The 130,952-nt window shown below is 41.0% G+C and overlaps 1 protein-coding gene and 1 long non-coding RNA gene across 3 annotated transcripts; one reads left to right on the top strand and one right to left on the bottom strand.

Annotated features, from left to right (window-relative positions):
• Positions 1-38,155: 38,155 nt before the first annotated feature.
• mgat3b (beta-1,4-mannosyl-glycoprotein 4-beta-N-acetylglucosaminyltransferase b) lies at positions 38,156-110,617 on the bottom strand. Its single transcript, XM_039813962.1, has 7 exons — positions 109,755-110,617; positions 52,496-52,656; positions 44,731-44,955; positions 44,469-44,637; positions 41,619-42,262; positions 39,644-39,926; positions 38,156-38,986 (listed from the first exon to the last, which is right to left on the bottom strand). Exons 2-7 carry the CDS (start codon positions 52,570-52,572, stop codon positions 38,495-38,497), a joined length of 1,890 nt encoding a protein of 629 aa, XP_039669896.1. The 5' UTR covers positions 52,573-52,656; positions 109,755-110,617; the 3' UTR covers positions 38,156-38,494.
• Positions 110,618-126,171: 15,554 nt separating this feature from the next.
• LOC120558164 lies at positions 126,172-127,871 on the top strand. 2 transcript variants are annotated; one of them, XR_005639064.1, is made up of 2 exons: positions 126,172-126,304; positions 126,655-127,871. It is a non-coding gene; the product is annotated as an uncharacterized LOC120558164 (long non-coding RNA). The 2 variants fall into 2 exon arrangements; XR_005639063.1 differs by having other exon boundaries at positions 126,173-126,304; positions 127,054-127,871.
• The last annotated feature ends 3,081 nt before the right edge of the window (positions 127,872-130,952 follow it).

Genomic DNA, 130,952 nt, shown 5'->3' with positions numbered 1-130,952 from the left:
GCTTTAAAGGGTTAGTTCACCCAAATTGCAAAAAAAAAAAAAAACATTGGTCTACTCACCCCTTATGGTGTCTCACACACTTACTGTAGGTACTGCAAGACATTTGTCCACCTAATGTGCCCTATCTTTAGAGTATTTCACAGGTCCACTCGATTCTAAGAAACTGAGACTCAACCCCGGTCCATGTGGAGAAAATAATTTCAGTCAGACAGTGTCCTATGTATATAACATATGCTACAAAAATTACAATTGTTCTTTTGGATTTGATTCACAATTTTTTAAATTGATTAGATTAGAGTTAAAATAAGATTTTCAATGATTTCTATAGATTATTCTTTGGAACTCTGGACTTAGTTTCTCTGATTTCACATTTGTTCCGAGGACATACATTGATAGCGCATCATGCTGCTGCTGATGTAGGCCGTTCAGGTTTTATTTTAGGGTTAAAAAAAAAAATAGATACATTAAATTTTAAAACAATAGAACAAAGAATTTATCCTGACTATATCATTTAAAATGTTGTTCTCATGGTGCATCACAGGTGTGTAATGTCTTGGCTGATGACAAGTCAGATACTGCCCCCCATGTGCAAACAAATCTGAGCCCCGAATCTCTTCCTACATACCTGAACTACCAAAATTAAAGACTTCCCTATAAAGATGAACATTATATTGGTTGTGGTGCTCAAAGCAATGCATCATTCCAGAAACAGTGATGTGTTTACGGTCCAAATTTTCCATCGGGACTGCTTTCTTCTGAATAAATAGTACCAATGAAAACAGTCAAACCTCTAAAAAAAAAACGTAATTAAAAGGATCTGCCTTGCTAGGGTTAGGAGGGGGAAATAATTTTTCTTGTAATTTAGGTGAACTCACCCTGAAAATATCCCAACATATTAGAATTAAAAATAAAGGTGCTTTATATCCAAATGCAGGAATGCATTGAGGGTTTTAATGACCAAATATGATGATGTATTCCTACAGAGACTTCAAACTGCAGAGCAGTTTGAACTATGTAAATAGCTGTATAATATCTGTCTTTATAGCCTGCTAAATCTGTGCTACCACTCGTGCTGTTAAGGCTGAACTGTGTATGTGTGTTTGTATTTGTAAACAGTATTTCACTTATTCATTAACCAAGTATCTCTTTGTTCTGTGTCACAAAAAGACACTTGATTATGAAAAATTAAACCTTTTCAGAATGAAAAAGCGTAATCAGAAGCCTGTATATTCAAATGTCAAAATGTCTTCTTTCTTTTTTTTTACCACAAAAAGCACATGCACATTATTGTCTCGTTTCTGCAGGGTAATGTTCCTTTTTTTTTTACAAATAATACCATCCAGTGACTTGGCTCATAATTAAACTACACATGAGGGAAATGTTATTTGACATGTAACCCCCAAAATGGTCCGACTCTCTTAAAATAAACATCAAACTAGCAGGCAAAACTCCATCTCTAAGTCCCAGAGACAGTGGATCAAGGGTGTTTGCAGCATGCCAGCTCCATCTGTTTGGCCATATCTCTCCCATTAGCTGTAATGCGTGCTCAGGGAGGCTTTGCTAGAAGAAAAGCAGACTGCAGCGTTGTAAATACTTTAAGCTTTGAGTGGAGATCTGAAAAGCTCTATTGGGAAACAGGACATCTGAACAGCTTCCTGGATCATCAGCCCAAACTAGCAGAGGCTGTTCCAACATGCACAGTAGACAAGCTGTTAGTTAAACGAGGACTGGTTGATTTAGGTGTGTAATTTAGCCTAGTTCAGGTTTGTCTAACTTAGTTTTGGTATTTAAGATGTAGAATATTTCAACAAATCATTCTTCAGAGAAAGTCCCGCACACTGACCATTATACAAGCAATCATTTATTTAGAAAAATACAAAGTTTCGGTCTTAGACCTTCATCAGGTAAATATAAAACAAAAAAAGCTAAGACCGAAACGTTGTATTTTTCTAAATAAATTATTGTTGCGTAATGGTCAGTGTGCGGGACTTTCTCTAAGCTTCTGATCTGCTACTTTTAATCATATCCTACGCACCTGCCCGACAAAAGAGGTGTGCAAAAAAGCTTTCCTACGTAATAAGTAATTCTTTAACACGGCCACATACGTTGTTTGTTCCTACCCTGTAATACGACACTTAGGAGCGTTTCATAAATTAGCGCCCCTAGCGGTGGCAGGCCCTTATTTCTAAATGTAAATGGTCACAGTTTTAAACACATTAACGCTTGGTTAGGTTTATGCACAAAAGCTGCTTGGTTAGGTTTAAGCAACAAAAGCTACTTGGTTAGGTTTAGGCAACAAAACTGCCAAGGTAAGTTTGGAAAAAGATTGCAGTTCGGGTTAAAATTAGTTTGCATTTGCTACATTAGATTAGATTAGATTAGATTAGATTCAACTTTATTGTCATTGTGCAGAGTACAAGTACAAAGACAACGAAATGCAGTTTGCCTCCAACCAGAAGTGCAAAAAGAGCTGAAAAGTGTAATGTGATATTCAAGTATAGACAGGACAAGAAATATAGTGCAGTGTAGACAGTAGTGTACAGTTAGTTAAGAGAAGGTGATTTAGAGTAATATAAATTAAATATAAATGTGTGCAGTGTGTTATGCAGTTGCCTTATAAGAACAGAATAAATATGGCTATGTAATATGAACAATGTATGAACAACATGTACAGATATGTGCAATGCAGAGGCAGTAACATTAGAATAGTAGTAACAATAATATAGATATATGCAGTGTATTGTTATAAGAAAAACAAAATAAATATGGATATTTAGTATGAACCATATAGACAGATATATACAGTGTGTACAGCTATGTGCAGTGTGGTAACAGTACCACTGTAGTGCAGAAACAGTAACATTATAAGAGTAGTGAGAATAAGTGTATGGGCAGGATGAATAGTATGAAGAGCAGTAGAATATGGCTATGTATAAGTGTAGTTACAGTATGTACATTTGTAAATAAATAGAACACTATGGGTGGGATAGGGGGGTTGGGGGCTTAGTTGGTTGGTTGTCACCGGGATGCAGAGCTAGAGTTCACTAGGGTGACAGCCGCAGAAAGACAGGTGGACCTTCTTGATTCTCCTCAGAAAGAAGAGACGCTGGTGAGCCTTCTTGATCAGGGTAGAGGTGTTGAGGGTCCAAGAGAGGTCTTCACAGATGTGGACACCCAGAAACTTGAAGCTAGGGACACGCTACACCTCAGTCCAGTTGATGGGAATGGGGGATGTGTGTGCTAGCTTTAGACTTTCTGTAGTCCACAATGAGCTCTTTGGTCTTCTTAGTGACTTGACTTCCATGCGAGCGTACATGATATAATAACTCATTTGACATAGAGGGCGACGTAGTTCCTTTTGCCACGTAAAGTTAAAATGACTTGCCTTTTACCTTTATTTTCAAATGGGACACCAACACCGCTGTCCTGGGTGAAAGTCCTGTGTTTGTTTGACCCCTCCACCTCCCCCTCACACCCACCCTTAACCATCTTTCTGGATGTTAATACCACGTTACATGACTTCCTGCTTGGCTCCCGACATAATTACTACGGCCAATAGAGGTCTAACAATAAATGTAAATATAGGTCGTAATTCCTTCTTACTTATGGGGTCATTTTTTGGGGGGGGGAGTACAGTCTCGAATATTTACAAAAATATGAAATAAGTGTGAGGAAATGAATATGTGTGAGGAAGCATGAATTGACTAAATGTGAGAAAAAACACTTGACATCCAAAGCAATGAAATGCAACAGTGGAGTCCAAAATGATGGGAAACAACAGCAACAAAAATGCATTAAGGACACATGAACAAAATAAATTTAAACTGAACAAATGACAAAAAACAAAGTGTGTGCCCAAACCCTTTAAAATATTCATGCTCACTCTGTTTTTGCCATTAAAAATTAAGATGCTGCACTTGAATTAAACACACTGCCAGTCAGTTGCAGCAATGAGCCCAATTAGTTTAACTTTTACAAGACTGTTGAAAACAACAAGCCAGTTGAGGCTGTTTCACTTAACCCTGTTAAACAATAAACAATCAAGTGGCGTAAAATCTCCCTCAATTATCTCTGCTGAGTATAAAACACTTGCTAACAAAAGTGGATGGAAGGATATGAGCACAGGCATGGTTTTACACATGCATTTCAGAATCAGAAACTGGTTTATTGCCAGGTATTTGCCCATACTAGGAATTTGTCTTGGTGATTTGGTACATAACAATAAAAACAGTGCAAAGTCAGGAGACATAATATGAAATAAAATAAAGACAATAGAAATACAAAAAAAAATTTAAGAAACACACAAAAATATATCTGTTTCAATGCTCAGCCTGTGCATTGGGCTCATTGGGGATGCACAGATGTATACAGTATGTACTATTTACTACTTACTAATAAAGTGGCCACTGAGTGTAAGTGGCCTCTCATTCCCACAATCATCTGTGAGCAATTCTGACAATAGATCCCTGTGTTTTGACAGGTTGTAAGCAACAATGGAGGCCTCAGCTGCACATGTGCGGTGGTGACGATTTAAAGCTATAGTGCGTAGTTTCTGTCTCCCCCATGAGGAATTCTAAGCAATGACCACAAAACTGTCGGCACGTCCACATGATACAAGCCTTATGTGATCGCACGCGCCCCCACCCCTCCCCCACGCAGTTGCTAGTAGCTAAGGAGGACACGGAGGATTAAAAAAACATGATGGACTCTTTAGCAACTCATTAGGCAAGGGCTTGAATGTAACGGACGTTTGTTAATATCTAAAAGTTACGCACTAAAGCTTTAAGCAATTCATATGTTTTGAATGCTCTTTTAATATAATATAATATTGCTCTGGTCTCAAAACATCTCTCCAAAGGACTACATTTGAAAATTAGAAATATTGATTAAATAAATAGATGAAAATAATGAGCTCTCACTTTAGCTTGCAATTAGTAAATGAGTAATGTTACCTGAAATAACCATTGTTCCCACAAGACAGCATGCAAAAATTTAGCATGTCATACCCCCCCTCTCTCTCTCTCTCTCTCTCTCTCTCTCTCTCTCCCTCTCTCTCTCTGTCTCTCTCACTGTTGTTTCCAGTCTGCCTCTTCACTGTCAACTATCCAATAAAGGTGAATAAAAAAAAAAGATGAAGGCAGCATAGAAATCATCCGAAATCAGCCAAAAAACATTAAAACATGACTCACTCCTCTACTGTGTGCCGATAACCTTGTACCAACTGTTTCTTCTTCCTCCATTCCATATAGTAAATCAACTTCTGCTGACTTCTTTAAAGTGGTTCTTACAATGTCAACACAGGACTAAAGTGCCACACTCTTTATTCTTGATACTGACAGACCACCTGGAAAAAAAGGTTGAGAGGCTAAAAGCTGAAGAATAGGTCTGGATAACAACAGCCACCTGTGAAGCAAAGTAAAGACACTTTTGGATGTAGTAAAACTAAAAAGGGAGCATAACCTATGATCTTTTCTAATAATATTCCTCTGTAAAAAAAAAGTTAACAGATGTGTCACAAGATTTATAGCTCAGTAGATACTGTCGGCATCGGCAGTCAAAGTATGGATACTATGTAAGCACTGTGAGGCCTTTTGCATTCCAGCGTCTCTGTAGTTCTGCAGTTATGTAAATGATCAAGCAAGAAGGGAAATTGGAGGGTGGAGTTAGCAGGGCGGAGGGAAAGGTTGTGATCAATGTTATGAGACTATGAAGACAGGTTCAAGACTTTTATTTAGGTTGGGGAGTTTGAAGGCTGAGCCCCGAGGCTAACAGCTGTTTTCAGGGCTGACTGGAGTGAAGCCTGTTTTCAAGGAGATTAGAAACAGGAATCAGGGTAGAGTGCCGAGCTGCAGTGCTCTCCTAATTACAACCACATGACCTCTGACCACACTCATCTGTCAGAGGGGGACAGGACTGAGGGGTAGACGGAGGGAGAAAAGAGCACGGGGGATAAGAAAGAGTAAAACAGGTATAGGAGCAAATGAGCTGCTGGGATTTATGTAAAGAGAAAATAATGAAACTGGAAGTTGAATGAAAATATGTAGGGCAGATCAAAAGGTGCAAATCAGTTCCCGACAGTTCCTTAAAATCACAAAATTACAACTCTTTAAAACAGAAAACCCAAAGATATAAATCTAAAAAAATCAACAGTTTCTTGATCTACAATCCCCTACTGCTGCATAAATAGAGCACGCAGGAAGGCATGCTGGGAGAGAGCCAACTAAGCTTTCATATACCCTCCAAAGTAAGCAACATAATTTCTGAGGGTTGGAGAGTTATACCCCTTTTTGATGGTGTGTATATATGAACATAACAGTGTGTGTGCGTGTGTGTGCGTGTGTGTGCGTGCGTGTGCGTGCGTGTGCATGTGTGTGTGTGTGTGTGTGTGTGTGTGTGTTACCTAATAGAGACACATTGAGGTCATTCAGAGTTTTATGTTGGCACCATTCTGCAGCTGTTTTTTTTCTTCTCTTTCTTGGCTTCACAATTGACAGTAAGCAGTGTTTTTTTGGGCCTGTTAGATAGAAGTAAAGGATTTACCCAAATGTATATATACAACGGGCCAAGACAATTGTAAATAGCAAGAAACACAGTCAAGATGCATGACATTAAAAAATGACATGGGACAACAATACAAAAGAAGTTACAGCTGACAACAGTTTGTTACTACTTACGTTAAAGTTCTTTATTTAAAGTGATGGTTCGGAGTAATTTCACCCTAGGGTCCTTTGCACCATGACCTCGAGCCAAACAACCCCCCAGAAGCTTTTTTCACCTGGATCGAACATTGGGAGAGTTAGCGTTATCAGCTGAATAGCTTAGTGCAGGCGCTAATGGATCCAACTGTGTATTTCCTAAGTTACCCCACTAACAATGCCCAAAATTATACCAAACTTCTACAGTAGTACAAATAGGTCATGTACTCAGAAAACGATGGATTGGAAAGTTTATAAGTACACCAGGAGTTTATTTAAATAACACTTGCCTGCTGGCTTCTGCTCTCTGCTGCTACCGGCAGTAAGACGAGTGCTTAGGGACCTCTACAAATTACAACACCGAAAAGAGATACAACAAACATATTTATTAGTTTAATGATTAAATAAGGTAATGTCTCCAAGCTTACCTCAATTATAACTTGTCTCCTGCTAGTTGTACTACAGCACTTACTTTTAAGAAATAAGTTAAATTAATAAATATGTTTGTTGTATCGCTATCCCGTCGGCTCCTTCCATCCGGTCTTCAGGCTCCTTCACCACCACCAGTGTCTAGACTCCATCGAGGGATATGCCTACTCATGGCTTCTCTACCCCTTATCAATTATTTAAATAACGATGGAGTCTAATCTCCAAAGACTCTGTACATTTCATATTGTGCATATGTACAAATAAACCTTTGCATATTTGCAACAAAGTCTCTCCTGATTGAAATGCGTCACGTTTCACGTCAGTGTTTGAGTCAGTGTTTACTCATGGGATATCAAAATTAGCCTGTCCTGGAATCTTGTGTCATCGACATTAATTTAAAAAAGAGATGTGATGTATTGAGGCAGCTTTAGTAAGAGATATTTATAAACACAATTCTAGTGTGCAGATCTCTTGTTGTTGTTAGCAGACAGTGTTGAATACGATATTTATCTTGTGCAACACAAGGCACAACGATAAACTGCATCACGCTGTTTCAAAGGGTGCATACATACGTGCAGTAACACATTATGCGTGATGCATTATGAGAGTTGCTTCAAACTTTCCATAATGTATTATTATGTCTTACAACACAAACCTTGCGTTGAAGGACAACACATTAGGTCAAATTTTATTCTTTTCAAAAGTTTTTTTATATCAGAAATATGGGTTTCTTTCAACCAAATTGTACAAAAATAACATGGATGCATGGATGTACGTTGTATGGAAGCCATACAACATTCTCCGCAGCTAAAATTAATTACTTATTACTTTCATTAAAATTTGGGTGGTTTATTCAATTTTATAGCATTTGAAAATGTTTAAATGGTTTCAAAACAGTATGCTAACTACACTTCAATGTACCAGTCTGTGATCCACGTAACATCCTCTGATCTTAAGTATTAATCACAATAATACATACTTTCTGCTTTTTTAAACTAAAAAATGAAGTATAATGTCAAATAAATGAGGTTAATTTACCATGAATATAAAAAGCGTTGAAATAAGTGACAAACTGTTTTAAAAAAAAGTGTCAAAGGCATCGAGAAAAAAATAAATAAAACGTCAGAAAAAGTGCCACATATTCAAATTTGACCCGGAAGGACAACAAGTTCATGGCCGACGGGAAGACAACACAAGGGATAATCATAACACTTTACAAGAACATGCATCATCAATGCGCATATACACTTTAGCATTTAACAATTTAACAATGATAGCTAGAGAGTATTGTTGTGGTCATAACACCTTCACAGTAAGAGTGTATTGATATCATAGCACAGAGGAAGGATACAGCAGTCATAGTGTAGTCATAGTAACACCACATTCAGAGCCTTAAAAGATCATAGCATTCAAAGTGGAAGCTTGGCAGCTCATGCGTCACAATTTTGAAAACGACTCATAACCTTGTATGTAAGAACAATAGAGCCAGTTTTTTAAGATAGTGATATTTGAGCTTAGAGTTTATGTTATGTTTATAATCATGGTTGATCATACTTCAGTTATTATACATTACAATGCTTTATAAGGGCTTACAGAAACTCTCACGCATTACTTTGCTTGCATCAAGATATCTATGATACATTATAAATAAGACCAAATATCTAAATATCTGTGTTTCTGAGTATCAAAAGCGTTCATTTACATTTCAATTTTTGTTCCAGGTTAACAATGAGTTTTTATCAAACCAATGTAATTAAAGTGTCATAATGCTTTTAAAAGATACGCTGTGTGAGGATCCAACTGCTGTCTGACTGTGTCCTTTTCACATTTTCCATTGCAGTGTATCTCTGTCTATCCCCCAACACTGATTCTTCTCTGTTTCCCTCACTACCTAATCATTGGGTAATGGCTCTTAGGAGAGCACTGCCAGAGTGCTGCTGGGTGAGTGAGGGAGGGGAGGAGGTGCATGCCTACTGCCAGACACTGCTCAACGCTCCCTAGGCTTTATTTTATCTCGCGGGGAAGGTCATGAGTTGAGAAAAGACGAGCAGATTCAGGTCTGTGCAAATGAGGTAAAATCTCGTCTTGAGCCTGGAGGACAAGCAGAGACTTTTTTTTAGAACACGATTTAAAACTAAATCTAGAGTCTACTCACGTTCACTTAAACTGCTGGACAGTTAAAGCTGTTTGAACCATCGTTTTTTTCAGTTGAGTTTATTTCGATCACATAGATACACATCACATACATAACATAAATGGTTAAGTGTGTCACAAAAGTGTCACCTTAATTCATACAGTGTCATCTCGTTTATAATCAATACTGACCGAAAACGTGTAGGTCAAAGCATTTGCTTATTAACTATAATTTACAGCTGAATACAAAAAAGACTGAAACTTTGATCATTGCTCCAGACCAAAAACTACCCCAAATTAAACAACACCTCTGTTCCTTGGAGTTGAGCCTAAGAAACCTTGGTGTTTTGTTTGACCAATCGATGTCTCTGGATGGTCATTCTAGACAGTTGGTCAGAAACTGTTTTTATCATTTGAGAAATATCTCTAAATTGAGAACGATACCGCCCAAAGTTACCATGGAGATGATCATTCATGCTTTTATTTCTTCACGGTTAGATTATTGTAATTCCCTTTTTACTTGCTTTAACAAATTTTCTCTGAGCCGTCTCCAATTGGTGCAAAATGCAGCAGCCAGGCTTTTAACAGGAACAAACAGAAGGGCACACATTACTCCTATTTTATTTACTCTCCACTGGCTTCCAGTAAAATACAGAATTGATTATAAAATTTTAGTTTTAACTTTTAGAGCACTACGTGGACAGACGCATTAATATATCGCAGACATGTTGACCCCTTACTCTTCATTCCGCACTCTTCGTTCCTCAGGTCAAAATCTCCTGATGGTCCCTAAAACCCGCCTTAAAACTCGGGGAGACCGCTCCTTTCAGGCAGTTGCTCCCAAATTGTGGAATGCCCTGCCCCTGTCGCTGCGTGTGGCCAATTCGATTGTTTCTTTTAAAAAACAGCTGAAGACACTACTATTCTTGCTGCATGTAAAGCACTTTGTGATTCTATCTGTGATAGGTGCTATATAAATAAAGTTTACTTACTTACTTACTTACCTACCCTTTTTACATTCTATTTTATTTATATTTTGTAGTGCTGTCAAAAGATTTAAATATTTTATCGGGATTAATCACATTAATGTCATAGTTAACTCGCAATTAATCGCATATTTTTATCTATTCTAAATGTCCCTTGATTTCTTTTTGTCCCATTATTTTTGTCTCATTTTAATGCTCTTATCAACATGGAAAAGTGGATCTTTTTTCTTGCTTTGTGCAAATGTTTTTTCATTGATAACAACATTGGCATATACTGTAGAGTTCAATTTCACACTAACATTCTTTCGTTAACAGGCCTACATGCATTAGCCGCTCATTAGCTATAAGTTTGTTCGTAGTTGTGGTATCCATGTGCTTCTGTCTGAAGTCATCCTTTGTCGCCTGGCTCTGAAGAGGGGGTGGAGAATTGGCATCAGCTGTGTGCTCGGCCATCAAGTGGTATTTCAGACTGGACGTGCTGCGATGATAGCTCAGTTCACAACGACAAAACACACAGATCACTTTGGTCTTGTCAATGGAACCATTTGGCAACTTTTTAAAATTAAACTTTCCATTCAGAATCTTATTGGCATCCATTTTGGCGCGTCGCGCTCGCCATCCACTCAAAACGTAACGTTAGCCTACTACTTTTTGGCCGGCTCTCAAGCCCAAACAAGTGTGTGCGGTATGCCTGTTGTTTTGGTTCCAGTCTAGTCTAAGGTTACCAGTTGTTGCAACAGCATGTGAAAAAAACTACAAAGTCTGCTAGACCAAAAATAACGTTAATCTCACAATAAAAAAATGTACGCCATTAAAATGGGTTTGCGTTAACACCGTTAATAACGCGTTTAACTGACAGCACTAATATTCAGTTCTTATAGGTCCCCTCAGAATCTTATCAATCTTATTAAATGTATTGTTATAACTTTCTGTATGGTATATACATACTGTATTACCTGTTAACACACATTATGTGCAGAAGATATGAAACAAAAAAATAAACAAAATACATTCCCATTCATATAATAATAATGAGTCTTATTGCTCTCTTTTGTAATATAAAAAAAGGGTTAGTAGTTGTTTTGTACGTGTCCCCATATTTCCCCACAATATGTAATGAATGGCAATTTTAAGGAACTGTACAATATCAGTAAAGAATTTGAATTGAGCCAATCTTTTGTTTTATGTAACATTGCAGTGGACATGGATACTCTTGTTTTCATTTGTTTTATATGTTTTATATGTTTCGAGCATAATTTGTGGTCTATAATCTCTCCTTAGTATTTGCTTTCATAGACTCTTTCTATTTCCACATTTTCTATCATATTTACTTCATAATTGATTTTTTTTATTTCCAAATATCATGAACATAGTTTTATTTAAATTTAAAGACAACTTATCAAACCATCGTTTTAAGATGTTCAGCTCTTGCTCCACTGTATCCGAATGCCGCTTCAGATCATCACCAGAACAAAATAAATTTGTATCATCAACACATATTTCAACAATTTTGTCTTTTTTGTGTGTTGCATGCCAGGCTGTGCATTAGTACCTTTGCTGCCTATAACTTACAGCAGAGCAGCCATCAGGTGATTGCCGGTATCGTTGTTTCTCTGTGGAATCGTTATCTTGTCAACGATTGATGACACAATAAACCCTGATCGTTTTGATGGATCCTAGTCTATATCGACGACGTTTCATTTCCCGGGATTGTTCATGTGGCGTCCCTCAGTAGGGCTGGATGTCTGTTACCTTCCACTTTCTTTGTGCTGGAAATTTATTAAACCCCAGTCTGTTGCTCCGTCCGGCGCTATCTGGAAAGACATACACAAAAATGTATGTTGTGTAGTCTGTAGTCCCAGCATTGTTGCTTCTGTTGATGAATAGCTGCACAACACTGCGATGCACTACAGTATTTCTGTAAAATCACGTGTTAAACTGCAGCGAAAACAAGGCCAAGGTTTTCTGAGGGTTTGACTTTCTCCCCCGGCAGATGCACAGCTAGGGGGAAAAAAAAGCCTCTTCGCTCTGACTTATCTCTCTATCAGAGGCTAATTTAGTCGTTTTTCTGAGCCAGAGAAGGCAGCTGATAGGGCAATCCTCGAGGAGACGGATAATGTTTCTCTTCTGATCCAGGCCCAGATCTGTCGTGATGCTCCTAAACACAAGCCTCAGGTCAGAGCTCTTATCTGCTCCGTGCACACCACACCCATGTGTGGTGTCGAGCTGGGAAAGAGTAAACTGATTCTCTGGCCGATACTTGAAGACTTCTTCTGCGTTAGGGGGATTTATGTGCGTGTTGCCAAAGTGCTACAGTACATGTGTTTCATATGAGGATACTCATGCTTGAGCAAATCAAGAGTCTAATTTGTCAAACACTAAAAGACTATTTGCACTGGATGGTCTTACTTGGTTTTACCTTACCTGTGCTCGTGTCATTTGCATTAATTTCAAAAGCCATGTGTGTGTTCTTTATCCTGTGTGAACCTGCCATGTCTGTAATCCATAAAGTGAAAGACCCACTGGAAATTACCTACCTGAGGTCATTGTTATGATAGTCCTGTGTGAATCTGCAGCTCAGTTATTGAGGGATGGTTTTTTTTGTGTGATTTATTTTCTTCTTAATCTTTTGAATAGAAGATAAGTTGCAGTGAATATACGCAATTCTCATCCTGGTTCTCGGCATGGTAAAGCATTGAGAGAAGTAACTTCAAATCAGTCCGTCCATTTTCTGTCTCTTAGGGGTGGAGTGGGTGAGGGTGGCTTCTGGGGCTTAAAGTTTTCTCAAAAGCCCCGAATTATTTAGGTTTTTAAAATACTTTTAACTTTGTGTCATTTCTTCTGAATCTCTCTGATTGGACCGGCAAAGGAATAGAGCAGAAGTTCTACTACTGAAGAAATATCGCCATTCATTCTGTGAACTCTGATAAAAATAGGTTTTAAGATTAGTAATGCCGTTTATGCCAAAATTATACCCTACCTGTGTTATGTAGCCTAAGTCAAAAAAATAGTAATATCTGACAATTTGTTCTCCTTTTTTAGGTGGCAGGAGTAAAAATGAGTCATCCTCAACATTTGTTGTGTTCTGGTTACAGAATGATGAAGAAAGTTGGAGAACAATTAGATACAAAACAGGATGAAGGCTCTACAGGATGATTTTTTTCTTTGGCAACTATTATTTAGTTTATCCCCCAAAAATATACAGATTTTTAGTCATTCTATTAACACATGGCTCCGCCCCTGCTGTCACCTATCAAGCTCTGGGTCACAGCGGCAACAGGAAGAGCTAGGTAGCCCAGAGGTCTTCTACCTGGGGCACCTTTTCTCCTTCAGGCAAAATAATGAGCTTCAGCTGATGAAATGCCATTAATGTCTAGAGGTGACGAAGCTTGCAATGGCAGACATCTAGCACACTGTCACCCTCTGCTGTTGCTTTAGGGTTGAAAGGTGGTGAAGAATATGAGGACACACAGCTAAAAAGGAATACTTAGTCCCGTTCTTTTTCAATCCCACCCTTTTCGCTCATCTGGATCCACTGTCTCTTGGGAATTGGCATCGCCTGTAGGTAACTGGTATCTGAAAAGCAACAGGCCCTGGAGAAGCAGGAGGGAGAATCTGATGTAAAAATAAAGCAACACTGACGTCAGTTTTGTGCTCAAACCCATACTAATGAATAAATTGGGTGCTCTACTACTAGTCCTGGGCATGTCATCATTGCTGTTCAAACCACTGGCTCTTCCTGCATTAGTGGTTAAACTTAAGTGAATTCAGCAATGTTTGTCCATTTAATATGGGTTCAATTTGTTGAGTATCCCAGGCTATGCCAAGAGGTTAATCAGAGACATTTAATTGTGTAAATGCTGATTCAGCAGCATTCACAGTATTGTTATCCGATTCTTCCGTACAATTTTCGGTCGCCTACTACTTCTGCATACTTTCAGCTACAAAAAACATTCAAATATCAAAATGTTCAAACATTTGTGCTTGTATTCAACTTTTCTCCACCTTTTATACTTTTTAAAATATTAAGCTTTTTTTCTTTTTACATTGTAAGACAATAGAGCAATCTTTAAATCCTCTTCAGGCTTCTTCCACTTCTAAATGCTACTCCTCCCACATACTTTGTCCTACAGACGTCATTCAAACTTTCAACTATTCACAAAACCTTCAGCTATTAGAAGATAATTCAGCTTTTTGATATCTTTTACATCTTTTGTGTTATCACTGTTTAAGTTTAGTGCTTCTTTCAGGCTTTTTCTGCGTTTTTAATGTGTGTATTGTGTGACTATGACTGTTTTCAACAAAATGTATTCGGTGAACAGTTGCTCAGTGGTTAACACTGTTCCAAACAGCACGAGCAAGTAGGCACTGCAGACTTTCACCCTTGGTTCGATTCCTAGTATGGGCTGGGCCTTTTTTTGTGGAGTTTGCATGTTTTTCCAGACTTTCTTTGACATACTAACCTATGACTCTTTATGACTTTTTTCAACATACTATACTATGACTATTTTTGACATACTATAGGCCTACTATGACTTTTTATCACTTTTTTGACATACTATACTATGATTTTTTTCAATATACTATACTCTGACTTTTTTATGACTTATTTTGATATACTATACAATTACTTTTTTCGGTATAATATACGATGATTTTTTTAACATTCTATACCGTCACTTTTTTCAACATACTATACTTTTACTTTTTATTACTTTTTGTCGACTTACTATACTATGACTTTTTATCATTTCTTTTAACTTACTGTACTATGACGTTTTAATGCATCTTTTTGACTCACTATACTATACTATATGATACTATTTATTTGGTGGCACAGTGCCTCAGTGGTTTGCACTGCTCCATCTAGCACCAGCAAATAGGCACTGCAGACACTGACCCAGGTTTTCTCTGGCATACTATTTTACCTTTTTATTACTTTTTTCGAAATACTTTACCATGGCTTTTTCATAACGTTTTCGAACATACTATACTATGACTTTTCTCTATATTTTTTTTTACACACTTTAGTTTGACTTTTTATCACTTCTTTCGACAAACTATGCTATGACCGTGAGTTATTTGGTGGGATGTTGGCTCAGTGGTTAGCACTGCTGCAACTAGCACCAGAAAGTAGGCACTGCAGACTGTTTTCAACATACTTTCTTTGATGGTCGCTCACTGGCAAGCAAGTAGCAATTAGGCACTGCAGACTTCGACCCAGGTTTGATTCCTAGTCCGGGCTGGCCCTTTTTTTTCTCTGGCATACTATTTTACTTTTTTTTACCCCTTTTTTGACATGCTATACCGTGACTTTTTTTGACATACTATACTATGAATTTCTTTTATCACTTCTTTTAACATACTTTACTATGACTTTTAATGCCTTTTTTCAACATACTATATTATAACTGTTTTCAACATACTTTATTTGGTGGCACAGTGGCTCAGTGGTTTACACTGCTCCAATTTCTTTAAACCAATCACAATCATCTTGGGCGATGCTATGCGCCGGACAGAGCAAATGTGCCTCTGCAAAATAGCTTCTCAAAGGAACTTGTTTTGGTGGAACGTGTACATACGTGTACGTTCCAAAGTTGTTTTAGTCGTGCAAGAGAAAACTCAGATTTGACAGATAGCCTATCTAGCTGTCTCAATTTACCCTGCAGAGATCTGAGGAGCAGTTTCCTCATAACTTGACCGGAGATTGGAATGCCAACACAAAGAAAGCAGAAGGTGAGGGACATCCGGGCGAAAATGAAGGACATCCAGGCGGCACCAGAAAAATCCTGGAAATGAAACGTTGTTCATATAGACTAACCTCATGGTGGTGCTAAAGTAAAAGTCAGTAGGATTCATTCTCTGGGGACCATGAATGTCAACATTTCATCCATTTAATAGCTTTAAAATATTTTAGTCTGGAACAGAGTGGCGGACCGACTAACCAACAGGCTGCCAATGGACCTTTTTCACAGCAGACATGTTGACTTGTCATAGTAGGAAAAGCACAGTTGAAGCTGATAACCTTAACGATGGCTCAATTCCATCAAGTGTCCCAGTAAGCTATTTCAGTGAGTTAGCATGCACAATACCAGGACCTCTCCTAAGTGGAATGCAGCCATCATTAATGGTTTTGAATACACCTGTGCTTTTCCTACTATGACATGTCAACATGTCTGCCGTGAAAAAGGTCTATGCCATCCCTATAGATCCAGACCGCTACCTTGGGAAAAAACTGCAGGCTACCAAAAAGATGACGTTGAACAAAATTTCAACTGTATAACATTTCACATTTTCTACTCAGTGTGGATGTTATAAGCATCCAGTAATGAGGACTGGCAGAGTTGAGGTTAGTCAGCATGCTCCATCTCCTGAGTTGGAGCAGCTCAGTCTGCTCTGTCTGTGGTGCAGGACAACATGCAGACAGCTAACTACAGTACAGCCACTACACTGGCCAAATGTCCTGCTGATGCTGCTGCAAAGCTGAACCACCCACAACAATAGCTGCATCTGCAATATACAGGGACACACACACATGCACGCATGCGCACACACACACACACACACACACACACACACACACACACACACACACACACACACACATGCTAAATGATAAGTTGTCTGGCTCCATTTTTATGGTTGTAAATTACAGAGTGGTTCGTCCTAGTTAGCCTGACCCCACCCCAGTGCTTTTTTGGCAGTTGACTCAAACACACACACACACACACACACACACACACACACACACACACACACACACACACACACACGCACCATGCAATACAGGAGCAATATTCATCCATTCAGCCTGAGGCCTTCTGTACTGTAACAGCTCAGAGTTTTGCATCTGCAGAGGTTTCTATGAGTTATTATCATTGATGCTGACACACAGGGCCTCGGGCTATCACCAGCCTGATTATGCTTTCATTTTTGTTGCATTTCTGCTCAATTTGATAGTAAACCATGCAGAGTACAGGACTGCAGAGAGGGGATCGCCAACTAAATCCTTTTTTTTTATTTAGCGTACTATGCAGTTAGTGTAATGGCGAAGATCCACTGAATGCTGTGTGGCATATGCAGTATGAGAAGATTAAACTATTCATTTTCTAAGGGATGAGAGTGATCCCATTCCCGTGGCATTGTGGGATTTGAATGGAGTTGAAAGTTGAAAAGATGTAACTTTAAAAAATTAAAATCCATAAATAAGATGCAATGGTGAACCAGGACATTTTCTCTTTTCCATCTGTGAATACATGTCGAGAAGATCATTAGTATTGCGTATGAACCTTGCCTCCGAGATTACAAATGCAAACAAATATTTAGTGCTGCCTAGCACAAAGTCGCATAAATTACTAGGGAAGAGTGGGTAGGATGATTTGAAACAATGCTTGCTAACAAGCAATCTACATTGCTGCTGTATGGTTTTGAGTGTTGATATTTTCACAGCAAAAAATTAGAAGTGGCGTAGATGGTGATTTGTTAATTTCTAGTGTGTTTTCAGTTAGATTAGTTGATTTTATAGCATGATTAAAATCCTGACTGTTTTGTACAGAAGCTGCTGCACCCAGTGTTTTCATTAGGCCGACACAGCAACAAGAATATACCGCAAACCTGAAGGCAAATGAAAATTGAGCGGAAGTACATAGGAGAGCAGAGCCAGGCTAGCCCAGACTGGTCTGTCCACAGAACACAGAGGCAAAACCGATCACTTATTAGATCAAATGCCTGTGAAGACAGCAAGCAGTCCGACCCCCCAAAACATCGAGGTACCGGAGTGTTACTGGGATCTATTTATAGAAATTCATATTGTAATCCCTTACATTACTCAAACGTAATGACATACATAACCGACCAACACTGTTCATGAAGCATTCAAATTACATACTGTATGTTAGGTATGTTTTAACCTTAAAGCTACAGTGTGCGACTATTTCATATTAATGAACACCTGTTACATTCAAGCCATTGCCAAATGAGTTGATACAAAGCAAATTAAGCCTATCAGCTCCACAAAAGTCTCTCAGTATTTCTCAGTATGCCTATGTTTACAAAATGGTCTAGTCCGGCTACATTCACGCACAGCGGGTCGAGGACAACAGCAGCATTCCGTTTTGAAGACAAAGAGGACATACAAATTACAAGATAATTACCTCTTCTGAAGAGTCCATCATGTTTTCCTAATCACCTGTGTCCTCCTTGATTTGACGGGTTAAACGCTTCTAGCAACTGTGTGGAGGAGGGGCGGGGGTGGTGCGCGATCACCCAAGGCCTGCGTCGTGTGGATGCACTGACAGTGTTGTTGTCATTACTTAGAATTCTGCTGCTTTAAATGACAACAAATGTAAAGATGTCCATGTTCTTTTCTAGAAGGACCTCCTGACTAAACAGAAGCCTTAAAAACAGCTTTATCCTGGTGTTGCCTGCTATTTCATCCCCTCACTGTGACGCATCTCACTCTGGCTCATGTTTGCATCACATTAAGAACCTCAGGTGACACACTCTGCAACACAGAGTCAGTCAGATTTTTCATAAAGAGCGTAGTGTTTCACTTTGCACGCTCATGCTGCATGTATCTTTTTCCGTATTTACAACAGATGTAAAACGCATTCTTCACTCAACAACGGTGCCTTTGGGTCACCCTCCTAATTAATTTAGACTAAGTAGTATTACATGTAAATGCACAACACGTGAGCAGTCTGCAACCATTTTTGCCAAGCATCTTCGTAACATTGCAATGTCAATAATTTCCATAAAACCTTTTCTAATACATACGCTATGAATGACTTCAGGCAAACGTTTTTAGTCGTGAATTGTTCATTCTTAATTTAAAGACATTTCTATGATTATGGAGTATTTGGTTTAGTGTTACCCACGGCATCACTGCAAATTACCATGATAACAGATTAACAATGTACAATGTAACAAGAATGTTACAAGCTTTTCCTCTCTGATCTAGCAGACAGCCCATCATCTTTCCTGCTGGTTTTTTTTGCCACCTTGTAGTCATTTCCTCCTTTATTATTCAATTTTGCACAACAGTACATTTCATTTTCTATCTCTGTTCCCCTTACATCTCTTGGTTACTGTAATTCCGGAGAAAAGCTTTTTAATTGAATGGTCATTATCTGCCGAGATGGCACTGTGAGTTATCAGCAATTAGGAAGAACACAAAGAGGATATTACAAGGTGATGAGATTAACTTAATTGATTGCTGCTGACTGGAAACTGATGTAACAGGCACAAACTGGTGAATAAAGGCAAAGCAGAGAATAAAAGAGAATGAGAATGTGTTAATTGTATGTTTTACTGTTTTTAATTTCCTATTGTTATTATTTATTTGTTGTATTTTTTTGTAGTTGTTTGTTGTTTTTTGTTCATTTCACTTATTGGGTCTTATTTTTTAACATATTTTCTTTTGCGAAGCACTTTGTGATTTGGTGTGTAAAATGTGCTATATATAAATGAACTTATTATTTTAACTTATGTTGCTGTACAAAATCCTTTGTTTTCTCTCTGACTCACACATTTAGATTTTTTTATCTTACAGATTTACAATTTCATAATTTTTGACTTGACTGTTTGTTGACACATTCTGTCTACTGTAACAATCTCTGTAAATTATGACTCACATATCAATTTTAAGAATGCACCTCTGTTGCTTTCTGCTATTATTCAAGTGCTACCTGCGAAGGAACCTTCCTGTCAGCTATCAAAGTTATTCCCTGAAAGGAGCTCTACGTCTCAGCACACAAAGCAACCCTGCTGAACACGTCATGAGGAATAACAGCTTTGGACTGATGAGGATGTCCGTAAGCGCTGTGTTTGATGGAGCTTTCTGATGGAGCTTTTCAAACTACACAGGCTACTACAATTGAAAGAACGTAATACATGTTGAATTATACCGACACATTGTACAAACAAGGACCTGTTAGTTATGAAATGTGTAAGTACAGAGAGTAGTTAACCATGGTGCTGCTGTTTTCCTTCAAAACACACTGGAAACTTGTCGCAATAGAAGGTAAAAAGCATACAGTTTGTCTATTTGCAATTTTGCACTCAACCCATTCAGCCTTTGTATGTATATATTTTTTTCTGTTTTTATTGTTTATTTTATATTTATGTAGCCTATAATGTTTGTTTGTTTGTTTGTTTATGTATGCACCTTTCACCAAGGCAAATTCCACATAAGTGTACTTATTGTGGCAATAAAACATTTTCTGATTCAGATTCTGCTGATTTTAATGGCCAACTACAGACCTCTAATCATACACCTTCAGAACTTCAGAACTAATCTGTTATGTTCTGTATAGTACAGCACTGCATCAAAAAGGCATGTTTAATCACCAAGTTGTAGATTTAGTAATCCAGTCTCCATTATTTAAGCTGGATGTAATTAAGATGAAGACAAAATAAACAGGCTACATAATTACAGTAAACAAACACATGGAAAATTAAGAAAGAAATGTATGCAGTTCCAGTTTCTGTGTTAGAATCAAGCATTCTGCTGGGGGAACACAGGGAAACTGTCACAATGTCTGCCTCAGTTGTGTTATTCTTGCCCCTCCTTTCAGCCACAGTTCCACTTCCCCTTATCAGCCTTGCAGTAAATAACCGGCCTCTTTTCATTCCCAGCCTGACTGTCAGTGTTGCTTGGTGCACTGCTTTCCAGCCATCTGAACTTGAACCTGAACCCTGATCCCTGATACCTGGAACCTGTACTGCAAGTAGCTTCATTTTATCAACACATCCCTAAACTGTTCGTGTTTGCTCGATTGTAACAACTTGGGCAAAGCAGGCAGCTGCCTTAGATCCTTGTTAAAACAGTTGATATTATATTTACACAATTCATGTCCTTAAACAAATTTGGGTTTAATCAAATTATCACAAATTCACTGTCATACAGCAACCATGGGACATGGTAGCATTCTGCCATAGAAAAACTGGTTGGTTTCTGTGACTCTGGGGAAAATGGGTTGGGTAAATGTGTATGTGTGAAGTAGGGTGAGGGGGGGGCACTGGGTTAATTCTTCCATGGTCATAGGGTCATACAATTGAACTTGTCCATTCATTTTATTTCATATTTAGTGTGCAAATGTAATGTTTTGGCCTTAGGGTGGTACAAAGGAAAATCTCTTTGTTTCACAGTGTTTGATTTCAATTACTGGGCAATAGGTGTCACTGTCCACTTACTTTATTACATTATGACATACATACATGTTACATTTTCATTTTCACATGTGAGTTTGTCCACATGACCTTATTGGTCATCGTGGAGTCTAAGTCCAAAAGGATAAGGGTTCATCCCTTAAACTGCTTGAATGAACTGTAAATGTCATGGCAAAATAAACGTTAAAAAGTTTTACATTTTGGCCTGACGGTGGCATTAAAGTGAAGGTTGGGGTAAAGTGACCAAAAACATACGGATTCAGCCTCGGGGAACCCTAAATATCCACAGCAACATTTATGGAAATCTGCCCATTAGGGTTTAAGTTGTAATCATGAACCAAAGGAGGAATCTTGATCTCAAGGTAGTCTACGGGGGAATCTCTGGAAACGGACGATCTTGCTAGTAGTTACTGAAATACTTCTGAATACTGACATCACCATCCTAAGTCCTTGCCTTTTTAAAGGGGTGATAGAATGATTATATAGGGTATTTCACACTGTTCCTTATGGTCTCCTAATGGGGTATGTAACATTGGTTGGGCTGAAAATGGCCTGGTTGATATTTTATTGGCCCTTATGCATCCCTGTGTTTTGGCCCTATTTGTAACAAGAGCTTTTCTTCCAAATATGGTATGGTCATGAATATTTAGATGAGCTGCGCGCTGATTGGTTGAACGACTTGCCATACGCACACATTAGAGACGTGCGCTGATTGGTTGAGCGAATCCACAATACACATACATTAGAGAAGCGACAGAATCTCATATTCCAGACACTGCAATGTTTCATTACCAAATTCACTTCTGAGACTTTTTTAAGCGAGAAATCAACTATATAAAGCTGAAATATGGGCCGTTTTACAAAAATTTATGGCTAATTGCAAATTTGGTAAGACGTGTCGGACTTTAGGAGCTCCACACAATCTGGGCGAAAGCGGCAGCCTGCTGGGCTCCATACCCAGGGCAAAGTCACCCTTTGTGGATACTGCACTCACGGGCTCGCGGCCAGCTGCCGGCATAACTAAATTATATTTACAGTTTGAATTTACATCCGCCACTTATATAACATCATTCCCCAATGTCTTATAAAGCTAACCGTTGTGTCCGATTTGATTTTAAGGCATTTTTTATGAACGCTGTAGTCTTTGTAGGACGAGCAGCTGCTTGCTATATGTCCCATTCATTACAATGGGGAAATATTGCAGCTTGCTCACTTCGCATAACTAAAGTATATTTACAGTTTGAATTTCCGTCACGGCATGAATATTACAGGTTCCTCAAGGTCTTACAAAGCTTAGCTAACACTTGTCCGATTTCGATTTCAATTGAATGTATTTTTGTGAATGTCAGAGTTAGGAGGAGGCTAGCTAGCTCTCATTGATGGACTCCATCTCACCGCGGCTCTATCAATGAGACTTCGCGGACAAGAGGCGTTTATTTCCCGATTGTTTGTTTAAATAACTCAACACACATACCCATTATAAGATTAACTGGAACCTGCGGGCTGCGGTAAAAGATTGCGGGCGTAACAAGCTTCGCTGACACTGCGCGGTCAGGGCGGCGATGTAGCAACCCAGGCAGCACCAACACCGGCACTAAACTCCGACACACAGTCGGAGAAAATTTGCAATTAGCCATCCATTTTCGTAAAGCGGCCCATATTTGAGCTTTATATGGTTAATTTCTCGCATAAAAAAGTTTCAGAAGTGAATTTTGTAATGGAATAGCAGAGATCTGCGTGACCTAGCTAGATTCAGAAAACTACCTGATCTCAGGTCAGTTGTGTAGCCTATGTAAATGTTCTCTTAATACACCCATGGCTGTGACAAAGGTTCCGGTTTTTGGGAGGTTGATGTCAACTTCCAGCTTTGTTGAGATTCGCCCGTTTTCAGCGGCAGTTTCAAAATATGAGATTTTCATAGTAAAGGGGTGTCAATGGGATTTTGAGCTTCTATGTATGTCCTATTTACCCACCGAACTGTCGTTATTCAACTATGACAGGGTAAAATCGGTTTTGCATTCTATCACCCCTTTAATGTGGCAAAGACACAACCAGTTTGCATTGGTTATGGTTTTTCATGATTACTATGTAGCACTAAAATGACCTGTCCGTCAGTGTGCATACCACTGCCTGCTAGCACCTTTGTATACCTAACGGTGCATGCTGCTGTTTGCATTTGTGTCATCAGATATGTAAAGGCGTTTTGTTCATGCCTCGTCGCCTCCACTTAAGATGCAGAAAAACAACAGCAGTGCATTCCTTGGTCTGTGTAGCTGGGCTGGGAGCTGTTACACCCTGGTCCACTGTGGCTGATCTGGCACTTAACACTGGACATTAACTAGATGTTCAGCCATAAAGTCGCTCCTTCCTCCCCCCTGAGTCAAAGTCGTAGTGGTACCATGGCCTCAAATGACACTTTTTGTTTCCCAAAATATGGAAAGATGGACTGTTGTAGTTAGATTTGCAGACATTTCGGGGGTAGTTTGTGTGTTTTTATTTTTTACTTTTACTAGGCTATATTTTGGTCAATGGTCATATCTGCAGAAACTGGTATGTCCTGTTTTTAGTGCATTTTAGTACATTTTCAACATATGCTTTGAGGAAAGTTAGTCTTGGTGCAGATGTGTCCCTGACCCTGGAGGCCATTACAGTTTGACAGTCAATTTCTACAACTTGCAGTAGTCAAGGCTGGATTACCAACAAGGCAAGGTGGCAACTGCCCCTAGGACCCCACACCCGCACGGGGGCTACAAAAAGCCCAGGTTTACTGCATGTCAGTTGGTTTTGGTAATTTGCCTGATTGCAAATTTGTAAGGGAATTTTCACCACTTCAAGGAATAGTTCTGACATTTTGGCCAATACGTTTTTTTAATTCCAAACCACTCATATCTGTACTTTAAATTGGATTGCCAACAGCGATTAGCTTAGCTTAGCAAGACTGGAAGCAGTGGAAAACAGCTGCAGTATGGCTCTGTCCAAAGTTAAAATCGATATGCCAATGAGCACCTAAATCTCACAAATGAACATCTATCACATTTGTTTAATTCATGCACAAACAGAAATGTAAAAAGTGTAATCATTTTTTGCTCATATGGTGCATATTCCTAAATAAAGTTGTTTATTTCAAACTAGCTGACAAACTCTGGGGCCCACTAGTTCATTACAGCACAGGAGCACTAGTTGGTTTGATGGTAACTTGGTGGTGACACACATGAAACACCAAAGGTGAGAGGGGGGTTCAAGAGGGGCCGGAAATCTAATTTAGGCTGTAAGCCACTAAACAGTTTAACCCTGCCATGATTGGAAATTGTGCTCCAGTGCTACTAATCTGTGCAAGGCTTCCTGATTCTGCAATCAGCATTCGCTGTAATAACCGCATACATGTTTATTTTGAATTTGTAATTTGGATTTGTGTTGTGTTTGTAATAAAATACCTCCTGTTGCATTAGGAGTTTACATTAAAAAAAGTCATCTGTTTAAAAAGAATCCAAAGCAATAAGAAGTTGTTCAAAGTGATGCATCCTGATGAGCAGTAATGATGTGTACTGCGGTGCTGCCCTCTAGTGAGATAAGGGATGGATGATGCAAATTACCGTAATCTAGTAACACTGCAGGACATCTGCACACACAGCACACACACACACACACACACACTTCAGAACCACCACCTCAACACATGTCTAGAAGTCAGACCCAAACAGATGGTGCAGTTAAAATTTTAAAATTAATTTATTATACGTCTTTGTCATAGAACTCATTACTTTTTGTTCATGGTTAACATACAGCCATTCATATAGAGAACAAATGAGTATTTTTTATTCGTCGTTTTCAATTAACTTAGAAATGTACACTCTTCTTTGAGACCCCGCAGAGGACAAAAATATCCTTTTTTCAAAAGTGTCTTTTCTCATTTATGTTTTTTTTTTTCCCCCTGTGGGAACAGGCCCTCTGCCTCCTCCTCTTCTGTTCTCTCTCTCTCTCTCAATTTGGATGAACGGATGTGGAGGCAAGGGAACACCTGAACACACTGGCACAATGATGAACACAGGCAAAGGGCTGATGTGCACTAACAACACAGCCAATCTTTTTTTCTCTTCTGCCTCTCTCACTCACACACACATTCAGTAAGCTACAGTGCATACGCACTCTCCCACACAATTACAGAGACCCATCAAACCATTTAAACATAATAGCACAAAAAAAAAATGAAGCTCTAACAATGATATAAAAAATAAACTATGCAACCATATACAATCCTTATCAGTGCATGGGGACAGAGGGAGGCAGGGGGTACAGGTTGTGTTATTGTACAATGTCACAATATGTAATAAGGTACGCTCATGTGTAGCCGTTGTGTCAAAAATAAAAAGGTATAAAAATCATTTCCTTGCTTTGTCCTCTTCTGACAGCTTTTGCAAACATGTTTGAAATGCTTGGAAAGGAGCGACTGGTTTGTGGTTTTGCAGGCTACATAAGAACATGGCTGTCAGCTAAGGTAGGGATGTTATTGTATGTTACAGTAGGTCATTTCCATTGGTAGACAATGAAGGACCATAATAGCAGGCATAAGCAGTCTACTTATCCCTCCAATTTCATTAAGGTGAACTAAAAAAACACAGACATAGCGTTGCAACCCGCTCGCTTACACTTTGTTTGATTTTATCTAACAAGAACACACCATTTAACCTACTTTTATTATCTCTCTCACATTGTAAACTGTATTTTTTTTACCACAACAGAGTCTGTGGAAAGAGTGGACGGTTAAATCTGGCAACGTGGCGGGAGGGTGGAGAGGATTAGACGGATATGGAACTGGCGGCCGGCCCTCTTGGTTAATTGGCTGCAGAGAGCACTCTGCCCCGGGGACATGAAACCGGGTGGCAGCAGCATGCCTTGTGCCAATCATCTGCCAAGGCCGTAATGCAGTATGTGTGTGTGTGTGTGTGTGTGTGTGTGTGTGTGTGTGTGTGTGAAAATATATGTATATAAGCAACATGGTGTCTTTTGTTAGTTAGTCTTTTGTCCTTTTTCAAGGACAAGATGGACGGAAGGCTGAAGAAGGGCTTGTTTATGTGTGATATGTGAGAGGACAAGCAGGATGCCTCCTAGTGGTCACTGTGTGAGGACCGGCCAGTGGTGTGTGTGTGTGTGTGTGTGTGTGTGTGTGCAAAGAAGGCTCCACTAAGCAGTAGCAATTAGCCAGGCATGTCACACTCATTACAGAATGATTTTATCTGGATCAACAAGGGAAACATGTTTCTGCTCAGTTTTAGTTGTCAATACTTTTTTTTTTTTTTTCAATCAAACTTTCTGGAATTACACTGTGTTGGGTTTTCAGGGGGAAAGATATCTCAACTTTGGATAAAATTTGCATTTTGAACCTTAATTTGGAGGTCTGTGCTCACAGAAGACCACATTTTAAATAGGAAAAAAAAATATATATATATATATATATATATATCTTTTTTTTTACCAGTGTCACAATCCATTTTGCATGTTCACCAGTCTCTGGCTTATTTTCTGATGCTTAATGAAGCCATCCCACAACAAACACCAGCGACTGAATCAATTATGATGACACATGATATTAATAAGCATAACAAATCATAACCCTGTTTAAGATACATCTTTTATCAAAATTAAAAATAAACAAATAAACAGATACATCTATATATTTATGTACGCATAAAAAACAAAACCACATCCCTCCATTAAGGTGCAATTCATAGTTTTACAGGCAAAAGTAATATCTGCATTTCAGCATGCAACTCGAATAAAAAGCAATTTTTTCCCATCATTTTCATCTTTTTTTTTTTTTTTTACATCTTTGTCTATTTGGAGGAAGTAAAAACAGTATATCAGTGATAAAAGAAAAAAAAAGAAACAACACAGAAAAGCATCAAACCAGCACCGTTTTGCTGTCAGACAGACACAGAACATTAAATATAAGATGAGCGCAAAAATGACCATAGATTCTCTGCATCCTGGGTTCCTCTCAGACCGGGGCTCTGGCCCAAACCGGTTCTGCGTGGCTGAGCGACGACAAAAATGTTTTTTGGACACACAATGGCGAGCCTTCATAGCGATCACATAACATTGAGGGCACAAACAGAGCAGCTACAGTAGTCTGACTGTTTTACCAGCAGAGGACACAGCCACAATCAGACGAGAGTAGAAAACAGAGGCTGTACTGTGTGTGTATGTGTGTGAGTGTGTGTGTGTGTGTGTGTGTGTGTGTGTGTGTGTGTGTGTGTGTGTGTGTGGATGTAGGTAGGTAGGCCTATGTGTAACTGTGTGCTGTAGTTATCTGTGTAAAGCCCTTTGTGAAGGATATGGAAATGAGTTATGATAAAACCCTCAAAAAAAGAACAACATAAAACATATTCAAAACAAAAAAAGCAACTCATCAGTGGTTATGTGATGCTGTTAAGGACACAAGAAAAAGATGATGTCATCAACACAACATAGCAGTTACAGAAAGCAAACAAGATGGCTGCCACAGTGTTAACTCCCCTTTACGGCATCGAAGGAGGTAAAAGATCCGTCAGGTGGAGTGGAAGTCTATTCTAGTAGTAGGCTGAGACAGTGCTTATGAGCTTACACACACACACACACACACACACACACACACACACACACACACACACACACACACATTTATTCACATACACACACGCCTTAAAAAGACATTAAATATCAAGCTGCCAAGTGGATGAAGTTACAAAAAAAGTACAAAAACAAAGTTAAATAGAAAAACAGAGGGCCAAAAAATAAAAGATCACCCCTCCTCTGTTTCTCAGACTTCCACCAAATAACAACATTGAAACAGAAGGAATGACGCATTGATTGAACTCACACAAAAGCAAAAGTGCAAAACAAAACCAAACAAAAAAAGGGTAGAGACCATATACGTGGGAAGTCTGTGATTGTAAGGATCAGTCACTCCCTCTTTCCATCTCTGTCTCCCTCTTCTGATTGCGGGGAATTCAAACCCCTCTGGAGGCTCGCTCTCGCACCCTTTCTCCCTCCCCTTCATTTGACTTTTTTTCCAACCCCGTCACACTCTCTTTTCTCTGCCTCTGTCTCAGTTCAGCTCGGGCTGCTAAGGGACGGCGAGTTTCTGAGAATTGCAGGTAGGCTCGAGTTACAAAGTAGACCACACACATGCACACAGACAGCAATAAAACGCACATTACATGGACAAGAGTATGTGGACACCTGGAAATTAAACCCATCTGTGATTGTTAAACATATCATTCCAAAACCATGGGCATTAATCTGCTGCCATAACAGCCTCCACTATTCTGGGAAGGCTTTCAACAAGATCGTGGCAGCGACTTTCAGCGATTTAGGTGTTAGATAGAGTTGAGGTCAGTGCTCTGTGCAGGCTAGTCAACTTCTTTTACGCCAAACTGAGAAAACCATTTCTTTATGGACCTTACTGTGGCCACGGGGGCATTGTCGTGTTCAAACAGGAAAAGACCTATCCCAAACCGCTGCCACAAAGAGTCTAAAATATCACTGTATGCTCTAGAAATTGAAGGCCCTGAAAACATATGCTTGCAATCAACTTCTTATGAGTGATGAGATCTTACATGAACACACTATTTTCTGCCAAAGTTTCCAATTATCTTTTTCTTTTCTTTAATCTGTGCTCCTCCACTGGTTTAAAGTGGGCGGGACTCAATTACGGTAGAAAAAGAAAAAAAGCACCAATTAGGATTTAGCAACATCTGATTCAGAATCGGATAAAACCACATCCATACCCATAAAAAATTGTTGAGCAAGAGAAGTTTGACGGGTCAAAATGTAAAAGTTTCGGTCGTCTTTTTCTACACTTTTGTCTTTCGTGACTTTTCCCGATGTTTTTGTCAGTTTTTTCCCGACGTTTTTGAAGCTTTTCACAACGTTTCTGATGATTTTTTTCCTGCGATTTCTTTCGACGTTTGTCGTTTTTTTCGCACGTTGTTGAAGCTTTTCGTCACTTTTTTCAACATTATTTTTTTTCTCCAAATGCTATAAAATTGAATAAAACACCCAAATTCAATGAAAGTTATTTCACGTTATTTTTGGTTTGGACAATTTGGTTGAAAGAAACCCAAATTTATGAAAGGAAACTTTTAGAAAATGGTGTCAAATTTGACCCAAGGACAACAGAAGGGTTTCCTGGCCGGTACCAGTAACCTTCGAAATGTAAGTACCCGTACATGTTTTTTTAAAAACTCTGATTGTTGCTTATTTAGTCATATATATATATATATATATACGTAAATGTAAAGATTTGAAGTTTTCAGGGGCTTCAATATTTCTCACAGTTGGAACGAATGGGCCTAACCTTAAATAACTGCACCAACACTACACAAAATTATTGTCGTTGTTGTCCACATACCTTTGGCCATATAGTGAAGTCTCACACACACAAGGAGAGAAACACATTCAACACTCATCCCTTCTCTTCAGTGTCTAAAGGCATTTGATCTGCAGCCAGGTGTCGGCCTGTCTGCATGCCCAATGTTTCGCGCACATATGTGTCCATTTCGTCCATTTGTCTCTGCAGCGCCACACTGACTTTTATCTTTTTCATCTGCGGTGTCACAACATATGGAGTCCTGGACCAAACTCATCCAGCACCCACCCTGAAGCCAACAATCTGTCCTAGAACACACTCAGGCACATTATGAGTCCTGACTGACAAACACATAATCACACCTCTCCTATTTTGCTGTTATAAATACCAGACGCATTCATTAGACAAAACGTGACATGTTTACAGGAGTTTCCACCCCCCCATAATGACAAATGATTCCATTATTTCATATGCAACACTGCTTATCAACTGCTGCTGCTTAATGGGATGTGTTTTCTTTCTGAATTGGAGCCCACGTCAAATGTGCGATAGGGCAAATTATTTTCCATACAACTTTTACGTGAGTTGGCTGCTTTACTGAACACAACTGGACCACACCCAATTGATTTAAAAGACCCATATACAAAAGCAAGGTTTTAGTTCACAGTGGAAGGATTTAACATTGTGAGGCTTTCTGTTTTTCTCAAACATTTTTTATGCTGTAAATTGTTAGTTCCCCCAAATGTCCTTACTTCCATCTAGACATGGAGATAGCTTTTGGTTTGATTTGGCCAGATTTGGAGATATTGGGCTTCACTAACGGTACAATGGAAGTATATGTTGTGATTTTCACAACTTTGAAACCAATACAAATTCAACAGCAACATCTCTCTCTAGGAACAGTGTCTCTGTTACTCTGGATAACCCACAGAATATGCGGGCAACAGTTTCAACAGGGACTATACTTTGGTAGAAAGTTCCATGAAAAACTGGAAAGACACTAAATGTAAGTTTTTAATGCTGTTAGCACCATATATCACCTCCATTGTATAAGAGTGGCAACAGAAATCCCCAAAAGTCTGGGCAGCTGAAACCAAACCTGGATACTGTTGCACTAGAGGGATATGTTTTGTGATTTAATTTGAACTGGCCCCTATAATACCATATGTAGGTTTGAGTTCAATACTAACAAATCCAGCCCTGAAGTCTAAGCACAGTAAAGACTTGCACTTGTTTTGTGCAATACTTGTGGTTACTAACACCAAGTACTTTCCAATCAGTGGTGACACATCTGTCGGAGTTAATGGGATCGCTCAGCTTGTGGAATGCGAATGCTTTCCGTCGCTTACATGAAGAGAAGTACAACATGTTTACAGCCAAGACAACAGCGGCAGCAGCTTACTGTTGCTGTAGTATGACGGGATGCGTGTGCTGGTTCCTATTTTGAAAAACCCAATCTTAAAGAACTTCACTTCTTGATTTGATTTGAAGCTTTGACGTGTTCAGCGTAATTCAGCTGCAATGTTCCATCGATGATTGGTGTACATGAGATGAGGAGTCAGAACTTAGGAAAAAGTAGTCCTTGGTGTACCAAGACAGTGCACATGGCACTCTTTTGGAATTTTTTTTTATAAAGGTACACATTCCAGACCCATTTAGGAGCAATCAGAAAGAGAGAAAAAGCAATAAATGACTTCAACAACAAAGTCAAAAAATGACCCTCTTTTCTCCGCACCCCCACACCGTCCTCCTTGATTTCCAGCCTGCCTGCCGCTAATGTTTCTTGGAAAAGATCAATCGGTTGAAAGCCACAGGGCTGGCGGGGGGCCAGAACCGTGAAGGCATTTAAGCCTCGTAGACAGGCAGCCACTCTGCAAGCAAAACAACAGATGGGGGGGGGGTGATTGTAGTGGTGGGGTGACACAGCCCCGGAGACACACATCTGTGCAGGATACACACATGTGCCGAATGCTACAAACATGTGTTGAAGGTTAGTGTGTTCTGAAAAGAGGGTTGGAGTAATAATGGGGGTTTGAAGGCTGATCAAGTGATTGTTCCAGACTGAGCTTTCTGATTGGTGTGACGATATATCTTTAAGGTTGGCACCGACTTTACACTACTGATCGGTTTACTAGTCGTTGTTATTCCTGCTCAACCTGTGCAAACTGTGGTATAACTTAAAGGAGCTGTGTCGAGTTTGAGAAAACAACCCCTAATCAGGGTTATCTCCGCTTGGGCTTGGAGACGACAAGTTTATAGGAAAAAAAAAACCTATGTTATAAACTGGTAGAATGAAGTTTGAAAGGCCTGAACATTTAGGCTACCAGGCAGGGAAGGTGTAGCAAAAAGATGCTATTGAGTTGCATTATGGGAAATGTAGGATCAAGTCTTTTCGGAGGAAAGTGCAATAATAAATCACTGGAGCGTCCCTTTAGGCCTTAAGGTACACAAATGTGCAAAAATAAAATAAAGATAAATACTTTGATATTTTTTGCAAAGGGAATATGTTGCTGGAAGAACTTCCTGACATCCAGTAGTTATATTCTGTAGGTAATGGCAGTGACCCAATATACTGAAGTATACTGTAGCAGACAACCTGCACACAGAACAATGTAAATATTTCTTTGGTAAACACTCTGTGGCAGCACTGACATCCTGAGTGTAGCCCACTCCAGCGTCACACATCGACGTTCCAATGGGTCCAAGTGTGTTTCCTGTTGCTATTATCAATAACTGAAAAGAAATAACTACGGCGCAGAGCTGTTTCCTAGCAACGCAACTCCTCGTTTACAGTTTTGCATTTTACACTTAATTTATTCCCTCTGTTCCAATCACCTGAAGCAAGCAGCCGTGTTTATTGGAGATTATGGGTTGGCAGAGAGACCAATAAAACCTGAATGTAATTAAAAGTCAAAGCTGATATCTTAGGACGATGTTTGACACTCCTGTAGGAATGTTGAAAACGCTGTAAATAAGCTATGGAAATCCTCAAGGTGTGTTGTGGTTAAAAGGCTGCAGCAATTTCCTTCCCCGTGTGTTATTGCGTCGTTGATTTCATGACCAATCGTGGCAGAAATGACAGCAGGAAGCAGGCCAGCGCTGCCATTACTCACACTGTCCAGTAACGTAAATGTCACAGGTTTGTTTAAGTGCTATAACATCTGCTGATCGGCCACAATCTGCCCAAGTGTCCCTGAGCAAGACGCAGACCCTCCTCAATCACTCTGAATCCATTACGAGCCCAGTGAGGCGGCGCAAACACGGCTCCACATCACAACCTCATTTCCACTTTAACTGTCACCGGATTATAGATCTCCTTTTACAGGGATGACGAGCTGCTCCCTCCGTTTGGACAGTTTTCATTTCATCGTCGTGATGACGTTCCCTCATCAAAGTGAAAAATCAAAGCTGTTTGGCCTAGCTTATTACCTCACTCCACTCATCATGTCTAAACCACGCTTTATCCAATAAGACAGTCACATGGAACAGCGGTGGAAGGATTATTTCCGAAATGTCTCTTTTTGGATTTGAGTCTCTATTCATCAAGCCTACAGTACAGGCCAAAAGTTTGGACACACCTTCTCATTCAATAGGTTTCTATTTTTTTATTTTCATGACTATTTACATTGTAGATTCTCACTGAAGGCATCAAAACTATGAATGAACACATATGGAATTATGTACTTAACAAAAAAGTGTGAAATAACTGAAAACATGTCTTATATTTTAGATTCTTCAAAGTAGCCACCCTTTGCTTTTTTTATTAATAAGGGAAAAACTTCCACTATTAAACCCTGACAAGGCACACCTGTGAAGTGAAAACCATTTCAGGTGACTACCTCCATGAAGCTCATTGAGAGAACACCAAGGGTTTGCAGAGTTATCAAAAAAGCAAAGGGTGGCTACTTTGAGGAATCTAAAATATAAGACATGTTTTCAGTTATTTCACACTTTTTGTTAAGTACATAATTCCATATGTGTTCATTCATAGTTTTGATGCCTTCAGTGAGAATCTACAATGTAAATAGTCATGAAAATAAAGAAACACATTGAATGAGAAGGTGTGTCCAAACTTTGGCCTGTAATTGTATATATATATATATATATATATATATATATATATATATATATATATATATATATATATTAAACAGGACTCTTTTTTTTTTTTCTTGTCTTTGCTCAATCCAAAAAAAGAAAATTCCCCATTCATGTTTTATTCCTGGCTCAAGATGTTTTCTTTTTTTTAAGTGTTTTTCTGTCTACTTTTTCTGCTCCACATGCAAATTGTCTGCTCGCTGTGATGAGTCAAATCAATGAAAAGCACTTACAAAAAAAAAAGGCGATGTGTTGGTTAATGGTTTTCGCCGCGTGCGTGTGTCATTATTCTCATGTCTGCAATGAGAGGCTTCACGTTTTGCAATTATCTCCCGTCATCCTCCCTCTGCTCTCCCTCACCTCTTATCCTGTTGGTTTGCTATCTTGGTTGATGACTTCAGGCTGTTAGGGATCTCAGAAATTCATCAACAGCATCGTTGCCATGACGGGTAACGGGGCAACAGGCTGAGTGAAGTAACCCTGGCTTGCCTTACAGAAGGCCAGACACCCTTATCTGGCATGAGTCACTCTGTCTCACACACACACACACACACCATAAAAAAAGTGCATAGCACGCATAGAGATATGCAAACACAAACTACACTCCCACATGACATGCACACTGTTCACCAGATGTGCAGCCCGATTGCAGCAGGCTGCGAGTTGGGAGTTAACTCTGGTTAAATGCCTCTTGGCAGAGCTTAAACACAAACACACTCCCCAGCCCCTGATGGGATTGAACACACACCCCCGTGGTCCCATTTCTGAGATGACGTTTAGCTATAGTTTTTTTTTTTTTTTTTTTTGCACCTGGCAGCATGTAATTCAAAATATGATTAAACTAATTTTTTTCTATAAACAGACATGTTGGTGGAGGTTTGAGGATTTGAAGTTGGAGGACGTTTAGGCATGTTTTGTTTGGTTGTACGTCAAATTAGACACAGTGGTCAGTTTCATGCCAACTGCTGACACCAGCATTCATTTATCATATGAATGCTTATACGAATGGTTATATTTCTGCTAGAAAAGCTCATGAAGTACATTTTAAAACATTAATTCAGGAGTGGATGTATTTAAAAAAAAAATTTAAATAAAAACTACTTCACAAACTGAATTATTTTAAAATGGTCTGAATTGATAATTTAACGTGGCTAAAATACACAACAGCTACTCTGTTCAGTCCAGAACTCAAAGTTACACACCTCCCTTTAAAATGCGTCATCCGTATTCATTTTGTTCCATCGATCACTGTCCAGCATTACCTTTTCAAAAGGCCAAAAAAAGCTTCACATCCAGCATTTGTTGTCGTCTCCTATGTCGTATCATGTGAAATCCTATTTAAAGCTCGTTTCCCTGCTGCCCCTGTGGGGTTGGATGTGAGTTTGGCTCTCGACACCAACACCAAACCCCTAACAGCTGCCGCCGCAGACCACGCCGCCATCGAGGGAGCAGCGCAGACCCAACGCAACTGTCAGCGGCCCGTTGGCTAATCTGCCTTTCCCCCCTATGACCTCACAGACGGGAAGAGCCAGCATGGTGACCGGGTGATAGACGGATATTCTCACACTAGTTGTGCAAAAGCTCAGCGTTGTTACTTATTCTGTCATTGCAGCTTTTTGTCACACATTTTGGGGTTTTAGCTGATGACGCTGTGCAAAATGGACTCAACAATAAGTGAGGAGGTTGTGGTTTAGCGTCTCACGCAGGACACTTTAAGCGAGGTGAAAAAAAGCGCATTCTGCATTCAGATGGTATGTGTCAAATTCTTGTCTGCAGGTGAAATTAAAGCTATGATATCAAACTTTTTCCTTCAGGGTTTTATTTTTTTTTTTTCTATATTCACCTCCTCAGCAACTTTAAGTCAAGTTTCCTTCTGAAAACTTTTTACTGTATTTCTCTTGAGGCATTGCTCACTTTAGAACAGCGTCTTGCCTGAAGCTGAGGTAAACAATAACTGGAAAGCCCAGAAAGGCGTTGAAGAAGCAGATGGTGGATGCAATTAAAAGAAAAGTCTATGCATTTTTTTTATTAATACTAGTCTGTCTGCAACACGCTGAGCTTCCTTCTTATCTGTTCCCTAGCATTGTTAATTGTTGTGCTAGGATTACCGTGTAACCCAGGCCCCCGCTGGCCTCAACCAACACACAACACCCACAGACAAAAGTATGCTCGCCAAATTGTCCACAACATCTCCAACTAGCCACACTGACAGCAGTCTATGGCAAGGAGAAGGCAAGAGGCACAGCATCACCATAGTAACGGCTGCCCTGTCCTGTCCTGTCCTGTAGAGACAGGGGCAGATAAATGAGATAAATATATCCCTATCATTAAAAAGAGACATTCTTGTTAGGATTAAGAAGGAAATAGATACACACCCGAAATGGAGTGAGAGAGCCAGTGTGTGTGTGTGTGTGTGTGTGTGTGTGTGTGTGTGTGTGTATTTGTGTTCGTGTGTATGTATGTGTGTGTATCTGTGTGTGCGTATGTGTGTATATTGTATGTGTGTGTGTGTTTGTGTGTGTGTATTTGTGTGTGTATGTATTTGTGTGTGTATATGTGTGTGTGTGTATTTATGTGTATATTGTATGTATGTGTGTGTGTATATTGTATGTATGTGTGTGTGTATGTATATGTTTGTGTATGTATGTGTGTGTGTATATGTGTGTGTGTATTTGTGTGTATATTGTATGTATGTGTTTGTGTGTGTATGTGTGTGTATGTGTGTGTGTGTGTGTGTGTGTGTGTGTGTGTGTGTGTGTGTGTGTGTGTGTGTGTGTGTGTGTTTGTTCCATTGGTGAGGGAAAGTTAGAGGGAGAGCTGAAGATTTCAATGTTTTGACAGAGAGGGGTATGTGTAGAGAAAAAGAAGAATAACTGAATTGAGGAGAGAAAAACATATTCCTGTGTTTGTGTGTGTATGTATATGTATGTGTGTGTATGTATTTGTGTGTGTATGTGTATGTGTGTGTGTGTATTTGTGTGTGTATATGTGTGTATGTGTGTGTGTGTGTATTTGTGTGTATATTGTATGTATGTGTGTATGTGTGTATATGTGTGTGTGTGTGTGTGTGTGTGTGTGTGTGTGTGTGTTTGTTCCGTTGGTGAGGGAAAGTTAGAGGGAGAGCTGAAGATTTCAACGTTTTGACAGAGAGGGGTATGTGTAGAGAAAAAGAAGAATAACTGAATTGAGGAGAGAAAAACATATTCCTTGTAAATGAGGACTAAGAGAAAACCAACACCAAAGAAGGAACAGAGAAAAGCTCGGAAGAGTCAATTTCAGAGAGTGGGCTGAGGAATATTTAACTGAGGAGCCCCACAGTCGGCGCTGACCTCGTTTGAACGCCGGATGTTAACCCACCCACTCATCTTAACAACAGCCATCCCTTCTCCTTTTTTTTTCACGTACTTTAGTTTCCAAGGAAACAAAGTCATCTCAGCTGCTAGATAGACAAAAAGACGAAAGTGAAGGGTGATCTTTCCCCATCTGGTCTCGATTGTTCTCATCGGACTAACAACAACGGCGAGTTGCATCTGTCTCGGTCGCCATCGACGGGGCATGATTTATTCAGAGCTGTCTGCAAGCTCTGAGGGAGACACACATTCTGCACACTCGCAACCTGCAACACTTGTGCGACACTGTGGGAAAGGGTGAACGTCGAGAGAGCCTCCTTTTCTATCCTTTTCATCACCGCTTTCTTCCTCCCTCATTACTCTCCTTTCTTTCCTGCCTTCTGTCTCGCTTGTGCTGTTTTCCCATCTTGCTGTCTTTCTTCCCCGTGCCCCCCCTGATGATTATTTCTCTCTTTCTGTTTCCTCTGGCTGATCTTGTATCCCCTTCAAAAGCCCAAACCTTGTAATATAATACAAAGACAGACCACACACACACACACAAACAAACACACAGACCGGTCTAAGGTGCATGTGGATGAGTGCGAGCACATGAACGAGCTGAGGCATCTCCATCGAGTCATAACTTTTGATTTGGCAGTGGGTACTCCAGCGGGGGTTTGATGGGATTCAATACTTTTCTACTGAGACCCAAGAATAACGTATCTGTTTCTGGAAGGAGGTCACCAAATATGACAGGAAGACATCCGAAGCGGGAGAGTGAAGTGGGAACATCAGCCGGTCCGTAAACACGGACCGAAAAAGCGAAACAATTCTTCACTTTCGAGTTTCTTGTCTCCACGGGTTCCACGCGCCTGCAAAACATCCCTCGCTTTACTTTGAGGTGGACCCTTTCTTTCAGACGGCAGCCGCGCTGAATCGTCTCGGGTGAAGAAAGAGAAGACAGGGCGGGGGGAAAAAGAGATAGCTTCGCTCCTCCCCCAAAAAGGGAGGAATGAGAAAATGCATGATTTTGTTTATCCAGTGTTTGTAACCTCTCAATGATATCTGGCCGTAAATCCGTGGTGGATGCGATTCAGTGTTCCCTTTTTTGACCCCCCAAAATAATGACTTTAAGAGATTTTGAGTCCCTGCAACATCAGTGCTGCCTGGTGGAGATACATGTCACATCGCTCCAATGAGAAATGTTGTTCATCAACACCATTCTGCCCCCAAAAAACTCAATGCTGAGGCCATATTTGGGTCCTATTAGTTATTTCGCGGATCTTTTCCTCGCTGAACTTCTAGCCCTCACTCAGTCTGGTATTTTTTATTGTAAGGGTTCTCCAGTAGGTAGTGGTACCTTTTATAGTGCTCCAGCATGTACTTGGGGGCGTACATGTGCTCTTTGGGGTCCACAGGGGGGTATTCCTGCACGGAGCCATCAAACCAGCCCCCCGTCCGGATCAGATCGCGGATGTAGTTGAGGTCACGCTTGTCCTCATAGTCACCCCACCGCGGGAAGTCTCCGTTCTGAGCTGACACCAGCTTGAAGTAGATCCCCTCGGGCGTGAAGCACCAGGAGCAGTGCCACCCGGCGAAGTGGAAGGGGCTGCCCACCGACCACTGTACCAGGATGTGGCCCGTGTCGTTCTCGTACTTTCGGAAACCCGGCATGGTGTAGTATTCGCGTCGGCGGAGCTTGATGCCGTCGCCATCATAGACGTCGCGGAGCATCCCCAATGTGCAGCCTGATACTACCTCTAGAGAGCCAAACTGCTTCCAGAAAAAACCATACAGGGACTGGATGTGGGAAGAGAAGAAAACAGAAATATGGTTAATTTGTTCTTTTTAAAAAACCTTTTTAAAGAACAGAGCAGCGAACTGCGATTAAAAGCATGTGTGTTTCAGTTTGTGGGGCGACCTTATGGAATGGACTGAACAATGACATCAAACAGAGCCACAATATCATTCAGTTCAAAAATAGATTAAAGAAATCAATACTTGACCAATACAGAAAGGAATAGACCGAAACATAGGAATGGAACTGTAATGTAAAGGTATTGTTGTATATTGTTGTATTGTTGTTAAGTTATTGGAAGATCTGAAAGATGGTATGCTGTATTTGCACATCTATTTCTTTTGTAATAATATGATATTGTGAAGTAGGGGCAGGAAGAAATAAGCTGTATGCTTCTGCCTGCTCCTCCACTTATCCTTTTTATTATTATTTTTTGGTCTTTGGTAAATTCTGATTGTGTTTTAATTTGGTGGTTTTTAATTCTTTTGTTTCTATTTTCTTTTGCAACATTGTTGATTGTTCGAGATAAATAATAAAAGAAAGAAAGCTGCATTAATAACACATAAAGACCAGTTTCCTGCATGACACACCCATCCTACAGTCTCCATGGTGAAAAACTGTTGATGGTCCACACACAAAAGCTGAATTCTCGCTGCTACCTTGCGCATGTGGATGGCGAAAGGCTCCGTCCAGCCATCAAACAGCTTGAGGAAAAGGAGGCCCTCATGTGCTGGGATTTCATCCGCGTCGTTGATGACGAAGACGTCGTCCGATCTTATGCCCACCACCCTGGACAAGCCATTCCGTGTCAGGTAGGTACGCAAGTAGTCATCGGCGATCCAGCCGTCCTGCCGACCGCCCTCTGGGAAGTGGTCGAGGAACACGTACAGGATCTTGTGACGTATGTAGTCGTACGTACCATTGAGAAGGAGCCGCAGAAAACTGGGGAACATTACAAATGCCATTTAGTTGATTATTTTATTAAAAGAACCTTACAGTGCCATGGATTTGTGTGTTGTTATATAGGAATATATAACATCACAGCTGAATATTTTCCAATGCTGTGTTTAGATCGGACCTTTTTTATTTCATTTCAGGTAGCCATTGGTTTCCATTCTTTTCCATGTGGTATACAAATTTGTTATTATACTCTCAAAACTTGCTGGAGTTCAATCCTTACTTAAATGTAATCCATCACAGTTGGCATTAAGACAAATTATTTCCTGTCAAGGTCACATTACATTTCATTTAGCTGACGCTTTTATCCAAAACAAATTCAAATAAGTGCATTCAACCATGAAGTTGCAAACTCCAAACAGCCAAATCACAGAGAGCCACATGAAAGAGCCACATGTAGGATGGATTGCCATTCCTTAGCAATACAATGCAGTACAAAATGTTAAAATCAGACAGCCTTTAAAGTGCAGTTTTCAACCAGTAGTGATGCCATGAAATAATAACTTGATTTGTTTTTGATTTGTTGCAAAAATTCATTACATGCATGCATGCATGCAAATATATATACATGTATCAAAACATTAAAAAAGATCTGCTTTAAAGTTACAGTTTGAGGAAAAACATGTGTTGGCCTGTAAATCTACCTGTTTTTCTTTACAAAAGAACTACACAGGGTACCTTTGAACTGCATTACCATATAATGTGACTTTGACAAAAATGTACCAAGACTTGATGTTCACTGTAATGAATTAAATAACTCAAGCAAGTTTCAAAAGCTTTCTTATTGGTTTTCATAGTGTACGGAACAGAATTGAAACCAGTGCTGCCTGAACAGTAAGAAAAATGCATCCAAATTGTGTAGAATGCATTATAATTGACAGAGCTGAAGCACAGATAGAGAACAGCAGGTAACAAAGGGTCTAGTTTTACAAATGATGCCATTCAGTACAGAAAACCCACTGTCCATACACCAAGACTGACTGGAAGAGCAACTCAATTAACCTGTTGATACGCATTGCGAAAGAGATTGTTCACTGAATGTAGCCACTTTCATGCAGTGTCACATCCTATGATTGAACACACCAATCTCTCCCTCCACGGCTACACGCAGAGTCAATCATGTCGCTCTTGTCATAATCTGCTGTAAAATTACTCCCGAGGCATTTCATGTTGTTGCCAAAGGAACGTCACTGTAATTGTTATACAGCTCACTGATATTCAAAAAGCGTGAAGGTTGGCTGTTAACAAAAACTGTAAGCTGTTAACAGATTCTACTCAATGCACCCGCAGTGTCACAACTTGGCGAAAACTTCCAAATTTGTGCAACTTTTATAATTTGGAACTGATGAATATGACAATAGAGCATAAAAGGAGCTTCTCCGGTGACCTCAAATAAAGTAATGTATCTATATTAAGACTTCATGATGACTTGACCAGGGTTATATTACATATGTAAGGCTAGTACTCTCTTTACTGCGCTGCTTTACAATTCCCATCATTGTGTCATACTCTTTTATCTCTTTAATCTATCTTAAAGCTTGCTGAGCATGCATGCCATTTTACGATGTTACACTGTCAGGCACAAGAGTCATCCTCTTATGGCCATGGAGCAGCTCAGTTGAGGAATTCATATCTTGCTTAAATATACCACAACCAGTCCAAAAAACGGTGTCTTACCTCAGAGGCCGTCTCTCTCCATAGGCAGTAAAGTTGGATTCACAGACGAGGAAAAGATCAACTGCTTGGGCAAGCTCATGAAAGCGTACATGCAGCAGGTCAAACTCGTGGTTAACGTTGATGGCGTTGATCACCCTCCGCGGGGTGTCCCTGGGCGTCAGCCGCTCCTTGGTGGGCAAATTGGAGTGATACACCATGGTGGGTACCCCACAGTAAGGTCCATGCCATCCCTGCCGACATACACACTTTACCAGCCGCTTCCCGTTGCCCCTGACCTTGGTCTTGGCTTTTGGAGCTATGGAGGGCTGCTGCTGGACCTCCAGAGGTTTCCTTTGCCCAGCTGCTCGAGCACCGTCCCCTACTCCATTTGCCACAGACCCCCCCGATTTCCCAGAGTACTCCTTTTGGGTAGCCACCTCAGTCCCCTGCCTAAAACAACGGGCTCCAACTTTGGTTTGGATAAAGTAAGGTGTTTTGTCATCTTGAAGCTTGTGAGTGACAGTGTGGAGGTCACCCATTATTTCTAAGGGATCAGGCAATACAATCTTGTGCCGGTGCTCTTTTCCCACTAACGGGACCTCTGGGAGGTTGGGTCCGGCTAGGTGGTTGGGATTTTGCTGCTTCAATTGGTCTTCAGCTCTCCCCTGAAAAGAAAGACAAAGGATAGGGAGGTAGATTAAGGGAAATTCCATTTAAAATAAATTCCTGCAACCCATACATCTCATTGTCATTGATTAACTGAATTGTACACCAAGGAATAGCTTCAAATTCAGGGCTATGATCTGCACACACGTGAGCCATATTGACGATGGTGGTAAGATTACATTGGAATTCCTAGTTATACAGTGCTTTGTAGTATTGTCTACTATTTCAAAAAACACCTATATATTAGTCGCCTGTAATAACTTCCAGTGGTCCATAAACAAGTTCTCATCCAACAAAAGTTTATGTGAGGCTGTTTTGTTTTGTTCAAGTTGCCATGGAACTGTGGGATGTGCTCTTAGCACCTTGCGCAATTTGAAAGATAAAGAAAGAAAAACACCAGTTCAGTGTCTTTGTGGATCTACAGATTACGGCTAGGGGCCCTACACACTTATGTTTCATGTCTGTTTTATATCAAATTTGCCCATTTTGATAAATGAAGGAGATCCAGGTTGGTGACTTGTCAGGAGTGATGGTCAGTGCCTATGACATTCCTTCGCAAACATCCCACTAAACACACAGACTGATCTGAGCCAACATGTCCCAAACATGTTTAATGTGTTCAGTGAAACATGTGATCACAAGTCTTTAAATGTGTAAAGAACACAACTTTATACAAATACCAATAACCAACCAAAGGGAACAGAATTTAAAGGGAGGTGAAGTGAAAGAGAAAAGAAACAATATACTCAGGATAATAATGCATACTTGTACTTATGGGCCTTGGAATTCAATACTTTGGAACCCCATGTCCTGCACATTTTCAAATTACACTTAATAAGTTGTAGCTCCTTCTTACAAGAATTTAGCCTGTTTTTTTTTATTATACCGTATAGTATAGTATGTCATCATGATTGGCTTTTTATACTTCCTACAGTTTTAAAAGGGTATAATGTTGTACAGTGGACCTCAACGTTGGACTTTTGAGAAACCTTCGGTAAGATTGTTAGTTATACCTGCCTCATTGTGAAGTGTATACAGGTAACCACGTGAGTAACATCAACGAGAACAAAATGAGATAATGAGATAACGAATAAAGGCAATAGTCTGCAGTTAATGTTTGAAAACACATCCATAAAAGTGCAGCTGCTGCAATCACAGCTGAACAATGACACCTTATCATTTCGTCAATATGAAAGCAATTACTTCTTGAGAAAGCGAGTTTTACTGTTGACTGGAGATAGGCATCCCCATATGACTTCTGACGAGTGATTACAGAGAGGTTTTCTTTATCCCAAAGGCTCCATGAACGTGGGAACTTTCTGACTGTTGGAGATTACTTGCAAAGTGATGAAAACAACAGGGTGCAGCGTGATAAAAAAAAGGATGATATGAAATGTGATCAACAACGTGTGCCGTAATATTACAGTGGAATTACCTTAAGAGGAAAAGATCTTGCCTCAAAGCAAACACTGTTTATTACTCTGCATTTCTTGTTACAATATCTCCTGTCATTCTAAAATACGTACTTGTGAAACTATATCTTTGTTGTTTTTACCCACTTTGTTTCATCAGGACTAATTTGAAGTTGCTGGGGAAACAAAATCCAAAATGAAATGAAACGTATTCATAAAGTGACATATTTCTGAAGGATTATTGTCTTCCTGCAGGTGGCAGATGACTAACAGTAAGAGAACTGGACTGAGTGACTGGAGATTGTCTGTAAATCCTGGACAAAATATTGTCTGTTCTGTATGTGGATATTATTACAAACACACTCAATGTGAGCACAATGAAATACCTAAAAAAACAACAATGTGTGACAAAAGAAAACAGAACTGCATGTTTTCCGTGAGGATTTATCTAACTTAGTCTTTGAATGGTGTTCTTCATTTTTCATATTATATGCACTGTGCCGGTGCACAAATAACAGAAGACACTGTATAATGGAAAGGAGATGAACAACTTGTACGATTATTACAGAACCTAAAAAGTAGTAGACGTGTTAATAAAAAACAAATTCCACACTGCAAAAGCACTGACCTTCAGAGAGAGCTTCTAAGAAAGCTTGTTTGCAGAGTTAGATCACATTATCAAAATATTAAAGCCTAGTTTTTAGAATTATTATCATGGAAATTGACACCGAGCTAAATTTGTTTCACATCTCTCAGTTTTTTTATAATAATGTTAGAGTACAGTTTTACTCACCTCATTCAGAGTGTCTCCCCTCTTGTGCTCCACCATGTTCTCCCAAGGGTGAGGGGGCGCCGGTTCCCCCCTTATCTTCATCTCCAGGCCTGCGCCGCCAACGATCCCAGCACCTCCAACCAAGACTCCCCCAATCCCCAGGCCCATCCCTCCACCTCCTCCTCCTCCTCCTCCTCCTTCCTCCTCCTCCCTCCTCCTCCTCCTCCTCCTCCCCTCCCCACGCGCCCCCGCCCCTAGCTTTGGGGTCTGGACGGAAGCGGACAGGGGAGGGCTCTTCGGGGAGGCGGGGCTTAGCGGGGTGGTGGCCGCGCCTTTCTCCCTCCAGAAGAAGCCAGTGACCATGATGAAGGACTTGATGTTGGGGTACGGGGCGGAGAGCTCGCGCAGCAGGGAGACGTAGTGGAGGGCCTTGTAGTAGTGGAGGAAGGAGATGACGCACAGGCCCACTGTGCAGAACAAGAACACCCTGTGCCGCCGCATTTTCATCCTGGACAGAGATAAGGGGGAATGAATGAAAAAAACATGAGTCCGACTAACAACATCAGAAAGCAATTTCCGTTTAGGAATAATCTCTTTATTCCCATCTGCAATATCTTCCACTGTGGGTGAACCGCAATTAACTTAAAAGTAATGGGTTGTTAAAAATAAAGTCCATAAAAGTCTGGGTTGTTAACAAGGACAACAAATAAATTAAAAAATCAACACCACCTGGCTTTGGTAAGAGCAATAGTCCAAATAACAGGAGGAAAGTGCAGGCCGGCCTTCTACCCATCAACCGAGCACGAGGGCGACAATGCTCAGCGTTTTTCCACTCAATCTTGTTTTCACCTCTAATTAAAAGAAAGTGTGGCTGAAGAGGCATAAACATGCTTGCTAATTAAAAAGGAAGAAAAAAAAAATCAACAACTATGAGGTTCTAATTGATTTCTAGTCGCAAAGGACATTGGGAATATAGGCTCTTTGTTCTTTGTAAATGGATAACGGAGTCAGCTCGAGTTGATTATGGATGAGTCCGCGTGCGTCTGCATTTTCAGACGTTTCAGACAGTAAAAGACGTTCATAATATTTTGTGTATCCTGAAAGGTGTCGCTTCGTAGTGACAAACCAACAGAGATTAATTATAGGACCGAATTAAAGCGAATTTTAGCGTCTTTCATCGCATTGTTTAGGTTTTTACAGCTTACAACTTCACGGCAAAATGTTAGCGGCTAATTGGTGAGGACAGTGGATCATTTGGGAGCTAAAGAGAGACATTTTCCATCAGTAGTTGGTTGAAACCAAAATATTGGACATCACCACGTGGATAGAAACATGACTCAAACTTATTGCTAATTTTGCCCTGTATCTGCTGGATGTGTAAAGAGGCAACTTTGCTAATCCATGCACACCAAGTCAACGCAAAAGGGTTATAATATTTCAATGATGTATTAAAATTGGTTGGACTGTCCCCCAATGGCCAATCCCTTAATTCAGGTTTGAAGCTGAAGTTTATTCAATTGAAAACGCTGAAAAAAGTGCTAATACAAGCATTATTGGCCACAGTGAGAATCAAAGGCCTGTTCTGCCCAGTGAGCTGTATGTATTTCTGCTGATGACCGAGTTGATTGAATTATTTGATTTATTTTCCGTTCTGTAGCTTTTTATTAAAGACGATACAAAACAGAGGAAAAGAGTGAAGCATACATGGAAAAGAGTGAACTGAAATAAGAGAAAAATCAACATTGTCATTGCATCATTCTTCATACTGGCTTTTGGCTTGTCACAGAGGACTTGTGGAAATGTGCATCAGATCACTCATAAAATATCCTATAATCTTTTAGAACGATGATTATAATGTTCAAAAATACAAGGTGACACAGACCAATTACACATAATCCTAATCTAGTCCTGTTTCTACCATCTGCCTAAACCATTTCATCTACTTTTTTTCTCTCTGTCACAATGAAAAAATGGATTTAAATAGAGCAATAAAGTGGACTCAAAGCATCTGAACGTGAGCGTCTGTTTTGGCTTTGAGTGGGATTTTTCTTTTTTAGCCCCGCTCAGGCACTACGGTCAAAGAACGGGTAATCTCAATGCTTGCGCAGAAAGATTTAGTCTTCCACTTTAATCCATCTTCAAAATAATTTTGGACATCTGGACACATTAAGCATACAATATGCAGGGGAGAAGAAAGAAGAAAAAAAAACACTGAGGTAGGGGGGAGAAAAAGGAGACAACTGTGCCAGTGACCTCCCAGCAATCATGAGTCTGAAGTAGCTTGTTCAGCACAGACTTCCAGAGGGTCTCCACTACAGGATATGAAAGGAAAGGCAGAGAGGGGAGAGGACAGTGAAGAAGGGCAGGGGAGGAGTGAGGTATGGTTGAAGATGGGGGAGGACACAGCGGAGGGAGGAGAGGGACGAATGAGGCATGAGTGGGAGCCCAGAGGAGCGAATGTGAGGCAGGGAAGAGAGAGTTCTCTTTGAGGATGAAACATTTGACATTCATGTGCTGCATTACCAGAACATTGTGAGACTAAAGCATTACAGTATCTCAAAAAGGTGTTAACATCTCAACACGAGCACATAAAGAGTGTAATCACGCCAGTCTGCACATGGATCTTAAGCCGTGTCTAAGTCCTAGGTCTACAACCTGAAAATGAATTATCAGAGGCGGGACAAAGCCATTGCTTTGCAAGTCCTGAGTCAGGTCAGGTCAGGTAAGCCCCAAGTCAAGACTCAAGTCGTTATTCTTTAACATGTTCAAAATAAACTACACTGAACATTAAAAATCAAAAAAAAATAAAATCCTAAATTTGGCGTTAAAAACAAGTCATCATTTGTCTCTCTGCTGATCTGCACAGCCAATCACAGCTTTCCCTCCTTTTGCGCAGCCTCATTGGCTGCTGTCAGATTGGTCCAAAGTGTATTACATTAACTCTATATTTCACATCAAAGGATTGGGAAGCTCATGTTAAAAACTATCACTAAAACAAATTTCACGACAACCACGGACATAATCTTTATCCTTATCTTTAATTATTGGTTATCGGGGCCACCTGTGTTAGCTCACACAGAGTGTGCGCCCGCACGTGGGCTGAGTCCTCGGCAGTGGCCGCGGGTCTAAATCCGACCCACAACCATTTGCTGCATGTCGCACACACACACACACACACACACTCTCTGTCCCATTTCCTGTCCTCAAGCTGTCAGGTCAATTTAAGGCCGTAAAAGTCCCAAAATTACTATGTTTAATAAGCAATCCTAGATTAGATGCTGATGCTCTTTTCAGGTCATGTGGTGGGATTAAGATCTGTCCCACGCTCTTCGTGTCTTCAGTAAACAAGGCCTATGACTGCAGCTCTGGCAGTGTTATTCTCCTCACTGAGATGCTATGCTGCCTTTTTTCAAAATCTAAATGAAGCATACATAATACCTTGGTTGATATGAGCACAATCATACATGGAAGAGAAGCGAGAGAGGGGGGTATAAGAGAGAAGAGGCGATGGGATGGGAGCAGAAGGGGGTTAAGAAGTAGAAGTGAGAGGAAAAGAGGAGATGATGTGGAAGCCGGTGGTGTTTGGTGTATTACTGAAGCACTGCGCCACCTCATCTCCCACTGCCACATCCTCTCTGCAACTCTTTCAATTCCACACTATTATCTGTCATCTTCAATTCCCTTTCACTTTCACTCCCTCCTTCACGCCGCTCTTGCCTGTCTCCGACACAGCTCGCCATAAAAGACAAAGAGGAGGAAGTGAGGGGTGAATAAGAGACTCGTCTCTCTTTCTCCCACAATACACAGAGAAAGTGAAAGCAACGGTGACAGAGATGGAAACAAAAGGGTTTGTTTTTTTGTTCTTCTTCACCAAAAATCTTTTAATACATTTCACTCATGCATGTCCAGAGATGCTGAATGTCATATGTGGGGATGACATGATGAAGAGTCACAAGTTAGTGCACATAAATAGCCTTCTTTTTTTTTCTTTTTTTTTTTACAGATGCTGCGAAAAAAGAAAATGGCATGACGACCCAATCTTTTAACAATCCTGTGGATTTCTTTAAGACGCGAATATTTAGGACAGTAGATTCTCAAACTACCAGAGGGCAAAAAAGAAATCCGTGGAATTTAAGTGGAATCGCCTGTTTCATGTGGGAATGATAAACAGCGTTTCTATGCCAGCAAGGCTATTTTTTTTCAGATTGCAAAACCAAACGTTCATGTACATTTAGCAGCTGTTTGAGGGGTAAGAAAATAGATTATTTTACCACGATACGGTTTTGAATTTGGTGCTTTGGCTCTGCTCATGTGCTGTGTTGTAATAAAGCAAGCTCAGGAAGCTTGACACAGACAGCCGCTGAGACAATCAACATGAGGGAATGAGCACACAGAAAGACATCTAAAGATAATTTTTTTTGGCATTTTAGGCCTTTATTTGTATAGGACAGCTTAGACTTGAAAAGGGAGAGAGAGGGGGAACAACATGCAGTAAAGGGCCGCAGAGCGGAGTCTAACCTGCAGCAGCTGCATCGAGGAGTAAACCTCTGCATATGGGTGTCTGCTCTACCAGTTGAGCTAACCAGGCACCTGCCACAGAAAGAAATCTCCCCAAAAGCACCCATAAATGCTAATTCTGAACGTGGGCGCTAGTGTTATGTAGAAGCAGGTAGTGCAAGAGAATTGAGAAGCAGTGTGAGAGTTGGAGTATACCTAGTCTCGCATTGCCAGAAAAAAGTGCTCTGGTTTATTGGCATTTCTTTTAACCAATCACAATCGTCTTGGGCGGCACTAAGCACCGGATGCCTCTGCAAAATAGCCTCGGGAAGGAGCTTGTTTTGGTGGAACATGTGTATGTTCAAAAGTTGTTTTAGTCGTGCAACAGGAAACTCAGATGTGACAGATAGTCTAGCTAGCTGTCTGGATTTACCCTGCAGAGATCTGAGGAGCAGTTAACCACAGTCCTCAGAAATCCACCGGAGTTTAGAATTACAACACAAAGAAAGCGGAAGGTTACGGACATCCGGCCGAAATGAGGAACATCTGGCAGAATTTCTGGCAGCACCAGAGCAATCCCGGAAAGGAAACTTCGTCGATATAGACTAGAGTATACCAAACAAACCTGAACTGGTTCAACGAGACAGGTTGTGAAAATATATGATGGGAATATATATGGTACATGTGACTGTAAAACAACTTTTGAACCCGCCTGAACTACTGTGATATTAAAGGGCAAATCCAGCAAAATGAACCTAGGGCTTAATAACACACGTGTACCGAGTCGACCGTTCTCTGGGATATGTTTTCATGCTAATCGAATGTGACCAGTTTTAACGCAAACTGGGAAAACAGTCACGACCAGTCGAAGGACAAACGCCGTGCAACCAGTAACATAGCTCAAGCACGGCGTTCGTCGTTCGGCTGGTCGTGACTGTTTTCCCAAGATGGCGCCTGCCTGTATACGTGAACGGTACTGTCTTTATAACCTATTTTTTTATAAACTGTCCGTACACTTACGAAGTTCTCAATGCTTCGGTTTACATGTAGGGACCCTCATTATGTAAGCGAAGTGTGGTGCTATTTTGAGGCTTGTTAGTGATATAGAAATAGCAGTTTTTTTTTTTTACTTTACTCTCTGCCCCGAAGGCTAGCGTTATAAGCTAATTAGCGGTTTGCGCTAAAACTGATCACATTCAATTAGCATGAAAACAAATCCCAGTGAACGGTCGACTCGGTACACATGTGTTATTAACCCCTAGGTTCATTTTGCGCCGGATTTGTCCTTTAAGTGCGTCAAGCAGAGAAAGTATATACACTACTTAAGGAATCAGAAAGGTAGAATGTCAAACTGGGAAATAATTGGATCAATAGTTTAAAGGAGTTAAGTGGTTAAAACTTTAAGACATTTCAGAAATGTTGGCGACAGGTACTGTATGTGTAGGCAACTTGAATTCGGAACACATCTGGAACATTCAGTTGCTGTGTTTTCTTACTATTTCTAAGAACCAGGGGTCTCATTTATAAATGTGGCGTACGCACAAAACGGGGCTGAAAATGTGCGTACGCCACTTCCCACGCAAAGGTTGTGATTTATAAAACTTCCTCCACGCAAACTCTGACCCATGCGTACGCACATTTTGGAGACAAAATAGGAATTGGCGACGCAGATGGTGAGGTGGTGAACTGAAGTCAGACTGCAGAGAGTACATGGAAATAAGATTACTCGTAATATTTTCTAGTATTGATGCCTCACGCACATTTCTTCACTCCATATCATTCACATTACCATGAAGATGAAATCCAGCAGTGTTATTTGCGCTTGTACTGAGTGATACTTGTTCCATAAACACCTTCAACTCAAATCTTAAACAAAAATTTGTTCTTAATATTTAATCGACGCTGTCTCACCGTCACATTGTCCCCTACGGAGCGCAGGAGGAGGGGATGGCCCGACTGCATGGAATACAGGCTAGCATCAAATACCCTACCATTAGATAACGGCAGAACACAGTGTAAATAACTAAATATCTGTATTTAAAACTGTGCATATATCATCAAATGTCACAGTCTGAAAATACAGCCATTAAGCTCTCGCGCAATCGTTACACTTAATGTCCTCGTTATCAGTCCGAACTTTAATACTGTTTGTGACAAAACCTGCATGAAGAAAAGTGTGTTTGCCTATTAGACTTTATTTCGTCTTCAAATTGTATCTCGGGGTGAGGGATACCACTAGTTGATGCTGTGTTGGCAAGGTGTTAACAATCACAAATTGTTGTAAACATACAAATGCTGTGGTGAAGCTGTGCGTAATGCTGCATGATGGCACTGCTGGCCCTGCAGGAGGACTACGCCAATGGAAGAATCAGGGGAAAAAGAGACTTCAGGGACCATGATGATGACTGGCTAATATGCTGATTTAGATTCCCTAAAGCTGCGCTCTTGGATCTATGTACTGAATTGGTTCCAGTAGAGAGGGCAACGCGCCGGAACTGTGCCATCCTGGTCCAAATACAGGTCCTCGCCACTCTGGGGGCTAGCGGCTGTTTCCAGAGGGAAATGTCAGACAGCTAAGTGTTTTTTTAAAATAAATATTATATATAATCTTCAACTTTATCATTAAGGCTTGTTTGGATATAATATATAGTTCTGTTAAATCTTATTATATACGTCTGGTATATGGAAGCTGTCCCCGAGTGCCGTAATGCCTGTCGTTTTGGACGTATTATTAATACAGTTAGTTATAGATCAGGATTCCATACACTCTGCAAGAACAATCCGAAATTATAATTCAATTTCCAGCAATTCCTGAACGTCTGAGAACTTTTTTGCCTTATCTCCGCCAGTCATCATGATTCGGTTTAACAACTGCCAGTGTCATTTGTATACTGATCAGCATTCATGAGGTGCTTTGCATTGACTATTTATGGTTAAAAATGGGCGTGTACAGGGCGGGATAAGAGGCTGATCCACGTACGCACGCTTGTAGGTAATCTCTGATTTATAAAGGGAACATTGCTTACAGGTGTGCGTACACACTGTTTTATAAATCTGACTTTTTTTTGTCGTACGCCATTTTGGGCTTTTGGGCGTACGTACACTTATAGTAAGGATCCTACGCACAGTTTTATAAATGAGACCCCTGGTACTTTTAAGGAAGGAGAATAACGAAAAAATATCTAAGTCACAAAGTAACAAACCACTAACTACCCTTTAACATGCATAAAAGGTTAGACCTTTTGCAGAACATTTTTATTCATTACTGAAATGTTTTATATATAAAAAAGACAGTACAGAAAAATACTTTGCACATCTACAACGTGAGACACTTGCGTCGGAGGAGCACAAGCAGGGCAAATTTATTTGCCCTGCAGATGGTCTAGTACCGAAACGTTGCCTACTATTAAACTTAATATGACAGTGTACAGGAGTTTCTTTGCAAATATACATAAAAGAGAAATCACAGAAAGGGAAAACATTACCACAACATTTTGCCCATCACCAATCCACACACCCCGTCACCAATCCATATACATATAAAAACTTACAAACAGAGTAACCGCAGGCATCGTGTGGGTGCTTGCTGTGGATTCAGGGAGGCCCAGGTACCTCTAAGCCAAGACATGATTGTAGAAATTATTCCAATGTGCTCATGTCACCAGTCGTTGCCAGTCTATTGTCGCAACCTTCCTCTCCCCTGCGAGGCTGCCTGTCAGATAATGCACAGGGTGGAGTTTTAAAGTCAAATATTCTTTGTTTGTTAAAAAATATAAATGTGGTAAAACCAGTTATGCGTGAGAACCCTGGAAAATATGTTAAGCACCAAAGGTATCGTATAGGTAACGTGACATTTACATTCATTACAAATACCTTTTTGTATTTCCTTCTAAATCATACATATAGAATAAGTTGAGCTGCACATTTGCAATGCTTTTTCTTGTGTACATGTACATTACATTTTAGCTGTATGCCACATTACCAGCTGTGAAGAGATATTCCTGTGTCACACTTTGCCTTAAAACTGTGGTTGTTGGAGAGAGGAACTTGGAACTTCGCATTATGCTTTTTTTTTGTTATTAAGGATTACTGCAATGAATTGTGCATTATAATTAAGTGTGTTCTAAATAATTCTATTATTGTTTTGTATTTTTTGTGTATTTGTATAGAACTCTGTAACTGTGGTTTTGGTCCTACTCTCAGTACAGGTCCTACTCTCAGTATCGCACTTAGAGGAAAGCTGAACTGCTATGACACAAAGGCACAAAAATGCCATCAGGAAACACACATATGCACTAAAGCCGTGACATCTCTCTCTTTTCTATCTTCATTTTAATCTAAATTCCTTTCTGCTGTAAAAAGCACTTTGGGACAAACCGTTCTGATAAAAATCTGGCCAACCAATGGCCAGGGAAACACCCAGCACCATTGTCTACTGGCATGTGTTCAGGTCTGGAATGCACTGAATTGAGGGAAGAGGAAATGTTCAGAAAGTACTTTTTTGTGTGTTTTATTTCAGGCCAGCTTGAGTTCCTGTGTTTATACAACTGAAAGCTTTAATTTGAAGACAGTCTGATATCGGAGGCAGAGAGCAAAGCGATAGTTGCTCTCCCCTACAACACTTTTAGTTATCGTATCAGCATGGTCTTACTTGTAGATTTCAAACCCCTCCTCTTCCTCTACACAAAACTCCCTCCCCCCCTCTTTCTTTCTTTCTCCACCCCTGACTCTGTCTCTGTGGGACATTTTGGGACAGCACATGCACCCCTGGAGAGTTTAGAAAATGCCCAGAACGCTGGTTGGCGAACGTAGCCCAAACATTTGGTTTGGCGAAACGGAGGCCAATCAGAGTGGTAAACAACCACAAGAGAGAATAATACTTGCAGGGAGGAGTTATCCCAGTTAACTGCTCCTAATTTCATCAGTCTGACCGTGTGTGTGTGTGTGTGTGTGTGTGTGTGCGTGTGCACTGCCACCGCTATTGAACCAATTTCACATTGAACTGAACCTGAGGCTGGCAGACACATGGGGTTCTGTCTTTTGTCATGGCCACAGACAACATAGTGCATTTAACTTTTAGATTTAAAAAAAGGGATAAAAATATGATTAATAACAAATACCAAAAGTGTAGTGCAAAACACTCATACAGTACTTTACTTTCTTTTTACTTGCTTAGTACCTATCTAACACATAATTAGCATCTAATTTACATCTCCTACCCATCTCATCCCTGTCTGAAACTGAGTGCATGTTTTGAGCTGTCAATAGCAAATAAGGACATCATTTACTATAAATGACCCTGATCAGCCTCCTCATGCAACAGGAAACTTTTGGGGGTATAACATCTGGGTAAAAATAATTTAAGAAAACATTATATCTTTAGTCAAAAACACTCCTTTTCTCAGAAGCCTCTGTATCATTACATTTTATTTAAAAAAAAACAACAGTTTGTCTCATTTCAAAGTTACAAAACCATAGCCACATGAAATAAAGATTAAGTACATTCAATGCCAAGTTTCCGTACTATATAGTTTTCAATATATAAAGATGTAACTTGATTTAACTGAGCACAGCCAGTCACCACTGAAACCAGCTAGTTAAACAGACTTATAACTCTGTGCTGTGCTGTGTTTGGTAGAAGAATGAGGGTCAGGAGGCCTGTGTCTATTTCCGTGCTGCCATCTATTGTCTGAGCAGGAAGAATCATACAGTTGGCCCAGACTCAGCACACTATTGAAAAACAGGTTATTTGCACTAGGGCTGCAGAGTTAATCGCAATTTTTTCGAAATCGCAATATGGACTAGTGCAATATCCAAATCGCAGGGGGGCTCAATATTTCTTAAAGGCAAAATATGTGTCAAACCATTCTGAATGAAGTATTGTGGTGCTGCAGAGACGTCCCGGCCTACAAATCCTATCCTACAGACTACAGAAAACATCTTTGTTTGGTACAGATCCTCGTAAAAATCACACTATAATCATTTTAATTTTTTTAAGATTTAATATTAGTCAATGAAAATGAGAATAATGATACAAACATCATTCCCTTCAATATCATGAATCATATCGCAATCGCAATATCAGTCAAAATAATCACAATTAGATATTTTCCTCATATTGTGCAGCCCTAATTAGCACACCAGCTAGCTATATATTCCAATTATATGACCAGTTTAGCATTATAAAGTGCATTTTATTAATTTGTAAAGCTTTGGAGTACAACACGTTCATACTGAGGGCATGTTGATATGTATTTGCTACGTTTGTGCAGAGTTGCACAACTTACCTCAGGGATTTCTCTCATGCACTCGCACATTTGGCAACCAGCGGCATTCACCTATTAAGAGAGGTGCACCCAAGGGCCACGAAATATACTTTGCTGGATATACACGTATGGGCGATGGAATGACACACACTATCCAGACCCTGCTACACAAACAGAACTGTGTCAGTACACAAACAGGACTGGGATTCAATATTCAGCCCTGGACCCGACTACAGCAAAAGTGTACAATTCCACAATGTTTGCACACACAGAGGGAGACACACTTCAACACACACAATCTCACACTTGGTGGTTTGTGGCTTTAATATTTCTTGCCACGTCAGCCAAACTATTTCATAGGTGGAATGATAAATGATACACTCCCTCTCCAAAGTGCTTAAAGGCCTTTGTTTTATTAGAACTGTAGGCCGAAAAGCTGTGCTCAGTGTGTGTTCGTGAGTGTGACGATGCTCCATGAGAAGCTAAATCCCCTTTTCTTCTCTGTCAGCACTCACAAACCCTTTCCACATGGGAAAGGGTTTGATATCGTCTCATGTGAACTACAAAGTGTCCTGGGCTTACTCAGCACCGCCCCCACAGCCTCTGACCAGTCTGTTGACCTCACCTAACAAGCACCCATGGGGGGGGATATCGAAACAAAACAAAGCACACTGGGTGCAGCAGTTAGCGAGACCAACTTCCAACCACGGAATCACAAGTATGGCACAATCAAAGTTTCAACAAGACACAAGACAACAGCCACACACTCCTACACTGTGTCCTTACTCTTCCACAGTTTTACTTTACTTTGCCACTTTTTTTTTACAGGGGACAGAGCATGCCATGAACATGGGGGCACGCAAAATAAAAATCCATCATCGTAATGGGTTTTACTGTCAAAAAAGTCAATAGAAGAGTGTCGGAAGTAACTGGGAGCATGAGGGATGATGCATGGGTTGACATGGGCACAAAAGGGGCATATACATTCACATCCAGGGCCCGTTATCTCATATCCCTTTACATGCTCAGGGTTCAGAAACAGAAAAGCAGGCTCTGTAATCGTAAACCCACAGTATACAAGGTGTCGGGTTGAGGCAGATGAGGCCGCAATTTAACCCACTTTAATGTCCATCTCCTCCGCCTGATCTCAGAAAAAAAATACAGATAAATGTTGTAAAAAAAATGGACAATTTTGTTGCCAAGCAGATATCGCACAGATGAATAAAGTGGTGGCTATTGTGGAAGCACCTCAGCACGTGTTCATTCTATGTAGGTATTGCAACCAGACCACGACTACGAGCTGAAAAGTCGCATTTCCATCAAATGGAGTCGATAAGTAAATTTGACAGAAAATGAATCAATGGCAATTTTTTGAAGTAAAGTCTTCTCTCCTTTTTTCTTTTGCCCAACGATGCCAAAAATAATGTGCCTACCACAGCTTTGAAATGAATATCTTTAGGTCAGTCAAAATAATACATGTATGACGTGTCATTATTTCTGATTTCTTTTATGACAAAATGATTAATAAGTTAACTAAAGAAAAGGTGGACTAATCCATAATCCACGTGACCATCAGCTGCAGCCACAACTATTTCATTTAACACGGGCTAAAAGCAAAAAAGGTCACATTAATAGACTTTGATTTCTTGAATTTGAAAAGTGCAACTCCTCATTTGATAAACAAGCACTGCCATTAAGTCGAAACTGAATTTGAGAAAACCCTTATTTTTTTGTATTTTTTTTTTACTTCCTACCAACATGGATGACTTTCAGAAAGAAAATCATCAGCCATAAAGTTTTGTTGGGCGGATCCTTCCATTTAGAGTATAAAAGTAAATTTCTCACCATCCAGCGCTGACTGCAGTTTCCCCTCTTGTTCCTGCTATTAATGCCTGCTGAACTACAGTAACTTTCTTCTATGTAGTTCCTCGATTCGCAAACAAGCATGTTTCAGTGGAAAGAGTGTGAGAAGATGATACTTCACCCAAGCAGTCACTAGCACCTTACCACTAACTTACTTACATTGTCCCCTTTTTTCTCCAACAAATGCGGCAAGTGCGTGCCTATACACACTTTGATGTAACCGTAGAGTGACACACAAAGCATGACTGGAAATTCCCCAAGTTTCACTAATAACTTGGCAATCAAGCAAAAACAAACTAGCTTTTTGCTGCTGTTCATCTTGTGGTATTATTTTAATCCTATCACCAGTGGCTTTTTATCTTTTTGCCCCTTGAGGAAGTGGGACTGTAAAAAAAAGACAGATGCTAATCAAACTGCTAGTGTTGAAAGCTACAGGTAATTTCAACATTGGTGACTTCACAAACAGTTATGTTTTCAGGAATTCACTTTTTGGAAGCCGCGACATGGGCTCCCATGGATTTGTTTAGCGCAGGATAAGGTATCCAAACAGGGCTGCCCATTCATGCCAATGAAAGCTGTTTACCATACTGTAAGCTGATTAAGTTTGTTTGGCTTCTATGTCCATAATGCATGTTCATTAGAGTTTTTCTTCCTAGATCTGACTGCCATGCGTGTTGTCTTGTACTGTATTGGTTCAAGTCTTTTTTCCTCTCTTTTTTTTTTTCAACTGCAGCACCAGAGACCAGCTTTTCCTCTCTTGTCCCGCTCTAACTGCAGAATATCAGAGTAGCCTTTATTCTTCTCTTGTCTCTTTTGCAGCAGAATCAGGGAATCCAGCTCTTCTTCTCTGGGCTTACGGGTCACTCATTTGGTGAGTCAGATGTCAGGAGAAAGACAGTGTGCTAAGTGGGTTTCAATAATGCAGCTATGGTGAGGTCCCAAAAAGTGTGTGTGTGTGCTTCTGTGAGTGTGAAACTGTGTGTATTGTTAAAGTGATGGTTCGGAGTAATTTCACCCTAGGGTCCTTTGCACCATGACCTCGAGCCAAACACCCCCCCAGAAGCTTTTTTCACCTGGGTCGAACATTGGGAGAGTTAGCTAGAGTAGCGTTATCAGCTGAATAGCTTAGCGCAGGGGCTAATGGATCCGAAGTGTCTCTTAACATTACCCCACTAATAATGCCCGAAATGATACCAAACGTCTACAGTAGTACAAATAGGTTATGCTCTCATAAAACGATGGATTGTAAAGTTTGTAAGTACACCAGAAGGTTATGTAAATAACACTTGCCTGCTGGCTTCTGCTCTCTGCTGTTGTTGTTGCTGCTGTAAGACGAGTGCTTAGGGACGTCTACAAATTACAACACCGAAAAGAGATGCAACAAAAATATTTATTAATTTAACTTATTTTTTTAAGTAAGTGCTGTAGAATAACTAGCAGGAGACAAGTTATAATTGAGGTAAGTTTGGAGACATTACCTTATTTAATCATTAAATTAATAAATATTTTTATTAATTTATTTTTTTTATTTTTAATAAATATCTTTTCGGTGTAGTAATTTGTAGACGGCCCTAAGCACTCTTACTGCCCGGTAGTAACAACAGCAGCAGCAGCAGAGCGCAGCAGCCAGCAGGCAAGTGTTATTTACATACACTTCTGGTGTACTTACAAACTTTACAATCCATCGTTTTATGAGTGCATAACCTATTTGTACTATTGTAGACGTTTGGTATAATTTTGGGCGTCATTTGTGGGGTAATGTTAAGAGACACTTCGGATCCGTTAGCCCCTGCGCTAAGCTATTCAGCGGCTAACGCTACTCTACGCTAACTCTCCCAATGTTAGACCCAGGTGAAAAAAGCTTCTGGGGGAGTGTTTGGCTCGAGGTCATGGTGCAAAGGACCCTAGGGTGAATTACTCCGAACCATCACTTTAAGATAAAGCCAGGGTTTAGGTGTACATAGTCTCGCTTTGCCAGACCCTCCTCCAAAGCGCGCTGGTGGAGGGTCTGGCTACTCCACATTCGGGGATGGGAGGAAAACGTGCTCTGGTTTATTGGCATTTCTTTAAACCAATCACAATCGTCTTGGGCGGTGCCAAGCACCTGAGAAAAGCCGCGGCGCCGCTGCAAAATTTTAAAGTTTAAAATGCCAACGCAAAGGAAGCCCAAGGCAACGGATATCCGGCCTAAAGGATTGAAATCCGGCGGATTGGAGGGCTGGAGCTGCAGTGTGAATGTGTGCTGCCTCTGAGAGACTTGGTGCGTGTGCGGAATATTGTTTAGGTGTAGTATGTGTGATTTTGTGTGCGTGAGAGAGCATGGATTGAGGTGGGCAGATGGGAAAAGCCAGCGGAGTGCCTCCATTCCTCCTAGCTCATCTATAATTCAGCTCTGTAGCGCCCGTGAGGTCTTTCTCTGCCCCCACCCCAACCACCACCCCACCCCACCCGTTCGCTCTCTGCTCTCAAGGTAGAGACAAGTGTTCCATGGTACATTACACTGCCTCTCCCCATCTATCCATTCCCATCTACCGCTACCTCTCCAGAGGCCGAGCAGCTGTGAGCAGCAGCTCAGCATATTTCACTGAATGAAGACGTTCTGAACATAAAGAATGTGTTCACAAGGGTGACAACAGGACTGAGGCCAGCTTTACAACCAGGTTCAAAATGGATATATTCTCCATTGTACATTACAACTTACAAGATTCATCATTATCAAGCTTATCTGCTTTTCATTTGTTTTTATCTTCATTTCTTTTAAGATCATGTCTGTCCTTTATTTGTTTCAAGCCTCTTACAGTGTGTTGCATTTCTGATTTTAAATATTTAATGTGTTATATAAAGCACTTGTGTATTTATTATATTTATTATATAATTATATATATTATATAATTAAGTAAGTAACTTGCCGTGCCACGATGACTAAGCTTCGATTCTTGCCCATCATCTTTTCGTCCATCTATCCGTCAATCTGTCACAAGAACCACTGAATGGATTTTTACTGAAAGCGAACAATGCACATCACCACTTTCCTCTGGCATCTTTTGAAAATGGCAATACGTGGTCGACTGGGTGTGCAATAATTACAGGCCCATTTCCTTGCCGAGAGTGGACTGTAATTGTTGCCTATTTGATTGCTCATTGTTCATTTGGATCCAAGTTAGTTCATTCTCCGCAACATCCACTCTTCCTGGAGTCCATATTAAAAGAAATATGCACAGTAAAAACAACAAATGTGTTAAGAGGTACTCAAGAGATTTACTTTTGCAATTCCATAAAATTGGTGGACTCATACCATAAAACAGGTTAAAAAAAAACACTGCTCAGGCTGAGATATTCAAGCTTTTAGTTCCTAGCATGGGTCAATCTCCCAAAACCTGTGAATCCCGTAAAGCAACTCCATAGCATCTTACTCTTGCGGCCTTGCTCTTGCTTGGATTTGTAAAGCTCTTTGCCCCTCGTTTATAACTAGGCTTTTAATCAAAAAGTCAACCTGAGATACCTGAGTAAAGCAACGCATTGTCATGAACGGGTCCGTATGATATCATAAGAAAATGTATGCACACCAAAACGTATGATATCCTACGAAATTAGAAGACCACCAGCTGGTCACGTGACGCCGGCTGGCTACGAGCTCCATGGTGGCGAGCGGCAGTTTTTAGTTGTTTAAGCCACTACAGAGCTTCGCGACGCGGGCTACGGACTTCCGTCACAGCTCAGTCGTAGATGTGTTTAGCCGAAAATGGGTGACTTTGAGCCGGGTACAGAGCCAAATGAGCCGCTCATTTCGCCGGAGATTACTGTAAAATTTTGTCCACAAAATATGAGCATTTTGCCGCGACGAAAGTTAAGATTAGGCATCAAAACGACTAGATAAGATTAGGAAAAAGATCGTGGTTTGGATTAAAACACTCCCAAGGAACACGCAAAAGCTAACTCCGATCCCTGACTTGAAAGTCCTGTGTTTTAACGCCTACCCATCCTCCCCAGACCACATCCGTACGCGGCCAGCCGCGTTCTTATACATCGGCCGTCAATGTGGTGCGTACAGCAACAACAACAAAAAGGCGGAATGCTTACGAATTACCGCGCTTAACCTTTCGTTGCTTTTTGAACGAACGGTTCATGAGAACACGCTGAGTAAAGTCATTCAAGGTAATTTTCTCAGACCTGACTTCCATAGCTACCTAAGACATTACACAAGTGATTCAGGTTGACTAGTAGCCATGAATAGTTAACAGACTTTGACATGTAAAAAAAAAAGGTGGACTGGCCCTTTAACAGCAATAAACTCCCATAAAGAAATATTGCGACCACACCAAACACAATATAATCCCAACATATTCTTATCATTACTAGTAAATATGTGAATACTAGCAGCAGCACTAGTGGTAGAAGAATGACTATAATATTAGGAACTGAAGAACACATAGTATTTCTGCAGTAGTAGTAATGTTCTGTGTTTTGGTTTTATGGAGTTGTAGCCTATATTTTTTGTTTGTATCAGTCATTGTACCTCTGAGACAATACAGCCTCGCTCAGCTGGACTCTCTCCTTTCCTCTATCAAGGCTTATTCAGCCGTTCTTTCTTCACTTCCTTCCTTCCTTTCATTGCAACGTTCTCTTTTTTTTTCGACACCCGCAGTATACAGACGCCGTGAAGAGAACCTAATCGTGCCTCAGCTGAACTGTACCATTTCCTCTGTTATTCGTTTTTCCATTGCTCCATCTCGGCAGTGCCTCATTCTAGAAAAGGTGGCTTTTACCATCATGGCACACTGTCCTCCTCTTTCTCCTCCACAGTCACTTTACTTCAATTTAAATGTCATGTCATGTTCCTGTAGACTACTATGGTTTCACTTGTGTTGACTGAACGTTCATGTGTTCAAAAAGCTCTCAGGTTATTGCTATGGTTTATTATTAAGCCTGTTATATATTCTTTTTTAGCAGCAGTAATAACTTCAGGCAATTCTGTTGTCTGGGTGATGTTACTGGTTTCAGCGTGTGGATCCATCTGTTCAGTGCAGGATTCGGTGCATTGATTACGTTTATAAAACAATCTTAACTAAAGGTCCACTTAGGCCCCGTCCACACGTACCAAAACGATCTTTTTTTTACCCGTCTTCCCTGGATTCGTTTCAAGAATAGTTGCGTCCAAACGAATCCACTTGTAAATGACTCAATACGCTACTTCATATGCCAGGCCTATAGGCGGCGCTGTTTCTGATAACATGACTAGCTAGATTATAATTTCTCTTAATACATCCGTGGACTATAATAACTTTCACCACTGCTCATTTTATAAAGGCCGCCGCAAGAAAATGTGTCTTAGTTTACGTTGTATAATGTGCTGTTGGGTTGCTTTTTATTTTGCATGATTGCAGCACGCTAGCAGCGAGCTAACGTTAGCGCGCTAACAGTCAAACAAACATCAATGATCCATGAATGATGTCTTTTTAATAATCTATACGTTTCTCTTGCAGTAGCCTTTCTACAATAAGCCTTGGTAAAAGTTACTATAATCCGTTCAACGAGTTGATAAGCAGACAGATTAGCTAGCTAGTTGATAAGTTATCTACTGCCACTTTATAAACAGATAGCCATAGCAGCTAACGTTAACGTTACTTCGCTGCTGGAGCAGTCAGCTACTTTAGCGATGTTTAACGTTGGCTACATAACGTTAGCAATATAACTTGTGTAGAATCCAGAGGGAAGGGTCAGGGAGGGGTGTGGCGATGACATCATCGATACGGATCCGTATTTACCATCCATACGAAGCCAAACGAGAGCCGTTTTCGGATTTTTTCACCCTGAGACCTGGTTTCAAAAAAGTGCGTTTTCAGGCAGTGAGTTTGCAGGATTCGTCTGGACGGTCGGCCCAAACGATGCAAAACATGTGCGTTTGCACAAAAAAACGTTTCCGTGTGGACGGTCCCTTAGTTACTCAAGCTCAACTTTTTGAGTCAACATAGGTGAGAAGTTCCATGACAAATGAAGCAAACTCAATCCGCTGATGAAGCTACATTTACATTGCTACATTTTGGTTTAAAAACGAATGTCTTTTGCTACGTTTACACCTCGCATTCACACTGCTCTGGCGTTTCAGAGCCCCTAAACCGGAGGAATTTGAAAACACTTCTGACCCCGTTTTGCTTTGGAATCTCCGGGGTTGTGTTGAAGTCTCAACGGCCGCAAACGGAGACCTTTGGCAACTCCTGATTGGGTCATGACGTCTCGTTCGCTGAGACTAAGCTACTAGCGTTACCATGGCAACTACCAGCAACGGGCGGAGTATACATGCTGCCTCCTGTTTACCACGGCTCGCGCATGCCCAGTATAAGAGAATGCTGATGAGATTTGCGGTTTGGGCGTGTTAGATTAAACAGAGATTAGTTATTCTACTGGAGCTAAAAACGCGTGTTTGCACCGTGATTGCTTTTGGCTCAAAACTCCGCTTAAAAACCAAAACGTAGCAATGTAAATATAGCCGAAGACTGTCATATGGTTGAAAGCAGGAAAACAAGCGAATAAGTGGGGTTGATATCATTTAGTCAACTGTTAAACCCTGTTTTAGGACTTTCATTTCTGGGCTAGATCTCATTCTAGCAGGGCTGTACAGCCACAAAATAAATACATCTCAATATCTTAAAAATCTTGCATCTTGTAGCTATTTTATTTCATTTACATAACTATGTGATCGTCTGTTGGCCTCAGTGGTTTGTTGACAAGTAGAGAATTGTGTGCAGTTGTAATTCCTATGGTAGTCCATCATAAAAAAAACTGTAAATCCTTCCTGCTACTTCAAATGCCTTATCTGTAATATTTGACTAGTTACATTTGTAACTGAAGGGGTTTTATAGATTAAAAAAGCACAAATATATCAGCCTGTTTAAGTTATTTTGTACATACCCAACATAGATTAAAAAAAAACAAAAAAAAAAAAACCATAAAATAACAAAAAAACAAAAACCCACCCACCAAAAAAAACCCTTCCCTCCCGAAAAAAAAACCCAAAAAAATAAAAAAAACTAAAAAAAAAACAACCAAACCCCTGTGAGATGCGGTTGAGAGGTGGGCCTTGTGTTTAGATTATTTTGTCAAACTACTAATTCAAAGGTCAACAATAAAGTTTCGTGCTCAAAGGTTTCAAAAACAGGAAGGCTTAAAATAGTCAATCTAAAAATGAATCTTGTCAAGAGAGAGACCTGTCAGTCTTGTCATGAAATGAAAATCTGGCTCAATTCCTTTGTTAAGAATTTTAAATGAAGACAACATATCCCATAACTACAGCCGTGTCAGCTAACGATACGTGTTTTATAGGCCATTTCTCAGTCCGAGTGCTGCCAGAATGTATCTACACACAATGATATTCTCACACATTGAGTACTGTTTTACAAATTGGTCACTAACTAACATGACAACGCTTAAGCCTATTGAAGTACACTTCAAGAGAGCCATTCAAATCTTGGATTAAAAAAACGTTATCATTTTATCACTGTAACATACTGGAAAAACACAAACTATTGAGTTTTAAAATTGTAAGTATGCCTGTTATGTATATAAGGCTATACATCATTGTGCCCCTCCCCTCCCCCACTGAATGACTTCTTTCAAAGAATTGAGAGTGGGGGTAGTACAAGGGCCTCCACCAAAGGGGACTGTGTAATACCTTTTAGGCGCACCACATTTGGACAAACTGTTTTGTCAGTAAAGGGAAATATATATTGGAATAGCCTGCCCCCCACAATAAGGGACCGTGCCGCATACGAACATTTTAAAACTCATTTAAAAATCTGGCTTTTAGAAAACCGAAGCTGCACTCACTTTTAACTGCCTCACACATTTCACTATGTGTGACGATCACATGTTCTGCTGTATTTTGTCTTGCCTCTCAATCTATGAGGGTGTTGCATGCTTGTTACTGTTTTTTATGTTTTTCTTTTTATGTATCTGCCTAGAGACAATAGATGAAAATTAGCTATGGTGCTAACTCTAGCATATTTATATTGTGTACTTGTACTGATGTCCATTTATATGCACTGTCCCTATGTAAATAAACAATTAAATAAAAAAATGAAAAAATTATATAAGACATGTTACGTATCTTATGAAGCTGGCCGTGATTGAAAAGCCAACTATTGAAATGGAATTTTTCAGGGATAAAAAGCGTCAGCGTCTGAGCCTCACTAAAAAATCTAAGTATAGTAGTAATGAAATTCCTACATATATATTCCTATATATCACAATCATCACCATCCTCAGCTTCCTCCCGACTCTGATCTGGTTTCCGTTTCCTCCCTTTTCATCTCCAGAATATTCTCTGTCCTGTAAAGCTAATACCACACCCTGCAGCCCACTGATCTCGGTTCAGCCGCCACAGTCTCCAGTCTTGTTGACTGAACACCAAATTAAAAAGGTAAGCCAATTATACATCTGTGGCCTATGGGAAAACTTCCCTCCACTACAAAGGCTTTCAATTCCATCTCTCCAAATTCCTACAATCCCCTGCAATGTCGTACATCACTGTGCAGCTCCGCTAATGAACACAGCTCTCTTAAAAAGCAATCTTCACTGCAGTGATTCACTCCTTTAGTTATTTGCAGCATCCATTTTTTTTTTGTTGCCACGCCCACTCACTTCTACTCTATCAGAAGCTACAAGGCTAACTGATACATCGGTCTGCTGTTAGCTCGTTACCGCTCTCTATTGTGATTGTATGGCTGACTCACGCCAGCGTTTGCATAACACAAGTGGTAATGACAGGGCTCTGCAGATCATCTTGACAGTAAACAAAGACGCTCTCCTTGTTGCGACGCTTTCCCCAGGTGTGTCATTATTTTCAAGACGGGATGAAAACACCAATTCTGTCTGTTTTTTTTCCACTTCTCTCACACCTTCCTGTCCTCCTTTTCTTCCTCTCGGGTGCCTGCGGAACTGAGAATTGTTTGCTGCAAGGACTACCGCTTCTGTTTGTGCCTGAAGTATTGAAGTCATTAGTTTTGCTTGTGTGTGTGTGTGTGTGTGTGTGTGTGTGTGTGTGTGTGTGTGTGTGTGTGTGTGTGTGTGTGTGTGACTACAGGGGAGTTAGTGGGGTGACAGTGGTCTCTCCAGTGGATCTGTGTGGGTATGAGCACTACCTACTGAACATAGAGGCTTCACTGCGTCTATCTGTGTGGGAGAAAATGAAATGGCAGCAGACCCAAGTGGGTTTAATGTTGATTCTCTGTGTGTTTGTTTGTTACCCCATGGGAACACACACCACAGTGCAAACCAGCCTTTGTAGGGAGCGCACCTGCTTGCACCAGCCGCATCCTTTCATCTGTTTTACGCTGCCTCCCCTTTAATCCGCTGCATCCTCTTAAATTGAAAGCAGTCTGCGTTACATTTCACAAAATCAACCAGCCGGCTAACGATCTGGTCAATCGGCAGGGTCAAAACACCAGTCCATTCCACGCGGTTGACGCTCCAATCAAAATAGCGCACTTATAAATTGAGCCCAAGCACACAACATACGTACAGGCAGGCCTGGGATTAGCTAAATAAGGTCAACACCCAAAAAAACACAAGGCTGAAGGATTCGCTGACACACTCCTATTGTCTGTGAGGCTACCATTGTTATTAAGGAAACAGGAAGATGGAAGCCATTAGAAAAGTTCAATTTTGGCTCTAGTTAAGCATTATGGTCTTTGCATTAGTCCACGGTCCAGGCGGTTATTGCTGAATGCACAGAATAAGGCCTGATGGACCCAGAGAATGGCGCCTTTGTGTCCAGTATTGTTGCTGTGCGATGCATAACAGGGAACTCAATGCTGAGAAGTGGCTCCGTTGGTTTAAAGCAACCCACAGCGAGGAAATCTACAACCATACATTCAATTCTTGCGGCGGCTGCTCCATTTAACTCTCCCGTCTGTCATGCGACAAGGCAAATAGGCATTTTGATGCCGGTAATGTGTTGAGCAACAGCTGCAGATCCTCAGTTCCGCACCGACGAACAGGAGGGGGGGGGAACAGGAGGGGGACAGGAGTCAGACGTTACACCTGAACGCAGCTCGATCGGCCTCTGCAACTGATTTTAATTACAGGTCGTTTGGAGGCACTCAAGGAGAGAGCGTGATCAGAGGCAGAGAGGAGAGCGAAGAGACAGTGATTAGACATGTAGAGGGCGAGAATCGAAAAAAGAAACAGCTAGAGGGAGAAAAGGGGCGAAAGGGCAGTCTTAAAGGGGAAGCACGAGTGTGAGAAAAGAAGAGGAAGGTTAGTGCGCGTGGTGGTGCAGCAGGAGGACGTGTGGCTGTATAGATGAGAGTTAGATCAGGAAGGAGGGAGGGAGAGAAAGAAATAGAAATAGAAATAGGGAGAGAGATGTGGGGGAGGGACGCAGTGGAAGCGCTGAAAAAAGAAAGAGCCAGAAGCTGTGTGTGCGTGATCAAGCCTGTAGACGAGAGTGGAGGAGAGCTGGGTGGGAGAGGGTGTTCAACAGCAAGTTCAACAGAGACAGATGAAACATTGGGTTGGTTTACAGGCACACAAACAACTACACTGCTGTGGATTCACAGATTGAGGAAAATAGTTTGATTAAGGAAACAACAGGATATGCCGGAACCTGATGTTCCCAATAACAAAGCCTGACTGATGCTGGATTTGTGAGGCTGATAGCAATATGGATATTTTGGAATAGGGAATGGCCATATGGCCAAAGTCCTCCATCCCGATATAAATCATTTCCAGGGCCAGACAGAATCAAAATTTTCTGCAGATTTTCTGCAGATTTTCAATTTAAAAAAAAAAACTCAGAATGTTAACACATCTCCACCATAGGCAGAAAAACAGTCCGCTAAATTCCGCAGATTTTCATTCTGGATCACCGCTTAAAACTGTAGAAAGAATCCGCAGATTCTGTCTGGGTCTGCTTATGACATACAGTACAGGCCAAAAGTTTGGACACACCTTCTCATTCAATGCGTTTCCTTTTTATTTTCATGACTATTTACATTGTAGATTCTCACTGAAGGCATCAAAACTATGAATGAACAGATATGGAATGATGTACTTAACAAAAAAGTGTGAAATAACTGAAAACATGTCTTATATTTTAGATTCTTCAAAGTAGCCACCCTTTGCTTTTTTATTAATAAGGGAAAGAATTCCACTAATTAACCCTGACAAAGCACACCTGTGAAGTGAAAACCATTTCAGGTGACTACCTCATGAAGCTCATTGAGAGAACACCAAGGGTTTGCAGAGTTATCAAAAAAAGCAAAGGGTGGCTACTTTGAGGAATCTAAAATATAAGACATGTTTTCAGTTATTTTACACTTTTTTGTTAAGTACATAATTCCGTATGTGTTCATTCATAGTTTTGATAGTTTTTTGTGAGAATTTACAATGTAAATAGTCATGAAAATAAAGAAAATGCATTGAATGAGAAGGTGTGTCACAACTTTTGGCCTGTACTGTATTTCCATCACACTTAGCGCAGATCCAATTCCATTTTCAAACTCCTTTCCTTCGGAACACTGCATGCTAACAGCTAACGGAGCAAATAACCGAGAAGACTTCCATTCAATTAGCCTGCAAGCTAACGCTGGTTCAGTAATTTCATATCTCAATAACCATATATATCACGAAATAGCCTGTTTTAGGGTATTGTCACGAACGCAGCCTTTTTGAAGGCTCATTCATTTGAATGAGTGTTACAGATGGCCGGGTCTAAGTAGCAGATACACACTGAAGCATATTTAACAGTTTCAGCTCTACAATAGAGGAAGTGTGTGAAAGTGCAGCAGGGTGTGTGAGCCGAGGGAAACTGAGGAGTTTTCTGAGAGAAGTGAAAGTCAGCAGTAAGAGATGCAAGGCTGTCATTACACCTTTTTTCGATTGCTAAACGACAGTGCATGGGCACAACTGGAGTCACATGTGCAAAACTCTAACTCCAGTCTGCACAGCAGCAGTTCATGTGGACCAAACTCTAGTTCGTTTTTCATTGCTTGAACACAGCTTTCAAAACTCTGCACACTTATCTCATGACTTTAACCACAACGTGCACAACGCTGTAGATTTCCAGCACTTTGTTCAAATGCTAACACACTGCTGTCAAAACTGTTAACCACACACTCAAAACAGAATAGCTTTCAGTCTGGTGCCTATCAAACACTGCTGAATGCAATTTTAGCTAAACGCCTAAGCAGGTGTCTTGTTTTAGACTAGTTAGTGAACAAATATGGTATTTATATAGAGAAAGCTCAGAAAGACTTTTTTTGTATACAAACACCAAATAAGAATGAAACAATTCTACACTGTACCGTTTTAGAGAAACAGGTAAAAGAGCAGAGATACCAACATGTCCAGGTAAGATGTCTGAGGTTACATACACAGCTATAAAAAAAATTTGAAAAACACTTTTACTTTACTTTGCTATAGCAAAACTGTGTTCTTACTGTTTTTCAGAAAGTAATGGAGGTGAAAGTAATGGAAACACAACATTCATTTGTATTTAGAGATGATGCAGATATCCAATGTGATGAAGAAAACTCACCACATGATGCTGAAGAGAGGCAGGATTAGTCACACTATTCTTTGGTACTGTTATGCACCTTTAGTTTTTTCCAGTAATTCCATAAATTACCAGAGATAAAAAATACTACAGTTTTTTTTTATTGCTAAACGACAGTGGGCACAACTGGAGTCACATGTGCAAAACTCTAACTACAGTCTGCACAGCAGCAGTTCACGTGGACCAAACCCTAGTTCGTTTTTCATTGCTTGAACACAGTTTTCAAAACTCTACACACTTATCCCATGACTTTAACCACAACGTGCACAACGCTGTAGATTTCCAGCACTTTGTTCAAATGCTAACACACTGCTGTCAAAACTGTTAATCACACATTCAAAACAGAATAGCTTTCAGTCTGGTGCCTATCAAACACTGCTGATTGCAATTTTAGCTGAAAGCCTAAGCAGGTGTCTTGTTTTAGACTAGTTAGTGAACATATATGGTATTTATACAGAGAAAGCTCAGAAAGTCTTTTTTGTAATACAAACACCAAATAAGAATGAAACAATTATACACTGTACCGTTTGAGAGAAACAGGTAAAAGAGCAAAGATACAAATATGTCCAGGTAAGATGTCTGAGGTTATATACACAGCTATAAAAAAAAGTGAAAAACACTTTATCTTTACAATAGTAAAACTGCGTTCTTACTGTTTTTCAGAAAGTAATGGAGGTGAAAGCAATAGAAACACCACACTCATTTGTATTTAGAGATGATGCAGACATCCAATGTGATGAAGAAAACTCACCACATGATGCTGAAGAGAGGCAGGATTAGTCACACTATTCTTTGGTACTGTTATGTACCTTTAGTTTTTTTTCCCCAGTAATTCCATAAATTACTAGAGACAAAATACTTTATTGAAGCAAACTGCTGATTTTCATTCCTTCTTGTTTACCTTACGTAAAAACTATTGAGTAATGTGAAATCACTGAAATTGTTCAAACTGTAAAGATGAGATAGTTTGTAATTTGTGTATTGGTGTTTGATGCTAGTTTTTTACCCTCAGTGTGTTCTGAGAGACAGTGTGTGTTATCTCAGGGAGGCCTGTGCATAGTGTTTGGCTGCACTGAGCCTGTTTTGAGACGTGTGTGAAGAGTTGTGTTGCTTAGAATGAGTTTTGCAGGAGATGTGAACTGTTTAGTTCAGGTGACTGTTGGTGGTGCAGACTGTATTTTGAGTTTTGCACATGTGGCTTCAGCTGTGCCCACTGTCGTTTAGCAATCGAAAAAAACTGGAATGTGTCGCTTGACTTGGCTGGCAGGTGTCTGTGTGTTTGTTTAGATGCAAATGTGGACATACTGCATGTACATGAACTATTAGCGCGATCCCTCCCTCCCAGTCTATCACAACCTAGAATAACTGCAACAGAGGGAAAAAGCTTAAGATTTTAGGTCAGCAACAATGCAGGCGACCATGGAGGTTCAAAGGTGAAAGCTGCAGCCTGCAGCGCTTGGACAAAAGATATTGATTTGTACCAATAATGATAGAGAAGCTGTAAGTAAAGACATAAAACTCGGCAAGAGACAGACACAAGACAAGTCAGGAAACCGGAGCAAAGGAAAATGATGACAACATGCGCTATTAGTTAGTTAGTCAAGTCTGAAATTTAAGTATAAAGATACTGAACCTGCAGTTCATAGTTGGACAGACAATGAAGAAATGTCCTCTGCACTGCGCGCTCGAAGACGTCTGATAAACACTCACCGATGCAGAGTGATAAAACCACTGGAGCAAATTAAAGGCTGGAGGTCTGAACTTGTTTAAGGATTTGGGTTTTTTAATGGGAGCATTATGTTGACATACAGGAACCCAGTCCTGAAACAGCCTTACATTGCTCGATTGTGAAACCTGCATGGCAATAGTCAGAGATATAAGACATAAGATTTCTTGACTAACCAAAACGGATCGATCAGTGTTTAACAGATGGAAACAGTTAAAAAGAAATATTTGGCTTTCCGAAAGCAGATGAAGGAAAAAAAGAAGAAAAAGGGTTTTGTCTCTATGCTGTATCGGCATTCATTTACTGCTGCCACAGAGGTTAAACTCTGGAAACGATGAGTTTGCAGTGTCGAGAAACAGTCCTGTTAATTGTCTCTGTCCCACACCTGCTCATTTGTCTTAGCTGTTTGAAGTTTGGAAATTAAGAAGTTTGTCCTTTTAGCCACATTACTTTCCAACTTATTTACCCTGAGGCTCTGACAGGCACCTGTACTTTAACCAGTCATTTCTTTGAAAGCTTTTGAGTCCCTGTATGCAGCTTTGAAAACTCACATAAAAGTAATTACTAAACCATTTTCATCAAACTCATCCTGGATCTGGTTAATTCTACTGCTAACTTATAACACGAATAACAAACCCTTCTGTAAGTAATTTTGGGGTACAATTTGGTTTTGAAGAATTCTACAAGCAGCAATACCAAAGGCCAAGCCATCGGCCCAACGGGCACTGTACTAGTAATCTTAATAACATTTCCTTTAAAGGAGTAGGCCACCGTTTGTTGAAATAGGGTTATTCACTGTCCTATCCTCTATATTTATAGAGGTGGGCAAACGCATTTTTGTCTCAGTGCATGCATTGTCTTAGTCCGGCTAGCTTAGCTTAGCGTAGTCAATGGAATCCTTTGTTGCCGGTGGCGTATTCCTTTAAGACTGCCATTGTAATTGAGATTTATGAACTTTAAAGTTAAGTCCAATTTTCTTGTGGTTGTTCACATTAAGTTGACTTCCGTATGAGATATAAGTTACTTTAAACTAAATATACAAGGGATAAAATTCAGCTGTTAGCATGCATTCATACCGTACAGGCTGCAATGGGCCAGCTGACTCCCGTTCTGTTTGTTGACTCATACCACAACCACGTACCTCAACTCGCACAACCCTGAAAAGCACATTCAGACCTGCATTTCTGACACAGCTCACACATAGAAGCACACACCCTCACAAAAAAAATCCTGTTTCCTGCACTTCGTGTTGCCCAGGGCTCTTTTCGTGTCTGAGCGCCAGTTTTCAAGCAGTGCGACAGATTGATCAGCAGTGGCTGTTGCACGTGTGACAGCGACGGTGTCCGATCGAGTTTGGCAGATTTCTGCGGCCACGGGGTTGTCCAGACGTGTTACGAGTCCGATGCCAACTGCAATCACAAGGCCTGTCTCTGCAATCCACGGCTCACTTATCTGTTACAGGCACAGTTCAGGAGGCGCCGTGCACGCTGGGAATTCAGAGTTGCTGGCTCTGACTGTGTATTCGTGAAGTAGAAAGTGTATGTCTGTCTAAAAAAGTCATCAGGCCCTTTATGCTGCTCGAGTAAATACTCTCTTAAAAGAAAATAAGGCTCTCTGTGTGTGTTGCCTTCATTACCATAACACTGCACGTCTGCACACCACACCCTCTCTAACTATCAGACTTGACATTTAGGAAGTTAATTTTAGCAGCACGGAAAAAACAAAAAAACCAAGGAAGCAAATCAAATGGAAAGCTCCGCAAATAAGGTTACGCGGCCCCAAGAATAAAAATGCCAAGAAATATAACTTCTTAAAGTCAAGATTAACTCTTTTCCATGATCCATGACTTCCCTGTGGCTCAAAATCCTCCTTTAATCTCTCTGTAACCAGTCTGAGAATAAGAAAAGGAAGTGTCATTTTAAAGACATCTGCTTGAGGACTAGCTGTGTTTCTTCCAACAGTAACGTGACACACCATGAGGCATCTGCTCTTCATTTTGGAGAATCAATAGTGGATCTAAAAGAGATTTGGCAGGTTTCTAGATAGAAACTGACCACAGACCTATTTTGAGTCAAATACACTTCCTGAATGCTTTGAATCCGGCTCTGCTCTGTCCAGACGTGAATTACAGGATGCAAAGACACGGAGGTGGGGAAAATGCTAATAATGTAAACCCCAAAAATAATGTAAACCAAGACCAGTGGTGGAATGTTACTGTTAAGTACTGTACTTAAGTACAAAATGTAGGTACTTGTACTTTACTTGAGTCTTTTTCTTTAAATGCCACTTTCTACTTCTACTCCGCTATACATTTCAAAGAGAAATATTGTACTTTTTACTTCTCGACATTAATCTGACAGCATTAGTTAGTAGTTACTGTACAAATAAGATTGCACACAAAACACATGTAGTTTATAAACTACCATGTTTTATTATACATTAAACTACCCAACAACATAACGGCCTACAGCTGAAATGATTAGACGATTAAACACTTAGTTGATTGACAGAAATGAAGCATAGCGTAAATTCTGGCAGGTCAAGGAGTCAGGCACGGCTATTATAGCTCACGGTTCCTAAGCCATGGCTCAGCTGATTCCCTCTTTTGATTGGTTTTCCAAATAGCGCGCTCTATTTAAGCTGCTTTTCCCAGCCTACCTTGCTGCGCTTGCAACCCTCCACCCCAGCTCCTCCTTTTACATTCATGTTGTCTGACTTAATGAATGTCGGGTCTCTGTCATTGATGCTGCTCTGTTCTGTACCCTATGGGGATCCTGCACTGCTGCTCTCAACGCTTAAGGCTTTCCATGTATATAGAGCCCGACCGATATATCGGCAGGCCGATATTATCGGCCGATATTAGGCATTTTCCAAACTATCGGTATCGGCATTTATAATGGCCGATAAAAAAATAAATAATAATAAAATATTCATTCATCAGAATCATTTATAATAACAAATGATTCTGATAATTGAATATAAAAAAATTAAAACGGACGAAACACCCTTCAACCATGTTATGAGTGTTGGCGTTGCATAGTTTGTCCACCAGAGGACGCTCTACAACATCCCTGTTGGCAACACTCTTTGATTTTTTTGTTATTTTCTTTTTGTTCAAAGGACTTTAAGTTTCATATCTTAAGTTACGCATTTGTGTATTTGTTTTTAAATATATATCGGCCGATATATCGGAATATCGGATTTTTAAATCATCATATATTTGTATGGGTATCAGCCTTAAAAATCCTTTTTCGGTCGGGCTCTACATGTATACACATGGAAGGGCATGGAGGTGTGCTCTCCCTCGTACGTGGAAGTGCGGGGGAGGCCCCAGAACAGAGCCATACCGCCAAATACACACTGCAGATGAATGAATCTATTTTGACAAAGTGGTCCTGACTGAACTGTTTTAATTGTTTCCAGTTTCTAAAATGTGAGGCTTTTTCTGCATTTAGTACTTTTACTTTTAATACTTTAAGTACATTTTCCTGATGACACCTACATACTTTTACTTCAGTAACATTTTCAATGCAGGAATTTTACTTGTAACAGAGTATTTTTACAGTGTGGTATTAGTACTTTTACTTGAGTAAAAGATCTGAATACTTCTTCCACCGCTATATTTGACAACGCTCTAGTCAGATACTAACAGCTGTTTTGTGAACTCGTCCCACACACACAAAAACAGAAGTGGGGAAGAGTTTGTGAAACCGAGGCAAAGATCTTGCAACTCGGTTTCACAGCGCTGGGGCAATTCAAGTGCCACTTATGATGACGCCTCCAATCTGCTTCCTGCAGCGTTGCCATAGAAGCCTCACCAGCCAGTGACGTACATCATCACATTTCTATTCTATTAGCAGATTTGGGTTTCACAGCTTGCGCTTGATTTCACCTGGTAGAGAACAGGCCGTCCCCAGTGTAGCGCTGTGCAGGTCTTACTGACCTGGGTTCAGTATTTGACAGTTACTGCAGGATGGGACTATATTATGGATGAAGAGCTAGTTAATTGCGAAACTGTGCTGGAAAAAAAGAACTAATGCTTCTGTGCTTGACCTCAGCGCTGTTATATAATAACCCAAAATGCTGCATAGAGAGGGTGTGTGACAGGGGGAAGCAGATAGTTACTGTAACTGAACAGTAACATGCAAAATCTCAGACTAAATTATCAGCCGAGTATACTGTCTATCAATGCATTAAATGGGTTGTTTTTTTCTTTAAGCAAAAAGTGCAATCTGTGCAATGTTTTGGCAACACTGCTACTGTTACTGAAAAAAAGCAGAAAATGTGGAAAGACAATAAAATACAAACAATATATTTTTTGCACATTCTGCACTCAATCCATTCAGCCTCCTTTTTTTTACGTGAAACAGCTATTTTGTATATTTGTTTCTGTATTTATTGCTTATTTCATATTAATGTTTAATATGTTTGTTTATGTATGCACCAACCACCAAGGCAAATTCCTTGTGAGTGTAACTTAGTTTGGCAATAAATCTGATTCTGAAATAAAAATGTAAAACACAGCGTATACTGCAGGCTGAGTACTACACATCTCCAGACCAGAGGAACTCTATTATTCTCTTGGCCGACAGAGAGGTCACGGTGCACGGCTGCAGTCGGTCGCGCCGGCACCAGTCACAGTCAGAATCAGAGCTCCTTCAATCTGAGATAGCGTCATTACAGCAATAAGACCGCTGAAGGAGAGTGGAAGAGACACACTGACTGATACACTTTTTAAGGTTTCCAGCTGCCAGCTCGCAGACTGCAGTCTGGAAAATGCTTCAATTAAGAGTGACAGGGAGACTTCCTCTGGTACTGACCCTCTGCCATTTCTCATGTCACAGGGCTGGTTCTCTCCCGCTGTTAGTGGTGTCTAAATACTGTAGTTTCGGTGGGATTTGGACATGTTTTGAGACATCTGTCTCTGAGATGTCTGCTGCCACATGGAAATTTGAAAAATGACATTTAAAGCTGCATTAATTGTTTGGGTTTTTTTTGCCAGAAAATATGTTGTGTTTCGTCGTGCTTCTCAGCACTTTTCTGGCCAACTGCTGAATGTAAGTCCAATTTTCATCCGTCTTTTAGCTCTGTTATGGCTTCTACTAACTCTTAAGGGAAATATCTGCCTTTTTAGCTGCTAAATGTTCTACTATGTTCACCAGCTAATTGCTAACTTTGTCTGGCTGCCGTTCGTTTTGAGGCAGGTAGTGTACAGCGGGTTTATCACAGCTTTCGCTGCTGGAAACAAGGTTGATGAGAGCAGTGAGAGTGAACCAAAACAGTAAAGTTGCCGGGCATAAAACCCAAACAACGACCTGAAAGATGCAAACATTCTCCTTAGAGCTTAGGGGAACTGCAGATTTGGGTTATAATTGTGTTTGTTAGTCACTACAAGTGATCCCTTTTCCCATTACACAAAGTCTTTCAATCCATTGTTAATTTTAAAATATTCATTGGTGCAGCTTTAAAAAAAACGTAACCGTTTACAGCCTGTGTTGGTATTATGTGAGCACCACAAATGTTGTATTTTTTAGTAGATCTTTCCATGTTCGTTGTATTTCAATGGCAGACATCTCAGAAAAATATCTCAAAACCTTTGCAAATAAAACCAAAAATGATTGTATAGCTAGATACCACAAGAGCTAGGGAGAGAATATGCGTATTGTTGTATGGGTGAACAGCCTTATTATTAGGGGTGGTCACAATACGATATTATTAAGATTTTAAACATATTGCAATATTCTGCGATATATTGCAATTTATTACCTTTTTTCCAACATCAAATTTTTCCCAATTTCAAATGATGTCCCTAAAAGGAAACTTTTTTCAACATCTATATTATCTTAAAAGATACATTTCTCTGTTTGTGCATCTCACTTCAATTTTTTGCTGCAAAATGGGATTGTCAAGCAGACAAACTGACCAACACATATTTAATAATAGATTGATACTTGGCTTCTGTGTATGTATACAGTATTGCCACGGAAAATATCGCAATATGCTGTATCAATTTTTCCCCCCACTCCTACTTGTTACAGTCAAATAATGAACAGTATAAATGTTTTAGTCATTCATGTGTGTGGATGATTTGTCAGTAGCTGCTCAAGCACAACCACAAACATTCTTTCTATCAGTGCAGTAGGCCTACATTCAGCTCATGCTTCCCTGCCAGTGTTGTCCAGAGTGACTGTTTGGCAGCCCAGCTAACCGGCTAGCATCTCAAGTGCCCTTATCTCTGCCGACCCTTCTTCCCTTTCGTTAGCACAAGCCTCACCTGCACTTGGAGGCGCTAAATGGAAAGGTCAGGAATGCGGAGGAAAAAGAAAACGGGGAGAACAAAAGGGAAAGGAAAATGTCAGGCACCCCTGAGCGACTTGTCAGCAGGGCTTATGTTCGAGAGAGGAGGTGGCGTGCTAGCATGTCCCATCCCTCTGAGAGCTTTGGAAATAACCCTGGGCTGTTTGCTGCGCTCCCTCTCCTGCTAGCGCTCATGCTAATCTTCACACAGACACGCACACACAGATGCACACATACAAATAACACCTATTGACACCATTTTCAATCATTCCCTAGCTAACACATCATTGAGATTCCTTCCCTCTCCTACAGCCTTTTTTCCTCTCTGTGTCCATCTTCCTCTCTGCTCCGGCCTTGTAAAAACAGAGAAAGTTTGCTGACATTTTAAAGCTCCCAACTGCTTCAAGGCTTCAGATTGCACTCAACACCGATTTATTCTGCATAGCCAAATGCTCAGAGCTCGTATCGAAGCATTAACACATGATGCATCATTCATTATTTTAATGACAAATCACCAGAGGCGACAACACAAGATGAAACTTCAAATGGCTTCAGGCAATACAAATCACAATGGGTAAACATTTTAGCTAAGGTATGATTACCACTGGAGCACATTGTTTGTATTAACACAGTGACAGAGAACAATGAGCACATGAGGGGAAGAAAATTAGATTTGTAGAGTTCAGTATAGAACTAGACACCATGCAACAGATCGCTACAGAGTCATAAATCAGTCCGTGAAGAGATTCATTTGTTACATTTCCACTTTTACTCTAATTTTACAAGATTTCACAAGACCTCTAACTGAAGTACCTGCAATTACAAAAGAAACAACACAGACTTGTCGTCAATGGCAGGCTAACTCTGGTCAAGTCACGATGTGAAAGTATAAAAGCAGCAGTGTTGTGCATCAACTGCTGAGAACCAACCATGTGTACACAACCAGCTACGAAGCCTCTGGGCACGTGCTGTTCGCGGAGTTTACACAGGGTATACAAGTTCTTCTAAATCATCCCCGACTTACTGCAGTATTTTGGTGTATGGAGGACTTACAAGCAGGGTGCGGTTTGTGAAAAAAGCATGCACAACAAAATAAAACATGTAAGAATTACATCCCCCTTCCATTACCGTGAATATAGTGCCAGGCATGCCAAACACTAAAATATGCACTTCAATATTCAGTGGAAAACACAGCACTTTCAAGCCGGAGAGCAGAGTTCACTTTGCGACAAAACCAAAATACCTTCACCCAGAAAAAGGCTTGTTCGTTCCTCGGGAATGTCTTAATCCAAACCACAATCTTTTTCCTAAACTTAACTAGTCGTTTTGGTGCCTAAACCTAAATGTCATCGCCACGTGACGCTCACTTTTTCTGGCTAAACTCCACCACAGTGGCCCCCTGAAAGGACCGTCATCCGCCGGTGCCTGTACCCGGCTCACCAGGAGACCGGGGTTCGCGTCCCGTGTTTGGCGATTTTAGGCCGTTTATTAGCGTGTTTATGTGGCGCGTTTTAGCGACTTTGTAGTGTTTTTTTGTTAAGCCTTTCCCAATGTTTCTTCCCTAAACCTTACCGTTTATTAGTGTGTTTTTGTGATTTTCTTGTGTTATTAAAGCCTTTCCCTGCATTCTTTCTCTAAACCCAACCATATCTATGTTTTTGTGTGCGATGCTGTTCTCGCGATAACACACAACGTGGTAACGCGAGCTGCGTGCATTTAAACGCACCGGTCCCCATGACTTCAATTGGAGCGCTCCGCGTATGTAATGCACGTAGAATTTCACTTTCTCGTACACATTGCACGGTAGAAACCCGTGTTATTTGTACGCTTTTGAGTGAGATCGGGTTGGGCTCACAGTCACCTATTGGCGGCTGAACTACTTCCGCTGGTAGTCGGCGTCCCGGAGCTCTGATTTTATCGTTCTATGGCACTATGTGTTCACGTTACAGCACTTAACTTAGTTTAAAATACTTCTATTTTAGGTATATAATGGTCTATTGGTGAAGAAGCATTGATCACTTTGAGGGGGGATACATTTTGTAAAAATAATTCAGCAGAGACAGGGATATGTAGACCAGTAAGGGGGAAATCCCACACATCCACCTAGGAAAATCACACCCTGCTTACAAGTCACACATTGGCTGGGAAAGTAAAGTCTCAGTCTAACTTCACATTTTCATCAAACCAAACTAAGTTGTGTTCTGCATTCTACCTTCCTCATAGGAGGTATAGGTGGCAACCCGGAGCACAGGCCGAGACGGTCACGGAGCTCGCCGAAGCGTGCGCTGTTTCTTCTGTGCTTTGGTTGACTGGAGGCAAATGGAACATTTAAAAAAAATTTAAATGTAAATAATCTTCATTTTCAGCGCATTTTTCTGCTTATATGGAGCGAGTGGAGGAGCAGAGTGCGGTGTGTGTGTGTGTGTGTGTGTGTGTGTGTGTGTGTGTGTGTGGGATCATCTAAACAAACTGCTGTGGTTTCATCCAAAAATGCTGCATCTTTAGATGAAACCACAAACACTTAACCCTTCTGTTGTCTTTGACCCGTTTTCAAAGTTTCTTTTTCGGAAATATGTTCTGCCATTGAAAATAATAAAATGGTTTCAAAACAGTTTCCTGACTAAACATTGACATATACCAGTCTGTGATAATCCATCAACATATATTCATCTGATCTTCACTATAGTGAAAATAATTCCTAATTTCTGCCTATTTTACTCCAAAATAAGGTATAATTTAATGTACAGTAAATGTGCTTTATTGGCCATAAATAAAAATAAATAATAATAAGTGTAAAACTATTGGTAATAAGTTGGAATGAAGTTGGCTAGAAGGTGCACAGTAGTATTGGGTGATACTCTATGCTTTATAAAAAGGCAAAAAACAGACAGGGAGTTAATTTTGTTGGAGGAGAACAAGTGCATGGTCGACAGGAAGACAACCCAAGGGTTAATCTCCTCTGTTTTTCCCATGCTGCACCACATAAAGTAGTTGAAGCAACATACCACATTAATCTCCTCTCAGGATAATATGAATTTTAGTACTCAGAAAAGACAAATTCATATATTGGATCTTGTTTGCGATTCACCTGTAACACTGAATTTCATTTAATGAGTCTCAGGTTGTTTGTTTTTTTCACAGTCGCATCATACAGCAGGTAAATTCACTGATGCGTACAATATCAGCGGCATGACCTGAAACCCTATCCTCTTCACTTGCTGTATAACCACTCTAGTGTATCAGTAAGCATAGGCAAATGTTCAGATGTGCTCCAACTGTCACAGTGAAAGCAAATGTGCAGTATCTTCACCTGCACCTGCACTAGACTTGTCATGTGCCACGTGTAAAAGAAACACCAACGGCAAATGCTGCTAATAAAGCTCGAGTACCACAGCACACATCTATCCAACCATGGGGGGGGGGTGCCATGAAAATATAGCGCACCCAAATATTCCTCAAAATGCAAAGGGAGAGGGCAAGTGTTTCAAATTAGAGCTTTGGTCAGCAGTGACTGAACTGCATGTTAATCATCTCCACGTAAAAGAAGAAAAAAGGTAGAACACAGTCACTTTGATGGCCTACTGTTAGGCTGCATCTATTATTAGGATTATATTAATCGTGCCTTAATCGACACTGTATATATTTTTTTAATACAGGGCTCTTATTACGCAAGTTAATTATACAATTCAACTTTATAACTCTGTGAACTTCAGGTTGTCACAGAGCAGTCAAGCCACACAGGCCACTACAAGTTTGCAAAAATAAATAATGATCTGCCCCTAATGAATACCTGCCACCTTTTTGTTGAGGTAAATGAAGGCCTCGGCTGATACATGCAGGCAGTCACACCCAGCAGTCACACTCAGACAAATAAGAGATTTTTTTTTTTTTCCCTCTCCACAAAATCGAAAAAATTTGCAAATGAGCACCTGTCTCATAAAGCTGCTCCGGCTTTCTCTGGAGGGAGATGTGAGTGGAAGACGAGGTGACTGGCAGCTTATTAAACCCTGTTAATGATGCGAGCGGTGGGCGAGTGCGACACTCAGCCAGCACCTTACCCCTGCTATTAGACGTCACAGGATGACAGAAAGGTGCACGCACAAACACAAACAGGCGAATACACAAGGACTAGTCTCGCATTGCCAGACATTCCTTCACAGCGCTTGCGGAGGAGGGTCTGGCTCGAGATGGGAGAAAAACGTGCCCTGGTCATGGGCCACGCTAAGCGCCGCACGGTGCCTCTGCTAAATAGCCTCGGGAAAGAACTTGTTTTGGTGGAACACGTGTACGTTGTTTTAGTCGTGCAACAGAAAACTCAGATTGGACAGATAGTCTAGCTAGCTGTCTCGTTTTACCCTGCAGAGATCTGAGCAGCAGTTAACCATAGTCCTCATCAGTCGAATGGAGCGCAGTGTTTCCTCTATGTTGATTTGACCGTGGTGGCCCCCCCATGGCAACATTTCTGCCCCCCAAGGTATCAGAAATAGGGTTGCATTGTTAGAGTGCATGTCGGAGAACGTTTGTATTTTAGGTGCATTATTTACATGCTGAAGTAGTTGCACTGCATTAAGATATAATGTAATTAATAGTGGGTTTATTGTTATTTGCTACAGAATGCTTAGCCTAAATGTCAAGATCAAAGTTGGCCTATATAGTCACTCAAAAAATACAGTTCAATCACAACTGAAAATATGCCTCACTGTGTGTGTGAATAGAGGTGAATAAATATATTTGATTGTGTTGCAGCAAAGTGTCAGTTCTGTTTCATGGGGTGTTTCGGACCCCATGTCCAGGACATACGGCGGAATTTCCGGCGGCAACGGAGCAATCCCGGAATTGGAAGGTTGTGGATCTAGACTACACAAAGACAAACACGGTACAAAAATGTACCCAAACACAGCCAGGCTATGGCTTTTTGAGACTAATAGAAAACTCCCATGTGCCCATGCGTTCCGGCACGCACATACAACACTGCATACATTCCCATAAAGCAACGGGGTCTAATTGAGTTCCTGGCAATTCAGCAACATCTGTCCGCTCCTCCTCATCTTGACTCTTCAGCATTCAATCAGCCACGCATACACGCTAACACATGCACGCCACAATTACAGAGGGCCTATTAGTGATGTTAAGCCTTTCCTTCTTGCGATGGCAGGATGAAAAAGCAGGCAAATGGCTGCTGTAGATCTGCATGTGTTGGCCTCCCTCTGAGTCCTGTTTAGCATATGGGTGTGCAGCTGGGACGTGACCCTAAGACAATCTGTGTCTTTAATGAACTGAGAGTTCTGCAAAACTGCTTTCATATTGTATAATTCATTGTAGCAGGGAAATGCAAACCTGTCATTTCCTCTGCTGTAGATCCGGTTCAGAGGGTCAACCTGCCATTTAAAAGCCAGTGACCCTGAAACAATGACATTAGTTTGGGTCATGATGTTCTAAACGCTGCTTTGAAGGCTGTTCCATTCTGAAAAGAAAATATATCTAGGGGTACTTTTAACATTTTGCCATTAAAAACCGTAAACATAAAGATAGAAGAAAGAAAACATAAGCCATTTGGAACTTCATTCTACTAAGATAATTTTTCCTCCCAGTGCAGACATTTAAAAATCATATTACATAGTCTTAGTCGATGCCGAGGGTAGATTGTCTCTGCACCAACGCACATTTCTCTTGAAAGGCAATTCTGATTAAATCTTAAAAAACAATGTTTTAGGTCAGTGTGTACTCCAGGATTGGAGTTTTTCATTTTACAGAAAATATTAAAAAAAAACACCTGCTTCTGACTGCAGAAGTATTCATCAACATTTTAATATTAAGATCCATTTCTCCCTTTTTTTTTCTATTGCCATCTCCAGCCCACATGCTTCAAAATGGCTTTCGATTCCCCGAAGGTTGTCTCATGAAGAGAGAGAGAGACGATAAATCAGAATCTTGAAAGGCGGCGAAATGAAAGGAAATACATAAATATAAGACATACAATTAATTCTCGTTTTTTTTTTTTCAGACCGGCTTTCAGCTCACTGATCTAAACTTCTGACAAAGGGCCACAAAGGGCTGTGAGCCGCAGCGACTCTGCTCACTGACACCAAACTTGCTGCGACTTGTGTCGCCACTAAAATTATCCCACAGCCCTCCACTCCACTGCTCATTCAATTTCCTGCTCCTTGCATTGCTTACATTTGACATTTTTTTGGCATCTCGAGGTGAATAAGCTTCATTTCCTGGATCACCTCTGTTTCAATCAACCAACTGTAACCAAATAAAATAAAAATAAAAAGAGCAGGAGGAAAAGCTTCTGCTCCCCAGCAACAGAAACGAAAAACAAAATTCCTCTGACTTTAAAAGGATCACGGTCAGAAAAAAAAGTGAGATGTTAAGACAGAGGAAGAGGAAGAGGGTGGATTTCTTTAACGAGAGTAATTAGAGCGAGCAGAGGAGGACAATGTAGGAGACAGGATGTGTTTCAGCGGGGTGACGGGAAGAGTTTTCTGTATATGTTGTTGTTGCAGTTGTTGTTGTGAAAGTACCTATTATATTTTTGATTTGCAGTAAATCAATTTAAGGACAAAGAAAGACTTGAACGGAGACAAATTCCTGGATTAAGCTGACAATGGTGAAGCAGTCCCTGTGGTTAAACTGTGGCACAATTTGAACACAAACGCGGCTGTCTGCTGAAATAGATAAATTGGATCGTTTAGAGGCACAAACGGCCCCTCTATTTTCTGACAAAATGCGGCATTATGTCCCTGAAAACAGCGAGGGGTACAGAGCAGTCGGGGGGCTTTCTCTAACTTCATGTCTCGTCAATGAGTCTTTAAGAGCAGATTATGGCCGTTAAAATGTGCACACAAATCACTGTGAACACACTGACACACACACTTCCCGCTTCACACCAAGCCTTGTTTTTCAAAAATAAATGGTAAGAGAAAGTACTGTTGAACGGAGAATAAAGAGCAGTTTTCCAACACTATTCATACATTCTCTGCGTTTCGACAAACAGCTCAGCACAACTGTTCATTTCGAGCCAAAATAAAATCACCAAAAGCTACCAAAAACCGCCGCAAACGAGTGTCTCCACATCGTTTTACCAAACAACAGCGAAAGTCTGGCCGCAGGGTGGTACCAGGGAAAAGGAGAATGACCAAAATGAACGGGATTCATCTTGTGTATAGAGTGGGAATGTATTCTGTATATTTAAAGACAATCTGTCAATTACATCCGAGACATCTAGTGTACCGGTAGATATTTTGATTTGGACCGTGCCACTGGTATGACAGTATGTATCCTTTGAGGACCAGAAATATAATCAGCTAATTACTGTACATTTGTTCAATTAAAAAGACTTCAGTTCACACCACACAATAAATCACCGCTATGATTCATTTATAAAAGCTCTGCGTTCATATGAAAAGAACAACCCAATTTTATAATAATAGCACTTTCTTTCAACGGCCTTCCATCACAATCCAACGCAAAAACGCTGTGATGGCAGACTGGCAGTAATGGCAGGAGACCTGCAGAGAGGCAGCAGTCAGTCAGTCTGAGAGGAGGGAGAGGAGACAAAAATAGGTAGAGAGGCAGGGGGTGAGATGGAATGAGAAAATAATAGTGTGTGGTGTGTGTGTGTGTGTGTGTGTGTGTGTGTGTGTGTGTGTGTGTGTGTGTGTGTGTGTGTGTGTGCATGCGTGTGTGTGTGTGGGTGGGTGAAAAATAGTTTTAGACTCTTGTCCCCAAAGGAAAGTGAGGCACCCAACAGTGACTTTTATCAGTTTGCGTATTAGTATTATTCAGTGTAGCTGAAAAAGTGACATTTAAATAATTTGTCACCAATGTAAAGGCTATAATTCTTTATGAAAAAAAGTGGTTTGAAACTAAATTCACATGGGATTTTTATAATGTGGACTCACCCGGTAATATATGGTAACAGTCCCACTGAAGCAGCTCGGTGTCTACCAGCTGATGATTGCGGTCCTGGGAAGCTTTCATGTGTAAAACTTCATAAAAATTCAAACACTAACACAGATTGTTGCATGATAGCTGCCCCAAAATGAGAGGGAGGCATTTAAAGTTGAAGGAGCTCCTCTGTGATATCCTTTGAGGGCGACATCTGCAACTGCTACGGGCTTGTTGCTGTGGTGTTTTGAAATACAATTCCAAGGTAAATCGCCTGTCAAACATATTTTGCAGGCAGTATACTGGGAAACATGTTTCCGTATTGGTCTAAAAAAAGGCAAAGAACCACGACCAAGGTTGAACCTCTTTAGTCATAAAATCCACAATTGAGAGTTGTAAAACAGATTTTAATATGAAACTAACACAAAAGGCTTGATTAGTCACCGCCTCTCAGTAGAAGACTTCACACCAGTGTCTGTAGCCTGACTGCCGATTTAAATTTGGGCAAACGAGAGCTATGGGTTTTCCTTGCAGCTCCATTTTAAACGTTACAGCCCAGGAAGACAGAATAATCTTGCTTAGCATTTTAAAGTTACCTGTTGCCGTTAACAATACATGCTCAGCCTGCCCTAAGTAACATTTAGGTGTAGGTTACTAAACAAGGATTTGAGAAAATTTTATTGTAGGAAAGGTGGTGCAGGACCATGACAAGAAAAAGAAAGAGTTGCAAGAAAACAGGAAGTGAGCCCTAGATTAAGGAGAAAATTGCAACACACTTTATCTCAGATCTCTTTTTAGATTCAGAAACATTTGTATGTGTTGTGCCTTTAACACTACACTAACTAGGCGTTTCCCACGTGAACTGTGTGCACAATGATTACAGTATGCGTGTGATGTATTTGTGTTGATACTGCCAGCATAAACACTTCTACCTGTCTGCAGGCTTTATGTCCTGCTGGCTGATTTATATTCGTGTTTTGTGTATTGCTGTGTGTGTCGCTTATCCACTGATTGTACTGTACAGTATTAAAGAGGAACAAAAGCAAAGAGGGAGCTTGTGTTTTTGTGTGACACAGATATAGAAGTGGCAGAGCATATGTGTGTGTGAGAGTAAACGGATCTAACAGCATGTGTGTACACAAGGCACAACCAAGAGAGTGCATATGCGTGTGCATGTGCGTGCGCGTGTGTGTGTGAGTGTTTGTGTGCCCTCAGTGTGATATTTATCACATCTCAACTTCCTCTTTTGCCATCAGTGCAGCTTTGAAACACGATGCACGTCTCTGCTGCTCACAATCATCAAATGAGAGCTGTGAGTTTGCACTTTTTAAGTCTTAGAACTAAGACGAGCTCTGGTCCGCTGAACCAAACTGAGCTTTGTGTTAACAACATGGCTGTAACTGTACAAGCTGTAACAAGGTCAGTAAGTAATCTAAAGAAAAGGCACTATGCTGTATTGATCAAAGTGAACTACAAACCTGTGTGTACGCAAAGGAACATTATGGCGGGGGGTTCAAACATTTGTTATCACCGAGGGCCAGATGTGCTAACGCTTTTGCGCCCACTTCAGGCGTATTTGTTTCGCAACAACAGACTGCCTGTCACAGGGACTGAAAATGGCAAATTGCGCTTTTCCGTGTCATGCATATGCATTCATGGGAGGGTCAAGGGGAAAGTGGGAGTTTCCCATAAAGAGATGGGAGGGGAAGCGTAAAGTGCGCCTAATTATGTACAAAAAACGCCCGTGAAAGCGCGCCTCTATTTCGCGGTGAAAATTCACCGCCTCTTAAAAGCAGGTGTAAACCAGCCGCAAGCGGGTTTCCTCGCATATGAAATGGCAGCAGTAATCACAGCAAGACGAAGACATAGGCCAAGGAGACGAGATGAAAATATTTTTGCAACAAGGATCACACTTTTTCAGTTGAGTGAACACGAAATCATTAAGCGTTACAGATTAAGCAGCCATGCAATATTACAGTTACTGGAAGAAATCAAAGATGACATAGAATCTCCGACTCAGCGTTCACATCCCATTCCAGCAGCTGTTAAACTCCTCGCTACATTACTAATATTGGCATCTGGATCATTTCAAACAGTCATAGCATCAGCAGTGGGAATATCGCAGTCTGCACTCAGCCATATCATAGGACCGGTCCTTAACGCTTTGCTACAGCGCACTAGTCAATACATACATTCCCCCAACACTGATGCCGAAATAACACGCATCAAGCTGTTACCTCATAAACAAGCAGATCACCTTTGTTACTGCTAAATCTTTGTTTTCGCTGTTTCGACTGACTTGGTGGCTGATCCATGATAGAAAGGAGGCCCATTTGGTATGGTTTGGTAAATACGACGTAAGCTGATGTATCACAGCGTGTGCTTTCTGCGGGTTGGCCAATGGCGCTGATAACGCTACTTTCGCAAATGTACGTACATCAAGCCCTGAGTGATCTTCAAGCTGTGCAGATTAACGCTCCTGTGGCTTTCATTCTGACTTTGCTCCTATCAAGAGCCCCTTTCACACATGCACTGCAAATCTGAAATGATCTAGACATTACCGGTTATGTGAGAATGCAAAGGTCTGAGTCACCTCGACTGGTGACAGACTTTACCCTGCCAGCTCCCTAGTACAGTCAGTGTAAATGTCCCATCTGTGTACAGAGCACTTCCTTAGAAAATTCACAGTGAGCATGTTGTTGACATTTCTATCATGCGGCTTCCAAAAGGGAAAGAAACATCCGAGGGTGAAGAAGAAGGGTGATTTACACAAATCCGCGTCATGTCCTGCCTTCCGTACGTTCTACCCAGGTGCCATCCTTCGCCTAAACCAAACGAAATATTTCTAGTAAGTGACAAACGCGTCTGACACGGACTGCCATGTGTGTGAAAAGGAACTTTGCAGGTTGGTTTCACTTTTATGCCCTTAGAAGTTGCCGCTTGCTACATAAAAAGCATCTGGGACTGCAGATTAATCACCCTGCAAACACAGCGCTGATAAAACCAGCAGACGCTAAACACTGATAACTACAAGTTGTGAGGCCACTAACAGGCTGTATAATAATAACCAAATCAAGAACTCCCATGCTTTATATGCAGACAGGGTTGTAAAATATTTTTTTTAAACTGATATTGAAATTTCTATAACAAATCACTGATTAACAAGACTAAGGCTGGTCTACAGCTAAGCAGACGTCTCTGTGAGGCTATACTTAGACAAAGGGAAGCTTTAAGCTTAACGCCAATGATAGTGCTAACATGGGGATGATGTTAAGAAGGTACAAGTTACCATGTTCGCCATCTTAGCTTAGTGTTTTAGCATGTTAAGGTTTGCCAAACACTAAATACAAATTAAAGACTTAGGGCCCTGTTTTAACGAGTCAAGCGCACGGCGTGAAGCGCATGGCGCAGGTGCGTTTAGGGCGTGTCCAAATCCACTTTTGCTAGTTTAACGGCAGAAAAAAGGGTCTGTGCGCCGGGCGCATGGTTCAAAACTTAGTGTACTTAGTGTCTTAATTAATCATAGGTGTGTTTTGGGAGTAACATGCGATAAACCAATCAGAGTGTCATCTCCCATTCCCTTTAAAAGCCAGGCGCGTTTGGACCTTGGCGCCTTGCTATTATGATGGCGGAGTTGATGAGCAGGAAGGAGAGATTTTCAGGAGAAGAAACTGATCTGCTCGTGATCATATCATATCATAATACTATTTCACATTGTAATATTTTTCTTTTTAATCTTCTGCATGTTTGTGTGCTGCTGTGCATCCCTGTGTGTGTAACAAGCATAGTGTGCACGCTGTGCACGATGCCAAGGCTCTTTTTACTAATTTGCTTTTAAAATAACAATGAAATGCTGCGCTATTGACTTTAGACCAGGTTTTTGTTGGTCAACGGCACGATCACTTCCCGCTGCCTCAAGATAGCAATACGCCAAGAATGCATCTGAACACACCTCCCTGTAAGACTGGCACCCATGGGCGCACAGATGGGCGCAGGTGCATTTGCTATTTAAACCACATGGGCGCTGGACAGGAAACTGACAACTGCATCGGTCTTAGACTAGCAAAGACACTTGCGTTGGGCTTTGCGCTGCGCCGGGTGCAAGATAATTGTGTTAAGTCAGAGAAGCTGATAGAAATTGTATTAGTGTTTCTAGTATTTAGTCATAGACCAATGGTATTGACATTTAGACATGATGATTGCGCAAGATTAAAAGTCAGGAAATCAACAAGGTGAATACAAAGAATCCAGAGGAGAGTATTTGTCCCAAATTTCATGTCAATTCATCCAAAAGTTGTCAAGATATTTCACCCAAGACATAAAAATGTCAACTCATTCTCTGGGAATCATCAATGCGAGTAAGACACGTCATGGCCATCAATCCAATAGTTCTTAAACATTTGTAGTCTGGAACAAAGTGGTGGACCGACCAACCTGCTGACCAACATTGCTAAGATGGCTAATGAAAATAACAGGATAGAAATTTCTCATTATTTCTTAACAATCACTTCGAAACTCCCTCCACATTCTTAAAAATAGAAAACTTGCACGCCAACACGTGACTGAAGCCCCAATCTGTCAGCGCATCACACGACTCATCATCTGTCTCAGTTAGCTCACAGGTGGAACATGATTTTATAGCTTGTAAGCCTAAAGGTGAACTGCAGCACATAAAAAATGTGTGCTGTCTCTATATAAACTTGCTCTGTAATTGCTAGCCACTGCAGTTTTTCTCTGTGGTCATGGGAATGTTAAGGCCTCGATTGGCCAGAAAAGGTCAGGCATTGTGAGAGCGCCGTTCGGACAGTTGGTAAAACAAAGAAGCATATTCTTCTCTAGCAATATTTAGAATTTGCTCTGGAAACGGTAAGAGCTGAATTAACAGACTTGCATGGAAAACGTCATTTGATGCCATGTTAATACACTAGAATTTAAAATATGAATGCAACAAAAGACATACGTCTGGACTCCACTGTGTGTTTAAAAGTGTCAGATGCATGTGGAGACAAACTGAAGGCTAATGTGGACAGAGAACAAGACTGCCGTTGATCCCAGTACAGTGCTTCACATTATATATGTGTGTGTGGTGTGTGTGTGTGTGTGTGTGTGTGTGTGTGTGTGTGTGTGTGTGTGTGTGTGTGTGTGTGGCCACGCGTGTGTGTTTGTTGGGCATTGGCACGAAGATAGTGCTGTTGGAACACAATGAAGTGCATTCAACTCTACAGCCACCTCCTGTCGCTAGAACAATGCTGTATCACAGCTCTAACACACACACATACACACACAAACATAATCCTCGATGAAGCCATCTTTGAATTGTCATTACCTTGATGTAATACCATCGAGCAAATGTGACGACAGGACGGCTTGTCAGCCAGTGAATTATAGTAACTACGGACCTTTATCATGTAATGTCAGTGCATCGCGACGTGCTTTATGAAAGCTGTTCATCGTGTTGCATGTTTAACGCACACAGGGCAACCTAATGGCCCTTAAAGCTCATCAGTGATGGATGATAATACATAAATACCCATTTTCACATAAAAAAAATTAAAAAAGCACAATATAGATACGAGCCGCAGCGTTAGGGCTGTAATCCTCTGTGACAGCATTATATATGGTTATATTACTTTCTGTGTGTGTAATAAGAGTGTAAATTGACGAGCAGAGCCCGGCTTTTCATGCGGAAGACTTCCATGAGGAAAAAGGATTAAGTCAATACGTTTCACATGGAACGCTTGCATGAAAAGGTTTAAGTCAATACAATGCTCGCCACTCAACTGACAAGCATGAGAGGACAAGAGTTTAAAAAAGGCTGCAACCCAAAAAGTCAACGTATCCCTTTCAAGGTTGAGCTGTTGTCATCAGTACATTTCCAAAAAATAAGACGATTCGAACCTCAGGGGTCAACAGTGTCTCTGTATTTCTTATTTCCCAAACATCTTCAGATGATTTATAGCCACAGTAGGAAACAATACTTAAGGTACTTCTCTTCCACAGCAGCAGTCATTTTGTCAGAGTGGGCAGCATTTGTCATATGCTAAATTTCTTTTTGGCGGCCCACTCGAATATATTTCCTACCACCCACTTCGATTTTTTTGTGTTATTGTATTGCCGGCTGACTGAGATTTCTGTGGCAGTGGTGCATTAGTGTGCATTCATACTGGGACATTCCAGAAACAAGACTATAGGTTCAAAACCTAGTATATGTCTGGACCGCGTATGGTCAGTATGCTTAATTGTGGCCAACTTTTACAGGGATAGTCAGCAGTGGTGTCTATAATGTTATGTGGTGTATTTAGTAGCGATGCTGTAATGTTGTGTGGAGAGGAATCCGCTGACACTGTTCTTGATTATAAAAGTTTATTTACATCAAAAAATTCAGCATCAATTTACAAGCTCCTGCAGAAGCTCGGAGAGGACTGCTTCCCAATTCTCAAAATGGTCACTCTCCCTTTCTTTATTTGAAAACCGTATTTCTATTCATACGTATTAAATGTTCATCTGTAATTAGGGATGGGCGATATAGACGATATGCAATAGAAACGATACAAAATTGGCCTACGATAGAGATTTTAATTATATTGCACTATCGCGATAATTCATGTTGATGACGCAATCTACCCGCGAAGTTTAGAGCCACGAGCTGCAACGCGTCATCGTCATCTTGAGTAAACATGACTAAAAGTGAAACAAGGAGCTGGTGGAAAAGACCGGTGCAACATCCATTATTTGGACTTGGTTTGGATTTAAGCCGCTACACCGGAGATGTGGTCGAGCCGTACCGTGGAGCCTTTCACCAGCCTGACCATTCACTATATAACGGACGATTGGAATCTTGGCAGCCGGTGTTTGCAGACGTTGTACTTCCCCGCTGAACATACAGCCGTGTGTGCGTGTGCACAGCGGCGGAGTGGGACCAAAAAATGTACCGGGACGTGTACCACCCCTGCTGTACAGGTTGAGCAGAGGCTGCACAGTTTGACGAGCAGGCAGCGGCGCCAGGCCGCCGGATGGTGTTGCTAACAACTTGCAATGTATAACTATTATCAGACCAGCCCACCGGGAAAAGTCCCGACTCTTCTGTGTGTGTGTGTGTTGTTGTTGTTGTGTTTGTGTGTGTGTGTGTGTGTGTGTGTGTGTGTGTGTGTGTGCCCGCGCGCTAAAATGCGTTACATATAAGGCTGCAGGTAAGAAACTTTGTTTCAAATATGTTTTTATTTAAAGTATCTGTGCATCTTTGCCTAATACTGAAAGTATTTTCAGTACAGTGTCTGTTCCTTAACTAAACAGACACCAGTTTTTCCTGTTCTCTGCATCTCGGGTGGCATTTAAGAACCAAGGACTTAAACTAAGTGTAGTGCCTTTTAGAATGGTTTGCACTAAAGAGAAGACACCCAATACTTTAAGCTTTTTCTTTGTCAAAGTCTCTGCAACTAGTGTACTTGAATTTTATTCATCTGCAACATTATGTTGTATTACAGTTTTGAACAATAAATGTTCTCAAAACTACATACTACGTTTCTTTCTCTTTAAAAAATAAAAATAAAAAATACATTTAGCAGTTTGGTTTTCCTTAGGGTCTATGGAACCTGGTCTGAAATGGTTCCATTATAATTTATATATCGGGATATATATCGTTATTGCAAGAGGCTGCAATGTAAATCGCAATATGGATTTTAGGCCATATCGCCCATCCCTATCTGTAATAATGCTGAGTGATAAATGGTATTTTCAATTTTGATCGTCATCACGATTTGAACATTTGTGATAAACACATCGCAATGGGCCCTCTGTTTATCTTAGTTTGCCACATATCTTAAAATTTGCAAATTCTTGTTAACTTAGCTGCTGGCTGAGACGAACCACCCGTCTTCCTCTTGCCGCTAAAGGTTTCTTTAAAAAAACAGTGTAGTTAGGTAGTAACTAAACTTGGAGTTAAGCAATTCAAATTAGCTGATAGCATAAAAAAAAAATTTACAGGCAAAACTTAGGCCTGCACGATATGAGGAAAATATCTAATGGTGATTATTTTGACTGATATTGCGATTGCAATATGATTCACGATATTGGAGAGAATGATCATTTTTGTATCATTATTCTCATTTTCATTGAAAAATATTAAATTAACAAATTAAAATGATTAGAGTGTGATTCTTGCCAGGATCTGTACCAAACAAAGATTTTTTTTCAGAATGGTTTGACACATATTTTGCGCCCAAATTGCAATTAACTGTGCAGCCCTAGCAAAAATACAATTCAATATATATGGAGAACAAAGCTCCAAATAATTCATACTTAATTAATATCTACTTGGGTTTAAGTTAAGCTTTTCAATGTATTTTACCGATAATAATTAGTACAGTATTTCATAAGTTCCTTCCAGGAGACTTCTTGGAAAAAATAATAGGAATCTGTGACACTTAAGGGCTATTATACAAGTACTCTGACAGCGTGGCTGTATGGGCTGAAATATGTGCCACCAGAAACTGAATTTGAATCATTTATATTTGAATTTGAATTGCTAAACTTGAATAATTGCATTGAAAAACTGAATTTGAATCACATAATTTGAAATTGTATTGTTTAATTTGAATCATTCCATTGAAAAACTGAATCTGAATAGTATAATTTGAAATTGAATTTATTCGTTTGTAACTGAAGTCTAATAAAATTTGATCTTCACTGAAAATTCAACTCTCTATATATCCTCACATTCAGTTCTCACTATTCAGATTCAGATCAGCAAATTCAATTTCAAGTTACTGAGACAGACATCCGGGTACTTGGAGGATGAAGGAAGAGCAATCGGTAGGATCGATAGGTAGAGTTCAGTGGCGCAGGATTAGCACTAAAGATGCCAAACTGTTTTTGGATGTTGGAACGAAAGAAATGACAAAAACAAAACAGCAAGGGATAACAGTTCACAGGTGAGAATGTGTTTTATGATATATATGCCGCCTTGGACCTGCAATCTGAGCTCCGCCGCAGCGGGAGGTGGAGAGGTTCCGTCGCCGCGGCAGCGTCTCTTTCCCGGGCAGGAATACTGCTTTGCCTCGCTGCTGCGGGGTCCCCGCTGATCCAGATCGGACCGGCCAAAGACAGAGTGGTGATCGGCAGGATCTTCCACATAGTCCAGGACGACCTGTATGTAGATTTCGGCTGGAAGTTCCCTTGCGTTTTGCCGGGCGCCGGCAGACGGAGAGAAGCTAAAGCGGGGCAGCAGAGTCCGTTTGGCGGCTGCAGGATCTGGAGATCACTGCCCGCTTTCTGGAAGCCAAAACCGACACCACGCTGCTGGAGGCCCGGGCCGTACTGCTGGGACGGCTGGAGAGAAGGGAAGCCCGGAGAACTAGAACCAGGACTCAGCGGAGCTGACTGTCACAGCTTGCTGAAGTTTAAATCACAGGTTTCCTAAAAGGGAGTCTGGCGGTTCCGGACTGTGGACCGAAACATGATTTTAAGTCTCGTTAAATAAATAACTACATGCAGAACTAAATGAATGAATAGTGGAGCAGTGAGCCTGGACATTTCAGTCTGTTTAAACTTCACTTTGAAGCAGAACCTCTTAGTTCAGAAGGGTGAAGTTTCTGTTTGGACTCAGATCTGTGAACTGATTATAATAAATATTCTTTTTATAAACACATGAATTAGTCTCTTTGTTTTGTTTGTTACTGCACATGATGATAAAGCTACATTTTTAAATCACAAACAAAACTAACTTTAATATGTATATAAACGCTCTAAGGAAGGAGACAAACGATCAGATATTAGAGTTGATTAAAAATAGACTCAAATAATAATTTACTATTTTGCGTTTTAATGTGGAAACATCTTGTATAAACTCAGGGGACTGACTCTTACATCACATTGTATTGCAGGCTTGCTGATGTACAAAGTAAACCAATGCAATTCAAATGTTTAAATTAATTAACATGTATTTTCAAATATGGATAGTCACACTACTTTGCATGCAGTAGGCTAGGCTAAGGTAGCCTAAGTAGCGATAGTTCATTTTAAGTTTACTTAAGTGGAAGAATGTGACTAATAAACCTAGGCCTACTTACACCAGGCATTACATTTTGAACATTGTGAACAGGTAGATTATATTATCTGAGTCTCTGGGTCAAGGCGAGGCTGTGCTCCAAAACGTATGTGCTGGCCGAAGAGGAGTCCTGTGTATCTGCGCCACTGAACTCTACCTATCGATCTGCGCTCGATTGCTCTTCCTTCATCCTCCAAGTACCCGGATGTCTGTCTCAGTAACTTGAAATTGAATTTGCTGATCTGAATCTGAATAGTGAGAACTAAATGTGAGGATATATAGAGAGTTGAAGTTTCAGTGAAGATCAAATTGTATTGGAATTCAGCTACAAACGAATAAATTCAACTTCAAATTATACTATTCAGATTCAGTTTTTCAATGCAATGATTCAAATTAAACAATACAATTTCAAATTATGTGATTCAAATTCAGTTTTTCAATGCAATTATTCAAGTTTAGCAATTCAAATTCAAATATAAATGATTCAAATTCAGTTTCTGGTGGCACATATTTCAGCCCATATGGCTGAGCCATGTGTTTTATTTTTCAAGTATGCATTTCCCTTGAAAGACCCATTTTGTTTAGGATTTGGGTCACAGCAAAGACGTAGCGACGGATATTATCCAACATTCACAAACAAAAAGTGTGTGCTAACCTGAAGTGGTCTACTGTCTCTATACTCGCTATACTCGTCAGTGTACAAAAGTCGCATGCAGCAATGTCTTTGTTTAAGTAAACACAATATCACCTGTACACAATGTTCGGTAGTCACTGATCTAAAAGATCACACCACACAAAATCTTACTCACAGATAAAGGTGTGTACGACTGACCCGTTCTCTCATTCACGTGTTAAATGTAAGCTGGCTGGTGTGTGTGTGTGTGTGTGTGTGTGTGTGTGCTACGTGCTACAGAAACACACTGTCCCAAATACACCTGATCTCTCACATGGCCTTTCTTTACACTCCCGCCTCCTGCCATATAATAGTTACGGCTCAGTCACACCTATTCAGCCCTAGATTGTCTTCCAGGTATCCACAACAGAGATACAGTGCTAATGGGTGCGGTGTCTGCTTTCACAACCTTTAGGGAACAATGAACCAGCGGACTGAAAGGTCGAGCTGAAACACTCGGTGTTCAGTATTAGACTATGAGGCAGAGGAGAGCAGGAAGGTGTGCTGCTCTTAAATGGGCCCTATTGTCATGCTGACAATAATACATCCGTAAAATCCTAACCAAGCGTCACAACATATTTACTAGGGTTGGGACAATATGCTTTTCTCCCGATTTGATTTGATTCCATTTGTATTGCGATTTTCATTTATTGCGATTCTAGACGTATTGCGATTGCATAATATTGCATAGATTTTCCTTCTTTAACAAAACAAAAGTTGAATAATACACTTCTGGAGGCACTATATCATGAGACATTTCTAAAAACTAATTGTTTTCTAAGAAGAATGCACATCATTTTGTAAAGAAGTACATAACATGTATTTTCTGCATTCGGTCAGAAAATGGATATGATGTAGTCATATATTTTTGCACCGACCGAATTGCCTCTAAAGTACCGAGTATCAAAAAATGCCTCGTCATTTAATACCCAAGATAAGGAGTAAATCTCGTCAGAGTCAGTGAGCCAATAAGCATGCAGCATGCTTCTATCAAGACCTAATAATGTTTGTGATTGGCTGTCTAATGTTACATGTTGTAGAGACACGCCGGAAAAACTCTATGTTACACAGAGACGGGCTCATGTAGTAGGAGCTGAAAAATAAATTATATATATTATATATATATAATATATATATATAAATATTGATTCTAGGGAAAATAATCACTTTTAAAAATGGTTGCAAAAAAAACATGACACATGCAATTTTCCATCCCTAATATTTACTGATTGATAATCATAACCAACTACAGAATCAGGTCCACTGTATCCAAATTCCTGATACTGTACATGTGAGTCAGACATTTGCCTGCATCAGAATCGGCATTTGGGAAATAAAATAAATTTGGCTGTCAAAGACAATCTTCTTTTTAAAACTTCCTCTGTGTGTGTGTGTGTGTGTGTGTGTGTGTGTGTGTGTGTGTGTGTGTGTGTGTGTGTGTGTGTGTGTGTGTGTGTGTGTGTTGGTGCATGTAACTCGTCCCTGTCTTGCTAGCTCTCTAAGTTCCCTGATAACGGCTCTCTCCAACATCCTGCATTAAGCACAACGCTGCCTGAAATCTTGACATAGCGTTGGTGCTATAAATACAGTAGCAGCTGTGCGTACTGGTCATGTGAGGACACCGTTTCTTCCTTGCTGTTGATGGAAATAAAGAACGGTGGTGCTAAGCATACAGCTGATGTTTGGAATGTCAACATATACCGTTATGGCTAACTTTGAGGTGAGGAAAAATATACATGTTAATGACTGAGTTATGAAAACAGAACTACGCCTATGCTTGGCTCAAGGGCTGCAAATATTGATTCATCAGACTGGTATTACTTTAATATCTGATTAACAATCTATGACGGTGTGTCCTGGTAACCTAGGGCAATGGTGGTTTCCAAAGTGGGGTCTGGGGTCCCCCATGGGTCCTTGAGGGGGTTCCAGGGGTTCCCCAGTAAAAGGGAAAATTTTTTATTTTCACTATAATGCCGACCATAAGCAACACAATAACAGAACGTATGACTATTTTGATCATGGGTTGCATACACTTTCTGTCAGAAAACATCTAAAAGAAAAAATCCTATCAGGCAGGGTACTCTGGAACAAAATCTTATCAAATGGGGGTCCTTGGGAACCACTAGCCTAGCGTAGAAAGAAGCCGATATACATCCCTGTTTCAAGTCTCGTTGGCGACCCCCTCTCCCTCTCCCATCACTTTCTGTCAGCTCTCTGTACACTGTCCACTGAAGGAAAAAAGTGCCCCCAAAATACTAAATAAATGTCAGGTAAGAGTGAAAAATGTTTGTCACAATATCCCAAGCCCAACCCAAGGGAACATTTAGTTTAATCCAACCAACAGCCAAGACCCCGAAAGAATTCAATGTACAGTAATATTAAACAGAAAAAAAGGCAGCAAATCCTCCCATTTGCAAATGTTTTTTGCCAAACAAAGAATCAATTATCCGATTTTTCGTCTGATCAATTATCTGATAAATCGACTTATCGTTTTCCGGCACCCGAACAGTTCTGCCTTTGTCCAAATGCATTGTGTGCATTCACAGAGCTGTATGCGTCTGGCCTGAAGGCTCCATGTGCAAGTGGCCCAGGAATACAAAGCACCGCACTGCTATCAAGGCTTTCCTCCTGGCTGCAGCCTGCTGGCGGGCAGGCAGGAGTTTGGGGATGCACGGCGAATAAACAGTGTAATCAAGTGGGAGCGACTCCACCGAGATTCAACAAGGAGAACAGTAGAATGGACCACACACGCATACACAAATACACACACACACACACACAAATTCACAGAATTCTACTTTAAGATCCAGCAGCAGTCTTTCCGGAGGGACCACAATGAAAGAAGCCTAAAAGAGGGGCTTTCCTGGGCAAACTGAGGTGAAGCAGAGCTTTTCCAATTTCTGCAGCCTCCAGAGGCGGTGTGTGTGCGTGCGTTCGTGCGTGTGCGCATGCGTGTTAAGCACTGGGCCACTTTCCCAGATGAGATTCTCTGCTTGCAGGATAATCCTGATGAAAATGTCTTTCCTCTTCCTCTCCCTTTCATTCTCTCCATCCATCTGTCCGTCCATCCGTCCGTCCGTCCGCAGACAAACAGTTGGCTGGCCGCCCTCGCTCTTCCTCCCGAACGTTTCTTCCCATCTCACCTCCCTCGCACTGCCAGTGAGACACTCCTCATTGACGTAGATATCTCTCAACAGCCGAAAAAGAACAGTGATGCGATGACTCTGTGTCATTATCGTTCTTACGTGATGAGCCGAATCGGCGAGCCGCTTTTTTGTTTAAAAATGAATCATAAGCACGCCCTCAACCTTCTTCTTTGTCTTCTGTCTGTAGCTTTTTACCTTGGCCTTCATTGATCTTTCCAGATTCTCTTTTTCCTGCTCACCCTTTTTTTCTCTAGCACATACTTGAGTGCATGTTATGAAAGACTTAATGCTGGTGAAATGACAAGAATCTCTCTCACAAACCCTCCCTTTGTCCAGCGCTGACATCATACGCTGTTACATTTTGATTTTTAACACCTCGTTGGATTTGACAAGTTTAAAACTTTTTTTTTTTGTGCTCAGGGAAACGGGTGAGCATCGTGTGCTATTTTAACACTGTTTTTTTAGAGTCACTTCAGGATACGCTGCAGGCTCGCAGGAGGCAATAAAACACAAGTGTGTTAGTGTGTGTTGCATGGAAACAACCTTCAAGGCAACAACGGTTGCACATAAAAAAAAATAAAAACCACCAAAGTGAAATAACCTTCTCAGTGGTTAGTATTATCTTCTGTAATGTCACACTGACCCCATCCCACTCTGCACCATGGAATGCCATGCTCCTAGCTTTTTAGCTACAACCTGTTCCATTGTGTACTGTAACAACACAGCTGCAGATAACAAATCCACTTAATTATGATACTGGATACTGTGAGGCAATATCTGAACTGTTATCACTGGAACGTACAATCCGGTAATTCCTATGACGTCTATATATTTATTCGTACATTCTGGGTAGTAGGGGTTAAAATAAAGTCACAGTGCAATGCTGTTGAAACATTGGTATGTGTCAAGTGGCCGTCTTAAATTCAGCCCACTTTCAACCGAGATGTATCGACGTCTTTTGACCTAAAAATCTGCAAAACTGTACTTAACGGACGCATAATACATCAACTTTCCTTTCTTGAACGTTTCATCCTGCATTACACAAAACTCAAACCATCTGGTTCCCCGCACAGACTAAACACACAAAGAAATATCTACATATTCATCTTTGACCCAGGCATGACTCGTGCTTCATTTCCATCTGGCACACGACACCCTACTACAAGTTGTGAGGCAGCGGTACATTCCGGCACTATAGCCTCAATAAACACACATGCTGGGTCGAGCACACGTCAGGTCCACTTTTCTCTTCCTGCTAGGTGGGTCTCCTGAGGTCTTCACGGCAGGATATGACTGTAAGGTGACACTGACTTGACCAAAGAGGGGGATGAAAGGAAGAAAAGAAAAAGAGAGAATGGGTGAGAGGGAAAGCAGGGCCTGCAGAGACAGAGACGTCCTCAAGGACAGACAGCTTCTATTTTGGCCTGGTGGTAAACTCGGCTTGGCTGTCTGACAAGAGTACGACACAGTGGCGGTGTGTGTGTGTGTGTGTGTGTGTGTGTGTGTGTGTGTGTGTGTGTGTGTGTGTGTGGAGGAGGGGGGTTGAGGTCATGGAGGGAGAAACTGCCTTATTTAGAAAAGGGGAGCACCTTCCAAACAGCAAGAGGGGAGAGAGGGAGGAAGGGAGAGGAGAGGAGAGGAGAGAGAGAAAGAGCAAAGGAAGAAAAAGCTTGTGATGCTGGTCTTTCGACAGGCACTCCTGTCCTTGACAAACAGCAGCAGTATGTGGAGTGCTCTCTTCATCCTCCCCAACATAAAGCCCAGCCACACTCAGTTTGACCTGCCAGAACAGAAATCCACACTCCATCATCACAACTGCGGCCCATTCAAGACCCTGCCCCCCGAGCGACAACAGTGTTTGCATGTGTGTGAGAGACTATGGAGGGGTTATTGAGTGGGACTAACATCATTGTAAGTCTGTGCTTTATGTAGATTACAACAGGGCCAATATCTCACAGTATTCCAACCGATTAGGTGTTTTCAAAACCGTTCCCTATCACGGAAATAGTGCACTATATAGCGTGTTGGCCATTTTGTACAGTAGTGGACCAGTTTAAGGATAAGCATTTTCCGTGTTTGACACGTTAGTGACCTAGCTTTTGAACGTTTTTTTAAAAACTGTATAGGACGTATTATACGTATGTTTGTTTGTTTACATGACGCTGGGCGTGCCACAAATACCCGGCGCATCTACTTACGCAACGATATTTAAAAATAAATGTTCAGTGTAGTGTCCGAAAACTCGTTTGGTCATTCCCTATATAGTTCAGTATTTAATAAACACTCTATAGGGAATAGTGAGTGAGCGAATGTGGGAACGGTTTCGAACACAGCTGGAGAGAGTGCGTATGTGTGTGAGAGACTGCAGAGGGGTTATTGAGTGGGACTAACATCATTGTAAGTCCGTGCTTTATGTAGGCTACAATAGGGCCAATATCTCACAGTACACGACTGATGGCAGCTGTTGCAACATTGTTTTTCTCAAGCATATTAACCAAAGTCTATCGTTTCTGTGTTGGTCAGCAGACATGATGAGGTCTGTGGGCACCGGTAGGATTTTTATGAGAGCCTTGTTAAACTGTTTTTGTCTGAAATGGCTCTGATCGTAATCTTTAAAGGCCGGCACTACAGGCAAGGTCACAGTTAAAACAGAAGATGGTAAATGCTGCTGTAAAAGCACGAGCAAATAAAGAGTAAAAAGCACTAGCTGTCAGAACCGCTTTCAGTGACTACAGTCAACAACTAACAGACACAAATGGCAGACAAATTCAACACATAAATTACTTCTTAATAACCAAAGCCTCATTAAATCGCCTCGGCTTAACATAAGAGGTTATAATATTATTATTATGATGACTGACATATGCAAGTTAAGACTGTATGAAACTACATTTAAATATTTAGCGTGAAGTTTTTATCTTGGCCTTATATGAAATAGTAGGTTGGCATATGAGAGACATGCATTTGACGCGGCTGAAAGCTTGGGAAACAAAATAGTAAATGGTCCCTGATTTAAGACGGGTTTGTCAAACTATATTTAAGTAGCTTACAAAATAATAGAAATAATCTTCCAATATTGAATTTTCTTCACATGACGATGAACAACTATGATCTCCACTGATCTGATGAGAAAAATAGAAAAACTGACCTCAGGGTCCACTTACTGAAGGAAGATAGATGTGCGCGAAAGCTCGGGGGGGAAAAAAAGCTAAAAAACTGGACTTCTCTAAGTATTCTAAGAAATGATTCTGACGAAACAAATCTAGCTTTTTATTAGCATTTTGTTTGTTAATGTAGACATTAATTTATCTTAACATATCATTCAAATAGGCAACAACCTATAAATATCAATACACAACGCAGCTTTAATAAGGGCAGCTGCAAAGGCTCACTGTGTCATCACGCATCTCTTTCATCAGCTCAGTCTGCCGTCGTTCAAAAGTGAAATTAATGACTGAAGTTTTCCTAACTAAAACTGTCAAGACACACTTCTGACACTTGCGTCTTTGTAGTAATTCCTTGCTTAAGGGCACACCTTCCACAGAAACGTGTCCTATGCTTGTGCAACCCAAACACCAGCTTCACAGTCTGCAGTAACTTGTGAGCTTTCAGAGTCAGAGTAGAACACCAAAGTGCTACCTTTTATGTGCTGAGCTCTGGGATGATATTTTTATCTCTGTAGCTTATCGGGTGATAGCAGGTTAGCAAATCTTGACTGACTAAAAAGGGCTCTGAACCTTCTAGAGCCAAAGGCTCAGAACCCGTGTTGCATTTTCTTGTTTTTTTAAACACAACGCAGGATCCCCAGCATGCGGGTATGGCATCAATTTGATTTGATTCCAATTCTGAGTCTTCCTTTTTTCGATTTCGGTTGTTATTGATTTTCCATTACGATTCCTTGAGGGGTAGAGTTGAAACGAACTTCACTGGAAACCTGATAAGTCCAGAGAAAAGATGCTGCGTTCCGTTTGTACACGGAATTCCGAGTTCTAAGTCGGATACAAGCCTAACTTGGGAATTCGGAGAACCTCACATTTACCCTCCGAGCAAGCCCACCTCGAAATCCAACATGGCTGCTCCATGCATCGACAGTAGTGAAAAGCTGTGGTAATATACAGCTCATTAGCACTTATGTCTTATTCGCGCGCCATTAAATCAGTCTTAAACACAGCACTGTCCAACTTCTATCTGCGGACATGTTGTTGGGCTGTTGTATGCGCAAAAAAACAGCCTAATGCACTGTTATCAACTGGTATTGCTAACAATGGCTAACCTGGATAAAGCTAACCCCTCAGTGAAACGCAACTTTTTTTAATGGAATGCTATCAACTCGGGTGTGACGTCATTCCCAGTTCCGGCTTCCAGAGTCCAGAGGTAAAATGGAGCGCACTATTACAGCGCATTAGAAAGTGTGCAGAAAGAGATGTCAAAAAAAGAAAGCGATGTATGCCTGTGTGTCAGATTCTCTCTCCAGGAATAGTGTGAGCACAGCCAGGAGCCTAGCAGTGTGTGTGTGTGTGTGTGTGTGTGACTTTGTGTGGGTCTACAGATGCCAGATCAGAGGTGGAACACAGCTTAATTCCCCCAGCAACAGCAGCAGGATGTGCGCGGCTGTATGTAACCTGTTTGTGGGGTTAGCATGGCGCTGTTTGGACATCCTGGAGCCTGGGACGACCCCGCGTGAACCGCAGAAATTACACACACACACACACACACACACACACACGCACACACACAGAGTGATAATGATGCACTCAGAGACCGGTTCTACTGTATGATCCAGGTCAACAGGGTAAAAAACAACAGGCGATGAGGTGCCAGGAGAAGAAATCTAAAGAGAAAACACTCCTGTTGCTGTGCATTTCTTTTTTCTCTCCTTTCACTCTCTCCGCTGAGCTATGTCTTGTAATTACTTCCGCGCTCACCAGGGTGTTTGTCTCTGTGTCTCAGAGCTGAAAACATCCCTTTGTCCCACTGACTTCCAGTGGAATAAAGAGTGTATTAATGCCAAAGACCTCCCCGGGCAGGAAGTAACACTAGCTGCTGGGACCAACATGGTCTCCCGCATCATTCAGCTTCACTCAACCTTTGCTATAATTTCTCCACCCAGCACATTTTTTTTTTTTTTACTGTGGAGACACAGGTAATGTAGAAATACTGTACAGTAACATCAATCCTTCACATTCACTTGATTATTCTGCCGCTGCTCCGTTTAACGCCTACTCAACAGCTACAGCTTAAACAAGTGAATAGAACGGCGATCCATTTGTGTTCATCTACAGCTGCCGCTTGACACTTTCAATCTTCAACTTCAGGAGGCTCCACGAAACGAGCGATATGCAAAATGTGCATCCTGAGAGCAGACTAGTTTCAAACGTTGAACTGCTAGGCCCAAATGTTTCCTACTTCACTAAAAAAGGCCAGTGTCTGTGCGCTAGAGGTTTCAAGTTCCCACATCACACTTGTTCAGCAGATGAATGTTAAAAACAGCTTTTTGGTGTCAAACTCAGATGTTTGCATGTGGCTTATTTACATCCCCTCTGAACCATTTCCAACATAAGTCATCGATAGCTTAATTTCCTAAAGAAATTTATTTTGGCTATGCAAAACTGTCGTTGCTTTCACTGGTGCAGCATATCAGATGTCCGCATCCATCTGCTTATAACAACAAGGCTGGTTCCGTGGTCATTTCCTGCAGGCTTACATTCTCACTTTTTCCAGAATGCAATACGTTTGACTTCGAAAAAGCCTGAGGCCGTTACTTGGATTTTAAACAGCGCTGTTTTCACCTAAATAAACCAAAGGAATACATTTTCAGGTCCCTGAATGAACAGTTTCAGACATTCTTGATCTGATTGCAGCCTTTGAGTTTGAAATCAGTGCGCTACGATTACAAAAGGTTTGACTTCAATCATCTGATTTCCTGGAAATAAACTAAGACTAAGTCTGTCAGAAGGGAAAGCCTGCCGCACAGGATGCTGAGGAAGAGGAAGAGGCTGCGGATCTCTACGTACCCAGATCACCTCTGGCAATGTTAACCGACAGCCTCTCTGTGTGCCAGCCAAGCCATTTGTTTCGGCCTTGCAACTTGAGTTGCAGGCGGTGAAAAGAGGGAGCAACATAATGAAAAGTGCTGTGTGAGAGGAAGAGAGGAAGAAAGAATTTCCCTCTTTCTGCTCAACATATCCCTGCCTCTGCTGAATTAGTTTTTCCCCCGGTGGGGACAAAATGTATCCCACCCCTCAAAGTGATCACTGCTATTTCACAAATAGATCATTATATACCTAAAATAAAAGTATTTTAAACTATGTAAAGTGCTGTAACATGAACAGTCTAAAGTGCGAAAGAACGATAAAATCCGAGCGGCAGTTGCTGGTTGTATTTAGCCGCTACAGAGCTCTGGGACGCCAACTACCAGCGGAAGTTGTTTAGCCGCCAATAGGTGACTGGATTTGGATTAAAGGTCCTATGGCATGAAAATTTCACTTTATGAGGTTTTTTTAACATTAATATGAGTTTCCCCAGCCTGCCTATGGTCCCCCAGTGTCTAGAAATGGCGATAGGTGTAAACCGAGCCCTGGGTATCCTGCTCTGCCTTTGAGAACATGAAAGCTCAGATGGGCCGATCTGGAATCTTCTCCTTATGAGGTCGTAAGGGGAAAGGTTACCTCCCCTTTCTCTGCTTTGACCGCCCAGAGAATTTGGCCCACCCATGAGAGACATCATGGCTTTCAAACGAGCAAAGTGGCAGTTGGTCAAGGCCCCACCCCCACTCTCCACCTTGCCCCCCCCCCCCTCCCCCCTCTCTCCTTCTCAATAGCTACAGCACAAGCTCATTGTGGGACTGGCTCTAGTGGCTGTAATTCTGCACCAAGGCTGAATTTTGGGAAAGAGACTTCAGATCCAGTATTAGGGGACCACTAAGGTCTATATAAAAGAGACTTCAGATCCAGTATTAGGGGACCACTAAGGTCTATATAAAAGAGACTTCAGATCCAGTATTAGGGGACCACTAAGGTCTATATAAAAGAGACTTCAGATACAGTATTAGGGGACCACTAAGGTCTATATAAAAGAGACTTCAGATCCAGTATTAGGGGACCACTAAGGTCTATATAAAAGAGACTTCAGATACAGTATTAGGGGACCACTAAGGTCTATATAAAAGCATCCAAAAAGCAGCATGTCATGGGACCTTTAAGACATTCCCGAAGAACGAACGAGCGTGGTTGAAAGTATTTTGTTTTCGCCGAAAAGTGAACACCGGCTTGAAAGTGCTGTGTTTTCCATTGAATATCGAAGTGCATATTTAAGGATTTGGCATGCCTGGCACTATAGTCATGGTATTGCAAAGGCGATTTAATTATTGTATGTTTTGTTTTTTTGTGCATGATCACAAAACAACAACAACAACCCCCACCCCCACCATGCCAATAAATTACATTTCAAATGAAATTGAGAGAGTGTGAGAGAGAGAGAGAGAGAGAGAGAGAGAGAGAGAGAGAGAGAGGGGGAGAAATCACAGGAGAGTGTTCTTAATCAAATCTGACAAAAGAAGTGAGCTTCAGCTGTGGGGCTCAGGTGGACCTCTGGAGTCCACACACTCTTTCAGACACATGACTGGATAACATCCCTCCAGCCCACTCGTCTCTCTCTGTTCTCTCTATTTTCACTCTTCAGCCCTTCTATACAGCCATCGCCTTTACATTTCACTCCTTTTATCTCCCCCCTGTTCTGAGCGGCTACCCCTCAACTCTGATGCCCCCAACATACATATTCAGGTATGGCAACTGTGTTCAATCAGTCTCCAGCTGTGGCATTTAAACCCCAAAGACAGTGGTGGAATGTAACTAAGTACTCAACTACTGTACTTAAGTACAAATTTGAGGTACTTGTACTTTACGTGAGTCTTTTCATCACTAGTTACTTTACAAATTAAGATTTTTGCACACAAAACACATGTAGTTTATAAAATACGATGTTTTATTATGTATGAAACTACCCAACAACATAACAGCCTATAAGTCCAGCTGAGATGATTAGACGTTTAAACACTTAGTTGATTGACAGAACTGTTTGGTTCGTTTAATGCTTTAAGTACATTTTCCTGATGATACCTACATACTTTTTACAGTGTATTTTTACACTGTAAAATGTTTACATTAGTACTTTTACTTAAGTAAAGGATCTGCATACTCGTTCCACCACTGCCCAAACTGCCTTCCTCTTTCTGCAACCCCACACCCCCCCCCCCAAACACACACACACACAAGCTCACTGCCCTGTCTTTCAGCATCAGCATCACTGTGAATTGAAAAGACCAGCATCCCCATGAGATGTGGTCTTTGGTGTTGATGTTGTTGTTTTGAAACATGGGGATCTGGGATGTTGGCTGGGGCACCGTCGACCATTTGAAGCCACTTTGAGATAACCACAGAGAACCAGAGCAGCAGTAGTGGGAGTTTGCAGGCCACTGCTTCTGCTCATGCTGCTACAAACACTGAGGTACTGTATAGACTTCTGCTTTCCCCCCAGGTCAAAATTATTTCCTTCTCTGGTTTCTTTACTGCCTGGCAGGTACAGATCCTGGTCCAAATTTCTGTCCAAACTAGCAAAATCATGCTGCCATTTCATCAAAAAAAAACTGTTTCTAAATTCAACTCAATCTCAATTCAAGACATGAACTGATCTCTCTCAGATTGGCAAATAATTACATTACTACCCCACATGCATCTTTAAAAACCTGGATTTATCCTGGTGGGAACACACTGAGCATGCTCATCAGCGTTGCCCTGTTTCACACATTCACAGCTGGGAGCAGCCAGCTACAGCTACAGTCTGCTACTGTTGCACCACTGAGCCACTCTAATGGGGTTATTGTTGATTAATTGCCTTGCTCAAGGGCAAAATGTCAAGGGAAAGAGGTTCACAGGTTTACACTCCACAGACAGATTTTTTTCTCCCAGTGTTTCTTCACAGTCACAGTCCCCATAATCTCCAGGCTATATACCCCTTCATTCATTTGCTTCATTCATTCATGCTGCATTCATTTGCTAAATTTGCACTTAACTGCCTATCAGGGATTAGTTTAACCCAAGCCCTCACATACTCAAACCCATCTGGGACCCTGGATCAATACCTGACCCCTAATCAGCAACCAGGGAGCCGGGCCCGCTCTCCTGGGAGATTGCAAATGGACTGAGCAGGCAATGGTGTCTAGTTTTGGTTTGACTAGATAGGAGACGAAAATGGTTTGTGTCAGCGAGGCTTGCATACAGAAGACGGCCGCCCTGGGCATGGTGATTCAGATGTGGTGAGGTGACGTGTAGCAGGGCTTTCCCGTAGGCTGTAAGATGTAGCAGTGACAAGGCTAATCGCTGCCATCAGTCCAGGTGTTTGGGGAGGGGGGGAGTATGGGGATGTGCGATAGTGTGAAAATGAAGAACTGGCCTGTAAAACATGGCTAAATTAGCGGACACTTAAAGTACCATATAATACTATGGTTTCAGTCAGGGATGGGCAGCAAAATGGGAATCAAACCCTAAATCCTGGCAGCGTTAGTGCAACATCGATCCACTGGGCCACTAAGAACTCTCAACGATTTGAAGACAAAATTATTTTGAAAGTTATAAGCTTGTTATAAGTCATGCACCGTCCAGGTCATGGACTCATTATGAGACAACGTTACTACATACGAGAAAGACCCAAGCTAAAAGTTCTGTGGTTATTTTGCATCTCTTTGTAGTTGTTTCTTTTCTCTCTCTTTGGTGTCATTTTGTGTCTGGTTGTAGTCATTTTGTGTTTTTTTATGGTCGTTTTGTGTCTCTTTCAGTGACATTTCTCCCCCTGATCCCCTAGGGCCTGTGCCCAGGAGGCCTGTTCAGTAATCCTGTAATACTATTTCTGTTCTTAAAATGAAATCGCACATTTCCAGGACCCCGATAACATCACAGAATAGAATCATATGAGATGGCATGGGCAAAAGTACGCATAAGTAGCAATAGGCCATCTGTTTCCACCCGTCTACTTCCCAGTGTTGTGAGAGGCAACTTCATCAACCTCACACACACACACACACACACACACACACACACACACACACACACACACACACACATACACACACACACAGACACACACACACACACAGACAGACACACACAGACAGACACACACACAAATACACCCCCTCCTCTACATTGCAGTCTTAGACTGTACATACAATGGCAGGGCTCTTCACGTCACCAGCCTCCCTGCTCCCCTCCACCCCCTCCCTGCCTAACCTGCATATCCCGGAATAAAAAAAACACACACAAACACACACACAAAGCAGAGCATCTCTTCTTACCCATCTGTGCCTGTGTCGGATGTCTTTCAGAGGTTCATGGTGGATGAGAGCCCTGCTGATCTGGTAGCTTTGCTGCAGAAGCCGCTATGCCATCGCACTGATGATGCTGGAGTCTCCGTGATAACCGGGGGGCCGGGGTCTCTCTCTCTCTCTCTATCTCTATCTCTCTGTGTGCTTCAGCCGGGTTACTCGACAGTCACCTACCCCCCCATACCCTCCCCTTCACCACCTCCGGTTTTATCCACCGAATTGGTTGCGCCGATGATCGTCCCGAGCAGGACCTACAGTGGATCCCGTCGGTCGTAGCCTATGGCACAGCCTCCTCACTTGCCTCGGGTGTTTTAAAATTCTACGATAGACCGAGCAGAGATTTGACCACAAAAAAATAATAAAAAAAAGAAGAAAAAAAAAGAGATTAAAATCAAGAAGAAAAAAAAAATCCGCGCTGCTTTGCGAAGGGATGAGCCAAACGACGCAGAAAAGGGATGGAGATGGAGAGATGAGGAGGGACACGGGGGTCGGCGGTGGAGAGGGTGGTCGCCGCTTTCTGCCCGTCCTACTCGCCGTTTTCTGTCGTGTTTACGATCCGCTGGCGCCTCCTCCCTCGGTCTTTTTCTATCTCCCTCGCCGTGATGCGTCTCCCTCTCTTACGTCCTCCGCGCTGCTGCGCTCTGCGCCCGGTGTGACGCCTTTTCCGCTCATAAGAAAATAAGACCCCCCCTCCTGCTGCTGCTGCTGCCCTATTCTCGTTTACTTCTTCATCAGCTTCCCTTTCGATCAGACATGCAAGGAGGAGGAGGAGGAGGTGGTGGTGGTGGTGGTGGATATGCGAGTGTGTTTTTGGGGGCAAGTGAAGGCAGTGGAAGGAGGAGCCCCCGCGAGAAGAGAGCTCCTCCCCCGTTATGCTGTTTATCAGCGGAAGACGGGGGGCGCTTATCATGTAGAAGGGAGATATTAAAGGAGGAAATGTGACAGGGAGAGGGGGGAGAGGAGAAATTGAAGGACGAGTGGTGCTGAACTTGTGCAGAGAAGACTGTTGTTGTTACTAACCTGCTACTTCGCTTGCATCCTGTCACTGCCTAACCGAAATTGATCCAACCCCATGCAGGTTCTGCAAAACTGAACAGCATGACTAAAAAGTCTCTGACCGAACCAGAGCCCCCGTGAGGTTGTAATGCACATTACATAAGATTATTAAAAAAAAAATATGGGTAACATATGAAGAGATATATGAAGAGACAAAAGTGCTGTCTGGAGACATGGCTGCCACTTTGTGTGGGTCAAATAATGTGAAGTTTGGCCTGAGTGTGGTGGCACCCACGTTGTGACTTAAAGAAATAATGAGACGTTTTGGGAAATCTGCATATTTTATTTTATACTGTTATATGGGAACATCAATCTCCAGTGGTGGGTGACCTATTGAGATCCTACATTTAAGAAAAAGTACTTAATACCACACTGTAAAAATACATACGTATCATCAGGGAAATGTGCTAAAAGTATTCAAAGTAAAATTAATCAATGCAGAAAAATCCTCACATTTTAGGGAGTGGAAACGATCAAAACGGTTCTGTCAATCAACTGAGTTGATTGTCCAATCATTGTCCAATCATTTCAGCTGGACTTGTTGGCCTGTTTATTGTTGGGTAGTTAAAATTATAATAAAACATTATATTTTATAAACTGCGTGTGTTTTTTTGTGCAAAAATCTTAATTTGTAAAGTAAAGCTGAAATGTAGCGGAGTCGATGAGAAAGAGTCATGGTAAGAAAAGAAAAGTCTCAAGTAAAGTACAAGTACCTTACATTTGTACTTAAGCACTGTACTTGAGTACATGTACTTAGTCACATTCCACCACTATCAAGCTCTAATATGTTTGTTCATATGGAGCAAGAGCTATAGAAGCCAGTTAGCTTAGCTTAATTAGCTTAGCTAATGAACATGTTAAATCTGTTTATTAATGTACAAAAAACAGGGGCTGAACCCCAGATTATCTGTTTTTAAACGTTTTTGTGAGGACTAAACAAACAATATATGTAAATTAGTGAGCTAGGGGCTATAGGCGGAATTCCCCCACCTGTTTTCCCCTGTTTCCAGTCTTTATGCTAAGCTAACTGGCTTATGTGTGTTATTTCAACACATCATTTAGCACATTCCGCTCATTGAGAACTGCAACGACGTGAACAAGCTCTCTCCTAAAACATCCAACTGCTCCTTTAAACAGCGCAACTCGATAATTGTATAACTGCACGTTAGGTCCCGTTCAATATAACAATATTTTCTGGATGAACCTGGATAAGGCTTTATGACAGTTTGAAGAAACTGGAACATAGCGCACAACACTATAAAAAGCCAGGACATGTTGGCAACCGTCTCTAAATTTCTAACCATGCCATGTGTGCAGGTCCTTTCTAAACCGGAGTGACAGAGTAGTCAGTGAAACAAAACAAAAAAGATAATTAACAATGCGATACTGGTCTAGGTGAAAATGGTGAAACGAAAAGAAAAGTTTGAGTGGTAATGTGGAAAATACAAAGTACGGAGTGTGGATTGGTAGCTGGAGAGATGCCAGTTCACCTCCAGGTCCAGGGCACTGCCAAGGTACATTTGAGCAAGCCACCGTACCATTTCCATCAAGAAGTAATACATATACCAGCATACTGTGTAATGTCATACTCCAATCAGAGTACAACTCCTACTAGTAACAGTATTCCTCTACTCCACAGAATCTTAAACCACACTCATGCATGCTAATACTCATACTTTTACATACACACCTCCCCAACCATACACTCTCCATGCTTCCACTCATCCACATATACATTGCATTTCATTATATCCTTCACATTTCCCCCCAAAAAAAAATTTTTCCCTTGCACACAAACCCAAACACACACCGACGCACAGTTTGACACACAAACCCAACCACCCACACACACACACACACACACACACACACACACACTTGGTCTCCAGCTCTCAGTCACCATAGCTAGTCCTTATTTCTTAGCCATTAAGTTTACAAGGCCTCATATATGTCCTGCCACACCTTGTTGAATTGTTGCCTTTCGTTCCGGTCTTCGAACATTGCTTTTTCTATACATAAATAATATTTCGTTAGTCACTTCCATTGCTGTAGCGATGGGGCCTCTGTATCCTTCCAATACTTTGACATTATTTTTTTATTATACCAAAGAGGAGAAAAGGACCACCCATCCAATGGGGTATTTTGGAAGATACTGCTCAAGACTGTGAATTCAATTTTGATTTTACAAGTGTTGGTCATCTCACATTCCCAGAAAGCGTGTATTATTGTCTCCTTGTGTATGCCACATTTTACACAAACAGGGGAGAAAGAGGCATCACATTTATTTATTTTTGATTTAGTGTAGTATATTCTTGTCATGAGCTTGTATTGTATAAGACGCAGATTCTCATTGGTGGTAATGGTGTTGGTTATACTTAGGCAATCTTTCCAGGTTATATCAGAGTTATTTATTTTAAGATCTTTGTTCCAACCCTCATATATTTTTTGGAGTGAATAATTATCTGCCTGTGCTTTTAAAGGTGTTTGTTCACTTTCCTTATTCATTTCTTGTTTTCTCCTGAGTTTAGGAAATGCCTCTGAGTAGCTGAGGGTTCTGTAGGCCTATTATAGTTCAAGTCAAAGTTATCTCTTATCCAGCTCTTTAATTGAATATATCTTAGAAGTTACTTATTAGCTAAATTGAATTCTATTACCAATTGTTCAAATGGCTTTATACTGGTATCCTACATTATACCTATCAAGGCTAATTCACCTTTACACTTTAAGTTTTGTCCCTATCATGATAAAAAAAAACACTGTTCTGTTGAACAAAGAGGAACTGCCACTGAGTACACACAACAACCCCTGAGCACAAACACACACTGATCCAGACAAAGAGAGCAAAAACATTTCACCTGTCTCCCCATCGCACCATCGTCTTACTACCAGGATTCAATAAAACTGACAGCGACAACGTTAAAATAACATTTGAAAGCAGAGTGCTGTCAGGGATGTGTGATGTTTATCTACTGGGCGGCATCAATGTCCACAAAAACGCTTGGACTCTCCCTTATTGGTTTTCAGTGAAAACGTGTTTTTGTAGGAAGCAAATTACATTTTAACATGGCATGACTGTGTCAACTCAACTGTTCTGTCAGAGGTGGAAGTATTTCAATATTTAAAGCTATAGTGCGTAGTTTCTGTCGCCCCCATGAGGAATTCTAAGTAATGACAACAACACTGTTGGCGCGTCCACTTGATACAAGCCTTCTGTGATCGCGCACCACCCCCACCCCTCCTCCACAAAGTTGCTAGTAGCCAAGGAGGACACGGAGGATTAAAAAAAACATGATGGACTCTTCAGAAGAGGTCATTATCTTCACTCGAGCTTCTGCGCGGGGAAAGTCACCGGACGCCACAATCTTCTGAACATAGCCATACTGAGAAATCCAGAGAGAGTTGTGTGGAGCTGATAGTCTTAATTAGCTTTGTAGCAACTCATTTGGCAATGGCTTGAATGTAACGGACGTTCATTAATATAAAAAAAAGTCATGATCACCACAGTAAAAGTCCTGCATGAAGAAAAGCATGTCATCAGTGCTTTATTGTTTAACTTGTGTAACAACTTTTCACCCTGGTATGCCCTCAGGGACCTTACCAGTCAAGTTGTGACAACAACTACTGAAGAAGCACTTTTTTATTTATTGATGTATGAAAACTGATTGCCATCGCATTTCAATGTGGTACTTTATGAACAGAGAGTAACTAACTAGGGCAAGGTTTGGCACCTTTATGCTTTTTTGATACCAACCGAACATGTGTCCATGTCAAAAACAGTCAAGTACAGAAAGCTAGCTTTGACAGTCTGGTCAAATATGTAATCTTATTTATTGATAAGATAGTTCCTGATTTAAATCATAATTTTGTATTGTATTTGTTGTACTTTACTTAAAGTTCTTGTACAGAATGTGGGCTTCTTTTCTTTTCTTTTTTTTTACATAAAAAGGGTCAAAAAAGTCAAATCATTTTGACATTGGTATTGAAACTCACAACACACAACTCACATCACGGTACAATTTTCAAAACCTTTCATATGCTACACAGACTTAAAGCTTTATTGCGTAACTTTTTTATATTAATGAACGTCGGTTACATTTAAGCCATTGCCAAATGAGTTGATACAAAGCTAATTAAGCTCAGCTCCACACAACTCTTTCTGGATTTCTGGTGTTTAGAAATTGTTGTCGTCCGGCGACTTTTCCCGCGCAGAAACTCGGATGGAGATAATGACCTCTTCTGAAGAGTCCATCATGTTTTTTTAATCCTCCGTGTCCTCCTTGGCTACTAGCAACTGGGTGGAGGAGGGGTGGGGGCTAGGGGTGGGATCGGGCTGAATTTTTCTGTCCGAGCCCGGCCCGCGTCCGACAGAACCGTGACCGAACCTGGCTCGAGCCCGACAGGCATCAAGAAATTTATGTCCGAGCCCGGCCCGGCCCGACACCGTTAAAATCTCATTTTTTTCTCATACTAATGACACATGTAGGCTACGTTTGTTTGTGTGGAAAGCCCGCTTTTATTAAGCAACTGTAAGGCACTCAGAAACACGGGGCAACAAGCGCACGTTAACACAGGCGCACGTTATGCTGCGTGGCGGAATTCCCGGTCCTCTTGCTGTCATATTTCATGATAACTCCGCAACCCCTACATTGAACATAACCAACAGGTTCATCACTATCGGCCTTGACAACTATGTGGAAATACTTCCACACAGTAGACTTTCCTTCATTTCAGAAACTACGCACTATAGCTTTAACCCTCGTATTATGTTGAAACAAAATGACATTGATGATGTTACGGGTCAAAATGACCCATACAGTGTAAATACACTCAAAAATTATTTAGTGAAAATATTTCCGGTATACACTTGCATATTCCATGCATAGCTAAATTTGGCATCCTAGGATGCCCATATTTTGATGCCATACTTGGCAGGCTTGTTGGGCATTTACTGTCAGAAGGGACATCACCCCCTGAATGGAACAAGGCGTTCGTCTACAGTGACATGGGGACCAGGATTGTACAAGACAGGTAAAATTTCGACCCATTTATCCCATACATCTCTGATCGCAGCTAGTTTGTCTCTTTCACGTCGACCAGCTCTGGTGTTGCGGAAAATACATATGAGCTTTCGTGTGAATTGACTCCAACGACATTGTTGCTCGAAATATTGGCCTTCCACTCTCTTCATTCCACAGACTGGCAGTTGTTTCTCCCTTTGACTTGTACACTCCAGCTTACCAGGATTTCAATGTATGCATGCAAGTCAATCTGATCCAGTGGCTTCCATTTCTCTTGAAATACACCCCTCCCCTGCAGGGGCGGATCTACCTGGGTGGCATAGGGTGGCAAATGCCACCCTAAAAGAAAGCCTTGCCACCCCAGTTGGCAGCAACGAAATAAAATGATGCCAGAGCGGCAAGAGCCTGATTTGTTTAGAAAAAGAGTGGCGCAAAGCGAGGGAGCCAGGAGTCGCGAGGAAAGGAGACAACGAGGAGGAAAGAGGTCAAAACGGATTAACTATCTATCAAGAAATGAAATTATAATGAAAGCACAGTGCTAGCATAGTTGCAATGCTGATTTTGAGATGATACAAATCAGGTTGAAGAACGTTATTTTGCTAACTATAGATATAATGTTACTGAGGTCTGACGTTTGTTCTGTGTGAAGTAGGCTAAAAAAGCTAATATTGATTCAACGTCTGTCAAGGAAAACATTGTAAAGTTACTTTGAATCTTACACAAATGAAGAGGTGCCATTTTGTAGTGTGTACATAGGCCTACTATTTCTCATCAAACTGGGATCAAATTCAGTATATATACGTCTGCCATATGTTGCCAACCCTCAAAAATGACTGCCCCCTCTGCCCACCCCATGAATATTTTTCTAGACCCGCGCGCTGCTTCGCCTACAAGTTGGTCATGTCCAGTATGATCCTCTCTATTGGTTGGAATATGAAGAGATGAAATAATGATTGAATTTCATCAAGTAGTGTGGCAGAAAGGCTTGTGGGGCTTGGAGTCATTTTGATGACAGTCTGACCATTTTATGTTACCATCTTTAGCTGTCCAGGTCCCCTCTGTTGAGGATGATTGCTGCCCATTGTTTTCAGCTAATGTAGAGACTACACCAGACTGGTCCTCTGAATCCTCTTCATAGGAAAATTCTCAATCTGGATCGTCAATAGCATTGTCCTCGGTCTCTGAAAGATCCTCTGACTCTGAAATCTCTTCCTCTACATCACTATTACCATCAAAAATCTGTGCTAAAACTTCTTCAGTTGCAAATCTTTTGGAGCCCTTTTTGTAGTGTGCGTGTCAAAGAGATGACATTACAACAGTGAAGAGGACAAGCACGAGAAAGCTGCTCCTCCTTTACACACACACACGCACACATACACACACATACACACACATATACACACACATACACACACACACATACACACACACACACACACACACACACCTGGTTCTAAATGGGTGTTGAAAGTCTCTGGGTCAAAATGACCCGCAACATCATCTTTGTATACAAACTCTGAACAGACATTCCACTACACATCAGTGTGTCCAGATTTAATGAACAAGTTCATGACCCTAAATGAGGAAATGTCATACAATTTCATGAAGAAAAATATAGATTAACCAGTATTTTGGTCAACACAAAAACGCAGATGGGTCAAATTGACCCTTAACATAATACGAGGGTTAATTACAACAGTAAAGTTTAATGTGGATTGTTGTGGAGTAAAAGTCTTAAAATGTAAAGTCTTAAAATGTCAAGAAAGGAGCTATTATGTCCAGACTGTACTCAAGGATAGTACATGAGTACTCCTACTTGTGATCACATGATAGTATCATACTATAGTTTATGAACACACGGTCTGTTCAAGCACCAAAAAAAACACACCACATTTATTCAGCCATTGCATGAATAAGTTCGGTTTTAGCTTACAGCCTTGTCTGTGAGCCGGATCATTTTAGGAGGCCTTAGAGACGCAGATGCGCAGGTCTGGGAAGTCTTCCAGCCTTTGACGGTTTGTGTTGACAAACTTGTGTTTGCTAATGGTTTCCAGTGTAATGGTTGTTATAATGCGTGCAATATCGTTGCTGTAATACTGTAAATACTGCTCATTTGTTTCACAGTGTGGCTCATGTGAGGCTCTGTTACGCTGAATAAGCACTCTACAAATAAACCTGACCTTTTTCATATTTGCCAACCCTTATTGTCTTTCAGTGGAATAATACTATAGGTGATGATTCGTAAGGGGTTTGGCCTATTGGCTTTTTGTGGAACTCAGTACTGTTGTCCAATTGAATAAAATTAATGTTTGACTAAATAGGCTCTAAAACATTACACGACTGAGATTTAGCGGCACGTTTTGCTCTCATTACTAACGGATTCAGGCTTAGTATCAGGCTACAGTTGGGTCACTTCTTGTCAGACTCAGGCCTGGAGGGAGCTGTTCACTCATGTGAACCAGAACTCAGGTGCTCATTATTTGGCAGCAGTGATACAGTTCAGACTTCTAGCCTATGACCTACTTACCTTTAAACGAGAGTTTGTGTTCATGCAGTAAGTCTGTGAAGTTGGCAACGCCACAGCTTGTTAGTTATACAGTAAGTAAAGCTGCATGTTAAGGCCTCCAGTAAATGGAAATATATATATGGACTATATTTATATAAATACTACTACTAACACGACTACTCAAAGTGCTTTTACAGAGTACAGGAACCATTCACACACATCCATACGCTGGTGGCCAAGGCTGCCATACAAGGTGCCACCTTCTCATCTGATACACACATTCACACACCGATGGTGCAGCATCAGGAGCAATTCGGGGTTCAGCGTCTTGCCCAAGGACACTTCGACATGGGACTGCAGGGCCAGGGATCGAACCACCGACCTTCCGCTTGGTAGACGACCTCTCTACTACCTCAGCCCAGGTAGCGCAACATCCCTCATACGTATCAGCCTGAGATCAGCCTGAGATCTTCAACCTCACAGCAGTCATTTGTTCTCCGTCTGAGCAGTCAGCCTCCGTCACAGACCCACAGATCAGGCTGCTGACACCTTTTATTTTGTATCAAATATTGAGATTTTTTTTAGCAACATTTAGTAAGATTTTACAATTTAAAACATACAGAGTGAGTATTTTACAGATGTTTTGATGGCTTTACTTAAATGTGGCCACTTTGAGACCACCATGAGTTAGTTATCATTATTGGTTTATAATACTTTACTTTGGGGAAAACAAACAGGTTTGACCCTTTTATTTAACAAAATATAGCAAGACAACAACTGGCTGCAGTTACAAAGATAACACATGAATCCTGCTTCATAAGAGAGGCAGAGCCCATACCACCTACAATGTAGCACTCATTCACTTATGTTCCTTCGTGTAAATTCTTTCACTGCCGTGAACAAGCTTTGTTAGGTAAACCGAACACAACGATCCAAATCCAAGACAGGGAGTTTCTTGTTAATCATCACCATGCAGGGATCGTCAACTGGCGGCCCGCGGGCCACATCCGGCCCGCCAAAGCTTTTTAGCCTGGCCCGCAGAATAATCATGAAGTCACAAAATGTAAAGAGGAAAAAATGCGTTCTGTTATTTATCATTTCAAGCATTTAGAGCAAAAACCCAGCCTCCTGTATTTGCATTACTATACATCGATGCCCGAGCTCCACACACACCGCTGAGCCGAGATGTGTGTGCGTTAAAACACACACACACACACACAGCTGAGCCGAGATGTGTGTCCGTTAAAACACGCAGCACCTGACTGGGAAGGATACAGAGAGAGTTACCAACGGCCGCTGGAGCAGATGAACTCACGCTACTGTAAATAGGCTACAATTAAACCTTCGTGAGTAAAAAGTCAATACTTATCAATGCACTCACCTGTGTAGACCGGCATAAACATGTAGAAAGCGATATTTCAATCTGCTCAGTCCACCGCGCAGTTTTACGCAAACACAGCTCTACTCTGCAAATAGCGAATATTTACAAACAAGCTAAAACAAAAGCTGTCGGTTTTTAGTCTAACTGTTTATCTTAGTTTGCAGGGAATCTGGAAATTTGGACAAATTCTTATAAACCACTGCTGGCTGAACAAACCAAACTCTCCGCTGGAGCGGTAAATCTATGGAGACCAAAACAGATACATGTGGTTACTTAATATGCACGTGAATGACGCGATCGTTATGTTCGAGTGATGCTGATGATGATGCTGGTTGTATTATTTTGCAACAGCATCTTTCATTGCAAATGAGGCATACATGACGAGTGCATAGCCTGCTTATCAGTCCTTTCATCATTAAAGCTCGGCTTTTGGCTTTTCCACGTCAACTTTTTGCTTCAGCCTCTTTGACAGTGACATGTTTACCTGACAACAGCCTTTCTTTCTGCAAGCATTTTCCACCAATCAGCACGCTGCCTACTACAGTAATGTTTCCATAATCACAGACTTTAACCATCACTCCTCAGTGAACTGCATCCTAGTCTGAGATCTTTTTCTACTTAAAGAGCCAGTTATCATTATGGAGTTTCCATGTTTTTTAGGAGTTTGCTCACACAAATACATGTAAAAAAACTAGCATTAATTCAGTAAGAAAGTGAAAATTTCAAACAAGAATAGGCGTAGGTATAAATAAATTTTATTTTCTTTATTTGAAAGTCCGGCCCCCAGAGGGTCTGCTTAGAAAAATTCTGGCCCTTGTAAAAATGTAGCTGATGACCCCTGCCATACAGGGTTTAACTACATCAGCATCATTTGCATGACTGAAGTCAAGCTGATAAAGGTAAACTTTATCATCCAAGATAGGGAAATCCTGGTGGCCAAGGAGCAGATACTGTAGACAAATCAGTCATCATAAAAACAAATGTACATACAGAACAAATATCCCCCCAACATATACACACACACGCACGCACACACGCACACACACGCACACACACACACACACACACACACACACACACACACACACACACACACACACACACCTCCAAATACAGAATGTAAAATATTCAGCAACATAAGAGACCTCCAAATACAGAATGTAAAATATTCAGCAACATAAGAGACCTCCAAATACAGAATGTAAAATATTCAGCAAAATAGCCTTCTCAGATTACGCTGGAGATAGGAGTTTTATAGATGACTTTGATCTGAGTCCAGACAAACTGAACGGTTACCGTAGATATATAACACAATAAAGGAAAGGGAAAAACCCAAAAAGCATAATATGAGCACTTTAATTAATCATTCCTTAATGATTAATCACTTGGTATGATGCATCTCTTTATCTCCAGGTACGCATAATGCTTAATTAATCATTCGTTAATGATTAACCACTCAGTATGATGCATAATACAGTAACTAATCATTAGTTCTGCATCACAGTTGATCAGAAACTACTCATTAACTAACCAGTTGTTCCTCATTTGTTCCTCGTTCATTAATACAGTAACTACAAGTCTGTTTACCAGTAGTATCCCTTTGCCAGACCCTTCTCCACCTAACCCTAACACTTTGGGTTTTGTATGAATTTAAAAATCTTCATCTTCAGGAGGTGGATTTTTTGCAATTTTGGACAGAGCCGGGCTAGCTGTTTCCCCATTTCCAGTGTAATGCCACAACGAGTGTCAAGACATACGGTTTCCATGAACAGCAGACTTTGTGGTGCATTTAAAACTCAGACATCTGTTGATATGCATAACTTAACTGTGTCTGATTTTGCAAGATATAACTGTACAATATCTAGAGTACTTGGAAGGAACTAAAGTTGCGAGTGAACAGATGTGTGGACAAAAAGAAATAATAACTGACTCCTATGACTTTTGTCTTCTTTTAGACACGTTTATGTGCCTTTAAAAACAAGTCCCAAATCTCCTTACAGTTGCCAACACAGAAGCTGCATATAAAAAATAAAAATTAGCTTCAGCAGGAGTGTTTACTCTCAGCGTAAGTGTCAGACTTCCTTACACTCACAGCAAGAATTGACAGACACTTGATGGGATACAGATTACGAGGATTTTTCCTGCACTACCAGAATAGTGGCAGACATGCTGTCACGCCTGCATCTGTTTACACACAGACACACACACACACACACACACACACACACACACACACACACACACACACACACACACAGCTCTCCCCCTCACCCACACAGAAATTTCAGTTAGTGAGTGTAAATGATAAAGTCTTGTGCATTTACCTCTCAAAAGTTCCTCTACTTGTTTTACTCTCTGTAGTCCAACGTGGAGCGACACAGCCACAGTCAAAAGCCTGGCTCCAGGTAAAGCAGGTAAACCTGTTGTGTCCTGCACTCCTGCTTCCATGTGACACTATGGTCCTCTGCCATTCAGGGTCAGAAGAATCAGGTGAGTGTGGGCTGAGCAATCCACACTCTGGTGACAAACTGCACCAGATATGACGCCTCAGTGGTTGTACATCCAACCCTAAACACACCCACAGAGCGGCAAATCAATCCTGTAGCTGGTAACTTTTAAACCGATCTCCCTTCTTCCTTGTTCATGCGTCATATATATATATATATATCTTCTGACCCTGCAGAAACATCATCAGAAATGCAGTTGGTGTCTTGCATAACATTTAATATTGCTTGTCATCATGTTGAAATAAGCCTGTAAGCATCAGGTTACAGTATGTCTGGTGAGTCAGCCATGTGGACGCCCTATTGCCAAAGTTCAATTGTGTCAGAACTTAAAGGCACAGCTTGCTACTTAAAGATACTCTGTGACAGATCTGGAAATGTATAGCTCCACATTGCCATCTGATGGACTGACTGAAACAAACAAAGAGAAGAAGAAGCAAAGAGGAATTATGTTCAAAACAATAAGTCTATTAGAGTAAAGATTGCTGGCTGCTGTGTCCAAAGGCAGAAGCTCATCATTTTATCTACATTTATTTGGTTTTCCCTTTGTCTCATTCGGTCAGATTTAATCTAAATGTAAGTCTTCTAATTTACAGTACTGGAGTACAGCAATATGCAGTACAACAAAAACATGGTGTTTTTTAAATTAAACCATGTAAACCTATTCTGATATAACCTCTAAATACAATTATGAACCTGAAAAGGAGCATAATATGAGCAATTTAATAACTATTATTACACAAACAAGTTAATCAAACTCACACTGGTGTCCATCTTGATGTGTGCGCATTCTCAAAGAAGGAAAAGATTATGAAGCACAAACACAACATTGTTACGATTACTTGTGGTGGGAAAAATAATGTTCCTAACTTCAATCCTGTTTTGTGAGAAAGTTGTACGACTACCAGTTTACAACTTTATGATACAGTTTTTTAGGATATACATTCTATCATGAGCTTCGTTGTGTATGTTCACACAGGTAAGGGTGTTGGGGGCCATCTTGTTTTTTGTTACACCCATTTTATCCTTTATCAACACTATGTACCACAGAGCTACAGACACCCACTCAAACTCACAACTCAGCAACCAATTTGAGGTCACAAATGAGCTAGTTGTTGTAGAAGTAGTCTATTTATGAGGGTATTTCACTACTGTTAGAAGTGCTGGTAGGCAGATTTTTCTTTTAAACTTTGGACAGTCATGCAACGGTTTTGTCCTGCATCTGGCCTTCATGCTAAGATAAGCTAAGCGTATCCTTGCTCTGTGATTAGAGTGGTATTGATCTTCTCAGCTTACGTTGCTTTGGACAAAAGCATCTGCCAAATGAATACATGTAAATGTAACTACTGGCTCTCAATTTAGTCCTCGCTTTCTTACTAACGTCATCTGTGTCATGTCTCGTCCCTGTGTCAAGTGTCTGTGTTTAGTTTGTTTCATGTTTTCTGTTAGTTTCCACTTCCTGTTTTGTTTTGCAGTCTATCTGTTCCCCCCATGTGTTGTCTGGTTTTACTTCCTGTCTTAGATTTTTTTCCCCACCTGTGTGATTACATGTCCCCGCCCTTATGTGTTTCACCTGTCGCATTGTCTCCTGTCTTGTGTATTTAAGTTCAGTCTTCCCCTTACCACAGCGTGAGATTGTCTGTTTTCCATGTGTGCAGCCTCAAGCCTTTTTCTCGTGTTCCTGTGTCCCTGTTTTCCTGTGTTCCTGTTTCCTAGTAAGTTTTTGACCCGTTGCCTAGCGATTTTGTACCTCTGCCTTCCCTGACTTCTGCTTGTTTTTGGACCTTGCCCTTGGATTCTGTTTTGGACAATGTTACCTGGTTTTTGAATAAAGCCATTTGTGAACTTTACTCACCTGAGTCATGCTGTTTGGCAGAGGTGTCAAAGGTATTCACGTTCATTACTCAGATAGAAGTATAGATATTAGGGTTTAAAAAGACTTTGTAGAAGTTGAAGTATCACTCAAGTAAAAGTGTAAAAGTAGTGGTTTCAAAACTACTTAAAGTGTAAAAGTAATGTAAGGGGAAAAAAATAATATCAATGTGCTTTTTCAAATTAGACGGCAAGTTTTGGAAACAATTAGCTCGTGGTACTTGGGTGCGCAGAGCTTGCAGCGCATTAGAAAGGAGTTGTTTTTGCATCCAACCATTTCAAAAAATTCTTCCGGGTACGGCCAGGGATGTAGAAGGGTTGGCTGGTCTTCCTGGCTACCAACCTCCTCGCTGGTGCTTGGTTGGGACATTTTCGCTCGAGTTTCTCTTGACGTGACGTGATTTGTGTCATGTGCAGGTGCGATGGATCGCGTACAAACCAATGGTATACTGTGTGTTTATACTTCTCATCCAACCACAACCAAATTCACTCTATCCAGATGGTGCGATTTATCTGGATACATTTTTTTTTTTATTTTAACGATGACAAGCCAGAATGAAAACAAGCCGAACTGAAATAGGAGTAACGAGGCGAAAAAGTTGTAGAAAGTACAGATAATTGCGTGAAAATGTAAGGAGAGGAGGTTAAAAAGTCTGCTGTAAAAGAATTACTCCAGTAAAGTATAGATACCCAAAATTTCTACTTAAGTAAGGTAACAAAGTATTTGTACTTTTGTTACTTGACACCTCTGCTGTTTGGAAGTTTTCAGCTCTGTCCTGCTGTTGCAGAGCAGTGCTGCCGTATCCTTCACCCTCATTCCAAAGGCCCATCCAGAGAAATCCCATGCCATCAGGCATGCCTTCACTGCTGATCAGCTTTCCTTGTCCGAACATTCTCACCCTGTGAAAGCGACGCTATACTCCTCTCCGGCAGATTCCCCTGAAGCAGCACGATAACGTAAGCCCCCTTCTACTCATAGGAGCTGATCATACCCACCTGATCACTCCAACACTGCCTGTAAAGTTACCGTGCGTTCATAGACATCGGAAAAAAACGTTTTTCAGAGTGAAAACGTCACCGTTCAGGTCACTTCCTGTGGGAATCAGAGGTGGGAAACTCGGGTTGGATTTTGCTAACCGAGTTTCCCAGTTGGTGACGCATTGTTGACAACTGACGTTTGATGTAGAGGTTGGTTCACTGAACATATTTCAATGACAATAAACTGTTTGTGGACAAATGCCCCCCCCCTGAGAGGCGACTGCTCCAGAACCCCCCACAGGCGGAGACCTATACCAGAGAGATCCAGAAGTTAGTGGACTCTGGGTATGTCAAGAAGTTATCCTCAACTTCAACTCCACTTCATCGGAGGCAACAGAGATCTACAGGAAACCTACCAATCCCTAACCCCTGACCTCCAGGCAATCCTGGCCAAACAAAGGATCTCCTTTAAGTTCAACCCCCACACACTTTTGCGGGAAATACGCTCCGTCAAGATGGCCCTGCAGACCACCCTAGATGCCCAAGCTGTCACTGAAGAGGTGCTACGCACAGTGATGATTGAAATCAATTCAAAGCCCCTAGGTTCGGTCTCCTCTGACGTGGCGGATCCTGATCCGGTGACTCATAACCTGTTGCTCATGGGGCGGCATGGCTGCGCAGCCACCGTCAGTGGTGTCGTAGTCACATTCTTTCAGATCATTTTTGGGCCCACTTCCTTCGAAATTATCTTCCCTCTCTCCAGTCTAGACAGAAGTGGGGCACTGACCTCCAACCAAACACTGTTCTCATTCTTGACCCTCAGCTCACCCTATCCATTTGGCCAGTAGGTAGAGTGATTTCTTTTTTTTTTTTTTTTTTTTCATCCCGGCAAGGACTCCCTGCCCTACCTGAGCCCCCATGACCTTCCACTCTAGCAAATTTGCAATGCAAATTTGGGGGCGGCTCTTTGGAAGTTTTCAGCTCGGTCCTGCACTTGCAGAGCAGTTGCCACGCCCCCTTTTCTTTGCCACTCATTTCCCCATGTAGTTCACTTCACCTCCAACTAATTAGCCTGAATCAGCCACAGACTTTATTAGACAGCACCTGTGCACACAGCCCCTTCCCTTTTGTTCAAGCCACATGGAGGAATCCTAGTGTTGCTGCTGGAAATGCTGTCTCCTGCCTTGTGTGCGTTATTGAGCTATGTAAGTTTCATACGTTTTTACTTTGATGGAATGTTGCTAATTTAATTATAATGCAAGCGCAAATCTTGCATTCCTTTCAGTTTGTCTGCTGTTTAAAGGTGCTGTTATATTGAACAGTTGAACTAGGTTTACATTACTCATTTGACTCACTGGTGTCAGAATATGTGCATTTGATGATTTATATGGATTGTTAGTTTATTAATTACGGGGCAGAGAGAATTATGTATTGACTTTGTAGGCTACCTAGCTTATTTCCTGCACTCTAAGTTCTTGTGTAAATGTTTGATTGTCATTCCAATTAATTGTGGCATTATGGAGCTAATTGTATCCCCTATACTTTTCCCTCTTAGAAACCACACATACCTAGAAAGAAAGAAAGAAAGCAATTGTGGAATTAAAAGTGACTATACTGAATTGTTCTCACCGACACCTCCATTGGTATCAAGCCAGCCACCTACACATCCCTCTCAAACCTCCTTTTCACGTGCATTGTGGGTCCATTCCCTGTTGAGTGTGACAATCTGAAGTGGAGTCAGATGGCAGACAAATCAATCTTCTCAAATATCCAAAATTCAGTTCATGTGCAGTTTTGTACTAGGCATGGAGCCTCTATTACCGTATGTGAAATAATATGCATGACAGTTTTCTTTTGAGTGTCACTTTGCACGATGTTTGGCTGCTTCCGACTGAGGTTTTTGTTATGTAAAGAAAAGTAAAATTGTTAAATGTCTGTTAATCGTCAACATCAGAGGCCCTAACCGCTGACATCGAGCTGCCTCTGAGACCATCCATCACAACACATGAGGTCATGTTCTACAGCAGTGGTTCTCAACCTTTTCAAGTCACGACCACCCAGAATAATGGAGTTTGTGTTCGCGACCCCCACAACCCCACTGACAACGAGAGAGCGCTGCAAACCAGTGTAAACAGCTGTTTCAACACGCCTCCCCCTGTGGATTTTGAGTGGTTTTTTTTGTGAATGTTCTGATTTATACATGTAAACAAATAATGCTTTGCTAGTTTAAGTTGAAGCAGCTAGCACCTAAGCCTTGTCCAATGTGCTCCAGCCTCTGTGGACTTTTGATGTGTTTGTGACTTGTTCTCTCTCCCCTGACCCACCTTCAGATCCTTTTTTTCTGTGTTCCAGGCACCAAACTCACACAGTAATGTAAAAACCATTCTCCAGTCTAGTATGTTATTAAATTTTTTTTTTTCCACCCCAACTAACTGGCGACCCCCAGAAATTGTGTTGCTTTTGATCTATTTAACCAATGCTTAGAGTGATGGACTAAATGTCTTGAGACCACTTAGGATGTGTTAGGGTAGTTTGGGTTTCTTCTTTTTGTAGGTTGTAAATAATATTACATAATCAATGTTTCCTTTTTATTATCCAAACAATGATAGTATTATTAATGTGTATTATTCGCTAGTGTCCGGGTCCCTATACACAAGCTTCAACCACACAGCTTACCAGGGTGTCCCATTTCCATTTCACATATCTGCATCATGTCTTATGATTGTACTTGTCTTTTCACTTTTGTGAATAAAATTGAACATGAAAGCACTACGTACTTGTACCTACATCTGCCAGCACGCAGCAGATTAATATCACACCGCATGCTAATCTAACCCAACATACACAAAGCACACAGAATGCTAGATTCATCATTTCCATCAATCTGTGAACCGACTCACATTTTACGAGTGTGTACATATAGACTTCCTCAAGGAAAGGAAAGGGACGAACAGGGAGACTACAAGTAGAATGCAGTGATGACCGCAGCTCGGTTCAACCTCTCACCGTTCACTTTCTACAAGGAGCAATAAAGTTAATTGAACCCACTTTTCCAGAATTAGGTCATGACCTAAGCAGTAGGAAAACCACCAATTACATCTAAAATGAGCAATTAGTAACGTTCCCTGTGTCTGCTCTGATACTAAACAACTGTGATACACTACAGCTCCAACTGGTGATTTGAGGGTTTAATGAGGAATTATTTTTCTCCCATTTATTACTTTTTGTGTGTGTTTTTAATCAGTTCCCCCAATTAAGCCAATTAGGGTTGTATAACAGTGTGAAGTTAATTTAGGGAATGAGATTAACTCCTGGCTTCCAAGAGGAAGGGGCTGCGGAAATAACGCTGGATGGTGACTACAGTAATAGTACGGTTCTTACAATTGTAATACATTTAATTTAATATTAATTTATACTTTTTATTGATCCCCATTTGGGGAAATTACAATTTTTTCACTGTGTTGTTAGAACACACTACACACAGGCCAGAAATACACAGACATATTCAGGTCCTATACATGCACAAATGGAGAGATGTCAGAGCGTGACGGGGCTGTGGCTGCTGGACGGGCGCCCCGAGCAGTTGGGCGGGGGTTCGGCGCCTTTCTCAAGAGCATCTCTCCAGCTACCAGTCCACACTCCGTACTTCAGTCCGTACTTGGACTTTAACTAGCGACCCTCAGGTTCCCAACCCAACTCCCTACGGACTGAGCTACTGCCACCAAATGCTCCAATTGTTTTATAGTTCTAAGTCTAACACCTGGGAATGTTTCTTTGAATATTTGAACAGTCATAAAGGAGAGATATCTCTGGTATGTGTGCCTTTCACGGTAGAGGAGACAAACATACATACTGTATTTCAACGGTTACCGTAAGACAGCAGAATTCTATGCAGTCACAGCCTGCATATTTGTACATCGTTCATCGGTAGCATGTGGAACGGGTTTCCTCAACAGGAAAATTCCCTTCTTTCTTCCTAGAAGTAATTTGGCAAAAGAGAAAATTACGAATTTCATCACAAAATACACCTTGAAGTGCAATGAACATCCAACATTGCAATTTTTGAATATTAATATAGGGAGGTTATTTGGGGTTTGAATTTTTTTTATTGATTATTTCAAAGCATGGGGGCAGCATACGGGATGGAGAAACCAAAGAGTGATGACTCTGTTCGGCTTTGATGGATGGCTCCATTTGCTCCAACAATCACTCAGCTCCTCCTGTCAAACCTTCCCACTCCTCTCCATCACATGATCCTTGATTATATTTTTACTCCACTGCGTTATGAACAAAGTCTGCTGGCGCTCAACTCTCCATACTCCCCATCCATCAATGTCATGTCGCTGAGGTGTCAGAAAGGGTCTTTTTCCAATCTTCACTTTGTAGTCAAGGACTCCAACATAGCAGCTATAGTACGCCTTAGCTCTCTGATATAGAACAGCACACCCCCAGCTATCCTCATTAGGGGTGAAAAAGAATAAAAATCACTTCATGTACTCTATGTAATGTGATTCTTTTGTGTGACAGTTTTAAAAAAACATTCTTCTTTCCAGAATACATTTTTTTATTCTTATTAGATAGTGCAGATAGAGAGGAAACGGGGGAGTGAGGCCGCTGCCAAGGACTCACACTCTACCAGGTGAGCTAGACGTTGCCCCATGTATTTTTTATTTTTTAACCAATGTTTCACCTAAATATTTTCTGTTTATACGGTACAGCTGACAGCGACTTCATCATATCAGTTTCCAGCAAAACAGAGCGAAAGCAGAAAATGCAGTCAATTTTCAGTCCCTCCAGGAAAACGCGATTATGTGGTCACATAATTCAATGCATAATCAGCCGAAGTCCGCATATTTATGCGGGGGCCGTATTTTTTCAAATATACCGCACTTTGCGCATAAATTTGCACAATTACACACAAAAAAGGCGTGCTTTTTTTTGCAAAAAAAATAGCAGAAAGTTGAAATAATGTTGGTTTGCTTAATTCAGAAGCATCTAAAGGATCACCATATTGACCTCGATCACCTACTGTTAATACGACTCGCATTCATTTTGAAGTCACTTTGACAGCTAATTTTTTTTTTTTTTTATTTTTTTAAATTTTTTTTTTTTTTTTTTTTTTTTTTAAAAAAAAAAAATATATATATATAATAACTCTCCTTCCCCTACCTCATGTTATGGCTCCGTAGTAGACGTTTTTGTAAAAAATAGGCTAACGATTTTGTCATAACCAAGTGACTTACTGTCGCACAGTAGAGGAATTACCGTATAGTACAGGAGAAGCTCGCAGGCAGTTTCGACTTACGTTAGCTGTTTAAGTTTGATTACTAATGTTAACTAGCATTTTACTTAGCAATAATTAGCCTGTGCCCATGTTATCTCCTTACATATACCTACACTCTCCGTCTCTGTAAGATTGGGAATGATTGAGATTTCTCTTGGCACATTTTTTAAGAAAACGTGCGTCATAATCAAGGATTTTTGCCCGCAACAGTCACAAAAAAACTCTGCATTTTTCTGGAAGGACTGGTAAATACGTTATGTACTTACATAAAAAGATATCCTTACCAAGACTGCACATCTACTCGACCCTCTTCAGTTTGCATATAGAGCTCGCCGGGGAGTAGAAGATGCCACATGCGACCTTAATAAACTTTGTTTCAAAACTTCTTGAAGGAAACAAAAACCACGCCAAGCTGCTATTCGTTGACTTTTCATCAGCTTTTAACACGATCCAGCCCCACATTCTAATTGATAAACTTAACAATAATTTTAGCTTAGATTTTAACATTGTAGGCTGGATTTTTGACTTTTTAACATCCAGAACTCAAGAGAGTTAATGGATGCAAGTCT

Source organism: Perca fluviatilis, chromosome 1 (assembly GCF_010015445.1).
Source record: "Perca fluviatilis chromosome 1, GENO_Pfluv_1.0, whole genome shotgun sequence".
Lineage (NCBI taxonomy): Eukaryota > Metazoa > Chordata > Actinopteri > Perciformes > Percidae > Perca > Perca fluviatilis.
Note: the sequence above shows the minus strand (reverse complement) of the source record. Positions and strands in the feature narration are given on the sequence as shown.

What these genes read in the sequence shown, in the direction of transcription:
- mgat3b (XM_039813962.1), bottom strand. Translation starts at nt 52,572, where the DNA reads ATGTCTTGGCTTAGAGGTACCTGGGCCTCCCTGAATCCACAGCAAGCA. An exon ending in TGCCTGCGGTTACTCTGTTT is followed by an intron (nt 44,956 to 52,495) that starts GTAAGTTTTTAT and finishes ATCTCTGTCCAG; the next exon opens with GATGAAAATGCGGCGGCACA. An exon ending in TCCCCGAAGAGCCCTCCCCT is followed by an intron (nt 44,638 to 44,730) that starts GTCCGCTTCCGT and finishes GGAAGGAGGAGG; the next exon opens with AGGAGGAGGAGGAGGTGGAG.